This window comes from Cinclus cinclus, chromosome Z, assembly GCF_963662255.1.
Source record: "Cinclus cinclus chromosome Z, bCinCin1.1, whole genome shotgun sequence".
In the NCBI taxonomy this organism is placed as follows: Eukaryota; Metazoa; Chordata; class Aves; order Passeriformes; family Cinclidae; genus Cinclus; species Cinclus cinclus.
The window spans coordinates 40,606,903-40,751,081 of NC_085084.1; the positions used below are offsets into that span (position 1 = coordinate 40,606,903).

General features: G+C 41.2%; 2 protein-coding genes across 4 annotated transcripts; both read right to left on the reverse strand.

The window, feature by feature from the left end:
• Nucleotides 1-2,007: 2,007 nt before the first annotated feature.
• On the reverse strand, nucleotides 2,008-97,967 carry NRG1 (neuregulin 1). Of its 3 annotated transcripts, none has more exons than XM_062512879.1 (9): nucleotides 97,337-97,967; nucleotides 28,744-28,873; nucleotides 22,100-22,158; nucleotides 16,300-16,323; nucleotides 11,758-11,860; nucleotides 8,008-8,134; nucleotides 7,354-7,484; nucleotides 6,621-6,824; nucleotides 2,008-2,659 (listed from the first exon to the last, which is right to left on the reverse strand). In XM_062512879.1, exons 1-9 carry the CDS (start codon nucleotides 97,965-97,967, stop codon nucleotides 2,008-2,010), a joined length of 2,061 nt encoding a protein of 686 aa, XP_062368863.1. The 3 variants fall into 3 exon arrangements, with proteins under 3 accessions (XP_062368863.1, XP_062368862.1, XP_062368864.1); XM_062512878.1 differs by lacking the exon at nucleotides 22,100-22,158 and adding an exon at nucleotides 22,809-22,876; XM_062512880.1 differs by lacking the exon at nucleotides 16,300-16,323.
• A 448-nt stretch (nucleotides 97,968-98,415) lies between these two features.
• LOC134056228 (uncharacterized) lies at nucleotides 98,416-98,577 on the reverse strand. The gene has a single exon (XM_062512881.1). The coding sequence runs from the start codon at nucleotides 98,575-98,577 to the stop codon at nucleotides 98,416-98,418; it is 162 nt and encodes a 53-aa protein (XP_062368865.1).
• Between the last annotated feature and the right edge of the window lie 45,602 nt (nucleotides 98,578-144,179).

The following is a 144,179-nucleotide window of genomic DNA, read 5'->3' on the forward strand; positions in this document are numbered from 1 at the left end:
TTGTTCAGCAAAACTCTTAGGCACATGCTTAACTTCTTGCATGGGCTGGATGTGTCAGTGAGAATCTAGCACACGATGAAGGTAACTTTTGCTGGAATTAGCATAAGCATATGCTTGAACCATTTACTGAGTTGGAACTTTTGTTCCTCAGGTTTGCATCTCACAAATTTTCCTTGATGTATTTCTCTTCGTTTAACTAGGACCAGAATGTGGCCCAAAGGATGAGTGTAGTTTGGCTGAAATGATTTTTCTCTTGACAGGGCTCTTATTTAGAGCTCAGTAATACCTGTAAAACATATGTTCTCATTTTCAGAATCCCCAGAGTCTAGGAAAAACATTTGTTTTCCACATCAATCCTGAGTCAATGCTGTGCCAACTGAACACACAACAAAAAATCAAAAATTATAGAAGAGGCAGAGTGACCCTGACTAAACTGATAGGAATTCAGTGCAAAAGAGGCCATTTGCTTCTGTCTGGATGGATTAATCTGCTCCAGAACTGACAGCATCCTTGTTCATTGACAGCATTACTAGTCAATGACTTCAAGACTATATACATGACTTCATGGGCTACATAAACACTGATATCAAAGAGTCACACATGTGTTACTATGGCTGTAACTCACATGGTGTGCTTGCCTTCATAAATGGGCTCTGCATCAGCCTTGCCTCTCAACCCAAGTAATGGAGTCGATAAAGGTGAGTGGAAAACTCCATACATCTGCTTTGTCCTTCCTACGTGCCTATATTTTTTAACCATTCAGCAAATCAAGTTCTTCCCTGATAGGCCTTTCTGTGTCCAAGAGTAAGCCTTACTCCAACAGCAACTCTAACAAGGTATTGCTAGAAGCTTGTCAGGGTTCTTTCTGAGGATGCGGAAAAGGGGAAGAAAATTGAGGGGAAACTAAAGAATAAATCATGTGTTAGAAATCAACATTAAGAAATAGAGGTGAAAACTGATTGCACTTTTATTAGTGGCATTTGTTTTCCAGCTAGATTTCTTCCTTGCTTGATTACAGATATCTATTATATTTGCCCCATTAACATAAACTAATATAAATGTTTTGTTTTCTTTTTCTTTTTTTTTTTTTTTTTTTTTTTTTTTTTTTTTTTTTTTTTTTTTTTTGCTTAAATAGAGTATTGGGTTCAAAGCCTCAGCTAACTTAAACCCATTTCCTAAGGGATAACTAGAACAATTAATATCTGGAAAATAATGAAATGGCATCTCCTAGTGATTACAAGCTGACCTCTGATTAATAATATATTTGGTTTAAAATCACAGTATTACTTTCTTTCTATAAGTAACATTAATGCAGGTTGGCTTTTTTTTTTTTCATTTGTATGTTTTTTGTTATCCAGCTGTAATTAATAGTAGCATGCTGTTGGATCTACTATTATCCCAGTGCTCAAAGAAGCAAACCTTTTGGCTGGCAGAGAGCAGACAAAACTCATCTCATATACGGAAAGCAAATAAAACTTCTCATATAAGAAACTTTTTTTTTCTTTTTTTTTTTTTTCTCTTTTTCTTTCTGACTCTGTGTATGTATATATGTGTTTTTCTGGTGGAGTAGGGTGGGAGTGCCATTACAGGGCTTTCTGATTTGGACACTCTACAGCAAGTGACCAGAAGGACTTCTGCAATTCTTGCAAATCATACATCCAGTCATTATAATGCAGTGCACAAAAAAGCTAGGACAACTGAGGGCTAAAAGGTTTCGCAAAATACTATGGGACAGTCATCATTGTAACTGTACAAAACTTGCTCTCAACTTAACATAACAAAAAGGCACCATTGATATCTTTCCCCATTTTTGAAATACTGTAAAAAATTGCTACATATGGCACATAACACATTTGTACATACGTATATTTAATTTATAAAAGTTTTTTCCCCCCTCCTGTTTTCTATCAGTGGAATTGCTAAAATAAAATAAATTGTTTAATTTAAAGGTGGAATACTTCATTATATAAAATAAAGTTTTACATGTGAATCTATGTGTTTTATGTTTTATACAGCAATAGGGTCTTGGTTAGCTATCACACTGGACAACCTTGCTTGTAACTCTTCTGGTGTGGAGAAGCGATTTGCCGGGTTAGTCCTGGTTTCCGCCAGCCGGAAAGCGTTGGCTGGCTCCAGACTGGTTGCCCCGGGGTTCGGTATGCTCAGGAATGGTGTATCCTCACCTATTCTTTCATCTTCGGTTTCGGTCTCAGAGCTGCTGCTCTCAGAGCTTGTGTCAGAGTCCACTTCCACCCTGCTGGAAATGTGGCCATTGGGCTTTGTTCTTTTGACCCTCCGGCTGTTGGTGAGTTTCTTTGGAGGCTCCTGTGCTGGTTCATACTCCTGCGTGGTCTCGTACTCCTCATCCTCCACGATCCGCAGAGGACTTGGTGGCAGGCTGTTGCTCTCATGGGTGGCATTGTGGTGAAAGGAGTTGAATTGCTGAAGGTGGTGGTCATACTTCTCATGCAGCTGCAGTGGAGTCATCAGGAGCAGTGGTCGCTCCTCTTCTATGAAGGGACTCACTGCCACTGAAGGGATGGAGATGGTCAAGCTGGAAGCTGGTAGTGACATTGTGGAGGGGCAGGACTTGGGAGAAGTTGGAGTGTGAAAATCAACAGGTGACATGCGAGCTGGTGTGGTCATAGCTGAGACATACCTGAAGAAAAGAGATGGGGAAAGGTTGCGAGCACAGAAGCAGCGGTGATCTGTGAACACAGCAGCTCATGTGGACTGGGAGAGAAATGGCAGGGATCCTTTAAGATCCCCAGCATTCTCACACACGGCTACTAAGAAACCTTTCCTGTTCCTATTAATCCTCTAAACTGCTGACTTCTGGGACTCTGGGCAAAAGCATTTGAAAGCAGAAGGAGTGCGGTGAAACTCCCAGATCCCAGCAATGGAGATGCTGTAAATTTTTTGCCAGAATAACTTTCTGGAATGAGTCCAGGAATGGGATTCAGAGACAGACAGGCTGCCAGAAACAAAATGCATTTGCAAGTATTTTCTCAAAAGGAAAACAGCTGCAGCACTTCTGGAAGGTTTTGATCAGAATTGGGTACATGCAAACAGACATGGGGAAAGAAAGGACAGTTCTCTTGGGGGTTCACCCTCTTCTGGCAACCAAACTGTCTCAAGCTAGGGAGGAAAGTAATGTCTGGATGAAATCTAGAGCCAGATTCTGCTAATTTTAATCACCAGGGGTAATCAGAGAAGCATTTGTAGCACCATCCCAGGAGCTTTGTGCTGCTTTTTGGGTGCTAGTTACCCTTTGCAGATAGATCTACTCTGGCTGGTAGATTTATCTGCAAAGAAGCACAGAGTATCATTTGTCCTCCTCTGGGAACAAATGCTAAAAGACAGGATTGTCTGGCCTACTGCCCATGATTTCTCCACAAAATTTGTCCCTGTTCCTGTGGGAAGAAGTGATTTCTGAAAATTAAGCTCAGTTGCCATTACAGGGTTTGTCCCCAGAAATGTGAAGCTCTAGACTGGTTTTAATCAGTAGACATGCTATGAGGTCATGTGGATTTATGCCAGATGAGGATCTGCATAAAACCACTTGATCAAAAAGCACAATGCCCAGCATGACACTTTGCATGGTTTGGCTTTACTTTTATTCTTATCATAAATTCACCTGCCCAAATTTTGTCTGTGTCTAAAGTTAAAATTGTTCTAAGCCCCATCATGGGCACATTGAGAAAAGCTGTATGTCTGTGATTGATGTAGTTATTTAGTTTTCCATTAGTGGCTTATTTATCTGAGCCTGAAATTACCAAAATAAACCTGAATCCAGCTATCTTATCAAATCTGTGACTTAGTTACACATATTACACTTGATAAAAATGGAGTTGTGGGAAAAAGGAGAAAACAGGGCAGATTCTGGACAGACGTACAGTAGCATCAATTGGTTTCCATAGAGGTGCATTGACTGTGCATTGATTTACATGAACTGAGGAGCAAGAGAAAGGAAAAAAAAAACAAACTTGGAGTTATGCTGGGAATTAATCAAGTTGGTTGAGCAAAGGGCAATGAATAGGTCTGTGCGCTGGATGAATTAAGTAATTTTTTTCTCCTTCCATGAGTGAGCTTTTCATCCCTTTCACATTTTTAATAGGCATTATCTGAAAAACTGAAGCCTTTCTACTTTCTACCAGCTGGTACACTGTTGGATATACGTCTTTATGACACACTGAATTTTAGCTAAACTGGTTCTGTTAATGCATTGAGTTAGTTAAATGTGTTCAGTGTACTGTGCAGGCTTCCAACAGTGTCAAGTTACTCATACTGCAGTGCTGTGCATTCACACATTTCTGGTCCATTCCCCCACACCCTAACAGAGCAGTGCTAACTAGCGGCTGTCTGCAATCTGAGGCTCAGGAGCTGAACTCCTGCAGCTCTAGCCCATCCTGAAAAGAAGGTTAAAAGGTGATTGATTTATCCATCTTCATGGCCAACTATGCTGGCTCAGTGAAAGGGGATCAGAGCATACTCATGGCCATCCAGCACACATTAACTAGTTATATGCTGTCAGCTTCATCATGTAGTCCAGCCTTTTGTGCAGAGGCAGTGTTTTTTGATCTCTCCTGTAAGAGAGCTAAGGACATCCAAGATAAAACTGCTTGTGCCCTTTGCTTGTGTACACAGGTGGCATGGGATCCAACAAATGGATAGTGTAACACAAAAGGACCCCTTGTAATGTCTGCTCAATTCAATTTGAAAATTGAGGGAGCAGAGCCTTGGTTTACCAATTCACAGTAGAGCAACATTTGATGGCTGCAGGAAGTAATTTGTCAGCTCCTACATTCCTTTATGTTTCTCAGTAATTTTTAGTTCCAAATAACTCTCACTTTCCCCCTTATATACACACAAGCCATCTCAGGAACAATTGGCCATGTATTTCCTGCTTGCTAAAAATAGATGAGGCCTGCAATTAATGCCCAGGGAACGATCATTTCCCACATTCCAAATTTGTGATTGCTTCAGGCACAGGCTAGGCTGTTAATGCCTGATGAATTATCACAGAAATGTTGCTGCTTTTGACCTAAAGTAAAACCTTCAAGAGACACAATAATTGATGAAATGCCTTCTTTCTTCTCAGAGAAACAAAAAGGAATATACTCTACCCTTTCCCCTCCCCCCAGCACCCCTTCTCCCAGTTAAATCTGAACAGTTTGTATTAGAATGATGCTTTGGGTGTCCCATGCAATGCAGGCGGACAGTCTTTACTTCTGACATGCAGATGCCCAAATATACTAAGCTGTAGTACTCACCATTGGCAGGCATGTGGCTGTGCACCCTGCTTGGTTCCCAGGCAGGAGACAACATGGTACTTACTGTTGCAGGTCCTGATCCAGCAAAGCACTTAAGCACATGCTAAGCTCTACCCATGTGAGTAATCTTGCTGATTTCAGTGAGCCTACTTCCACGATTAAAAGATAATCTTGTCAAAGTGCTCTGCTGGATTGGAGCCATGGCTGTTTATGTCATGTGAGCCACGTATCTTCAAATTAAATTCCATGATAAATAACACATAATTTTTAATGAGAGGGCTAGTTTATTATACTTAGTGGCTCTACACTCAAGGTCCTTCCTCAGTGGACCCTCTTCCTCCTGCTTAGCAGTTGTTTACGTGGCAGAGGGAGTACCACAGAAATGGCATTTGCTGTACTTGCACATTCATTTTTCTGAAAACCACAATTTGTCTCCTACACAACTCAGTCTCCTGGGGATTGCCTGGCTGCATTTTTGGCATCATGGATGCTACACAAGGCCAAATCCCTAGTGATTTCGAAGTCCTCAGAGAACTGGTCCATAACCTTTTGTTTTCCTTTTCTTCTGCCTATGATTCCTAAGAGAAAAGCTCTTTTTAAATATCTTGTTTCTTCTCTGTCTTTCTTTTGATATTCTGGTGCCATCTTGAAGTAAAAAGCTGGCCTAAACCTGAGAAGGACTTTTTCAGTAAAAGTTTTTTTGCAACTGATGCACTTCTAGGCAGACCTTAGGAACTGATGAACCAGCCTTTTCTGAGAAAAAGTTAAATGGTTGGAAAACTCCTGGCCAGCTTAATTTATAACTATTCCTAATTTAATAATGACATGATTCCTCCTGGCTTGCACTTTGTGTTCCTTGCTTTTATTTAGTAAAGTGTTAAGGGGAGTTTTTAAAGGGTTTAGGAGCTGGACTACTCCAGAAGGTAGGTGGTGGCATGATTTCTATACTACTTAGGGGTCCTTAGTGCCCTTCTCCTTTGGATCAATACATTACTTTCTCACTGCAAAATCTTTTAGTCTTCTCACGTGCATGTTCTACGAAATTGGTAATTAGGTAAAGTTTCGTTTAAAGTTTACAATGGAAATTTATGAATAATTACTCCAGTGGAGCTTTTCCAAGTGTGAACTTCTGTCTAATAGGACTAAATCCAGTAGAGGCAATAAGGGAAGAAATGCTTTTGGTGGACTTTAAATTACTACCAAGCTCTCCACTTTTATGAATACGGAGATGTATGCCCTATATAAAGTGCTGCACTGTTGCATTTTCTGCTGTGCTCCCAATCTTTGAAACTATTTGGGAAAACAGCAGGTCTTGCTAGCTGAAAGCAGTGGGGTGGTGTGTCCTACCTTTCACTGTGAGGAGAGTCTCGGTAGGAGTCAGGGGTCTCTCTCGCATGCCGGAGGAAGCTGTTGCCTTCCCGTGGCCCGCCGATGCCGTTGAGGCGGCCCCGGGGCCCCACTGGGCTGGTGTGCTTGCTGTTCTCCATGGAGGAACTGACGAGCACTGAGTGGCTTTCAGAGAGGATGCTTTCGGTGTGGCCATTACTCCAGCTGGAGAGCACCAACCAGGAAAAGAGAAAGGGGGAGTGTGAGAATGGGTTTTGGTGGCAAATGCATGAGAGCTGAAGTCTAGCCAGGGAAACAGGTTTTCTCCAGGGAAACAGAGGGGCTCTGTTGCCACTCAGGATCTGCAGCAAAACCTTTGGGTTGGTGACTGGAGCTGCAGAGTTTAACCAATTGTATGAGCCCATAGGCAAAGTGATTTTGCATGTATGGATAAAAGGAGAGGGAAGGAGAGAACTATCATCAGAACTATCATCAGAACTGTCACTGATTTAGCAATTTGCATGTACTGAAGTTCACTGCACCAGTATTGGAATGCCATTGGGATAATAAAGGTCTTTGTAAAATCCTGGGAAGATAATTAGGTGACGTGACATCAAATATTGTTAGTCTTAAAATGAAAACACTAAGAAGGGAGCATAGATCTTCCCAGGTTTGCTGTTTTACACATCTTTTTGGTTTTGCAACAGCAACAGATCAGATATTACAGCTGCTATTTGCCTTCCTCCTCCAATACCTGTGGCTAGGTGTCTGGGTGACTGTCACGGAGTGATGTGTTGTTGAGGTGTAGTGGCTTGTAGAAAATGAGGTCTCTGTTTCTCGCTCGATGACATGCTCACTGGAGATTACATTTTTCGAAACGTACTGCTGAAAAAACCCAGACAAACCTCAGGTTTACAAACTGTAATTCACAGTGCATTTATAGACATAATTCCCAATCCCCCTTTCCCAGATTTCAGTCTTTTACATGTGCCAAAGCACAAATTTTGTCACTTAAATACATGCAGAAACCATACTGACATACTTGAGCACATTCATGTACACCTCTGCGTACATAGCCCATCTAGACTCAAAATAGGAGGAGACAAACGGGGAATGTAGCAAAGGTCTGCATTCCAATCAAGCTATAAAAATGTTTTTAACAAGGGAATGAGAAGTCCCAAAAGACAGACGTGTGGAAAAGCAACCTCCCATTACCATCAGATACACCAAAAATACTGTTCTCTGATGGAGAAGACAGCAGCAGTTTGCAATAGCAATTTTTTTTCTGCGTGGAGAAAGCCAAGAGAAATCAGTCACCAGCCTGCAGCAGGCAGATGTTTAAAAGCTGTGGGGTGAGCTTTCCTATGGCACTGTCAGGCTAGGCTGGCAGACGAGCACTGACACCTACACTGACGAGCTGGACGTTGTCGGGTGGTGGGTTGGGGTGGTGTGGCCCGTTGGCCATGTTCATCACGTTGTTCCTCTCTGAGCGCAGGCTCTGCCGAAGGCGGTCATGCAACTTTTTCCTCTGCTTCCTGTGCATGAAACACGGAAACAATTTTAGTAGACGAAAGGAAAGCAGCTGCACCTTCCAGCATATTGATGTTGGTGATAGTAATATAACATCAGGGGGTTTTTTTTGCCAGAATTTTCTCCACTGCTGCTAGAGCTCAGAGTAACTCTGAAAACCACAGGTCTAATTGCAGCTGGAACTGTGGGGACCTGGACAGGAGGAAGGCTATTTGGGATCCCTTCCAGGAGTAAGCAGGACACAGGGGGACAGGAATAAGTGAGAGGGAAAGGGAAGCCATTTCCAAGCAATGCTCTGCCTCAGGAGGAGCACTTTTCTGCACTCAGAAGGGAGGGGGGAGAGATTTTAACCCAGACACCTTGATACCCTTACCAGGGCCAAGGCAAACTTCCTGACAGCCCATCGACTTACACCTCTCTGTTCACCACAGGGAGCCCAGGTGTTTGCACCTCAGGGCTTGCTTGCAGTCACTGGAACATGGTTTTTGTGATATGGCAATTACACTTTTTTTTTTTTGTGGGATTCATCCCCTACCTCAGCAGTGTACTTCACATACATAAATGTGTTAAAGAAGAATGCAGAGGAAGCCTCAGAAATCCAAAGTGAGAGTATATGGGATAGGCCTGAGCCTGCAGACTTCCTGGCAGCTCTGGAAGGTTTCGTTTCAGCAACATCAGATTTGCTCTGAAGCCTAATGATTACCAGGTGGATGCCATGGCTGCTAATGCATTTAGTAGAACTATCCATGTACTAATGACATGATCTCTGACTGACTTTGATGATTCTACTGTTTCCTGTCCTTAGCTGCTGTTTCCCCACTTGCTAACAACACGGATGTCCTATGAGGAGTGGCTAAAGGAGCTGGTGTTGTTCAGCCTGGAGAAAAGGAAGCTCAGGGGTGACCTTATCACTGCAACTGCCTGAGAGGAGCTTGTAGCCAGGTGGGATTGGCCTCTTCTCCCTGGCAAGCAGCAACAGGACAAGAAGAAATGGCCTCAAACTGTGCCGGCAGAGATTCAGGTTGGATATCAGGAGGAATCTTTTCACCTAGAGGGTTATTAAGCATTGAAATAGACTGCCCAGAGGGGTGGTGGAGTCACCCTCCCTGGGGGTATTAAAAAATGACTGGTCATGACACTTAGCGCCATGGTCTAGTTGATAAGGTGGTGCTCAATCAAAAGTTGGACACAAACATCCAACTCCAAATCTCAAAGGTCTTTTCCAACCTAAATAATTCTATGATTCTGTAATCCTTCCAGCTCTCCTCAGAAGAACTTTTCAGAAGATCATTACAAGCTTTCAGCAGCAAAACTTACAGTACAGTAAAACCTGGCTATGCAGAACACACTAATTAAAATACCAAAATAAATAACCAGAGAAAGGGCTATTCAATTTCAGACTTAGTTTATCCCTCCAGTTTATTCTGGAGAACTTCCACCATACTGTTAGAGAATCCAGAGCATGAGGATGCAGGCTCCAACACACTCTGGGATGCATATGACTTTGGCTGTGGCAAAAGCTGGAATACATTCTAAGCCATATGCTGAAGTGCAGATAGTGGTGGCAAGATAGGACAGTGTAAAACATAACTATTTTCAATCCTGTTTTGAACTCAAGGGGACAATCCCAAGCTCTACAAAAAAGGAGGAGTGAGGGAGGGCAATAAATATGTTGAAGCTTGATAGTCATGAAAGCTTAAAGACAAAGAAAACATGACACGCAGCATTTTACATACTTTCTCTGTCTGTATGTGCCTGGATAGTAGAAAATGCTTAATTTATATCACATCACATGAATAGCATATACAGATACATCTGTCTTGGAAATGCTCTTGTCTCAGAAGGATACAGTCTGTGGTTCATGTGTACTTTATGCTTGGAGGATAACCAGGCATTATCTTAGGACATGTAAGCAGTTAAGGTGTATAGAGAGCGCAGTAACAGGAGACATTTCAGGTACCCAAAGACCTCCTTGGGCTGAGAAGCAACACTCAAGCAAGGTTTGAACTTGATTTCACAGCTCCTCTTCATGAGGCTCTGGAGACCTTGGGAGCTGAGAACAATCTGAATTCCTTAATGTGGTAGAGAAAGCAAGTTCAAGAAGGAATTTGAGTTGTCTTCTACAGGACTGAAATTCTGGCACATGTAACCTGGGAATTCATCCGTAAAAAGCTACATTACTTCCCACCTTCAGTGACCAATGTATTTGAATTTGCATGCTTTTATCGGTGCTGTTTGTCCTGTAGTAAAAGGACTAACTAAAAAAAGAAATCACTCCACAAAACTGAGAGAAGAGAATAATGGGAAAGCCAGTGTGTACTTAAGAAGCTTTTATCTTCCTGCAAATTATTTGCAAATGAAGTACCTCTGAATTAAGACTCAGTGTCTAAAGATATTGCCTTGGCAATTTATCAGCAGTATTTCTTGCAAGGAAACCAACAAAATCTATTAGATTGGTTGTTCTCCTAACACCATTTCAAGATTTCTCTCGGTTTCTGAGTTTTCCTCAATTTAGGGAAAGGAGTATATGCAAATCACCTTACAGATACCAGTCTGGCCTCACTGCTACTTTTGGAGGGCCATGTCCTGGCACGCCACTGTCATCAACTGGTTTTGAAAACATTTAATTTTTGGTTCACAGTGATTGCTGATGTCTGGGGCAAAAAAAATCATCCAGACCCCTGATGGATTCTATGGGCTCTTTATACAGAAAACCATACTTCAGGATCCTGACTATTTGTTGAAATAAATGGGATGTGATTTCTAAAAGCAGTAATTGATTTGAATTTTTATTACGGTTTCAGTTGTTCCCCACTGGCACAAGGCTATGGGTGGGAGCAGTTGTGTGTATGTGTCTGGACTCTCTGAGAGGGACAAATTATCTCCCCCAGTTTTAACACATCCATTATTGGTGGGGCTTACAACAAAGATCAACAGTCCGACTGCCAATCAGGCCTTGAAACAGTAAATCAGGTTTATACAAATGTAGAATATTTATGATAACAGTTTTCTGTGTTTTGGTGGGGAGATTTATAAGGGCAGCCAGAAGTTTTGGCAGCAGAAATTCTGCTGATGTTCTGTGTAATTTATGGTCCAGAGTGCCTCATGCATGTATGAGAGTGACCCCCAGTAATTTAGAGACTCACAGAATGTATTTAAATGCCTACTTTTGCATTGAGAGCACTTTTAAGTTCAGTTTTTGGCCTTTGGTGTATAGCAACTTTTAGCATCATTAATTGTGCCTCAGTTACAAACAAATTAGTCTTATACATAAAATTTACTGCTGGAAAGCAACATGATTCCACTGTTGGAGTTTGTTCCTTTTCAGCTGGGGAAACCAGCTGAAGTGGGTGACAGAAAAGAAAGCAAACAAAAAAAAAAAGACAAAAAAATGCAAATTACATTTGAAGACTGAGAAATCTTCAGATGCCTATCTTAATTTTGCACTGCTGATGGACTTGGAGACCCACATTCATCTGGCTTGGACCAGAGCAGCCTGGTCGCAAATTTGTCTCTTAAGCTCACCTCTAGAGAAACCCAGATACAACCTTATGCCCAGAGAAGCTACTGTCAACTGGGAAGGCCCTGACCAATGACCACAGATACGAAGTAGAAGAGAAAAGTTTACTTGGTTTTGCAGTAGGCCACCACACACATGATGCCAACTACTAGAAGAGCAATGCAAATGCCAGTTATGGTCAGCACCCGTTTCTGGTACAGTTCCTCAGCTTCTAGAAAGGGACAAAAACAGAGAAAGTCACAACATGAAGGATGGCTAGCCAGGGAGCACACAGTCAACAGCTGTCATGCTACAAACCACTGCACAGATTCACACCAAGACACAGCCACCACACTTCAGGCACACTCATTATTGACTGCAAGGAGAACAGGACTACACCACAAACTATTAACACAATACTGGGGATGAGAACAATTACAGAATTACAGTCAAAAGTATTTTTTTTAAGCTAACAAGAATAATATCTAAGAAACAACTTCATAGCTGACAAACACAGCATTTGCTGGAAATAAAAATGCAGTGTGATAAGGTAATAACATGAGTTTGCAAATGCTCTGGAAGTTTTGCAAAGACAGCTGGAATGAAAGTAATTTTTACAGGTCTTATGAGAAATTTATTTTCTTATTATCTTTTTTTGGATTGTTTTCTTATCCAATATCCCTCTGGTCCCATGTCAATTTATATTTCAGCTGTCTTTACAGGAGAAAATTTCAAAATACTCTTCTACATTTGAGACATGAGCTTGGCTTGTAATTATATCACCAATGGAAATGAAGACAGGTTTTGAGCCCTAGTCATAAAATTCAGACTCTTTCCAGTTCTTCTCCTAAAACAGCAATATCAACAACCATCAGTGCTTTGTGTGAGAGAAATGCAGAGTTCTAACTTGTATCCCTTTGTGACTAACAAAGGAACTTTCTATCTAGAGTGGCAGCTTCCTCAGTGATGACAACTTGTTACCGATCTCATTCATTTGAGATATTTCACTTTTATAAAGGTGTTAGTAGCACTGCTAATGTTTGGGCTGGAGCTACTGATGCTTTCCAGCCTTGCTCATGCTTGGCAGAGAGCATTTCTGAGTGCTCTGCTGGGGAAATGTTACATAAGGACTCCAAAACAGAGGCGCATTCTGCGTTGACGCTTTACAGATGTGTATTTGTGTGCCGGCTGTTAGGACAAAAATGGATGTCTAGCTTTACTCAAGTCTTTTTTTTTTTTTTTTTTGATTAAGCAGACAGACCAATAGTAATCTGCAGTATCGAGCACAGTCAGAATACCAGCAGATGATTAAAAATAAATGAATGAATTAGACCTGTACAGCTTTGCACTACCTTTGGGATAAATGCCAGCATTATTCCTTCTGGAAGGGACTTATATCTGGCTGGTACAGAGGTGCACAATGGTCTCTCACATGTGCCATATGTCTCTGTCCAAATGATGTGCTGTCATGAATGACACACCAGTTCAGGGGAAAACACCCTTACTGAACAGGGAGCAGACTTTCCTCCAATGTGTTTCGTGAGCTTGTCTAATTTTGTTTTAAAGTTGCTGTGGGTAAGTGACAAATACCCCATGCAACAAACCAAAAAGCAAAAATAATTTCTCTGATACAATGCACCACACCATGGAACAAGTTTGTCTTACAAGCCAAACCCACTGTAAATTGAACACCAGCAAACAGGTCATGAGCATTGTCAGACAAAATTAATAGCACTACTTATTAACAAAGACAGGGGAAGGGGAGAGAAGAAGTGAGTGTGGTAAAACTAGGATGATGAAAAGTATATTAAAGAAAAACAAATATAACTCCAAGAGCAGAAAGTCAAAAAAAAAAAAAAAAAAAGGAAGACAGAAAGGGCTGAAACTCCAACCAAAGCAAACTATGACAAAGAAAATGAGGAAGGTGAAATATAAGGAAACACAGGAAAAAATGGTAGAGAAGTCAGCTACAGGCCTGGCACAGCATGCTTGGAACTGGAAAAAAACAGAGAGAAGAAATGCTTGGGGACAAAAAAAAAAGGTTGAAGCAGAGTGTGAAGGGATTTCTCATACAGCATAACTCCTCACCTAGGCTAGTTAGTGGCACTGGATCCCCTTCCATTTTTTGCCCCTTTTGAAAGCGCTTATTAGTTAGCCATGGAAATGGTGTATTATGAGGATGTCACAGGAAACAGAAGAATTGTGCTAAGCAATTTAGGGGCTAATTTGAAAAGCTTTGAATTATTATTATTTTTTTATTGTCATGCTGTCAGCTGTTAGCTTGTGAAAGCAAAATGAATAATAACATATTAACCCTTTTTTTTTTTTTTTTGGAGTGCAAGGGAGAGGAAGTAGAAAATTTACAGTGGACACTCTGCTCAGTTTTTATACTGAAAGAAAAATTGCACTGACTCCAGGAGGTTTGCTGCAGGCTGAGGCTGCTGCAAATGAGTTGGGTGTTGGCTGGTGATGGCCTGACTGAGTTTGTCAGCGGGCTGAGGTTTGTTGTTTGTATGTGGGACTTTTTGGAGTGCTCACTCACTGCAGGAGATGGGGGATGCAGGATGCTGTGGATGCAGCTCTGAGCAATGCTCCTAGCACCAGCAAGTCTGCTTGGACTACAGCTCTTGATGGGCATGGGAAATTAAATCCCTGGATCCTCTTTCATAGCTTTAGTTCCCTCCTGTGCCCTTTGAAACAAGGTCCTAAGGACAATGCAGCTTGACATGGTGTGAATGAATGGTGCAACCACGCGCCCCCTCAAACTCTGGGGGCAAGGAAAGCAAATGCACCTGGGCATGTCATGGCCAGCAAACCAGCAAGCTCTCAGGTAAACCAGGCTGTGCTCCTGGCTGACAGGGGACAGCCAGGGCCAAATGGGGGATACCCTGGTGTTCTCCAGGGGCCAGTGTAGGTGACAGGGGATGCTGGCAGCTGCGATAGGACTGTGATCCTGGGCAAGACTCTGCAGATAGCATGGTACCTCAAAGACAGGCCTTGAACTCTGTTAAAGGCCAAGAAGAGTTTTGCAAAGAGCTCCTGTGGGGCACTTGTGGCTATACTACATCTAGCCCCAGTGTTAATGTTTATGGAGTCAGTTAATGACACCCAGCTAAATAACACATGCTGATTAAACTATCTTGAAAAAAAATATAGCAGCCTTTTAGGAAAGTCTGTAAAGAATTGTATGAGCAGTGAGAATTTAGGAAATATTTTAGCCTGTTAAGTACTAAAAATAATTTCAATAATTTTTTTACTTTTCTGACTGTTAGGAAAATCAAATCAACTTAAGATTTAAGTCAAGGTATTACATTGGCAGCCTTTCAAATATGCATATTATGCAATTAATTTCACATCACTATAATTTCTATATAATTGATGATATATGTGGTCTTAAGTTTGCTCTGTTTTAAAGTTTTTCTTCTTCCCCAGATCTCTGGGGATTTCCAAAATACTTTAACTGCAAGAGATTGTTCTGCTGAGGTAATTTCATATCTAAAACAACATTTGTATGTCAGTTTTTGAAGGGATTTTAATTTCATATGTTCGTATGTCAATGTAGCCATATATCTTCCACTACAATCTAATATGTATGAATGGGAATTAATGCTAACTTAGGATAATAATAAAATCAAAAATAAGTTAGGTTGTGAGAGATTTTTAAAGTTTGGGCTTGTAAGGGGTTTTCCACAGTTCACCGCTTAAACTAATGACATTTTGTGGGGGCATTTTTAATAAGAATGTGAACTAAAACTGCCTTACCATCATCTGTTTTTCCCTTTTAATTTTTTTAATTCTTTTTTTTTTTTTGTTAACCAATAATTATAAGAGATTCCAAACTAAAATTGACCTGAATTTTAAGTTAGCCTATTCAACAAATGCATTATTTGTACCCCTGAATACAAATAGCAAGTCAGATAACTACAATTTATGAATGAATAAAACGTAAAAATTATTTCTAATATATTTAGAGCTGAAGTATGAAAACAATATCCACTGCCAATGTTCTTGTTGAGTTTAGTTTTAGAAATATTGATTATATTTGACTTGAAGATCTGAAGTCTAGCTGTAAACTTCTACTTAAATTCCTAAATAACTTTAGTGCACTTTGAATTTACAGACCTGGAAAGGAATGTGTACGTGCATATAATTTACAGATATGTATAGGGAATTAATTTATATATGATGTGTAACCACCTAGATGTGGGTTTATACATAAAACTTTACTTGAAAATCAGAGCTCAATGCTGAAAATTTGCAGAAAATTTTGAGTAACCATAACAGTTTCTCTCTTTTAATGTACTAGTTAGACATTTTGCTTAACACTTACAGTGTTTCCAAAACCTGGCAACCCGAGAAAAAACTCACCTAAAGCAAATATCAAAACTAGTCAGAACTATACAGCAGAAAAAGGAATGTACACTACATTATGATCACTTCAGTAATTCCTAGAACTCCTTTAATCTGGAATATCTTATCAATACTATCATTTTAGTGAACCGATCTCCACTAACATTTTAACAAGGGTTGTTGTTATAGCTGTATGATCCCTTTTAAAGCATAAAGAAATTGGTTAGGAATTGAAAAGGGGAAGTGGAGAAAAAAAAATAAAAAGGGGTTTATCTCTCAGGGTCTAGAATCTGCAGGCTAAAAGGAATGATTGGTCCATACCCATAAATTCAATCCCAAGATGCTCTGCCAATGCAGAAAGTTGTCAAAAAAAGAAAGAAAAAGGAAAAAGTTTCAGAAAGGAGCAATACACTGTACTTAAAAATAAATTACATATTAGAATTACAGCTATTCTGTGTCTGCACATGAAACAGGACAAAGGGCGCATGGTTACATGGGAAGTGCTCAAATGCATCTTTCTTAGATATGTGACCAGACCTTCTGCAAGGCTTACACACAAAAATATGTATACATGGGGCATCTGAGCAGCCACAGTCCAGGGAACGCAGCAGGAACCATTAACCCTTAAAGATCATACTAAGATAAACAGGGCGGTGGCCTAAGGATGCCATGTACACTGGCTGATTGTGTTCACATGGGAACATGGCAGCAAAGGGATGCTCTACAAAGGGCAGCATACACCTGTAAATTGGTTGTGCATTGCTCTCCCTTCTGGCCCTACTTCTGTCCCCAGAATGAATATCCTTGCTCTTGAAGGCTGTGACGTGGAGGTGGCTGGCATTGCTTACTCAGTAGTGGGAGTCCTCTGCTTTGCAAACTGACTGCAGCAGGCCTCCAGTTTCTGAAAAAAGAGAAGCCAACCTCTTTTCCCTGTCTTTGGACCATGCTGTGTTGGCAGAACAACTTGTTGACCAGCTGGATGGGCCCTGGGGTGCAGGATCTGATCCCTTTACACAAATCACATACATAGATCAGCACTCCCAGTCCTCAGCACCAGTGGGTAAAGAGGAACACAAGTTTGCCCCCAGCAGGTACCCTAGGAGACCCTTCCCATGGGGACAACACCACAGCCATGGTAGCTCTTGCCTTTTGTTCTTTTGTGCTGTGAAATTTAAATCCAATGGTAATTTTCACAGCAAATGGATTTTTTAAATCCATACATATTTGCATACATGGGAAATGTCAATTCTTTGTTGCCAATCAGTAACATTTTAAGGGTTAAGTAAGTTGGAATTCATCCAGGTCTCTTCCTAAAGAGCCAGTATCACATGCCTACCTGACCTCTGCTAAGGATTTACATTAGTTGCATAGAAATCTTGATTAAATCTTCAGTAAAATGAATGACATGCCCATGCATATATATTCCTGTAATTATACTTGCTTATAGGTAAGACACCTAGTTTGAAGGTAATTTAATTTTAGGGAAGTCATTCATATCATGCAGTTTATATTTAATATAATTCAATAAGAAGTTGGTATTTCAAATTGGATATATTTTGGCTGGAAGCCCTAACAAGAAAACATGCTGAAGAAACATGCATTGCTTATTCAAACACAGATGTTACGTAGCTCTGACTTATCTATGGTATTCCTAGTTACATTCCCTGGACCTGATAAGCAGAACATCACAACACTCCTCATTTTATAAACAGGTGATTATTTTTGATATTTTCCTATTTAGCCTGATATTTTTGCACACTTTTTACATGCAATGTGGCTTCTACTGAATATTTGTCTCTAGGTGCTCTAAGAATAAATACAATTAATTATTTTTAACAGCTCTGTTTTCATTCTGGTTGTGACTGGGGGGGACTTGACAGTCTTGCAGGAAAAAAATGCTTAGGAAGCAAATTTTTTTCACCAAAGTTATTTAAAACTACAACTCGTTTGATATATTGTAGCCTGCTGAGATGCAGGGTGTACAGAACAAGAGGATGGTGCTGGGAGATGTAGAACAGAATCCTCCAGAACTGCACGCTCTGTTTGTGAGTGGTGTGCCACAGCTGCTGGGCACTCAGGACTTTGGGGTGGCTGCTGTGTGGATTCAGGTGGGTGGGTAGTCTGGAGACAGTGAGGGGTGAGCAGTACCTCAGGTTTTTGTAGAGAACTTGCACCTGGCAAAGAAAGGACCCATCTGGACCTCAACTGCAACAACAGAGAGGTCCAGGAAGACTGAGTTCAACTCTGAAGCACCAGGGTGTTATGTTTCTTTCTGTGTGTAATGAAAAATGCTAAAAACCTGTAAATACTTCTTCATGCAATTTCAATTGAAAACACACTCAAATCATCTAAACTATCACAGAGCAGACCCCCTGTATGTCAGCCATTTCTATTTGAGGGACTGGGATACAGTCTGTTTGTGACATGCAGATTCCACTTTGGATCCAAAATCTGGTTCAATAGTAGTCAGGTTGCAAAATTGCTTTTGAACTTGATGTGTTAAGTCCTAGGACTCCTGTAAAAGTGACAATTGGTTCAAAAAAGTTTGTCTTTGCATAATTGAAATATGCTATCATAGCAATTTTAGCACTTAGTGAACATTAACTGAGCAGTTTATAGTGAAAACCTGTCTTTTTTAATGTTGAGCAAAAGATGGACAATGGCATTTTTCAAATATGCTTGTTCATTTAGGAGTCTTGGTCTCAGCACATAAAGTGTACAGTTTAGGGGCTGAAAGGATTTAGAAAATGAAAATTTCAGGTAAGATTGACTGCTGCCCTCATACAGATAATATTACTTGAGAAATATGTAGAAAATGAGAAACATTGAGGTAGTAGAACAGCTGAGGGCAGACTTTTGAAGACCTGTAGTTTATATGAAAAGGCTGAAAAATTAGCCATCACACATTAGCTGCATTTTTGGTCATCCTTCTAGAGTATCATGGCTTTTCTCTTGCCCTCTTTAATGCCTCAGCCAGGTTCACTGTGACAATATGAGGCAAGGGCCATTATAATTTAAAAAGGAAATTCCTTCTGCCCCTTGTGGTACTGTCCCTTTTGCTCATCAGGGATGGCAGAGCTGAAATGTTTAAACTGGTGCCCCATGCTGAAGGATGGCATGTTCAGCTGATGCCCAAGAAGGCCCACAGCATGCCCCCAGCCAGTTCAAAATTCACATATAATTGTTAACTAGTGAAGTAAGCAAGTCCATAGTCCCTTTGTGTGGGATCCTTGGTCCATCTGGGGCCTTTGAGAGGACAAAGGGTTTACCAATGATTAAACTCTAGAGAGGTTTCCTCAATCTTCTATTGATTCTTGGCTTTATCACTGTTTCTTATCCCAGGGATCATTCTGCACAATGTTGCTATAAGACTTCTCATGCCTAACTACATGAAAATTACCCAAAATTTTTAATGTTAACTCATTACTTTTGCTCTCCTCCATTGCCTTGATTCCTTGACTTCAAAGGAGTGAATGCGTGAATATTCAGACAGAAAATGTATCTGCATGGAACTGCTGTATTTTTACAACAATTTGTGGACTACCTTCTGCTGTCCTATGAACCAATGGTGGACTACAAACCTCAAAGTAAAAAAAAAATAAAAATCTAGGGTAGCATGCCTGGTAGCATCTGTGACTGCTGTGCTCACAGAAAGGATACTACAGAGTCTGCCAGCCAGGCTTCTGAGATGAGTCAAGCTAGTCTTGCACTCTGTTGGGACAGAGCATTTCCAGAATGCCCAGTGGTACCCTGTTCTGATCTGGCTAAAGGTCCTAAAGCCCAGTAACTTCAGGACTCTCAAATACCAACTCCAGGGCAGATTTCTGAAGACTAATTGTCTTTAACAGCCATATTAAGACAGCTCATTGTTAGGCACCCTTGGCTTGAAACCCCACTGACTCTTTCTTTCTAAATGAAGAAAGACCCTTCTGAAAGCAAGTGAAATTAGATAGCTGTATGATTCACACATAGACTTTTTTTTCCTACTAGCACTTATGCTATTTAGAATCCCAATTTGCTTTATACTTTGCAAAAGCTGCATCTACAGAACTAAGTTAATCATCCACAACACTTGGTGCAAAATATGAGCTTGGGTTTAAGCCCCAGATGCAACATTTGCCTTTAGAGAGCTCTCATTCTAAGTCCTCTGTTAACTAGTATGCTCTGGTCTGCTTTAGGTATGATAATAAAAATTCATATAAATGATTCTTCATTGATTTTTTTTAGTTAAGTATAAATGTGCCCTCAGCGGACCTTTCCAAAAGTGTCATTTCAAGATCTCAAGCAGTATAAGAAATCAGATGTTGCAATGCAGATGCAGGGTAGGCAGAAGTGCCAGAGTCTCATAGCCATTGACTGGGGCTCTCAGAGTGGCTTAAGGTAAGTAGGGTCATGCTGTTCTGCCTCTGCATTTCAAGGAGAGGAAGCACTTGACCAACTTAAGTACTAATAACTGGGTGTAACTTTTGCAGCAATGCAAGGACATCTGTGCCTTTTCCGTGGAGGCAACTTCAGAGAATCTCAGCCTGGTGTCTTTAAAAATCTCAACCAGGGTTAGGAAACTGAAAAACAAAGGAAGGAAAACCCACCTAAACTTTTTTGTTTTTTACCTAGGTTGGAAAATGAATTAATGATCAACATACAATTCTTCTATAGTTCTCAGATAAAATTCTGCAGCAAACAATGGATCTCATATTTTTTACATCACCTCCTTTTAAATTATTATTCTAAGATCAGAAAATCTTAACTGCACTTTTCACCACAATCCACAGAAAAGGCCAGTTAAATCTAACACTTGATAAACAAATACTGTAACCTCATAAAAAAATTTAAAGCCATCATTACCAGAGGCATTTAAATATAACTCACACTAATAAAGCTTCTAAAACAGGGCATAAAATGCACACTCTAGTGCTGGAAGGTCCAGTCCCCAGTCATCACTCCTGGGCTTTACGTGGGTAGCTTTCATAACGGAAAGTATGAATTATGTATGGATGCTATTCATCCATCAGTATAAAAGAAAACCAATATATCTCTTCAGGCTCCAAAATGTCCAGCACATACTTGCAGCTTTCTGTCCTATATACCAATGGAAATTGAATTAAGCTGGCCTATAGTCTTTCTTTGCAGGTAATCCACCAAAAACCCACCAGTTTCTATAATACTGCTTTTAGATCACAGTACATTCTGATGCCAGGAACAATTGAATGTAAGTAGTACACATGCTATTAAATGTAAGATCTAAGCAATTTTCTTGTATGTTACCTTTGTTTTGCTATAGCTAACGAGAGAAAACAAATGCATAATGTACCTTCTGCTGCATCCTTATCAAGTAATAATAATTAGCCCATTTGTCCATGGGAAACATTATGGGATGTGACAACAGTGCTGATTCTAGCAGTCTGTGTATGTGTGTGTCTGATACTTTCATTTGGTCAATTAATCTTTGATCTCTTGGACCTATTACTCACAATATACCCAAAACATGTTGGACCCCATTGTTTTAGTAACCTCTCCCCTTTTTCTTTTCTCTTCTCTCTTCGCTCTTTTTTAATTTTTTATTTTTTTATTTTTCTTTCTGTGCCCTTTCCACCTGAAGCTTGGACAAGCAGGAGGAAGAACATTTTGGCACACGGTCCTTAGAAACAATGTAAACATTTCAATTACCTTTAATCTCTAGCTCCAAATTCAAATCTCATAAGTAGAGGACTAGCTACCATCCTTTGGTTGAGAGAGTGCTGGCCTGTATCATGACTCATAAACTTTTTGTGGCAAATAAAATGGGAGACTTTCAAATTATCATTTTTGTACTTTTTCTGCTTGATGTCAGAAAGAAGTCCATATCACACATTCATAGTTAATTTCACAGCATTCCTAAGTCTTGCATTTCCCCATACCCTCAATGCCGAACAATCTCAGGATTGCTTTCTGTTACCATTTGCGATTGCTTTTTGTTATAATTTTCATGCAACAGGCAGAGACAATCAATATTAGGCCTTAGGCAACAAATCTAGTTACAGATTAAAAAAAAAAAAAGTTGGAGGAAAGATGCAGCGACAAGAAAGCAGCACCGACTGAGCATGCTTCTACTGCAGCACAGACAGAAAAGTAGTGGACGTACTGTAGAAGCTGGCCATTACGTAGTTTTGGCAGCGATCACCAGTAAATTCATTTGGGCACCTGAGAGGAAAAACAAACAAAAAAAATGGTAGAGAAAAAAACAGAGAAAAGAGAAGAGGTGAATATATGCTAAGAAAGAAGCTCCTTCAGTGTGAACTGATATGACTTGGTGAGTTCACTTTCAGAAACTGAATCTCGGTTTAGTGTGTCAAAAAAGCTCAGGATGTTGAGAGTAACAATTTGCTCCGTGGAAATGTAAAGAAATCCCCCCTGCAAAACCAGCCAAAACCAAACCAATCCAGATCAAAATGTGTTTCAAGATCTGAGACAGAAATTCACCGTTGCAGAGACCCAGATCGATTTTAGGATGTTCTTTCCACAAGGCAGCAAGGACACAAGATCTGTACATACTCATCTCCATGAGTTTGGTCTTTTATGGCTGCACTTTGCAGCAGTCTCCCAAACAGGAAAACTGCCAGCTTGTGCAAAACAAATGCATCTGTGAATGAATGGAAAGATCAAAAATCACATAAACGACAAATATTTTGGAGGTCAATAATGCCATGGTGTAAAGATTGTACTTCAGAAAATCAGGTCATAAATTAGTGAGTAAAGAGGCCGGTTCCAGCTGAACTGTGAAAACACCAAGTACTATTGATTTTGTTGCTGTAGTTGGGGAAGAAAGCAAAGTTCAGATTATTTTAACATACTTTCTTGGTTTTGGATTTTCATGGGCAGAGTTTCAGTACATCTTGCTCCAGTGAATCCAGGTTGGCACCTAAAGGGCAAAAATGTGATAAGCAATAGTACACCAAAACCACTGCACTAACAGATTTACATCTGCTGGTCTATGGAGTGCGAGTGCATTAAGTGACCTCCTGGTCACCATAGTGAAAAATGATCAGAAGAGAGGCAAGAAAGTGTAACCTTTCCAGAAGATAAACCCTTGCAAATTTACAGCAGAAATCCGTCAGAGAAAAAAAAAAAATATTTTGCTTGTCTGTTTTGAAAAAGAAAGAAGAATCATGGCTGGTAAAAATGTGTACCAGCCCACTGCTTATTCCATCTCATGAAGGGACCAGATTGAGTTCTTTTTTAAAATTTGCAATGCAGTGCATAACCACAATTTACACTGTTGCTTTCAATAGTCACATAAAATCTATGAAACCACCATAATTTCCCTATTTCTGTGATGGCATGTCGTGTCTTCTGGTAATTTGCTTTGAGGAGGAATAGTTAGTACAGTGATCACCAAAAAGCCACAAAAATCCCAAAAGTGAGAAGGCAAAGTCAAACCCAAAGGGAAGCATAGTCAACATCACACACAAAAAGATAGAAAGTCAGTCCAAGCAATAAGTGAAATGAGAGGGCAGAAGTTCTCAAGATTTGCAGCCCCAGAGTTGTCTGTACTTCCAGCTCATAAGCTCTTCTGTAGAAAACTTCAGTGCAGCTTTCCCCTTGATCATACAGAAGGAATTTATCTTCTGTGATTTGCCCATCTTTTTCTGCTGCTGCCTATCAATTCTTCCTTCATTCTCCATGCTGGGGCAGCGCTTAGGCTACCAAAATATCACCATAGCAGGCTTTCTGTGCTTAAAATTACCTGATATCTGCTCCTGTGAACACATTTTAGTTGTGTTGCCTGTCTTTGCGATGCTCTCCATGAGTTTTCCATGGTGCAAGAATCTCCCACTTTTTTTCTTTTGCTGATGACATGGTGCAAGCATCTTTTTCAATTTTCTTCAGCATTTACTAGTCAGGTGCTAAAAAGTCTTCTTATTTGCAAATACTTGTTGGTCAGAAGAATCCTCTATCTTTTCTATCTGAGTTTCATGTGTGCTGAAAGCTGTTCCAATATTTCAAATTCTGCTTTTCCACAATTGCCTCTAGCCCTAAAAATCAGGGATGCTCCCGTTGCACAAGTGACACTTTCATAAAATCTCCTTGGCAAAGTATCAGCGTCAGGGATAAACACTAGTATTTTGTTTAAACAAACCATGCAGGAATGATATTAGTGTAACAAAGGTATATTTTGAGGCACTGCAGATGATTCTTTGAACCTCATTTGCTGTAATGATACACTTATTTATTAAGGAAGAGAGTTTAAGTTCTTCAGAGCCAAAGTCACCTCTTTTGCTAAATACCCAGTGTGGAGAGATCCCAGTCACAGATATATTCAGCTGAGAAAAATGCAACAAAGGTAACTGTCATTAGAAGGTGCTTTTGCTGGGCATGGCAGAAGACTTCTTTCACCTTTGAGAGAAGGCAAAATGCTTTTGATAGAAAGTATTTTGATCTGTGTTACTGAATCAAGAATAAAAATATTTTGCACTTCTGATCTTGTTTAATGGCTATCCCTGGAAAGCTGGCATTTGCGCATGCTTGGATTTCAGTTCACAGGAACCTTTACATCTTTCTCATCAGGCTCAACCCTAAAAATTCCCAAGGAACATGATTGAAAGGCTCATGTTTTCCTCCTGCCACTGGCTGCTGATGGTTGCTTGCTTTGTCTGTATTTGTTTTCAGATGTTGGTACAGCTGTGGAGGTGATGAAAACAACTTGAGCACTGGTATAGACAACACTGAAATCACTTCCAGACCAAGCAGGGTCAGCCCTGTTGAGATGGTGCTGAAAACAGTTCAGGTGTGTTTATACTTGCTCTGAAACCATTGTCAGCAAACGGGCTGCAGCACCTGCCCTTGAGAATGAGCCCAAGGTGGGCCAGCTGAGAGGAAAGCTGAGATGACCCTGTCCATTTATAATGATGTGTGAATGCTAAAGGCATTTAATTGCTCAGATGTGCACTGCAGCACTGTTTCCAGTTCAATTTGAAAGGTTGTTTCCTGTAGACCATACTTTCACAATCAGGTTGCAATGGTGCCCTTTCCCAAACACCTTGTCCTACTTAAAGATTTCAGACACTATTTCTTGCTGTGACTTTTTATTTTCCTAGATCATTATCCCAGTACTGTTTTTCTTTAGGACAGTAGCAAAAATTGAGGTCAAACAACTTAGGGCAAAATGTATTTCTTCGTGCTGTGAGAGTTTCCTTTCTGCCTTTAAAAAGGCTACTTCGACATTTATTTCCTATATGAACGGGGTAAAACCAGAATACTGAACCACATATAATAGAATAATTGCTTTTTTCCCTCTACACACAGTAGTTGCAAAGAGCAGAATTTGCACGTGTTCAGTGGACACTCCTGAGAGCACTGAACACATATTATCAGACTGTTTCTCATCAGGACGGGAATGGCTGAAAGGTTAAGGAACTTGTATTTCTGCTCCGTTCACTGCCTACAAACAAATGCATTGTGGGAAAGAATATTTTTTCCCATGGGAAATACATCACTTAGTAATCCATTTCATTGCCTAAATCAGAACTAGTATTTCTATCCTGTCTCTTGAATGAATACTTCTGGAACTTCTGCTTGCAAACTTGCTGGTTTGAAGAAACTTCTGCCCATTTCTATTCTTCAAAGACCTTTACAGGAAGACAGGTATAGAAAATGGCTACATCATTAAAAAGTACACAATTAACTGTTTAGCTGTTTAGAAAAGCAGCAGCACAATTCTGTTAAGACAGTAATGTTATTTTCATCCAATAAAATTCCGTTGTAAATTTAATTTCGTCAGTAATAACAAAACCACTAGAAAAGATTATGTCTGCAAGTCAGAAATCAATTAGTCAGACTATGACAACCTTCATGGTATGATAGTTCAAAAGAACACTCTAAAAGTGTAACAGATGTTATATTCACATATAGTTTTTCAAATAATAAGGAAATGCTAGGAATTTTTGTCTTAATTTTGAATTTATTAAAATATTTTCTCTTCAGTGAACTTGGGGACACATTTCCAACTGAACAGAAATGACTTCGGAATCTGTCTCATAGGAAGCCAGTAACATACAATAGCCAGTCTTAAGTCTATGATGTTTTCAAAATGGGACTCATGTTTATGAAGCTTCAGAAAATTTTATATATTAGATTATTTAAGCAGTCAAAGCTTCCTATTTCATCTGTCATATTTGGGGACTGTTTTACTCAGTCTTGGGCCTTAATTAAAATACACGTGGGGAGATACATGCTACCACAGATGTAGCTGTGCAATGCTTTACTAAGTTTTCACACATTTCTTGAGCATTTCACTTGGTTACCTCTTGAAGGCAGGGAATTTTCTTGAAGTTCACACCAATACTCAGAAGAGCAAGATCTGATCCTGTCTGGATCATCACTATGTATTTTATAAAAAAACAGAAATATATTAAGATTTTATTTCTTTAATAGAATAGGGGATTTACAAAACCAGAGATTACTTGGAAAATTCCATGGTTGTTTTGAATCTGAGTCATGATTTTTGGTTAGGGATAAAACCAATTTAGAATGATATGGCTCATGCTTTAGAAATTTTGTTTTTGCTCTCAACAGATGGACCATATGGAAAAATGTGAACTTGCTACTGAGGCAGAAATATGAAGAGCAAGTACCATATTTCAAGCATTCTGTTTCCACAAGCATGTTCTTGGAGTAGATTTGTTTTCTTAGAACAATGAAGACAATGTGTAGTGGTTAGATACCTATTTTAGATAACAGTAATGTTATCTAAATAACACATTATAGAAATAAAAATAAAAAGAGGACCTCTTTATTTTTAAAGAAATAAGAAGAAAACTGTATTTTGTCCCTTCAGTTTTCCAGTACACACATTTTCAAGCACTCACTTTTATTTCTTATGTAGCTGTATTGCATTATTTTACTACACAACATACAATTTTTGTTCTGGCAAGTATTAGAGGGCATAGCAAATGGCCCTGCAAAACAGTGCTGGCCCTGACTGTTCTTAGGGTAAGAATCCTTCTCCACTACCTCATTATAAATGAGATTCACCCTGTCTAAGTTTACAGCTCTGATGCTTTTTCCAAATAGGTCTCAGACCACCCAGGCAGAGGCACATCTGCCAAATCTGGGAATCATCTTTTCCTTGAAATACAGCCCCAGAATTAAAGGTTATTTCTTGTCTACAATAGGAAAAAACAGCCCCACTTTATTCAAATGTCTCCAAGACATTTTATTAAAAAATTAGCCAGTCTGTAATGTCATTACAGAACATACACAAATGTCTGACTTAAAATAAAGAAGTCCCCATACCAGTGAAGATGGGATACCTCTGAAACTACCAAGACAATATTAATGATTAGCAAGTCTGCTCAGTGCTCGGCTCTGCCATTCACTGGATTTTTCTGAACAATGTTTGGATAGGAAGTTGAAACACACAGGCTCTTGTACATGCTCTGGAGAGTCATAGCAAACTGCTCATCTTGAATGCTGGCTTACAACAGTCATGTAAATTTAACACAAATCTTTCTTTCTCTTTCTCAAAAAAGAATCCTCATCACATATAACTTTTCCATATTCACTTTAGCTAAAAATGATCCTAAAATTAAATGGAACATTCATTGCTTTCAGCAGCACAGCAAACCATGAAAATCCAAAGCAAAACAAAGCCCATGATGTGCAGGCAGCATCTTTCTATGAAAAAAGAGAAAACTTACAGGTAAACCAGAACATTGTGAGGTTTGGTGGAGATTTGTTGGCTTTTGTTTGTTTGTTTTCCTTTAAAAAAAACCACAAAAACCAAAAAACCCAAAACCCAAAAATAACCTATGAAGACAAGCAGTCAATTTCTTCCTGGCCTAATGAAAGCATCGCAGACAGTCACCTAACTCACCTACCAAAGTTATCTTTACAATTAGTGTTTTTAAACTTTTAGTCCTAGGAGACTGAAAAATTATGCAGTTACAGCAGATGACAGTCTTCACCAACAACTATCTCTTTATCTGAAAAACAATAATATCCTTACAAAAGTGGACCCTTTTCACTCAGCCCTCTTAGGTACCAAGGAAGTTTCCCAAGTTTTAAATGCTGAGTTTCCTCTCAAGCTAGTGTGAAGAAGTTCCTATGATTAGTTCATCTTCAAGGGTAAAAGCTACATGACATGCTCCCAGACAGGAAGTAAATTCCAGTGCTGCAACTTTTCATGGATGTTTTCCGACGCAAGGGATTGTTGCAGCAGATCAATACAGCACAACCAGGACCTGAAAAAGGTGCACAAGCACCCCACTAAACTAAACTCATATGGCGCCATGAAACAAGATCGGCGCCCAAAATAGTAACCTCCACTGTGACCATGACATTCATTGTTTCTCATACAATTAAACACAACAACAGCTGTGGATCCAGTCTCACCAGAAACTGTTCAGTTACTGTACAAAATGTAGTATTCAATGCAGTTTTCCACAACTTTTTTTTTTCTTTTCTAAATGTAGAATATTTAGTTTACAGTGTCTTTTTCATTATTTCTAACATAAGGCTCAAATTGTGTTGCTCTGTGCCATATAAACACCAATAGAAGATGCTGTGCCTCTATCATGTAGAAATATTTCCCAGTTAGCCTCTGCTATGTTTCATATGCCTCTGTGGAGCACAGAGGTGGTCATTCTTGGCATTTTTTCCACATCCATGTAGTTAAAAAATAAAGAAATGCAAGTTCAGAAGAAGACATTTTTCAGGTGCTCCTTTAAAGAAAAAAGATATTTGTGAAACCTGATGGCTCCAACGAAAGAAGCAAATAGGATTTCTTACCTGCACAGGTATCTTGGGGGGTTTGGGAGGTCTTTAACCATGTAACACTCTCCCCCATTTACACAGAAGGCTTTCTGCTTTATGTCACATTTTGTGAGATGACTTGTCCCAGTTGTAGATGTGGAAGTGGCTGGAAAAGATAAGAATAAAAACAAAGATCAGAGGCTGTTTTTCTTTCTGACTGGTAAGTATTACTTGTATGTGAGGGAAGAAGTAAGGTTAGGGAGGATCTGGCAAGTCCTTTGAGCTCTCTATCTGCTGCTACCACAAGCACTAATCACTTGACCCTGTATTTTGATTGCCAGAGAGTGGAGTTTAAATACATAACTCAGAGACAGACAACCCCACACTCAGCCTGGGAGGAAGTGAGGGTTTTCCTAGCCCTGTTTGGCCTAAAATTTTTGCAACACTTATTTGTTTCCTCAAAAATGTGTAATTTATGTGCAGTAATTTTTACAGCTTTAATTGTGTTCAAGTTATTTTGGGGTGTGAGTCATTACAGATTGCTGATATAGCACCCAATAAACTAAGGTCCTGGATGATATTTCCTCCTGGTATTGCCTTGAAACAGGTATTTTTCAGTGAAACTTAACCTGAGGTCCTGTGCTTATTCACGACCTCAGTCCAGCCACTTCCTTCTGCCTGAGGAGAGGGTGAATGGCTGAATACTGAGTGTCTCCTTCCTTGCTCATAAATGAATACTGTGGCTACCCTGGTTTGACTCTGTAGCAGGAGGTGAACGGGGAGGTTGGAGGTTTTGTTCCTTTCTGTGAATATACAATTGCCATCATGTTGTCCACAGGAATTTTTGATGCAGAGGCCAGCCTACCATCTCCTGCAGTTGGCCACATCTGCGTGAGATGAGCATGAGGTTTCGGGCCAACAATGCTGCTAAACACCATTAGGTGTCTAAATTGCCATTAAATGGAAGTATCCCCCTGACCACAGTGCTTTGTAGCCTAGTCCCTGCTGCATTTGGGGAATACCTAGAGAAGGCAGGAACATTGTTTATTTAGTAACCTTTAGGGAGGCTGCCAGAGACGGATAAGTAATCACAGCCTTAGGACTTGCCAATGCAATTTCTGTCAAGGATATGCTTTTCATAAGCTCAAAGAAAACAACTCAACTTTTTCCCACAATGAGAAGGATAAGCCCCTTTGGTGGTGACTCTCTGTCTGTATTGACTACAGGTGAAGCTTAAACCCTTGACAATATGCCCACACATTTTAAATGGCTAAAACTAATTGAAGTGACTACCTGCAATTGCAAAAAGTGGTGGAGATTCTTGCATGGTATTTGTTTATTTCCAGACAGAAATTGGGAATTTTGTTACTGTGATAAAAAATCACAGTATTTTTGTTTCTGAAAGACAGTTTGTACCCTGAGGTGAAACAATGCTATTGCCTATTGACAGGAGTTGACTAGAAAGCTGTAAACACCTACAAAAAAGTTGTCTGATATTTGAAGCCTTTTCTAAGACAAAGGCACCCAAGGGGCATACTTATAATAGGTGACATGTGACATTCTACCATTTCGTGCACACACTGAAACTTAAGAAAACATGGCTACAGCAGATCAACTATGAACAAATAACACACATTTTGAACTGTAGTATGATACAGTCCCTGTCACATTTAATTTTTATGCATTTCCATTATCTTCCAGGTAAACACATTTTTAGCACTCAGTACTTGGTAGAGTGTACCATTTTGGCTTCTTTCTTCCATGCTGCCTTGCTTGTATAGGGTGTTCTCCTCTAACAGGCCGCAAAAAACCCTCCTGTGACTTCTTCCAAAACTGAAGCTCCCTCCTGTTTCTCACTTGCATCCACACATTGTGTCACATCTCCACAGATCCTGATCTTGTCTGGGGCCTCTTAGTGCTAATGAAATGCAAACATGCAGTACAGATTCCTCTTAATAACACATTCCTTTTTCCTGGCCCCTCAAAGCATGATTTATATCCTCTCAGACCAGGATAAATTTATGTCTGGTCTAAGGGCAGGAAAAGGGGTCATGTTTTAAGAGTAGTCTGACACTCTGGCAGCTAGCACCAGTTCAAACAGGACTTTGCACCCAGTGTTGACAAAAGGCTGGCCTGCAGACTGCCATCCGCTCAGCAGTGAACAATCCTCTATGTTCGATGTCAGAGGCTTGACCACCATCCTTGAGGATCTCCTCTCCCTTTGGATGGGGAGATTTGCCTTGTAGAAGAGCCTTTCCTTCTCTGCTGGTTTGAAAGGAGCCTGGATTATTACTGTAAAGGAGATGTCTGACATGACAGGCTATGTCATACCATGTCCGAGGATGTAACAATGTGGGTGAACAAATTCCATATGTACAATTAATGCATACTTTGAAGCCTTCATTGGTCTCAACACAAAAACAATATTAAGCTTATCACTGCTGATAGCCTATCCACCCTTTAATAAAGTTAAAGGACACACTTCAAATGTGAGCCAAATACTCTGAGGATGTCCCTGAGAAAGCTAGTGCATTAATTTGGTAGGGGGAAAAAAACAATATTGTGTGCAATATTTTTGAAAAAAAAAACAAAAAAAACCAAAAAAAACCCCAAAAACCACCACCATTTGCTACCCTGCTGGCTAATGTAGTGTTTTACTGTAGATACAGTAACAAGTGGACTTGTAGCTGTCTCTAATTGTTTCCATAATCTCACTTGCTTTTTCTTTAAGCAGAAGATCAGTTGAGAAGACTATGGAGTTTCAAAGTCAACTGTGATTTCCCAGCTGATATAAGTGAGATTTGGACAACAGCAATTGCTCTGAACTGATGATTAGAGGTGGGAATAATCTGCAGCTCTCAGAGAAATATAATGAGGCAAGGTCTTCATGCATATTTGTGAGGAGTATCTTTACCCATGTTTTGGGCATCACATGTTCAAAACTGTTGTATAAATCTTGCACAAGAATTTTCTCTGCATTACTGATCTGCTGGCACCATAGTCCCTTGTCTGCCTGAGCTTTGTAAAGGGTTGAAGGGAGGAAAAAAGTCTGCGGGGAGTTAGTTCTGATCCTAATTTTTATCTGCAAAATATGCATAGTTTTTATGGCACGTAGCCAGTATTCAGTGTATGCACTGTAAGCCTACTTTGCCAATTAAATACAAGAAACACTAACTATGGGTTTGGGTTTCACTTAAAATCACATAACGGAAGAAATGTGATGTTTGGGAGCAGGTGTTCATCAGAGTCCATTTCATACAGTCCATAACTAGCCCCAAAATATGGCCTTTCCATACATCTCTAGCAGACATGATCTTGGAAGATGTTTAGTGGGAATGACCAGTAGTGGTGAGGTAAAACACACAGCTATAGAATATGTATATCTGTGCATTGCTACTTCTCCACCTAGCCAAAATTTGTACCTATTTTATTTTTTGTAATGTTTTCTTCAGCTATACAGTATAAGAGAGAAAAGCTGTTTTGTTCTAGAGTCCTATACCAAGCACTTAGCTTACTCCAATGACTAAGTTACATATATTACAGGTAAATCACAACTCGAAAATATGCATGAGAGAATATCTGAAAACACTGCATAGTCTACCTTTCCCTCTCCCTTCCCTGAAGGAAGAAACACTCTATTTTGAAAAGCAACTGCAGAGAGTGTGAACAAGGTCACTACTCGTAAAGCAAATATTCACATGGAACTGAAAAACAATGAGATCGGCTCCCATCCATGGGAATTGCCTAAAGACATTAACAAGAAGAAAAATAGAATTTACCCCATTTCACAAAAGCAGTTCTCTAAAAGGTGAATTGCTGTTGTAAAACAACCATAGGTTCATTTCATGTCAAGCAGACAAAACTTCATGTAATTCTGTTCTTACCTGGGGAATCTCTGACCATTGTTTTCTGGACTGAAACAGAAAAATGCATCATCTTTCCCTCTCTCTTGCTTTCCAAAAAAACCCTCTGATGTTTAGTGGCTACAGCACCAAGACTCGCAGACCCTGCACAGATGAGACAGTCCGCTGAGAGGAACCCTAAGGGATCTTTTACTCAATTCAGACTTAGAGGGAAGAGCTTTGCAACCTAAACAGAATAGTATCCATGCCTCTTTGAAGTGAGTTTCTGCAAAGGTGGTGTAAAATCAGAGGTCACACTCAAAGTCATGCAAGGTAGCCAGTGAAATGCTTATGACTCAATGGAGGCACAGTGGCATCTGCAGCACAAAGGAAAGTTTGCCATTCTCACTGGAAGGCCACTTACTGGAGGTAAAGATGCCACCTTACTGGACTGCAGATGAGCACCTTTCCAGTCTCCTTTTGTGAACCTGTGGCTCATGCTGATGGAGAGAAAGGGACCTGCATGGAGCGAAGGGTGGACTGAGGGAGAGGAGGAGGTGGGGAGAAAGTGAACACACACAAGTTTTGGGGTGACAGAGGACTGCTCCCAGCTGAAAGCTGGTTTTACTAACTCATATTCCTACACCTGAAGTTCATTAATTTATTTGACAGTACAGTCCAGCTCCCTCTTGACTTGCTGACATGCAGTTGAGAGATGCACATCCCTGATCTGTAGGGTACATTGATTTCCTGTGTACCCTTGGCTGTAGCACTTAATTCCTCTGTATCTCCATGAAACCACCTACATTTTCTTCCCACTGAGTATTGAGCCCACAGAAGAATCTAACTTGCAAGGTACTTAGAGTAAAAACCTAGGCATTTCTGTACTGCACTGAATGAGGAAAGCTGCTGATTCCAGTGTAACTGTGTGCAGCAGAAGCTATATGGGTACTTTCAAGGAGAAGAGAAGCCAAAACCTGAGAGCAATAAAAAATTAGCCCCTTTCTGAAGAGACAAAACTTTCTATTTTACCAGGTATGTAAAAAGATGTATTTCATACAGTCCTTCATATTTAATTGTTCCAGACCTGGAACTGCATCTATGTAGCTGTGGACATACAAAAGGTTTAAAAAAACTACCAACAGCAACAGAAAAACACTAGAGAAAGAAGCCCTCCAAAACAACCAAGTCTCTATATGAGAGAGGCAGTTACAGCCTATTTCATGGGGCTGCTCAGAAATTTTCATCTTTTTTTTTTTTTTTTGTGATTCAATACCATAAACTGGCTGTTCAATCCAGTTAGATTTTTTTTTTTTCAGCTTCTCACTTCACAAATAACATGCAGTGTAACAGATTCCTGGGACCTCCACAGAACAGGAGGATCTGTTCAGTCAGCAGCTGGAATTGAATGCTTGTAAGCTATTGCAAGCTAGTGGAATTGTTCTCTGGCCCTAAGACAGTACTTTCTCAGTTTGGCACTATCTTTGTGAAGATCATGGCCAGCAAGAAGGAAACAGGAAATCGCCGGGTCTGCAAGATAGAAACTTCAGGAAAGATTGAGAGCACATAAACTCTTGCTGAACCAAGGCGGCATGTCCCTCTTCCGCCTATGACATGGACTTAGTGGTAGTTTCCTTTCACAAATCCAACCTTAGCAAAGCAAAGTGAAAAAAGTAAAAAAAAGAAGAAAAACAAAGCACAGACGCTTCAGCTTGCTGCACCACCCGATCGCTTCCTCCCCAACAGGCCAACAGACTGACCCAGTTGGCAAGCGCACAGCTGAGAGACCTGCACAGCATCTGGCTCACCAGAGAGGGTCAAGAGGTGACACATGCTGAACACTGTTGATCAAGAACAATTTTTGTTTGCTTCATTTAACTTTGAGATGGTAGAAAGCATGGGCACAGACACACGAAGTTCACAAGTTGTAAGTGAGGAAATGCAATTACTGCTTGCAGAAGGAGGTTTTCAGAAGGGTGGCAAACACAGGCTGTGGAAGAATACTAGTGATGGGAAAGGCCTGGTTGAAACTGAGCTTTGAGACAAGGCATACTTTTCACTGCTGTGAAAGATGTCAGCTTTCACTTGAGGGTGGTGTGATAAGCAAAAGGTCTGCAAGAGCCTTTAGAAAACATTCCTCACCTGGGGAAGGGAGACATGAATGACAAAACACAAGGCAGTGACAGACTGGAGCATCTCAAGGGGAAAAATGTATGTCGTAGGAAGGGGCAGAAGGAAAAGAAAAGAAAGGAGGTGCAGAGGAAATATGCGTAAATTGGACTAATGCAGGAAAAATGCGTCTAAGCTCAGGAATGCTAAACTGACAGATAGACAAGGAAGTGCTTTTACTATTGAGAGACAACCTTCCAAATGGGTGGGAGGGTCTGAAAATTTAGAGACCTTAGATTAAAGCAGACAGCAGACAAGGAGCTGAATGCAAATGTCATTATACAATTAACGTTATTCAGTGTGGAGTCCTTTTTTGTACTGGAGAACATCCCGTCATGCAGAAAAAAGTGAGTGGCCAAATAAACTGTAGGAAAAGGTTGCTGGCTCACCTTGTTTTGGAGGCCAAAAGGCCTCTTTTCCATGCTCACTGTGCAGTAAGGTAAGGTACATAACTCATTGGGCTTGAAGTAATGGGCTGAATAATGGGCTAAGCCCATGCCAAACAACCATTAATGCATTTGTTAGGAGGTGCTTCATCATGTGTGTCTTACTCCTGTGCATCTCACAGCTCTTCCACAGAGCTCTGAGAGGTCTCTTCAGGCTGCTGACCACTAGGGCAGATGCAGAGGAGACTGTCAAAATTGAAAAGGAGACTTAGAGTGAAGGTGGAGCTTCACAAAGCAAGACCTGCCTTGGTAATCCAGTTCCTCCTCTGTTAGTCCTTCTCCCAAGGAGCCATTTCACCGGGAAGAGAAAACAGCTTTGGAGAGGTGAGAAGCCATCTTCTGCTGAGTGCCTAGGCATAGATTCCAACCTCAGGAGAACTGACAGCACCAAATCACTGGGCAGATCACATTTTCCCATTGTTGTCATGACCCTCTATAATCAATAAGAAAGGTGCTATTGCAACCATCTGCAGCAGCATTGCAGCCTGGAGACATGACTGACAGGATCTATATGGAAATCAAATTGCTGGCAGGAGGACTGGAGTCAAGAGAGTAAAGTAGAGAATTTGGGCTCTTTCCTCAAGTCCCAAATGTCCCAGTTCTGCAAGACAGTGTGGGGGGCACCTTAATCCAAACAGCATCATTTCTGTATAGAGCAAACCACCATACCTGAAGGTTTTAACTCAAGAAGACTTTTTACTTGAAAAGTGGGGAAAAAGAACCTTGACAGAACTGAAAGGACAAACACACAAAGATGATGAAGATTATGAAGACAGATTGCTGTCCTTCAAGAAAATGTCCCGAGGGAATCTGAACATTATCTTAAGGTCCTGCCAGCTACCCAAATCCTACTGCAGAGTTGGCATGGCAGCAAGCTTCCTGAGAAATGAGACAGCAAGTACAGCTGTACTTAAACTGCTTTCCCTGCCTCAGGATGCAAACTCTGGATGTTTTCTTCCTCTATTCCAGTCCACATATGATGCTTTCTGTGAGGGGTTAATCATTTAGCTCACTTGTGCTATAACCAACATTCAATTACAAAAATAAATTTTGGCAGAAAATCTAGATCTGAGTAGCTGCAGCTAGATTCAGCTCAGGTAGCAGTGCTGTCTTACTAGTCCTGAAAGTTACTGTGGCAGAGGATTGTATTACAGATTCCATCTGGTACCATCAAGTTTGCCTTAATGGATATGTAGTAATACTGACATAACTATTTCCTTATCACATTGAGTACTGAAATAATTTCATTCCATTATAACATAGTCAGTCAAAATCTATTCTTGCTCTTCTATCCTCTGAAGGATTTTTGTCATTAATTCCAAGTAACCAATTATACTTGTGCAGATCAGTGCAAAATGTCTTTACCTCTTTAGTTCTATCTACTAATAGAGAAGCAGGGATAATAAAGACTATTTAGCAGCCTATGAAAGGAAGCATGAAAGCTTTTCATTACAAATTATGTCTCATATAAATTCAACATGATAATCCCTGTCATGAATCCTCTTTCAGGAAAGCACTGCAGCAAGAATATACCTAAAAGTGAGCCAATAAGCCCATAAAAGTTTAAGATTGTACTCAAGCACCTGCTTAATTTATTGTCACATTCACTTCCATATTTCCCCCTGTGCCTTTATAAAGTTTTTTTCTGAAGGATAATGGATTTCAGCACAGTGCCTTTAATGTTTAGCCTTGTTGAAAACAAGATCTGCCCACTGAAATACCTCATGGTAAATAAATTGGTAAGAGGAGACTGTGTCTGCAACCTTTCCTTGAATAATTTAAATTGCCCAGTCCAGGATTCCTAGGCACCCCTTAATCTGTCTCCTACTACATATGCTGCAGTGGAAAACATATAGCTTACTAATTCCACAATGAAACAAACTTTCATTGACTCTGAAGCACATTTTCAAAGTCATTGAGGACATATTCCCTCCCCATGCTCCCATCCCCAAAGCACAGAAGACTATCTGTTGCTTTCATCGTGGCCTTCTGCTTCATGGAAGTGGTCAAGAGAGGAAGCCTCTGGAAACGTGAGGCATGAAAGGAGATGTGCTAAACCTAGAGACAACTGGAGTTCAATCTTTTTAAGTAGCCTGAGATCCCTGGGTGGTAGGGAAGAGCAGAGTAGCAGAGACATAATGATTTTAAGATATAATGATAGCCCTTAATGACAAACCATAATGACAAGCTCTGACACACACTAGTGCAGAAATAAACCTTCAGTTTTGAGTTAAAGATACTGCAAAGGCAACTTTTCTAGAAAACACAAGGGGTTGGTCACAGGTTGCTGAATATCTCCTTGATATCTTTGATAAGAAAGCATTACAATAAAGGATTCCCAATAGACAGGCAGGTATGAAGATAAGTAAAGAACAAGAAAGCTTATCAAGACAGCTTCCTTTCTAATGCACAAATAATAATGAATTTATTTGTCAGTTTACTTGGATATTTGTATTCCACCAGAGATTTCCAAGGCCTTCAATTTTTTAATTTTTTAAAATTCTATATTTAATGTACAATTCAAAACAAAGTTTTGAAATATAACCTGCAGACAGGTTGCTGTTTGCTGTTAAAAATTATTCCTTAACTTGAAATGGGTCAATCCCGTTGGGAAGAGGTACGGTAAAATCTGAGACAGAGCTGTTGTGTCTCTTCTGCAGGCTCTGCTAGAGTGTCCAGTCTCCTGTCCTCTTTGGGAGTTGCTCATTGAGGCCACAGAGAAAAATCCTCTCTGGGTGGGTGCAGAGGGAAATTTTGACTGTGCTATCCACCAGCATAGCCACAGGACCCATTTTTTCTGAAAATTACAGACTTGCCACTTCCCTGTTTGGAACTTCTCTCTCCAGAGAAGAGTGACGGAGAGAGACATTACTAGGTTATGCCTTGCTTATAACAAGATCCTTTGGACTCTCTAAGCAGGGTCCTTTCATTGCAAACTGTCAAAGCACTTAGAATTCCTATCAGAGAAAGAGTTTTCTGCAGGAAAGAGGCGTTTTCTCATTTCCCTCCTTAATTTCCTGCCTGGAGGTATGAAATTGTTGCTGCTTATAACGCTGCTTGAGAATGAGTGTGTGTGAAGTGACACTCCAGGAAAACACATTCGTGACAGTAAAAAGACAAACAAGAATGGCCTAGAAAACATGACTAGTAGGGCAAAGCAGAAAGATTTCAGGTTGCCTAGCCTGAAAGAATTTTCTTTTCATAACAGTGTAGTGTAGTCCTAGTGGGACTGACTCCGACAGGCTTCAAAGGATTGCGTGATGTGTCAGGAGCAGTCATATTAGCAGGCACCAGCTTGGTGTCCTCAGTGAACCCTACCCAGGACCTCTGTGAGCTGCTGCAGATGGCAGCTGTGAGTGCAGAGGAGTATGTTCTTAAACCCAGACCAGTCCTGAGAGACTGCTCTCTTTCCCCTTCCCTCACTCCTGCAACTTCTTCCACTGCCTGCATTAAAAGGTGCAGTAGTTCACCTTGGGCTCACTGACAAAACTTTGCAGCAAAACTTCAGAAGTTACTGCAAGGGCAGTGGAATGCCGTCCCTTATATCTGCTATCATTCTGGGCTTTTAAAAAAATGAATAGCAGCGTATTTGTTGCAATAGAAAGGACTGCCTTTTTCCTATTAACAACACTCTTTGTTCTGGCTTCTTTTTCAGCTGCTAACCTTATTTTATTCAGCTGTTGTTTCTTCAGTTAAGCTGTACTTTAATGTGTTGATATAGTAATGCTATTTAATCAGTTCCTGTTCTCAAGAAACATCAGAGAGGACTATGCAATAAACATGTTACTGTACCAGACAGTTTTTAAATGTTTATGAAGAGGGTGAAATTTTTTTTCACTTAAAAAGAAATACATGAAAACAAGCATAACATTATTTTTCTAGCCTCTAAAAAACAGTCTAGTAACAACCATGCAGAAAAATAAAATGTGTTCTTGTTGAGAATAAAGGGCACATTTCCTCCAGCAGTTAATTTCTACAATCTGGTTATAAATCTGTCAAAAATCAGATTTATAATGAAATGCTAACAGATTCCAGGCAATCGCTGTGCTAATAGAGCCACTTTCATGCTCATGTATTCATGCAGATACAGACCTGCAGAAAGGATGGATTCACAGGAATGAGAAAATGTTTCAACAGCCTGATCAGGACAAGACAGATAGCAAGTGAAGGAGAACATGCAGTCCAGATGAACATCATACTTTCTACAGAAAACAAAGATTTTTGTCCAGCTAAAGGAAGAGATGTGGCATCAGTGCATGCATCCACATAGCCAAATGAACTGCCCTGTTTACATGTGGCAGCTGCATTTCCAGTATAAAGCAAGCTGCTAAGGTAGTCCTATCATTGGTCCTTGCTTGCTCTTCAGCTTTAAGAGGGATTCTTTGCTGGTGTGGAGCCTCTCGTGTAAAAGGAAAAACTTCAAGAACTGGATTTTCTCAGCCTGGCGAAGAGGTGACCTAACTGTAGCCTTCCAGTACCTGAAGGGAACCACAAGAAAGACAGAGGCTGACCTTTCTTCTGCAGACCGGGCCTAATCTTTCAGGTTCCTTGCAGAAAACTGTCAGTGCATGTCATACCCTCCCAATGACTTTCCAATCACTCCATTTGCTCACATTTTTTTGAGTAATTTTGTATCAATATGAAAGTAGATCTTCCTACGTTAATGTTTAGGTCGATTTGTCCTTAAGTCTTCTCTCAGTCTACAGCTGAACTGTTATGGTTTCTCAACTGCCCCATCTGTTGTGCCACATGTGTACATTTAAGAGAGAAATCTGTGCTGATGGGAACCTTGAATACCAAATGTGTCACTGCCTCTTGCAGGTGACTCAGGAAACTGCCATCCACCACCCTGAAAGAGACCCTGGGGATTCCCCTCATCACATAGCTTGTCAGATAGTGTTATTCCATGGGTTTCAAACAGCAATTTAACAAACCCCAAAAGATAACACAAAGACTGGAAGAGAATAGAGCATCTGAGCCCAAAAAAAACTAGGTGATCTTTACACAAAAAAGCAGAATATGTTTCACATATTACAGTTATTGGGCAGATGTACCAATCTAAGAAGAGAAAGAAAGCTCCTGAAAGTCTTGAGTATAGTACAGAAATTTTGCACAGATCAGTGAAAAGAGAAGCTACCAAGTGTTCAGGGCCAACATCATAGGCAAATGCTTGACAGAGACAGCAGTGGAGCTCTCCTCAGGATACAGAGGATGTAGGTGTTTTTTTAAAATAATGTCTTCTAATATGAGTTAAAACAAGAAGATCAATAGTCTGAGCTGTTTAAAAACTCTGACCCAATCTTAAAAACTCCCGAGTTTGGTTTAGAACAGCAGAATATATATAAAAATAATTCACTAAGTATTTTTATTGTTTTGTTGATAAGCCTTTGAGCTTATTTTGCATTACAATCCAAACAGTTAGAGTTTCCCTTTTTCCTTTTGAGTGAGAGCTAAAATGTAGCTTGAAGAAGGAAACCAGATGTTCAAGGGATTCTATGTTGTGTGCTGGTTGCACTAATTCAACATTTTACCATAGCCAGGAAAACAATGCAATCCATTGCAAACTGCCTGTAAATATTGTTTTCAGAAGTTCCTTGGCTTCTCTACCCAATAATGTCACAGATTGAACTGCGAGGAGCATATTAAACACCTGTGAAAGGATAAAGGATTTAGTAATGGCAAATTTCCTTTACTCTTACAAATCTTGAGAGAAGGTTGAGACTTTTAACAGGGCAAAAGTAGTAACTGGTTGGTTTTCTCCAGGGTTGAAAAGAGTGTGGTGGAAAGGACTAGGATGCCAGCCTGGCGTATATGGCAGCCTTGTGGCTGTGCCCAGACATCACATTCCAGAGCCACTGCTGTTGGCACAAGGCTGCACCTGAGACCTGTGGGAGCTGCTTTTGGGGAGTGGAGCCTCTTCCCTTTCTGCTGTCAGCCCACTCCAGCAGCCTTCCTTACAATTTTGTAACCTGCAGAAACTCATCAAGCTTCCTGGCACAAAGATCTCAGTAAACATAAATTGAGAAAATAACTTCTATCCTAAACCTGTATTTTACAAGGCTGCATTTCCTTGGTGGAAAATACTTCAAGGTCAGTGAAGGCAAGACAAAGTTTGAGTATGTCAGGGCAAAACAGAATGATTTTTCTTTCTTCAGGGTGATTCTCTTACAGCCAAGCAAAGCTGACTTCATGTACTTTTCAACTTTCCTGTTGTATCAGAGGCCTATGTCAGCTGTCTGTCTTATTTAACCTTGGTCAGCAGGACACAGATAGTGCTGTGACAGACACTGCTGTCTTCCTCCCTTACTCAACATTGCTTTGTTCCACCAAAGCCATGCATTTTGTTACCGGCAGCAGCCATATCATGGAGGTAATGAAAGCCCTGCGTTGGTAATATGCCAGTGGTGAGCTAAGTTACATGGCTTGTACAATCTCTTGCTCTCACAATCTCTTGCTGTAGATGTGACCTCTGGATGCCATTAATTTCCATGGCCTTTATGAAACTCACTGAATGGGATGAAATTGCATTTTGCTGTGCAAGGAGTCTGCTTTAAGACAAAAGGGCAAACAGCCCAGGAGAATTTATCTGCCAAAGTCACTTATGACTTGAATGAAATAAGAAACTGATGCCACTGAGGGAGGGGGAAGGGAGACAGATATTCTCTGTGATGTTTTTGCATGATTTCTCTGCCTTTATGCACCATTGAAGAGTCCTTGGAGAAGTTTTCCTTAATGCTTTTAATGGTAGAAGCAGGTCTTCAAAATAAATAGTTTGAGAGAATGCTGGCATGAAAATGAGTGAATTTGAGCATGTAGATGAAAATTTTCCAGTTTAGAAAAGTTGGAAAATTTAAATTTTTTTAGCTAGGGATGAAAACAAAGATTACAGTAAAACACTTATATGTGAGAAAGTAAGTCTAAATCAATTGATGATAATTCTGACTAAAAGCAAAAATGAATTCACAGATAATAAATTATGAATAATATTAAATACATTTGTGTAACTATTTTTCCTCCTTGCTTTGGTCTGTTAGTTTTGTGTGGTCTTGTAGAAATTTAGTGCGACATAGGATCTTCCCTTCAATACTCATGCTGATCAGAAGAAATGCAGATATCAAAGGGATATCCACTAAGAGATGATGCTAGAAAAAATTAAAGGAAAAAAAACCCTTTTGTATATTTTGCAAAACTAGAAACAAGTTCAAGGAGCCTGATGAGCATATTAAACAATTTTGTGCTTCCAAAAGCTCGAAGAACAATTTTTCAGTTCCTAAGTTTAATTTCCTAACTAGTAATCAAAAAAAAAGAAAAGCTTCAAGAAATCAATGGACAGCAGTTATGAAGAAGGAGATAGCAAGGAGAATGTTTAATATTTTAGAAGGGATTTGAAAGTAAACAATTTAGAAAAGGAGTTGGATCAATATTTATTTCTCTACTTTCTTGAAAAAGAATGGGAAGACTGATAGTCATAGTTTCTGCTGCAAGGAAAAAAAATTGTTTATGCATTTGCTCTAAATTATGATGAAATACACTACATGAAAACTAGCAAAAAAGGAAGATATAAAGTTTTGAGCTGAATAATTATAAAAATCTTTTAGGTACACTGTCAACACATGCAGCTTTTGTCTGGTGCATATCTTGTGTACATCTACCAGAGAGATGCAGTACATGCTGTTTGTGTCATGGACACAATTACCTCTGTCTGAAAAGTTATACAAATTTTTCAAGAAATTATATAAAAAATGCTCTTCCCCCCCCCCCCCCCCTTGTTTTAGCATTCAATCACTTGAGATGGTTAGAAAGTGGTTCTCCTAAGATAAAAGATAGAAGCATTCTGCTGTGGCACACTGCTCATTTTGGTACGACCAACATGAGAAACTGAGCTCATCCTACCTGGAAGCTGCTTTCAGCTAGAGAGTCCAAGACTGGAGGTACCTAAAAAGTCAGCAGTCTCTTCCTAAATTCTGAGTTTAAATGGCAACAGTAAGAACTCTAGTAGAATTAGGAGTCTGTTGTCTTATAAACTGAGATGAGTGTTTGGCCCAAAGTCAATAGCAGACACATTTTACTAATGAGGGAGAACAGGATGCCATTCATTAACTCCCATCTTTCACACATATTCAGTGTGATCTGGTGGAGTGTGCCCCATTGGAAAAGAAATGGAAGAAGCTATTACTTTATAAAATAAAGTAATATAAAATAGGAATAAGTAAGTAATAAAATAGGAAAAAACCAAATTTCAGGGTTTCATCTTTGACTGTATTACTGTCTGAAATTTGCTAACTAGACTGCTTCCAGTCCCAAAAAGAATTACAGCTGCCCAAAATTATACTTCTGACTCCACACAGAACAGAAATCTGCTTCTCCCTGTTGCAACAGTGGACCTATAGACCACATTTACCCTTTCCATTTTCAGACCCTTTTACCCAATAGTTTATTTTAGGCTATGTCAGATCAGCAGTCCATTCTGTCTGTCTCTTTGTTTCTGGTCAGTTTTCCCTCTAGTCATCCCCACAGCCCTTCTCTTCACCAGCTGAAGCCGCTTCCCTTTCTTCTCCCTACCCCACTGCATGCCCTCACAGCCCTGGCCCCACAGGACAGGTGTCTGTGGGCTCCAGCAGCACCACACCTTGACAAAGGCTGGCCTGCTCTCGCCCACGCCAGTCAGGTGTGCAGCAGCCAGAGGAGTGCTGGGATGGCAAAGGGACAACTTCTCTGCAACCAACATGAACAGAGTTGTCCTCTTTCCCTACCTTCAGGTATGTGTCTGTCTGTCTGGAAGGAAAGATGAGTAATCAAGTCTAGCAACAGCGGCTGGGCTGGGAGACAGTTCATGTGTGGGAGCAGGCTCGACACAGCAACCAGACCCATCAGTAATTGCATCCCTTGCATGTTCTGGTGTGCCTGGCTCGTCTCCTAGACTGACTGTTCTCTTGAGACAGGTCTGGTTATATCTTGATACAGAGCATGCCCTTGGTATTAAATAAAGGGTCACAAAGAAAAGCCTCAGAAAACAGCAAAGAAAAGCTAGTCTGAAAAAAAGGCATTTTAGAGCTCATTGCTTTGAATTCAAACTTGGAGATTCAGCTTTTCTGTGTATTATTTTTTCCCCTATAACTTACCTAGGCCTTTCTGGATTGTCAGTAGAGAGTAGAAAGTGACAAACACATTATGTGTTACCAAAATTACCAAGGAATTTACCTTGGTAATTTACCTTGGAATTTACCTTGGAATTTTAGGAAATTACCAAGCAATAGGGCTCAAAAGAAGTGAGGCAATTATGTAAGCTAATTCCAGCAATGAGGTAAGGAAGCTGAAGAAAGAACCCCCCTTTCTTAGACTGTTAAATAATAAACTTGATTAAACTTTGGGCTTCAACTCTATGCAAAGCCTGTCACAGACAGCCTGTTTAAAGCACTACCTTGATGAAGCATGCATGCATACCTTCCCAAAAGGTGTACAAGGAATACCCACTGGCAGGCGATGGGACTGATCTCAGTCTCACAGGCTTTCAAATACCTTGGAAAGCCCTGTTCAGGGTCAAACTTTGGTGAGCAGATCTGGAGAAGCTCAGGTCACCTGGTCCTGCTATGTTCAGTGCCAAGTTACAGTCAGCAGAGCTGTGGGAGCATCCTCTGACTGTGCAGTAATGCCAGCCCTGCTTGTCAAGGACAGAAATTTCCCAGACATGCCAATCCTTCCTGTCCCTCCTGCGAAAAGCCATCCAGCTCATTGCCAGGTTTTGTGCTCTGCTCCAGCACTGCAGCAGCTTCCCGTGGAGCTGATTTTACTGTCTGATAAATCACCGGCTGGTTCAGCCTGTGCTTTCACACTTTGCAGCCTACACAGGGCAGCCCAGTAATCATCCTCCAGTCCCTCCCCAGCTTTGTTACAATGTCACTTTTTGAGGTCATCAAAGCAACACTTAGAGCAAACAAGCATGAACGCAGATCATGTTTGTCACCTCTGATCATTTTACAGTGACCTCAGAAAAAGTGGGATTTCAAAGATTCAGATCAAGCAAATCGAGTGAAATTTTGCAGTTGGTGGCAATGGTCTGTTGAGTGAGAGAGTCCAAGATAAATTAAATGCTTCAAGATATTATTAGCTCATACATTTATAGTAAAGATATTTATGCAAAAACATAAGGAAAAAAGTCGAAAATGTATTACATCTTATGACCATTGCAGTATGTCCACACCTATTTTTTTTCTTTTTTTTTTAACTTTCTAAAGAGCATGTTCAGCCACTAAACTTACAGCAAGTTTGTAAAACAGACTTCAGTGCTCTAAATAGTTCTGTTTTGAAGGGTCAGCAAAACCTAAAAAGGAAAAGGCATATATAGGAAAAAAGAAGAGTGCTTATGGATCCCAAGACTTACAGATCTTCAGATCCTTTAAGTATGACTGCTATTTTTGTCCCTTGGAGTGCTTAAACTCAAATGTTTGGTTTCCTGCCTACTAAATATAATGTCTGCAAAACTTTTCTTAAATGAAAGATAGCACTTCCAGGTGGACATTTAAGCATGTGGAATCATATATCACATACAATTCCCAATTCCCTGCTCATGAGTCTGGACCAATTCTCTCATTCCTTAGAATCAGCATAATACCACAGGAAAAAAAAAAAGTGAAAGAGAAAAGTTTGGCTAGATTTTATTGAGCAAATTCCAGAATTCAGCTTTGCCCTTGACTCTGTCTCTATTTAAATATTTCTTCAATTAAATAATGATCTCATACAGTATATTTTTTCATAGGTATTGAGTATGAGCAGCTTTCACTGAAATCAAAGGCACTGGCAAGTGTTTATTACCTCTGTTTCATTATTCTAGGTTTTTTCCAGGCATTCATGCACAACAGAAATCTCTCATAGCAGTAGCTGGCAGCTTTCAGTGAAGTAACAAAGATTTATGAGATACATGGCATGTTGCCAAAGGCTTGCAGGCCCTTGATATCAAGCACTGCTTTTGGATATCTGAGCTGATCAATGAATTTGGGTACCTGAGCATGTGAGTACCCAGTTGGACTAACTGAGACTGCACTCACCAGCCCTTTCTGTAAATGAGTCTGCACTGAAAAGTGCAGTGAGAAGCATCTTAGCAGCTCTTCTATTTTCTTTCTCTTTCTTCTGATTTCCATATAGTTTCAAGCTCACTGTGGTGACATTAAAAGTGCATGGAGGTAAAGAATTTAGGGACATTTATAGCTACAGGACATCCAGACTTTCTAGCCTTTTCTAAGGTTCCTGTGAGGATACAGAAGTTTATGCTGAGATTTTTATCAGAATTTCTTCTTCCAACACATTAACAAGCCCACAAAAAGCCCTTCTTGTAACTGCATGCACCTATTTCAGATTAGATGAAATCTGGGCTTGATCTCCACTGCTGCACAAAACTCTAGGCTGTATGCCCTCTTTGAAAGTACTGGAGTCTTAAGGGAAGGAGGAAATTTTTCTGCCATACATGACAGATGAAGTAGTGCTAAAACCAGATGAAAAAGTGGCTGGGAAGAGACAACCTCATTTCTCTTGGGAAGCAGCAGAAGCAGATTAAACTGTATCTTTCTTCCACCAGCCTTTTTATTTTCATAAGCCTCCGTGGAGGAACTGTCAAAGTGCTGAACAAATGTGGACAATAGTGTGGTGGAAGGGAAATCCAAATAGACCAAAATCCTTTTCCATCCACCAATGGTCCAAGGTCCTGTTGGAAGTGCACTGGACTTACAAAGTAGGTTTGGAGCCTGCTTCCTTCTCTTTCCCTGGCTCACCTATTCTTCCAGCCTTGCTCTATCTCTCAAGCAGACACATGTGACAGGTACCCTCACTGGCCTTGGGCACCTTTGCATGATTTGCTAAGGCCCTGCATCAGGAGGAAAAGGACAGCCAGGTTCTTTATGGAACATGGTAGATCTTTGTGCAAATGTGCTGCCACCAAAATACCTCTGTGTCTGCTCCTGATACTTGCTCCTCAGAGAAGGGTGAACAGGCAGAGCAGCAACAGATGGCTCAGGCAGACAGGCCCATACACCGGGAATGACTGGTGACACTCTGGTGTGCTCCCCCTAAATCACATTCTGGGAATGTTTCCACCAGCTACAAGGAGTACTGAAACCAACTGGCTTCTTCATTAGCATGCCGGGAGTTAACGTTGAATAAACACATGCTTTTCTGCCCTTTCACCTCTAAACCAGGAAAGTAACTTTTCAGGCTGTTTATGAATGGCTATTAAGAGAATAAATCATCTTATTTCAAGGGCTTGAGTCTGCCCCAGAGGGGATGTGCAAAACATCTAAAAGAGAGCAAACCGGTTAACACAAGCTGGGAAAGACCCCAGTGCCCAGAGATTCAGGCGTCTGTATGCACTACAGCCCTACCATGCAGAAATACAGGCAAAAAGTGGCACATTCTAAAACCATGTACGCTCAAATGTCTTTTGTTCCTGAATTAACAGCAAACACAGTTCAGCTGCAGGTAAACATCAGTTCATGGACAGCTGGGCATCACTCTCACGTTGCCAAGCTAAATTAACACCTCAACAAGGGCAGCATCACACCAAGTAACAAGGAACCCAATCACTGCCAGAACATACACGGGGCAAAAAACAGGTCTCTAGTATCAATCCCAAAACACTGAAGGAAAATAGCCTGTGAAGGGTCCTATTTCTTGATTATTTAGTTTCTTCGAGCCTCTGAACAGCAAAAATGCAGAAAAGTTATAAACCTGGGGTTGAAGATCAGGGTAGAGGAAGAAAGAAAAGGCTTTGTTTGCTTTCACCGGGGAACTTTAGTGCTGATAGCACGCACAGTGTGCTGATAGAGTCATGCACTGGTACTAGGGTGGTTTAAGTGTCCTAGTTCCTCTGGCTGTTGGAGGCAGAAACTATCTCCTTTAGCATATGTAAGTGTCTATACAATTCTGTAAAATTAGTTTTGCTTTTCCACCCCACTCCCCAAGAGTACACAGTATTATTAAAGGAAAAAAAAATCCCTGAAAGGGCCAATGAATTTCAAGGCCACAGAGAAGGCAGACCAAAAATTACAAATGCAAATTTGGATTGCTTCTGGGGGAGGTTTCTGTTATCCCAACCAGAACTAAAATGTCATTGATTTCTTGAGAGATTCACTTTATTAGTAGTATTGAGAAAAATAAAAAAAGTAATTCATTTTGCTTTGCAGCTATGGTTTGTAAGTGAGAACATGTGTCAGCTCCTGTATCACACATTGGCTGTGTTTCTGTCTTATTGTTTTTTAGTGTCCTTAGCCTGTTTACTTCGGAAAATTTGATCTGATTAGTTAGAAGACTTTCTTTGTCATGTTTAATTTGTCCTTCATAATCTCTCTGCTTTAGTTTTTGGGATCATATAGTCTCTGAGTTAACAAAGCATACAGGAAGTTTTCTTGCTCATCTGACAAATTATTTTAAAAACACAAGCCTAATATTGAAAGAAAACTAATCTCTTGTTACAACATCCAAATTAGACTATTTGATATGGGCTACAGATGGTCTCGCTCTGGTAGTGCAGAGAAACAGTGAGCATTTTTAATCCAAATCCACCTGTAAAGAATCAGGTTTCAAGTTTTAACATGCTGCATGTTTCCCTCTTTCTACCCCCTGCCCCCCCTTTTCTGGAGAGCGAAAGTCTAGCTACATCTGTTCCTAGCCCTGATCCACACAGAACCTGTTGATGGGAGCAAATCCATTCATTTTTTATCAGCCTGGGGCCAGGACATAATCTAAAAAGAATTATGTTTCCTGCAGAGAAGATCTACAAGAGGAGAGTAACTGAAAGCAAACTCCAGGGCTGCTGTCTGGAAGTCATGGGATGTTCATCAGCCGTGATGCAGGTCCCACAGCCTGCAGTGGGTTATCAGCTCAGCCTGTGCCCTAGCCACAGTCCCACTGCTCACCCCTATCTGTGTTATCCCTTCCCCTTCATTTTGGATATGCAGTTGCGAGGCGATTGTAAATGGAAGAAGATAAAGCTGTAAGGCTCAACTATCACATGGCAGCAAAAGATAGACCCAAGAAAAAGGCTTGTAGGAGGACTGGTTCTACATCTGCTGCTGTTACCCACCTCTGCACCATCCCTCTCTTGTTCAGTGGGTTGTCCTACAAGTTTCAGAAGACCTTCTCCTCCATGGGGATATGACAACCACGGTACCAGCTTGAGGTAGAAAGTCCTTCTGCCTGTGTGCTTTGGGACCGCAGGTGAAAGAGCTCTGCAGTACTGTGGTGCATTCCTGTCTACCTAGAAGCAGCTGGCTGGCTGCCATTGGAAAGCTCCCATTTTTGTCTTGTGATGCTGTCAACTGGCCTGAAGGACCCCAGTAAGCTTGGTTTTTGATGACCAGATAGATTAGCCAATGGCTCCATCCCTTCCTTAGCTAAAACATTTCCTTCTGCTAACCAATCTCAACTGCACTGCTTCCTGGACCGAGCCACTGCAATCTTCCTCTTCACCTGCACATCACCTTCTCCTGTATTCCTGATTTGCTGCAGGATGTGAAATTGCTAGATACTGCTATTTGTACCTTTACCACACAAATGTTTCCAAGAGGAAAATGACACTTCCAGTGCTTTTCTGGCAATTCCATGCTCAGAAATCTAATCCAATAAATGATTGTCCTGGTTTTAGACTATGATTTTCTGTGACAACAAGCTTCACATTTTAACTACAAGCAATATAAGATTGACTTTGATCAACTTTTTAGTCCATCAAGCAATGTGACTGAGGACATCCTTGCTTTTGTACTGATGGACAAAGAGAACAGAACTTCCTGTCAATCCTCTCAAGGCCAGTTTCAAAATCACCATTCTCCCCATGTTGTCCACTAAATACTTCAGCACCAAATTCCTCACACAGGAGAACCTCTGAGAGTTATTCCAAGCCTGCTGCTCTTCCACTAACTTCTTGCTGATTCCCTTTCTACTCTGCTATTTTAAATATGAAATGAAGCAGAAGGCAGCACTCCAGAGTACTGGAGTATAACAGTTTCCCTATATGACATTTTCCCTATAGCTTTCTTGTTCTAATTTGTATATTTCCTAACAACTGCTTTGACCACAGTGATATTTGCAGAAGAGCTCTTTTCATAGCTTTAAAAACAACAACAACAAATATTACTTAACTACAGCTGTACTAAAATAGCAGAATAAACTTTGCATTTCAGAAACATCTGTAACACAAATGAAGACTCATACCTATGGTCCTTCCAACACAAAGTCATCAGAGATACAAAAGATAAAAGGTGATATGATAGAGGGTCAATAGCAGAGACGAGAAAACACTTGGTTACCCTCAGCAAAGACCAAGAGTGTGGCTGAGTGCCTTGGTTCTGGCTTTCTCTTTGTGAGATGGATAGTTGAGCTATTGCACCTTTGTCCTTTATCACTTCAAGCAATCTAAGAAAGTGGGAAAGGAACCATCACAAAGGACTGTTAGGAATACACCTGTTTCCCCAGGTCTGTTTCCTTGCATCCAGAGGCCTACCTCTCTCACGGTCCCCTCAGAGGCTCTCTTCCTCCTCTTTTCTCCCTGTATCATGTATTATTTGCCAGATCTGTTTAATATGAATCAGGAGAAATAACTGTTTCACAGGCTCTGTTCTAAGAGATCTGTACAGATATGGTCACCCAAGAGACAACGAAACTTTAACTGACCTACTTGTAGCAAAAGTTTAACTTTCAGCAAGGAAATAAGCAATTACTTTGATCCAAAGTTTTCAAGGAAGAAATAAAGGAGAAAAGCAAAAACAAAAGTCAGCCAGTTATTCCTGAAAGACATAATACACTCCACAGTGTATTTTTCAGGGTAGAGGGGAAGGAGGAAATTGGGAGCTCTCAATTCATGCTCCTCATTCCACAGGTCTCAGGGGTTCTTTGAGTCTTACAGCTGGCCTGATTTTTAAATAGGTATATCTCTCACTTTTTATTTCTTGCTTCTTTGTCATTTTCCTGCTGGCACATCTGGTCCAAAAAACTGCCACTAGACAGGAAATTATTGGAGACACTTTAATGAACTTTCTTATAGAAGTGACAGTTTTCCAGTTACCAGACTCATGTTGAGTCTGTATGATGCTAAATGAAGAAGAGACCCCTATTTCCTCCTTCACTCATTTTCAAAACTGATTTTAGAATATAAAAATTTCCAGTATAGATATCACTCTCCCTCTAGAATTAACAAGAGATTGCTTTGAAATTTGGAATAAGAAAACTAGCTCAATTTTGGCATCAGAGAATGCCAAATTTTGCAGCAATAAAGAATAACTTGATAAAATGAGGACTGACTTTTCCAAAGAGTGAAATGCTGCCTGCTTCTACTACTAGGGCATGATTTTCTCCAACTGTGGTTTTCTGTGGGGACTGTTTTCTGTCAGAGGTGACACTGAATGCTGCCTAGGGAAGTTTTCAAAATTGATTAGTGATGCTTTTGCTGGCTCCTTTGCGGAAACTTTCTGCCAACAGGCTTATCCGGGTGAGTGGGAGCTGCTCTTTAAAACAGACATGCTTTTTTTGTACATGGCTATTCAACAGAAAAAGATGCTTCTGAGTGTTGGTTGAACTCCACCTTTTTTTTGGGCCAGTCTCCTCTTTGCCTATCTCAGGACCTTCCCCAAATTCCTCTTTTCTCCTCTCCCTTTCCTCCCCATTGCATTGCTGCAGTCATACTCTCCCATCTGGAACAAAATCACACAATCATAATGTTGGAAAATACCTCTAAGGTCATGGAGTCCAATCTTTGACTGACCACCACCTTGTCAACTGGACCAGAGCACTGAGTGCTATGTCCAGTCATTTCTTGAACATCTCCAAGGATGGATTCCAACATGTTCCTGGACAGTCATTCCAATATTAAGTAACCCTTCAAATCAAGAAATTCCTCCTGATGTCCAACCTGAACATCCCCATGTTGAGGCTATGTCTTCTCATCTTGTCTTGGGTTGCCTGGGAGAAGAGGCCAACCCCCACCTGGCTACAGCCTCCTTGCAGGCAGTTGTACAGAGTGATAAGGTCACCCCTGAGTATCCTTTTCTCCAGGCTGAACAACCCCAACTCCCTCAGCCACTCCTCATAGGACTTGTGTTCCAGACCCTTCCCCAGCTCCGTTGCCCTTCTCTGGACACACTCCAGCACATCAGTGTCTTTCTTGCAGTGAGGCATCCAGAACTGGGCACAGGGTTTGAGGGGTGGTCTCACCAGTGCCAAATACAGGGGGACAATCCCTGCCCTGGTCCTACTGGCCACACCATTGCTGATGCTGGCCAGGATACCACTGGCCTTCTTGGCCACCTGGGCACAGGTGGCTCATGTTCACCTGCTGTTGCCCAGCATGCCCAGGTCCTTTCCCCCCATGCAGCTTTCCAGCCACTCTGCCCTCAGCACTGCCTGGGCTTGTTGTGACATGTAGATGGGACCTGGCACTTGGACCCATTGAACGTCTTAGCACTGGCCTTGGCCCATCAATCCAGCATGTCCAGATCCCTCTGCAGAGCCTTCTGTACCCCAGAGTCCCATGGTAATCCTTCCCTAACTCTTCATTAGGATCAATGACAACTGTGTTGACATGCTGTTCTTTCACAGGGGCTGCAGCTCAGTGAGATTTTTCTGGAAGGTCCTAGGAGAAACCTAGTCTTGGCAAAACTCTTGCTGTGTTTGCAGAACTGGCACACCTCTTCTGCACAGAAGGCCCCATTGAGATTGCTTTAAAAATTAAAAAGCTGCATTAAAAATAAAAAAGGGTTTTGATTGGCTCCAGTGTTACAGTGGAAGAGGATGATGTGGACTCTCAGACTCATACTGATGTTCATACATAAAGATGTATGTGGTTAGGTCTCGCTGAACTCAATAGATTACATCAACATAGGAGGCTAGGTATTAGGTTTCCTACTTTTGAGTGGGGATAGGCTAATTTCTGGTTTTTTGCTCCCAGAATCTGAGGGGAGAAAACTCTTTTAGCTTTCCCAAAACTTTTGCTTAATTTCTATTTAATTCTGAATTTATTTAAATAAAGGATATTGTTTTTGCCAGACTGTGTCTGAATGAGGGCCCAGTTCACCCTGTGTCCCCTCTCTGACAGTGGCCAGCATCAGTTGCTTCAGAGGAAGGTGCAAGATACTCTGTTAAGACTCAGTTACAGAAGAAGTAGGCCCCAGGGAAAATTTCTTCCTAAATCCTGCTAGCTAGAATTTGGCTTCTGTCCTGATGCCCGAGGATTTACATTCCTTCCAAAATCTCTTGTTTATTTATAAGTATTAACTGGTATGAATCTGGCTAATGTTGCTTTTCATGTTATGCCTAATCCTGTTTTGAACAGGTCTGCAATCTTTGGCTTCAGTTGTATCCTTTGGCAGTGAGTTCCATAGGCTAATTGTGTATTATGTGAAAAAGTACTTCCTTTTATTAGCTTTCAATTTTTTTTTTGTCTGAATAAAAATGATTTTACTATTTTATCCCTCTTTCCCCTTTTCCTGTTTTCCTCACAAATATCCAGGCCAGAGATGGAGCAAAAAGGGAGAGATGTGTACTACTGATCCAAGTTGTGCCTATGGCCCAAAGACAAGCAAGGAGTTGGAGGGAACAGATCTCCCAGCCAACCCTACACCTCGCCAACCCCAAGGAATCTTCAATATGATGTACCAGCACTCCAAAAGCAGAGGTTCTGTAAAGAGCTTTTAGAGTCACAAAGGTCTCTAGATCAAAATTTTTTTAAACTTTATTGTAGCAAGTCATCATTTTTGGTATTTTAGTTCAGACATTTATTTGTTTATTTATTTATGTCATATATTCACTGCTTTACTACATACCAATGATCTTTAGACCAGAATTGACAAATGCAAAGATAAAACTTGCTATTAGTCACCAGCCTGCATTCCTCCTCACTCACTAGATACATTTCCCCAGAGAAGAGACAGATGGCAGTGCCAGCGACATACTTTCTTGGGGATTTTCCATCAAGGAAAGTTTCCTTAAATTAAAAGCTGAGTTTTCTGAGAAACCAAGTAGAAAAGTCTGCATAAGTAATTGAGGACTTACTCTCGCAATGTTCTTCATGTCTCCTAGTATATGACAAGTAAAAATTACTTTCCAGCACTGCCTGTCACTGTGAAGGCTCTCTGCTGGAGGTGCAAAACTGCAAGTTTACCAGTGGCCATCACTCACATGATCTCAGGGCTGAATGGGCTTCACTGGCCTCCAAACTATACAGATCTATGTGTGACTCAGATAAGTAAGTTTGCATTTACTCCAAGACTGTATGGATGGCTCTACAGCAACAACAGTGTGCTCCTCATGCAATACAGAGGAGTATGCAATACAAAGAACATTGTAGCATTAACTGCATCTTTTGCCTTAAAAATCTGTGTCACACTTAAAATCTGTTCTTGTCACCATTCTGACAATTAGATGTATGCCACAGCCTGTACGTCATACAGATTCTCTTCTCCCTCTTCTGGAAAAAACATATTTCAGTCCTCCAGGCATATTAACCACTAGCCAACCAAGCCACTTTAATTAATCAAAATCTGGGTCTTCCAGCTGATGCAATGTAATGATCCAATTTCAGTGCCACTGTGGGCATACCTGGCCACTCCATCATGGTCACCTACTGGACTGGAGGAAGCGAAACTGCTACACTACTTAAAGGCAGAGTAGAAGTGGCACAACAGTTTTAGTCCAGGATTTTATTTCACTGGTCAGGGAATTTGAAGAAGCCAGCTGTACAGAAAATGGGGGTGATTTCTAGGCTAGGCATTCTTCCTCATAAATATGCTCCTGGGAGCTCTGGGAGATCAGCCAAGCCAAAATACAGGCAAGGTTCAGTGCCGATCTCAGGATTACCACAGTACCTCAAAGAACAAAATGCTTACCAAATGACCACATAAACAGTTCAGTGAAGGATAGCATGGAAACAGGAAACACACTGAACTTCTCCTTTGCAGCTGCTCTTCAGACCTAGGCACTGCCTTGCATCTAAGAACCAATGCTTCACAGCCCTTTTCCTAATAGGTCTCGCAATGAAGTAATTGCTCAAGATGTCTGGAGTCAGGAACAGGTGTATGACCTCACTCTGAAACTGGGGGAAATAGCAGCAGGTGTTTATTCAGTACTGGGTGTTGCAAGAATAAACGACACAAGCACAAGTAAAACAAAAGGAACTGAAGAAGATGCATCTTGCACAAGTCCTTACTTGGGTTATGGACAGTTGTGAACTGTAGAAAAGGAAGAATGTCTTTTGCACAACACTCAAACAGTGTATGTGAGAAACAGAAGTCTCCCTGTAAAGCCTGTAGAACTGTCTGCATCTGGGTTCCTGTACAGCCATAATGCTTCCTTGCAAATTTATTTATTTTTTTTTATTTGGAAGAGAAACTGCTGTGGCTCTCATGAGCTGGTCAAGGACTGCAAAGAACATCCTGAAGAACCCATACAATCTAGACATTGCAATACCTGGGAGGAAGCTATACGTATCCCAAAGTACAGCACCCAGCCATAGCTAGGGACCTGCCTAATTGTGTGATGCTGCCTCACTCTCTGTGTTACCAAAAGGACAGCACCAAACTTTCTGAACACATTCTGCCTCTCTCTCACTTTTCTATTTACACAGGCACCTTCTGAATAGGGGTATGAGCATGGAGTGGATGAGAGGTGGCAGTAAGAGAGGACACTGTGCAACATTTAGTCTCCAAGTGACAACATGAACAATGGCAGCAAAATCTGGAAAGGACATTAAAGTTTACATGATTGCAAGGAGATAGAGATGAAGGAACTGCTATCTGCCGGCTGCAGCTCCCTGATGAGTCATGCTGAATGGGTGTGACAGTTTAGCAGGAGAGGGGGAGCTTCTGCCATTGCCTGTTCCTCTGTAATACCTCTTCTGAATATCACTTCAGTCTTGTCTGAGTAACCCTCAGCTATTGTCTCCCAAAGGAAAATAAAGGACTGGAGTTGTGTTTGGCAAAGTACAGAACAAACAGTTCCTGAACCTCTCCCATTCACAGCCAGACTTCACTCATTTCAGGTCTGAATGCTCAAAGTTTTAGCTGACACAAATACATAGTAACAGGACAAGTTTCCATCTACTGCTGCACTGAAACACATCCCAAATCTTACATAGGAAAAGGGCACCAAAGAAGATTGCTCTGGGTATTAATTTTATTGTCATCAGAAAGACCTACATTGGGAAAATTATGGAAGAACTTGTAATTTCCCAAGTGCATACAGAGAGTTGTGGGCACCCTGGTGACACAAGTGGATACAGAGTTCTCTTGCCTGTATTAATATGCCATGATGAACAACAGGAACAATCTGGAGACAAAAGCAATTGCTAGTTGATTGGGGCAGGAAGAAGTAACAAGATGGAGCAGTGCTGCAAGTGCAGCAAAGCCACTTGGACTAAGGAGGAACTGAGGCCTCACTCCGAGCCAGGAAGACTCTGGAATTACCTTAGCAAATGTCCTCAGCAGGTCTGAAGGCAGGCTCTTGCAAAGTGCCCCAGCTACCCTCTCAGATCTCAGATGCTGCCCAACATTTTTTTTCAACATATTGAACAAACATATTGAAAGAGCATGACTGACCTTTTGAATGAATAAATGCTGCCATGTTATTAGAAGTGGTGCTTTGGTATGGGTTGATGCCTGGTTATGCTTAAGTGTTTTCAGAGCATTTAGGTGAGGTAAAAAAGGATGAATCACCCTAATTCCAACACTGCCTGGACTACTAACAAACTAAGAAATCTGAAGCTGGAAGCAGTCACATTTTGCTAGTGACACAACTAGCAGGACACCAAAAAAGAAAAAAAAATTCTAAGACAATTAAAACACTTTAAATCAACCTCTACTAATATGAGGCAAGGTTGTTACAATTTTTCATTGTCCTGATTTAGGGAAAATCTATTTTCATTTTACTACAAAACCGAAGCCAGAAATTTGGAAGAGTTTATTTGGTTTATTGATTCCTCTAGGGCTGCTATGCTTCATTCTTTACACAGACCAGCACACTGGCTTTCAGTTAAGACAACAGAAAAACATAAATCTAGGTCTCTGGCTGGAGTTGTTTCTGTAGCTCATCCTCTCCCTCTGTCCCATCCAGTAGCCACCAGAGACATGCAAACTTTGTAATATTGAGCTTTTATGTATGACAGCCTTCCTCTTCTCTCCCATTCAATTATCCTTGACTCTCTAAAGCTCTTAGTACCTAGCAAGAGTTACAAGTACATCACAGATGGACCAATTTCACTGAACTGCAATAGGAGGGATGAATTCCAAGCTTAACAAGGAAAGCTAATCACAGCCTTAGTTACAGAGAGACCACTGGCTCTTTGTTCAGACATAGCAAAACCTGCTTTTTTCAGTGACAGTGTCTACAGCTTACAAATTGTAAAACCATGGCAGTGGGGAAAAGAATCAGTTGCGTGAGTGGGGTGTTAAAACATGGTTAGCATTTTAGAGCTGGCATTTCTGAGACTCGGTTTGTACACTTGATTTGTACCATGGTAGGGTCCACTGAATGCCTTTGCTGTCATGATCTGTAACATTGAGATGGAAGTGAGGAGAGGAAAACACAGAAAATTAGGGCTGTTGAGAGAAGAGCACTACAGCTTTCTTTTATCAGAAGGTAAAATGTAAAAGTGTTACAATAAACAATGGTATTGTGATTTGGTGAGCTTTCTCTGACACCAGTGATGCCTGGAAACTAAAACCCAAGGCATCAGCAGAGGATACAAAGAAATTCACCATTTCTATACTATGAGTTCTAAACTGTACACAAAGATAACAGTTTTTCACTTCAGAAGAAAATGCAATTAAAAAATAAATGAGGGACTCTGAGACTACCATCCACAATCTTCTTCCTGAAAGAAGGCTGCAGTATTACCAAAATCTAACCATCACCTGAGACCATCTTTCTAAGCTCTCTCTCTATAATCCTTTCTCTCTATAATCCTTTCTATAATCCTAAATTGAAAAACCCCAGAACTATCCAGAACAACCACCAATTTAGCTATTCTGCACAGGATTTCCAAAGGGCAATCCAGGGACAAAGTCCAGGGTCATGGGAGACTGTTTCATATTAGGAGATGTTGGGACATTTCAGCACCTTGGTGCACAAATATGCTGCTCTCACCCATTGACTGACAATGTGACACTTCATTCCCCATTCCTATCTGTAGAAAATTGATTCTCAGCTGATGAGCATTCATTACGTTTGAGTCTACAAAAGATCTTTTGAAATAAGTGATTCCAAGATTTCAACAACTCTGTCCTCCCAGACCAGCTGTTTGTTCCCAGAGACATTTCTTCTGCCAGGGCCTGTCACCTCTGCTGCTAACTCCTGCTTGCACTGAGATTCCACTAGTCCTCAGTTTGGGCAGCCTTTGCAACTCCCCACATTGCAAAGCCCTGATACCCCCTTCTCCATCATTTTCAGGCTTATGGTGATGCCCCATAAGTACTGCAGCCAGTCCCTGACCAAAGGACTGCTGCTTGCTGACCAGTGCAGGATTTGCAGAACTGATCTACCAAGGCATCTGTATATTTGCAGGTTTAGAGGCTCTACTTGACAAATGGAGTTGAGTTTTCCAGGACAGCAGTGGAAAGGTGGCCATCTCACATCTCACGACAGAGGTTGTGAGGACATGTAAAAGCCCTTTTCCACTGACAGCATTACACAGCAAGTTCCCAGATATAATGCTGAGGCTCTAGGCTATGGATTGACATGGGAGGAAAATGCAGGGTACACAGACAGTGATGGACAACACAACATAGGCAGGCCTTGCACAAAGCCCTCGGAGCTGCCTAAGAACAGTTAGAGATACACTAGCAAATGGTGCACTTTGCATTTTGCTTTTCATGCGCCCTTGCATGTCACACTGTTTTTGTATTTTTTTAATAATGCAACTTAATGCAACAGCCACAATGCAACTAATGAATCAAACACAACCTAGATCAGATGGAATGTAAATTCAAGCTGTTCTGCACAGCCAGCAGGAGTCCACCTTCTATGGTGGGTAGACAGAGTTACAAAGAAAATTAGGCAACTAATGGCTAAAAGCCCCCACGTACATGCATGAACACACACACAGAGTTGCATGCAGTCACATTCACTCTTGGATGCAAAAGACTAAACAATGGAATCATATCCAGCACTGGAAATACAGCATGGTCGTTAAAATACTGGCCAGACTGCTTTATGATTACTATCCCAGGATTTTAAATGATGGCTGAGTTTGAGATGAGCCTTTCAGGACAAAACCTGATGATGAATAGAGGAGGGAAGTGGAAACAAAGAAAGTGAAAGGGAGTTAGACATATAGGAGAGAATTCTCTCCCAGAGCAGCCAGAATTAGATTGACAAGTAGCTGCTGTTTCTAAGCCAATGTTTGTTCTTTCTAACTGTTTGGGCACTATCTTAGATGACCAAAAATTCGTGGAAATGAATGAGGGAAGCATAGCAGCATAAGCTATTTAACACTGCTCACAGCAACTCATAGCAAATCAAAGGGGAAAACAGAAATGTGGTCTGTGCTACATCCTCTCAGCGCAACTGGAAAGATCACTAATCACACCAGCTTTTATCCTTGACTCTTTAGGGTGTTTTTGCAGTTGTTAATTTTTAATTTGCTCACCATTTGCAGTTTAAGACTACACCAAATGAATGAGCTAGGCTGTATCTTTCAGCTAAATGTAAAACAGATCATTCATAAAATGAAAAAAAAAAAAGTAGAGAGATGACTAACAAAAAAACTCCATGCCTCAGGGCAATGTGGTCTTCAGTCACAATTCCAGGCAGTTATTCTTCCAGATGATGAGTAACACCCAGCAAATTCCTCTCAACATTTCATACAATGCTGATTCACTCTGAGAGGCAAATCACCTTGATTTTCTCTTAATGGTTAATCTGTCACCCATGCAAAAAGTGGAGTAAGAGATTCTACTGTTTTCTCATGGATTCTACTACTAGCAGGTATACACTTGCCCTCTGAATCATCCTTTATCCTCTCTCCACCCCTCTCTTTTGGGAAGAACAAAGTTACCATAGTAAGCATAATATCCATCATTTCCTGTCAGTAACACACTACATCAAATCAATCGGCTGTTGACATCTCTGTCCTCCCACTGATTCCCGGTTGTCTCCCTTTCACAGTAGCTGTGATCTACTGAGGCAGAGATATTTTGGACACACCTTGATCATAACAGCAACAAGTCAGCATCCAGCATGGTTGCAAACTGGGCATCACTAGTAAGAAATGGCTGTGTGAAGCAGCTGAATTAAGCTGATGAACCACAAGGGGCCTGGCAGGTGTCCAGAGGACTGCTAAATCTCTACCTGGGGCAGACCTTCAGCCACCAGTGACCAAACATGTAACACTCACTGGGCTGGCAGTTTCATACGTTGTCTAGATCCCACACAGTTTAAATAACTTGCAAAACAAACAGGCAGAAAAGCAGAAAATGGAGGCAGGCAGATGTGAGTTAATGCTCACACTGAGGCCTGAAAAGGAGCAACTTGCACAGGCAAGATGCTGCCTTTGACTGCTGCCAAAATACTCTCTCTCTTCCAAATGCTATCAAGGCTGATCTACCTTTCTTAAAAGTGCATTGATGACATAAATGAAACATAATTCTGCATATGGGTGCTTTAGAGTAGTGTCCCTGCTGCCACATTGACTCCTTATCTAAAGAGCCACCTGCATGTGAGACTGAGCTCATCCAGTAGGTACTCACAAGGTACTCTTTTGCATCACCAAACCTGTGCTGCAAAACCTTCCCTAATCTGTCTCTCAGAAAAACAGGAAATCTCTTTTCAGCGAAATTTTTCAAACAATGCTCTACCTACACCATGAGGAAGGGAAAATTTCCATTTGAATAGTGTGCAAAAGTTGCAAATAACTGACAATATGGACCTGTCATGGCAAAATCCATAGACGCCTAGCTACAAGGCATTGGTTACTGAAATTTCAACATTTAAAAGAAAGTAATTTATTTTTGTTATGCAAGATTTCAAGGCAGCTGTTTTCTGCTTCTACTCAGCACTGGATGGCCTCCCTTATGCTTAACACAGTGTAAGGGTGGCAATGATGTCATTCATTGCTGCAGAGGAAGTAAAAATCTCTGAGCTTAGATCTTGGCAGGAATAAATAGTTTTGCACTTAATCTCTAAACAAGTGTTTATTTAAATAAAGTTTGTTTTACTTGAATGCTAGTCAGGTCTGACAGGAGACTGGTAAACTTTCCCTAGGCACCCAGTCTCTGGACAGATGAAAAGTCATGGCAGAGCAGAGGTACTGAAAGCCAGATGCTCCCAGCCCCATAATCAGGTTACAACCAAACCTCTCTTGACACCCTTATCTCCTCCCCAGCACCTGTGCCTTTTCCAGAGCATTTTTAAAGAGGTGAACATTTCTGCAGCAGTGGCTTCTTGAGTTTTGCACCACATCCACTTGGCAGTTTCTTAAAGGACCCCAAACTGTTGTGCACTTGAGCTATCCTGGTCAGCCCTCTCCTCTCACCCTCAGCTCCACTGGAGCTTTGGAGCTTTCACCTTTCTTCGGAAAATTTGGCTGGAAACCTTTGCCTGGTAACAGGCAAGTTCTGTGACAGAGCTGAAGGTACAGCTGTAGTATGAGGCTTACCAATGTAAAAGGACAAACCAGGCTAGGCTGTGTGACTTTGATCTGTCTGAGATATGAAACTAAAACAACACCTCATGGGTGTGTGGTTGTGGCTGTGTTTCCTTGCACCCAAGACAGTGACATCACTAAGCTTACATTAAAAAAAAAATGTATCTAGAGGCAATCTAGGAATCACAACATGCAGAAATAATTTGCGTGCCTGTAGCACAGCTAAAGGCAAATAAAATCAGCAGGAAACACTGACTTTTTTGTTTAGGGTTGGGTTATTTTCCTGTTAAGTGACATAGTTAACAAAGACCCATAATGGAATCTTGAATTTGGAGAATGACAGAAGTGAAAAGAAGGGCACAAATCACTTTGATCACAATTCAGTTTTATTTTTATTCTAATTAGGTTATGTGATGAAAACTCATTTACCCACTTTTGAGGGAATACACTGAGACAAGAGCAGATAGGGGGTCCTCAAACCATGCCCTGCTTGGCCCCTCCAAGGCCCATCACAGGAGCCTTCAGCCACACATCAAGGGATGGAACCTACTAATTCAGTAGGTTTCCTGGTGCAGCTTTCAAACAGAGGGGTATTGCTGCCTTTGGGTGTCTGGGATCCCTCATGGAATGCAAGGGAAGGACATTTTGGCATGGTACAAGTCTTGATATGTTTAGTGGATGAAGGAAAGATAGGGAAGGAGTGGAATCTGAGAGGCATGACAGGCAATAAGCATGGGGAAACAGGGAGATATGAGGACAATACGTGTAAACAGGCTACTGATCATTGTGGTTCTGTGGCTGTGCCTTGCACATGATGAGTCCAGTCTGTCCAATCTTCTCATGAAACTCCATTTCTAACTCCTTAAATGGGTGAGTGGTGTGCCTGTGTCTACAGGTCATGTGTATATGTACACGTGTTTGGCTGCTATGAATGGGAGCCCAGTTTCACTCCTTCCTAGACCTAGGGCATGGATCTGCTGCAGCCTCACTGCAGCGGGGCTACCAGATTTGTCCTCTTCCTAGCAAATAATATATATTGTCTTCAGGGGTTTGAAAGATGGTCAGCATAGGGTAGAACAGTAGTAATCAATTACAAAAAGCATGCTGCTTTGTATCACACGTAACAACATACCCAAGTTGTGCTGTGTTCAGTTCCGCTAGGCTCACACTTACTGTAACCATTTCTCACTTTAGATACAGATAGATACAATGTAATCTCCTTGGGATGAGGTGATAAAAGAAAAAAAAAAAAGAATATGCTCATTCTTTTTGCATCCTATAAGAAGTTTACCATGAAAACAATGACATAGTACCTGTTTGAGAAAGGAAGACTTTTAAACAATTGGGGGAATTAAAAGATTTTGTCATATAAACATTTTTAAAACTAGCTGGGTTAGTGAAAAATGCACCCACCATCATTTTAGAAATAGAATGTTCAGGTTTTCTGATCTATTGTGAAGCCGACTGTACAGATGTTTTTAGCAATAGCAGGTCTCTCAGTGAATACAAGATGCTATCCCTTTTTTTTTAAACTATTTTTTGGCTGCAAAATGTTTTTTTGGAATACATCAGGGACAAAAAGCACACATGTTTCAGACTGGGCTGTTATAACTTAGGGATGCTGACTGTAACTTGAAGGCAATAAACTTTAAGTGAATAAAAAGTAACAGAGGTTCCCTTTGGAGACGCTCAAGTGACAAACAGGCAACCTGCAATCATGATGCGCACCTCGGGTTAGACTGCAGCAAAGAAAAGAACCTTCACAACATAGAGGTGTAACAGTCATTTTTAGGGGACCAAAACTCAAGGAAAATTGTGTCAAACATATCATTCAGCACAGCATGTTGCTACAGAAAATCCAGGGTAATGCCCCAGGTGAATATCACTCAAGTAACCTCTGGCAAATTCCTCACAGTCTGCCCTCTGACCTGTCTTCACTTCCAGCGTTCTTCAGGTTTGGAGGTTTGACATGTGACTGTGTTGATGGAAGATAAGGGTGTCTTGGTGACATGTTTTCCAGTACACAGCTGGCTCACAGCCTTCAGTCTAGAACGTACAGAGGCTGCTCACTACTGCTATGGGCTAGCCTCTGGAGAAGCAGGACAGGAAGGATTGGTGGGGGTGGCAAATCCATGGAAAGGAAATTGTGCTGCAGCACTGGAGTTGTATCCTTTGCCCTCCTGCTTGGCATTTTACATGGGTTTGTTGGCAACATGGGGTTTGTTGGCATTGCACATGGGTTTGTTGGCAAAACCCCTACAGAATTGTTGAGACTGTCCTGCATTCAGATGGGAGAGGACCTTGAGGATATTCCACACCTGAATAAGGATACGTGTTGTCCATTTTGCTGCCTTTCACTGGCAGACAAACCCAGATATCTGGCAGATCTCCATTAGCCACCTTCCTGACTAGAGAAGGGCTACTGATCTTCTCCTTTCATCCTATTTTTAATGCTTCTTTGTCATTTGGGCTTTGCTGAATATGGGCCAGGTGTAGACAGGGTCTCTCCTTCAATAAGCTTTGTTGTATTTTGGATTCTTTTCTCTCCCTGACTCCCTATCAAAAATCCCACATACTGTTAGGAAGGATATCCTCCACCTCTGTTTTTGTGTCACAAGATTTTCTGCTGTGACATTGTTGCCATGAACACAGACCACCATCACACTCAACAGCATGGATTACTCTCTCTGTGCCTTCTCATGGAGATGGATACCTATGCTGTTTCATGTGGGTGTTCAGCAAAGGATAAAATGTTGAATCCACTTTTTGTTGCATCAGACTACTTTCAATTTGCCTTTGCCTAAACATGAAGTATCCACCTTCTTGCAAAGAGCATTAGTAACTAAAGTGGGTCTGGTTCCTCACTGTTACTGGTTTTGTACATTCTCTGTTCCTTCTAGTTTGCCCTATTCTTGAGATTATCTGTCTCAAAACAGCATACTATACACATTGCTTGACAGGGACTTTCAGATCAGGACATACATACAGCAGACATACTCTCTGGTGTGGCTTACTCTCTGGTCGGCCTTTTTACATTGCATTGTGGCCACAGCTGAGATCAACCTGAAGATCTGGGACATAGTTTCTTCCTCATCTGATGATAAGTGCTTGTCTTTTGAGGCTATTTGCTACTTTGGACATTTCTGGAATTGTACTCACTTTACGGCCACCTGTCTTCCACTGAGAGGAAAGCTTTGAATCTTTGATTAGCATCTTAAAAGAGAAGATTATTTTTGTAACCTATTGATGGATGCAAAACCTTACTGGTTTTTCTCACCTTTCCTTCCACTTTAAGCATGCCATACTAAATATAATGGCTGCTTGCAATGCTTTTGATGATGGCAGGAGATATCCATGACAGACCACTGAAGATTTAATTGTATTTTGCAGTAACAAAAGTAAACAAGTGGAAGAACCCCCTTTGTAACCCTTGTACACCTTACCTTCTAAATGAGTTAAGGTCACTACTGGGAAGCAGCATCTTTTGGTAGACTGATGGACTGAGTTGGAAAAAAATAGGTGAGCTTTTGAGCCCATCATTGTACCTGAAGCCTCTACAGTTTCAACAAATTAATCTAATCCCAGTATTCTCATACTCCACAAGCATCACTTTCTGCTAGTCCTGAGGCTTAACTTCACAAAGGTCAGCGTGGCTCCCTATATCTGGTGGATATGGCTTGATGTATATGTACATGTGCTGTATACATATTAGTGAGCATCTCTTAATGAGACTGACTGAGCTAAGATGTCGTGGACTCAGCTGTGGTCCAAATGTTGTGGATACTGGGTTATAAGCTACAGGTATTGTCCTTGAAGGAAGTAACATGTAAGTGGATAAGCTTGCTAAACTTGTGATATCTCTTGCCTCTGAACACTGCCTGGACCACTTGCCATTTCTCCTGATTTCTTTGTGCTGCGATCAAACCAAGAATGTTTTTGATGGCCTTACTGTTGCATCCCATATATCATTGCTCATAAGATCAGCAATTTTGCTGCCAGTGCTCAGGACACGGGATACACTAAGTCTGAGGTTTGTGAATTGCTAGCCTGTCTCATATGCACCTTGCTTCCCACCATCCTCAGGCAATGCAATCACATTTGTTCAGGGGCATTCAGAGTCAGCATCAGCCTACTGCCTGTAACATGGATGCTAATGAATAGCTTCTAAGATGCCTGTAGGTATGAAAGACCTCACTTCAATAATGCTAACAGTTCTGCTTAATTCTTCAAGCTTTTTGCACACAGTTTCTCTTATTTCCCTCCACTACTGCCAAGGATCACAGCAGTTGGTAGAAACAAGACACCCTGGGAAACCATGTCCTGTTTTTCACTTTCTGGCTTGTTTCTGTGTGCTGGAATAGAAGGAACTATAACTGTGGTGACTTCAGACACTGCCCTGGGTGACTTCTGTGCACATCTCACAGCCTAGAAATTCACCCTGGGTAAGGAGCCTCATGCATGCAAATGGCTTTCCCAATGAGTGCAGCACAACAAGTTTTAATACCTAAGTCTACAGGGCTGGATCCCATCCAGGCTCAGCAATGTGATTGTCCATCACTGGCATTTCTTTCTGGCTGACCTGGGCAAGGAGGATCTGCTGGGTTACCCCAGCTTTTCTGACACAGTCCCTCCCCATGTTCTACACTGCTTGTGCTGGATTGGAAATAGAGACAGGTAAAGTGCTTAGGAAAATACATAAATGCCCTCAGTCAGCATATTTCAGCTGTAAAGTAACTGAAGCCATATTCTCCAGCTCTTGAAGCCTCACCTCTCCTCATTTCCTGATGCTTTCCCTAAACAATTCCATGCTGAAACAGCTCTCAGGCCCTTTGGGATCCCTGCAGAAGGCTTTGTGTACTTGCCTGCTGGGACCTGAGGAGAAAGGCAGTGCTCATAAAGGAGGTGTCAGAGAAGTTCCTTGAATGACAAATAAAGTGAGCAAATAAGAACTAAAACAAGTGCAGCATGTGGACCTTTCCCCTAGCCTGGGCTGCCTCTTACCCATCCTGCAGTGCCTGTACTCCCCTGTTAATGTGATGTCTCCTGGGAAATTGTTCAGAAAGCCCCAGGTGAAAGGTCTGCCTAGGAGAGGTACCTTTGCCTGGCTGCTTTGACAAAAGCAGCTGCTCATACCAAACACACTCCATTTGTAATGTTATCTTAGGAAGATGCTCATGACTGATGTCTGCTCACAATAAGAAAAGGGTTCTCTTTTCCTTAATCAGCACTTTGGTGGGGAGAGGAAAACTTGCACATGCTTCAGAAGTGAATTGCTTACCCTTGCCCGTGTGGATCTAAGACATAGGACTAGAGACAGAAGAGGGCAGAACTCTCAGGGGGGCATTGCTTCTGGGCATGGAATACAGGGAATAGACAGTGCTGGCTGTACTGAGAGTCACATGAGGCCTGGGAACAGCCGGGCTCTTGGCTTTGGTTACGGAGCAGCAGAACTGCACTTCAGAGACCACTTATCACTGCAATAAATCTTGCTTCTCACTGAGCACATGTGGAAGATGAGACATCTGACAGTGAGGAGGGCTTCTGTAGGCAGGGGTTTGGCAGCACAGGCAGGCAGCAGTTTGTACAGTTACACACTATTGCCAGTAATGTGACAGAAGCAGTACTCTGTGACTAAAGCTGCTGTTTACAAGTATTTTCTTGGTGACTGGTTTGGGCAGTGAGAAGAAAAAGGGGATTTAGATTAAGAAATCTCTTTTAAAGCAAAGAACTGAAAACAAAATTTAAAACAAGTCCACATGCCTCACAGCTTCTGTGTAACACAACATATTTTGTTTCCCCCACCCAGTTCTCTCCCTCCCAGCTTCAGCAGCAAGCTGCTGGCAGAGTGAGCCTTTCCTTCAGCATGAAGAGCTGGTCCTGCCATGCTCCCATTTTTAATGCTGCATTTGCTGCAGAAAGCATGAGATGTCAGTGCCTTCTCACACCATATCCACACCCTGCTGCACCCAGCAGTGAGTCAGCACCAGATGCTTGCAGGCTTGGGAGTCTCAGTTTCATCAACTGTAAATCCCTGCATCTCCACTGGCTACAAGAGCTCCTCAGAGCAACAGCAGCTGGAAACCTGTCCCTGTAAATCTCTGGGGATGAGCTGCCCAAGCAGCTCCTTCTCAAGCTGGCCCCGCACAAGGGTCTCATTCTTCCTAGTTCCCAAGTCCCTTTCCACTAGTCCTTGAAGCATGAAAGGGCTAGGTGGAACTTGGAGCCAGGGCCCTTTATTTAGACTGAGTATGTAGAGTTTGCTTCATCCGTAGTCTAAATAAAAGTCTAAATGAGTACAAATGAAAGTCAGGAGCTTGTGTGCTTGTGTTTAGAGAAGCAGTAGGGGTGCAGCCTGCTTCTATCTTCATGGGAAGAAAATGGGCATTTGTAAAGGCTGCACACATCTAGTTTGGAGACAGACTGAATATCCATGATGTGTACATTAGCAGGAGCCTATTTTTAGCCACTGGGCAATCATAGGGTATTCTGTTGGTGGAGTGTTCAAACCTTATCCCCTGCCTGGCACTTTCTTTCCTCCTCTCTTCAAGTCTTCACCAACCCTCCCCCAAACTTTCCCCTTCTTATGGAAACTGGGAGACATTTGATAATGTAGATGATGAGATTCCATCTCCACACAGACAACGTTCAAGAAGGCTCAATCATTCAAGGTTTTACCTCCTTTCTACATGACTTTTCACAACAAACAGATGAACAGACAGTTTTATGATCACATAATAGGAATTTCCCTTCCTTTCCCTTCCCTTCCCTTCCCTTCCCTTCCCTTCCCTTCCCTTCCCTTCCCTTCCCTTCCCTTCCCTTCCCTTCCCTTCCCTTCCCTTCCCTTCCCTTCCCTTCCCTTCCCTTCCCTTCCCTTCCCTTCCCTTCCCTTCCCTTCCCTTCCCTTCCCTTCCCTTCCCTTCCCTTCCCTGCATGACTTTCATCTCTGCATTGCACCATGTGATACTCAGTCTGGTAACTGAATAACCCCAGTCAAAGTGAGACCATGGAACCTGAGGGGTTAACAGGAGTGACCGCCCTCACAAGCATTGGTAGAGTTGCACAGAATCTGCTAAGTGAAGGGCTCTGCTAAGGGCCTCATCAGCACACAGGGCCCAAAGTGTTGACATAGAGGCACAATACATTTTTATTCTTCTATGTTTTATGGCATATCATATCCAAAAGACATACCTCGAATAGCCTGAGGCACCAGAAAACAGTAGTAAGATTGGCAAAGGAGTGAAAAAATTGGATAGTGTTGCACTTACCAACAAAATCGGGTAAACTCAAGCACTTCAAACAACTGCAGAAAATAGGAGTTAACATGGCTACTGCCCAGAAATGCTCAGCTACACAAAACTGGTATTTTAACAGCCTTATGCATAGCCTTTAAATAAGAATTGAATTTTCATATCAAATTCTCTTGAATTAATATCTAAAAGAATTCCCCTCACTTAGGAATCCCCTTATTTCCCCTGCCATTAGGATGGAGTCTGGACTACTTCCAACACAATTCAATTATGACCAAGGCATCTTGTCCTGATTTGTATAGAGTTATCCCAAGTTAGTGCTGTGCTTTCAAACTCAACTGTGACTCCAGAAGACTGGCAGTAAAGAACATCCATAGGCAGTAATTTCCTCATCTACTCCGGCTCTGTCCCCAGAATACACAAGGCTTCACTGTCCCTGTGACTTTGCAATAGGCAGACCCCAGCAGGCAAAAGCTGTTATGCTGATGGAGAACAGAAAATATTCAACAGCTGTGAGTCTTCCCAGTCATTTATCTATGAATTTCAATGAGTATCTCAACACTAAATCACTCTCTTCCAAAACTTATTTACAACCTCTTTTTGTCCCTGTACTAGTTCTCTGGCAACTTGTGGGCAGGCTTGTAGTTTTACAGCGTTGGTTTACATGTTTTGTCACCTGAAATACTACAAATAATCATCCTATTCTTGTCTTGCAAGAAACAGTCGAGAACTCCAGTGACGAAAAAGTCTTTCAGGGAGGACCTGCAGCAATCCCATGAACTCAGTATGTAATCAGAGGTACCTGGTGGCTCAAGGGGAATGCAGAATGAGGGTCTTAAAACAGTCTCTGTAGCCTGTGGGCAGAGGAAGGTTACCCCACCATGGTTGCAGCATTCAAATGAGATTGCTGCACTCCACCACTTCCTGAGAACCCAGACTTTCTCATTCTGCTGCATGGTGAGCTAGCAGAAACTGATATGCTAACTGAGAAATGTCTTATAAATTACAGCCTGGAGATGCTACTGACTAAAAGCATACTGGCTGTGCTGCTGGTGTACTGCCTGCCTATTTGCTTGCTGTTGTAGGCTGTGTGAAAGCAGAGATTTTCTCTCATCTTATTTTGCAGATCTCACAATAGGAGTTGTGTGTACTCAGAGGGCACCACCTGCTGCCCCCACCACCCACCCCCTCCTGCTTCACACAGCTGTCTTTGGCCGTGTCCACGTGGCATTCCTCACGTCTGGGATAGGTATTTCTGCAATGGATCAGTTTTCTTCCCAAACCCCACACCCTAAAACCAAAGCTAACCCCAAAAGCAGACCTGTAGAAGCAGCAGCTTTGTAATCATGGAAGAGGACACGGAGACAGCTCATGGGGTGTTACAAAGGCGCAAAACACTTATGATTAAGCTGTTTTTGACTTGCTGAGTCTTTTTATATTCACACAACTTTTCTTCCTTCATATCATGCAGGAATCACAATGTGAAAAATCACTATTTTTCAAAGCACAGTGCCACAGACTCTGTCCAAGGGAGTGAAGTACAAGAAAATCTGGGTTTGTCTGTGTAGCATTATGGTTTGTTTTTTGCCCATTTAATGAGAGTTTTACTGTTCGCATCTCCTTGATTTCTAGGAAAAAAAAGCCTGTGCCCATTGTGATGAAGAATACTAACACACCTTCCTAAAACAGGTGCTTTCAGCAAAGGTTCTGTGGTTCTTCATGACAGAACTCCTGGGCAGCTGGGATGAGGGACAGTCCCTGGTAGAGCAGCCTGAAGTCTTGGAACATACAGTGAGGAACAAATCACCAGACAATGGTTTATATGCTGGTACACAGACCAGTTTCAAGGCAGATATGCCCATTGCAGAGCTGGGTGATGCTCTTTCTAATGATGATACTACCATTTTGATACCCAGGAGTAGCACCTTGAAAACTGATTAAAGGAGGAAACTACCTGCTCAGCATTGGGCTGAAGCAATGAAACAGGACCTGATTTCTTTAGTATAACTGTAGCTGAGTTAGTTAATTCATATTGTTGTCCTATCCCTGTAATGGAAAGAAACACACTGCAGAACAGTCCAAGATCAGTTCCTGCCAGACTGCATCCTAGAGGCAGAGCATGCCACTTATTTCTAAAATTATCTCCTTCACTGCATGATTTTGGTCCAGGGTATTGCCCATGTATTCACATCACCTCATGAGATGACACACACACACACACACACACACACACACACACACACACACACACACACACACACACACATCCTTGCCTGTGCATCTTGTTTCCATCCATTGCCACATAATATATTACACATAATATATATTGTGAATAAAACCACAAGCCTTGAGATAAGGCATAAAAGAAGATGAAAAGTGCATACTATATTGCTTTGCTTGAATGAAATGGCCACAAATGAAGCTTAAAAACTAAAGAAACAAGACTCAAACCATGGAGAACAAGAGAAATGGGATCCTACCCATTCCAGTGTGGGGGTCAGGCAGATGCACTGGGGAGGTATGAACAACAGGAGAGGGTGTCAGATTTCTGATGCTGCCACAGCTACAAAGCAAGCTGTTCTCTCCTTTCTGCCACACTTCCTTTTTTCAGAGTAAGAGCTGTTAAGAATTACAGTACTTGTTATGTCTTCCTCTCAAATCCTGCTCCTGCTTTGCATACTGCTTTTTCTCTATCCGCAGCTATCCTTATTTTTCTCCCTGTAAATCTCTGGAGCATCTTTGCTTCTTGCATTCTCCTCAGGGTGCCTTCCATTCTGGATTAGGAAATTAGTTGCTGCATTTCTAGAAATGTGTTTGCTGCTCAACTTTGTTCACCCCTCGCTCACTTCCTCTGACCATGCACAGCTTGCTCCACCTAAGTTTCAGTTTTTGCCTGAAGGCCCTGTGTGTGGAAGGACGATCAGTTCCAGCATCAGGGAAAGCAAGATACCAGCAAGGCACAGGCTTTAGGGAGAGTGAGATGTGTATATCCAGCTGGCTGTCAATGTCATCTGCTTAGCTGAAAAATCCCAGAGGGTGTGGATTAGCATGTATGAGAGGTGAGGTGGAGTACTCTGCAGTGAAAAAAAAATTCAGGAAGCACTGACTTGTTGCAAACCGAAAGTCTAAATTCCTACAAAATTTTCAGATGGATTTGCAACAGCAGCCTTTGGAACAGGGGATGGCTGGTATGCTTAGCCAGGGCATAAGAGACATGATATCAAGTCCCTCGTCCCCTGAAGTGGGAATGAATCTGCATTCCATGTACTGAAAGGTACTATATTCACTGTTGAGCTGCTAGTGCTCAGTGCAGGGAAGGACTGGAAAAGAATGAGTTTTGTTATGGTGCCCAACTGAAACACCTCAGCCAGAGTCCTAAGCAACTTAACAGCACATCAGCGACATATGGTTTATATTCACAGGTGCTGCCTGTGAGAGTTGGAGGTGCAAAGACTGCCATCCTCAGAGGGTGAGTCTGTGATACCTGCAGGAACAAGGCAAGCCCATTTGTAACCCAAGACTGAGGGGACAATACTCTTGGGAAGATGGTGTAACTCTTTGGTATGATCCTGCGCAGGGCCAGGAGTTGAATTGAATGTTTCTTGTGGGTCCCTTCCAACTCAGAATCATATTCTATGATTCTGTGACCTAGCCATTAACAACCTCCTTTCTCAATCCTCCTCCAAGTTTCATTCTGCACCACTTGACTCCAAGAGCCACACTCTCCATCCCAGGACTGGCCAGCCTAATGAGCAATGCTGAACTGAGGGCAAGAGCAATCCTGGTTTATTTTTCTCACATGCATATACAGCACAACTGTTCCTGCAAAACTGCAGAATCTTTGCAGATGCAGCACAGGACTTCTCAGAGGACGAGCTAAAGGTAACTGTATGGAGCTGCTGTGCAAAAGTACTTTAATTGCTTTTGATGCTGCAGACTAACTTCATTATACCCTAGGCAGATGAGTCACAGTAGCAGGCTGTACTGCTGAAAGAAATACAATGGGACACAGGGAGAAAGGCAGCCTTTCCTCAGTAATTAGACAATTACTGTTGTAAGTGGAACTGCCTGATATCTTGTCTTCTCCTGGACTTGAACAATAGGTGATCAGAGATGTCCTCCAGGACCAAAAAGTGCTAAACAGTGTCCAGCATATCTGGCTTCTGTTGAAATGAATGAAGTAGTGGTTTTCCTTGAAGGGGCTAAATGCCTCCAAAGCTCACACTTTCCTTACTTCTTTCCAGCAAAGAGAAAACTAGTACTATAAAATCTACATCCACTGCCTTCACCCAGTTAGATCTTGTTCACCTAGCAGAGACTCGTCAGTATGTATAGGGGAAGGGAATGTTCTTGCTGCAAGACTGAACCTGAAAGGCAAAACCTGCCACATTCACACTACATCTAGCTGCAAAAAGGACACAGCACACTTTCCACCATGATGTGGAAACTGAGGTGCTATGCTGAGGTCCAAGCTCCCTTTCTGTGGTCACTGTTATGCACAGTAACTAAAGCAGGTATGGGCTCTGCTCCTGAGATGTTGGTGCAACCCCCATTTACATGTCCAGAAAAGCATCTGAGACAGACTCTTAGCAGTAGTCACCATGAACTCATGTCACAAGAACTCAGGCCTTGCTAAAACCATGATGGCAAGATAACTAGGAAGGAAGCCATCCTGTGTGAAGGCTTGCTTATGAATTTGGGAATTTCAAGCCTCTGAGTATCTGAAATTACTACTGCTGCCTGTAAAAAGACAAAGCTGTGATGAGGATCCTACTGATGAGACCACACTAGGAGACCTGCTTCACCAACTACATTGCACATGGGCAATATGAGCTGATGGAAAGGGTCCCTTCAACATTTCCAGCCACTGTGGTCAGTGTGGGTCCAGCACCAAATAAACTGATGGCAAGAGGCAGTCCTCTCAGTGCACAAAGAAGGGAAGACATGTTGCCTCCCAAAAAGGGGCTGTTAATCACATGAACTGCAAGGTTTTGTGCTTTTATCCTTTTTTTCTTCTTCTTCTTTTCTTTTTCCTTTTGGTCTGTTGACATAATAACTAACTCTCAGGTGAAACTGAATTACTTCTAAGCATAGCTGTGCTGGAAGGTATTCAAACTCATCAGATAATCTTCTAGGACTCTGTTACTTACATTTTCATATAACAAGCAAGTACTGTGGCAAGAACAGAAAAATTCAGTGAGTGCAACTGAATTAGGAAGGACCTACTCCTGACATAATAGTCTTACTGATATTGCAACAATGAACACTAAGGAGAATGTCTTATTTTATTTCTGGTTTCTCTATTGTTAAGTAGGTAGTTATATCCTGAAAATTATCAGTCTCTGAAAAGTTCCCAATTATGTGCCCAAATGATGCAATTTTCATGACAATATTGTCCAAGAAGTGTTATTATGTTGTTATTTGTTTGCAAAAAACCTTTGCCAACAAACTGCAAAAGCTCTTTAACTTATTGCTTACCACTAACTGCCAAGGTTTATAAAAAAATCTTGAGCAGCATAGTCATGGAACTTTATGCTTTCCTACATCTTTAAGCAAATCATTAAAATAACTGTAATAACTAATGAATACATAGCAGTCTATAGTGGCTGCTGATGTGCAGATCTAGTGGTAACTGCAGAAACAAGCAGATTTTTCAGAACCTGATTCTTATTAGAGTTTTTTTCTATTTGCTGCAGAGATTACGTAGAAGCAGCTGTAGATCCTTTGTGCAAGTTTATTTGGTTTCTCAAGGACTAAAAAAGCTTTTCCTCCTTAATGTTTTAGTGTGGGGAGGTGGAGTGGGGATGGATTTTCAGCTAGCTATGTATTCGTGACCTAACTGTTCCTGGTGAAGCCTAGATCAAACCCCCTCATGGACAACCCCTGCATGTCTAACCATGAAAAATAACTCTCATCATACATTTGGAAGAGAAGGCAGATGTCAAATTTTGCTGAGTCAGTCTTAAGTTATTTGTTCTCCCCCACGCAGGGCTTATTGCCATTATAATATCTGATTCTTGATGTTTGTGTAAGTGAGCATTACAAGAGCCAGTATGGCCGAGGAATTTTTCCAGGTAACCAAACAGACACCTTTGAGCTTCTTCAAGAGCTTTTTACACTTCCCTTTTCCATTCTCACTGTTAGTTTATTCCCATAATCAGTACATTTATGAAATGAGGGAACTGTGGTAGCAGCTTTCTAAAAACTACAGAAAAAAACCCATTGCTTTTTTGTGGCATCCCATGAAAAGCAATGTTCACCAGGGCTCCTTCATTTCAATTGCAAATCTGGAATGTGGCAAGTTTTTAGAATGGGTGTGAGATTGCACATTTAAATGTGATCTGGGTTAAAGCTGCGGTAAGACTGGTTCTATTATCCTGCTGACACATTCACTGGATTTGTGCTGGCATGGAGGAGGAGGGTGAAAGACTCCTTTCTGTGAGGCTCCTGGACTCCACTGTCACATTTATAATTGCACAACTCTCAGGCCAGCAATACCAATGGTCTCTTGTCCCTCTGCATAAGGGATGTCTTCCCCAGTCTCTCCCTGCCACAAGATACATGCATTGTTATTTGGCACTGTGCTGCTTTCTACCAGTTAACTCCACAACCACCACTGAAGAAGCCGTATGGATGGAGGAAGTGCTTATACCCAATTAAGGTTTTGTGCTTTGCTGGAAGGGGACTAGAGCTTATTCCTGGCTCTGCTGTATGCTTCCATTGCAATGTTAACAAGTGAGGATGTTCTCAGACATGGCCTCTAATCTCATTTCACTCATTTTTCTGACAGCTGGGGCCTGAGTTTTCCAAAACATCGTGCCTTCTGAGTGCTGGCAGGGACTGAATGGGTAAGAGAAAAGTCTAAATGCTGAAGCCCTGAGGGCATAAGGGAGAAGCTTTATAAGATGGTAGCCCATCTGCAAGTGTTTACACCTGGTCCAGTTTCTGTGGGGAGGAGCATGGACACCTGCAGAGCCACAGAAGAGGTAACACACAGGAGCTAAGTCAGTGGGGTAGTTCTCTTTTGGCCACTATCCCACCCTTGAAGGCACCTACAGAGACTCTCAGCTGAGGATCTCTGACTCAGCCATCTGACAATCTGGCCACAGCTCTCTGATAACTCGGCCAAAAAACCCATTTTGCAAATCACATGTAAACAAGTGAGTGACCCAAACTGTTTTATGTGACTCATACTCTGTGAAAAGGCACTCTGTAAACAGCTTTTATGGCTAAAAACGATTATAATCTGTCAATTACAGCATGCTATGCAATGGAGCACAAGTGTTCCACATTTTTGTTATTTGTCACACATTGCTATGGCTTGTGTCACACGCTGGCAAAACTCTAAAGGTTGAGAAGTTTGGTTATGGTCTTGATAATATGAGTGCATAGCAGGCAGTGTCTTAATGAGAAAATATTTTGAAAAAGAGGAGAAGGATGCTGGGAACAGAACAAACCAGCCACAAACACACAGGTAGGGATGAATGATTCTACAAAAGGATATCTGAGCCATTATGGATGAGAAATGGTGGAAAACAACAAAGCCATAGAAAAGACGTATCCCATGGCACACTGCATCAGTAAGCCCCTCATGCAAGACTACAGTCTACTCTTTGAAGAAGGAGGATGTGGACAAACCAAGAAGAGTCCAGCAATAATCACCCCAAACATGAACTTACGAACACATGCATATAAAGGAGTGAATGACTTCAAGGTCAGAAATGCTGAAATAGGGTGACAGATTCTATACACATTTAAGATGCAGACCTGGCTTTTGGCAGTGTAACAATTTAATGCTACTGCTGCTGCAGATCACTGCAGACCAAAACCTGACTTTGCCAGGATGTGGAGGTTCCCTACTGATATTAGATACCTGCTGTTTTTATTTGACCTTCCAGAGCTCAAACTCTAAGACAGTTCAGTGCATGGGAGAGGTTAGCCCCACAGCAGTCCTTGTAATCCCTTGTCATTTTCAAGGAAAGTTTTTCAGATAACCTACTGCTTCTTCTGGTAGAAGGGTATTAATTAAATGAGCCTTGAGTGAATTTCTGTCTAAAACCTTTAAATACTTACATTAGGGGCACTAGCACTAGACAATAGATCTAAAGGACTTTAGTTTTTAGAGGAGGTTTATAATGAAAGTTTTTAGTGAAAAATCACCAGTGTGCTTGGGGCAGCTGAGAAAACCATTTGTTTGGCTCAGATCTACTTTTCATGCTCAGCACAAGAAGGGTTGTTATATTCCATGGACATGACTTTGTGAGCAACAGAGGACATGTAAGTCTGGAGGTAGTGAGGAGGAATTAGTGGGGAGTGAAAAAAGATCCTGATGCTCTGTTTGGCAAACATTCTGTGTTTGGACCATAGTGTGTTTGTGTGCATGTACACGTGCACATGAACACATGAAATTTTGTATAGGGTTGAGTGGAAAGCAATAGTCACAATTCATCAGCTTAGTGTCATTTGGAGGACGCCGGATGTTTATTACTGGGAATATAATAGTCATTTCCTGTGGGAAAAAACTATTAGTGGAGTAATTCCAACAAGTTAAAAAGATTATCCAATGCATTTCTGAAACATTCTAGAGGATTTTAAACTTTTGTAACACCATGCAGATCTTCCACCAATAACATATATGGGCCTGTTTATTTTTTTATTCTGCCAAAGTGGATACCTTTTAGAACAAGAAAAAGTAAACCAGAAGTCTGGCCTGAAGAAAAAAAATTCTGTTAAAGTTTAGGTTCCTAAAGTTGCCAAGATTTGAAGCCTGCATTCTCAATAAAAGATTATACAGTTCATCTTGCCAATCCAAAGTGCTGAAAAGTCATGAAATTGGCATGAAAATTAAAATCTCACTAAAATGACACATTAGGTTTGTCCTCTGGATTTTTTGATCTTTAGCTGCTCAGATTTTCAAACTTATTTTTTCAATCAGCACAATTAGAATTAATGAAAAAATAGCATTACAAAGGAATGAAGGACAGATGCTCACATAGTATCAGAACTGAATAGGCTCATACTTTGTCAAGAAAGCTTTGAAAGCCTAGTGTCTGTATCTGAATGGATATTACAAGCCATGCTCCATTGCTTGTGTTTTAAATGCTACATTAGTGGAATATATCACTTGGTTACAAGCAACTTCTAAGTCAATTGTTCTGACAATCCATGTTTCTGAAGTGCTTTTTATTACAAAACAGGTACCTCTGAAGAACTGTTACCGTAATTAACATTTGCAAATCTTTAGTCAATAGTCATTAGTAGTTTTTGACAACAGCTGACCAAATCAGGGCCATGATCCAAGTAACAGCTGACACCACCTACGTAGGTTGCATTCACAAAAGCAGGAGCATTTATTGACAATATAGGTAAATAATGGCAGAACAGATGCTATGGGGAAAATGTGCTACTGCAGCAAGAGCCCCATACCTTCCTTCTGCAGGCAGAAAGCCAGTGGAAAGCAATGCTGGATTTAATTTTTGACAACAGCGAAATATTTATTGTGATGAAATAGACCAAGGCTAGAGCTGCAGAAATTGTTTTTCCACTGGCAGGGCAACCTTTCTCTAATGCATGGGAAAGCCTTTCAGAGGGATTTATATACCTAAATAAGGTGGTTGACATCTAAAGAAACTTACTAAAAGGGTTGAACTTTACCCTGGAGTAAAATGCATCAATTCTTCCTTGCTTGCCTCCATCTCCCACACCTTTTAGGAGGAAAAAGAGAGAGGAGAGCAAGGACATTTCATTCATTGTCCACAATTCCTTTTACATAGGGTAGTTTCTATAACTTCATCTGCTACCAGTGGGTCCAAACAATTTGCCACAACATCCACCAACAATAGTTGAGCATTTATATTCCACCCCCACTGCCTTTCACTGGTCCTTGGGAGAAAGATGGGGGGCGAGGAGGGGGGTGAGGGTTGGGGCAGGAATTGGATATGAATTTGTCCCAGGGGACAGGATTTCACACCTGAGTATAGAGGGTTTAATTTGATCTACTCCCATGCATGAGCTGCTATGAGTCTGGAGTGGGAGCAATATGTGAACTTGCATAATCAAAGAAGGAAATAGCAACAATCCTGACCATGCCCATGTGACTTTTATATAACAGAACAAAACCTGTGCTGTGAGGCATTTTGCTCCTGTCCACTCATGTGAAGTCTTCCCTGATGCATTCCTCATCCAGGGCAAGAGGGACGGGTTTTGAGCTTGGGAGACGTGTCTGATGATGGGGAGGGAGGCCAGAGGAAGGAGGGACACAGTGGTCTTGGCAGAGAGCACTTCTTACATTACACAGCATTAATGAAGGGCTGCCACACAAAATGAGCCAGGAGCTGCAACTTTGTTTTTGTAGGGCTTTTGCATACAGTTACAGCCCAAACCAGCAGGCATTACAGACTAAGCCATGCTGTTTCAGCTATTGTACTCTCCCTTCTCACATGCCCATGAGGAGTACTCACAAACTTTGCCCTTAGCTGGGCAGCACAAGGGACATCCAACCTGCTTGGAAAGTGGTTTGGTTTTGGCCAGGCACTGGGGCTGGCACACACTGCTTCTGCTGAGACTCAAACCTACTGCTGCCTGCACTGCTGCTCTGGCCTTTGTCCAAAGCAAAGCCAGGCCCTGTCACATCCATGAAGACAGAAGGGTGAACATGAAGAGATGCAGCACTGAGAAAAACCCTTGTTGCCCATGTTGCCCAGAACAGTGTGCCTCTCAAAATGCCACTCTAGTGCTTGTGGAGAGAGCTAATTAGTTCTGTCCTCCATTCAGGGCAGAATTAGTTCTGCCCCCCCTCAGTTCAGCCCCCATGGCAGCACATACATCATTTGTGGTACCTAAGTAGGTTTGTCGGTATTGAGTCTGGATGATTCCTGCCCCAGGCAACTACTACACAATAAAACACACTTTTGTGATAATAGAGGCCCTGACTGGATTTCAGGACCCTTCCCCATGTCTGCACAGTCCTAAGCTTGCAAGAGTTCTATTAGCACCAGGAAGATCCTGCACTGTAGGAATGACATGGCAGGAGTTAGGCAGACAAATGTATTTTATGAGAAGCAATTACAGAACTCAGTGTATTTGTGTGAGAGGAACTGAGTAAAACATTACTAGAAAAGGTTGTTTTTGTCATGCTTAAGATTGGCAACACCCTGGAAAGGGGAGTGGGAGGCTGTACGAGAATCCTCATTTACTAGAGAGCTCTCTATCTGTCTCTGGGGATTTATGAACCTGGTAGCTTGCTCACTGTTAATGCCTTATACTCCTGAGAAGCCCTTTTTGGCCATAATAAATTATGGCCTCCCCCACCACGGCAAGAACAGATTGTTATATAGTTCTCCAACAGGACCTAACTGCACCCTGAACGATGAAACAGCATGGCATTTCTTTTGAAGCAAAAGTAAAACAAGTTATGCTCTGCATCTATGGTCTTTCTTTTAAAGAAAAAAAAAAGAGATGAATAATAGATGGTTTCTAGGAAATATTGTTCCATCAGCTCTAGGTTGGAACTGGGCAGTGCTAATATGCTAGGGATTTTCAGGATTATTCTATTTAATCTCTCTAACAATATAGTAATTTTAGTCTAGTGAGAAACCATTTCCCCTTGAATTTCTAAGTGAAAGGAGTCTTAGCCATGTCCCAAGGCAACAGATAAAGAGCTTTTAGCTTCCCTGTCATTCTCCGAAAGTGTCAGATAACCAGGTCATGATATAAGGCATTGCGATCAGGAAACAATATACCACTGAAATGCTTCAGGATGCAAGAGACCTCTTAAAAAAAAGAAAAAAACTACCTTGGAAGCAGGAAGTAGATGAGGGTAGTTGGGAGACAGACAGTATCGGTATCACAAGTATCAGTGAACACAATAGAACAATAAACCTGGTTTACTGCAGATGTTTCTGGTTTTGGGTTTTCAAATCTGTGAGAAAGCGTGAGAAGACAGGGCCATACCATACAAGGCTACCACTTACTACATGCTGAATCCATGTTTCAATTATCTTCCAGATACTTAGATTTGATACCTGTAGAAGTCTACACAAGCCTCAGAGATGATCCCAAAAAAGTAAGTGAAAACATTGTTCCAGTGTGATTGGTAAAAGCTTAGCAGTCACACCTAAAATGACAGTTTCATTAAGCAGGCATTAACTCACACATCCTCTACTGTAAGAGTAGCTAGGAGAAAATTAGGTATGTTTCCTCCTAATGATCTTAACTCTCATGACAGATCTGGCCTCTGCCATATCCACCAACTCACTGGAAAGGTAAAAAATAGTCTACAGTATGTTTGTTTTTTTGCCCCTTTTTGAATGTGAAACAGGCGTATTACATGGCAGAACATCACTTTGGGTGCTGGTGGTTTGTGAGCCAAAGAATTCTGTATTGTTTGGTGTCTAAGAGGTGTGCAGCATTTTGCCTCATGCCTTGCAGACTGCAGCATAAAACACACTATGCAACCTTGCTCAGTATCAGAAGATACTGAGAAGTCTCACAGATGTTGTTTCCCCACCTTACAGTTGATTACTCCTCTTATATTTACCAAAAAGTACTTGGGGTGCAGGATGAATATAAGTTGTGACCTGAGAAGGTGTGAGGCCAGGAAAATGCATAAAAGAGCTAGCAGATCCTGATCCTGAAAATTTAACTATGTTGACATGATCATTCTCTGAAGGATTGGGACCTCCTCACAGCCTGCAGTCTTGAAGTACAATCAACCTAGAATACAGTCCTGTACTAGTAACTTAACATCAGTCTTCACCTAAAGGACAACAGGTCATTCACAGTTCAAGTGTCTCCATGTTACTGTGTGAAACCACAATCTTTCCCTAGAAGTATATCCTCAGGTAGATGGATTAACAACAGAGGGCTGCCACAAATGAGATGTTATATAGCACATGGGGAGTGAGGATATGGAAGCATGATGTAAGGCTTGGTGCTGCAGTCCTTGGTCATGGAACAGCATCACTCTCCCCATTTTGGGGCACCCCTTCAAACCAAGTATTCACTCCAGCTCTGTGCAAATCTCTATTCAGACTGTGAGTAGACCTGTACCAGCCACAGCATTTCCAAGTAGGAGCCCACACTGTTCATGCAATAACACTCATAAACTTAACTCCAAGGGCACTCTGAGATAAGACAGATGGAAGAGGTTTGTTCATTCACTTGCACATCAATCCCCAGAAAGTCAAGGACCCCAGCCCCACATAGGGGGTACACTGGCTTCATATGTTTGGTAATGTCAGTTTCCTCTCTGAGCAGTGGACCACTGGAGAAGAGATTCACAAAGCAGAGAAAAAGTAAATCTTGATCTCCTAACTCTAGAGCCATGAAAAATCTCTTAACCTCTCCATCATCACTGATGTTGGAGCAGAGGCCTGCTGCCTTTTAATTATCATGTGTTGTACCAAAAAATTATGATCCATCTGTTGCAGTGCACAGGGACCTTGTAGAGGCTGTTATCCCTGCAGTAGGCATCATGTGCTCTGCACTACTTCCAGTAGTTTTCCTGCAGTTTCATGCTAGATGCTTTCCAGAAGATGTTTCATTTTCAAGTGGGATTTAAAGTTTTGTCATGGTGTCCCATCCTAATCATGAAGCAGCAGAATAATTCAGACCATGGCTGAAAAAGTGTTTGTCTTCTGTAAACAGCATATAGCAGAGCTGAACTCAGATGTAAAGAGGATACAGATCCCTGCATTATCCTAGCAAATAGGATGTGGAGTTTGGTATAGGGGATATCATCCCATGCAAACCTTCATTTGACCTCTCTTCTCAAATAAAAGTCTGGCAGTGACACAATCACATGCATCTGTGCTCCGTACCAAGCTGTCTATCCATAATGAACCTTATATTAACATTGGCATTTTCCACTCTGAAGCAACAATATTAACCTATTTTGGAGCTGATTTCATGCAGGACACTAGGAATAAAGAACAGCTAATGGAATCAATCTTGCATTTCTAGCTGAGGCAGTGCTTAGGTTGCTTTTTGTTAACAGCAGCATCTATACAGAACCGGTATATATCCCCGCTTCAGAGAAAAGCAAACTGGCAGGAGAAGAAAGGATTGTTCCTGGCACCATTTCCCCACCTACACAGCAGACGACAGAGTTGTTTCAAATCAAGCAATTATCCCCAATTTATTATATGAATGACAATAGTGAAGGGCAAAGCTAAAAAATCTTTCTGGATGGGGCTGACAAGCAAGGAGGCGATTTCTGCCAAAGAAATTGCACTTAGTCCTATGAGTGTCCCATGGGTGTTCAGAGAGTGCTTACATCCCTTCTTCTCCTGCCCAAAGAGTCTGCCTTTTTGCCTGTTGAGCTGGAGCGGTCCTTGTGCTGGGTATCTATTGGATGCCTGCTACCTCTCCAGTCAGTGCTGTTGGACTGTCCTTCCTTCTAACCACAGAGAGGCTAGAACCTGTCACTATCACAGTGGTGTGGTGATGCACAGCAGGCCCTTCACAGCTCCTCTTGTTCCCACAGCTGTGCTTCTCTATCTGGCAGAGTGTGGGTTCCTTCCTCCTCCAACCCAAACAGGAGAAGAAGGGACATAAGCACTCTCATGGCGACTGTTGCCCAGGGAGAGATCCCCTGGCCAGTGATGCAGGAGATGATGGTGTGAAGGTCATCTCTGCAACCTTGCTTTGTGCACATGCTAAATTTACATGGAGCTCCATGAGAAGCTGAGGAACTGAGGCCTGAGTCTATGCTATACAATGGGCAGGCTGAAAAAAACAGCCATTGGACCAGATAGTGCTCAATCAAGTGATGATCTGATTTTGCTTCTTTATGTAGAAAAATTGAAACTAGCCAAGATTGGAAAGAAACAATCAATCTCTATTAAAAACAAACAATAAACAAAACAAAACCAGAAACCAGATACAAACATAAGCAGGCCCTGCAGCTAGTTGAGGTTCATCCAAAGGGTGAACAACAGTTCTACAACACTCAAAGCTTTCAGCTTAGGGAAATGTGATCACCAGACCTTGGTTAACTAGTACTTTGTCAGTTGTCAAAGAAGTGCAACACTGCATCTTTTTTTTTTTTTTTGTCCCCTGAGGGAGCCATTAGCTAACAGTCTATTACGTTCAATGACAATGACAGAAAAACAGTCTGACTTGAAATGTCAGGATCTTATTTTGTTTGCATTTACTTCATTCACTTATAGCAATAAATGCCAGAAAGGCATTTTAGCAGTGAAGACATATTGTCTTCCTATGTATTTTAAACAATATTTCTTTTCAGAAACTACAAAGGAAAAAAATGAAAAGAAAAAATATTGTGAAGAGAAGGATTCTGGAATGATTTTTACTTTGCTGTGTCTTTATGCACATGCCTGTAAGACTAAGTCTATACTTACTACCCTTTATTTGTATTTCTACTCTTTCTGCCTGGGTTTTCCTTAGTAGATGTTACTGCTTAAAGGGAGCATAGCTGCCTCTCAGTCTGTGGGACTTCATTCTTGGTGCTGCCAGAGGTTTCCTCTGTTGTTACTCAGGGTAAATCACAGAGGCATCTGTAAGAAAGGCTGTTGGCACTCAGAGACTATGAATTCATCCAAGCAAGGCAAAACATTTGTAAGCTGTCACCTACAGTGCTGTTATTGACTCATGCTGTGTAAAATGGGACTGGTGAGTATATTTTCTTAGCTCTCTCCCAGTTTTGTAATGGATATGAATGCTGGCTGCTGTCAGAACATGTGTAGGGTGGTGTTAAATGGAAGATCACTCCATTTTGGTTCTCTCCACTTCGTGCCATGCAAACTGGGGTCCTAGCTGATCCTAAAGCATCCTTTGCCGATGCCAGGAGTGATATTGCAAAGCTCATAGCACCTACAGAGGCTAATAGGGAAAAAATGTTATCATTACCTCTGCAGCAACACCTTTCTCCATTTGCATGTCTGGATATTCCTACACATGCTGCCCTGACACTTTCAAAGGAGGAGCTGATGTGCCCCACAGCACAGCTTTGTGTAGTCCAGATTAGGAGTATCTTCCCTCATCTGTAAACCTGAGCAGCTTCCAATCATTTCAGTACTGTTCAACATGCAGCTAGCTGAAAGAGATGGTGTGCACTACAGCGACATTTCCATCACCATCACCATTTTCACATCAGACCAAAGCCCATTAGCTGCTAAACTGGCTACTTCCTGGCGCTCAGCTGAAGGAAGCACTTTGATGGGAATATAATCAATCTTACCACAAAACTCTGGCTGGTGCTCTCTCAGGTGATTAAACAGTCACATGAGAGAAAAATGACACAATTCAAGGCTTGCTCTTAACCAAGCTAAGACATGAAAAATGAAAAGTGTCACTACAGTACTTAAACTCCCTTACATCACCACCCCCAAAAAGGAGCAATGAAATGTGGTCCCTCTGAAATGGATGTATACATAATTCAAAATATGAGCTGCCTTAAGGAGCAGAACTCTGGGTCCAAATCTGCTGAGAATTACAAGCAGCACGAGCTTGAAGCTTCTGAAGCAATGAGAAGGGCAGATCATTAACAGTGCGAGAAAATGAAGCACAGGAAAGACTGAGGTTGAGATCACACACAGGAAGTCACAATTTGACAATTTTAAAAGCTGTCTTAATAAGTGAACATCCCCAGAAAGCCTCATACTTTAACAAATATTGCTAGATTTGTAGTCCTTCTGCTACATAGTCTTACACTTTATGAATACTCACCCTACAGGACATCCATGGGGATGCAATATAATGCTTTTTAAATAAGCATTATATTTATCTAAAGCAGATTAAGTGTTAGATTTCAAAGCATCATTCCAAGGTTTCAGATGATCATCCCAACATTTCTTCTATTTTTACATTTAACCCAGGAGAGGCTAAACTGCAACTGTAAAGATGGAGATCATTTCCAATCCAGAATTCAGCACAAGGTAAAATAAAGGTCAGTGTAGCTGCACTGCCCACTAGTTTTCAATGAAAACTAGAGTCAGTGTGTAGGTAAAAAGTTGATTCAAGTAATTATTGTAATCATGAAGAAATTTGCACTTACCCAAAGTCACCAGAAGGAGAGATTTGAGTTTGCTAAAGCTTTTCTTTTGACAAGATTGGGATATGAAACAGTCACCTTAGCTTAGCAAGTTAGTGTAGTACAACTGGTGACATTACTGTGTTTGATGGAGGTTAGTTAACCCCCAAAGGAAAAATTCCTGCAGTTTAACACGTTTATCCTTAAAAGAACTGTGGTTAATTTCCAGCTTGGAAAATCTATTTTCAGCTCAGCCTTGCATGATGCAGATTTCCCTGCCAGATTTGAATACTCCAAATTTTCTTTTATTTGTGAACTGTAATTACATAAAAGTCCTGATCAAGTTGTCTGATTTTTCTCTATTGAGTGACATTTTTTAGCTTTCTTTTGAAGGGCAAGTATTTGTATGATTTGACCAACATTTGCAATAGTGCTTTTTGAAGACTGTGTCTGGGATTCTGCTAAGACATAATTTTCGATCAATTAAAAAACTGCCATTATGTCATCAACATTTGTAAAACAGAGTAATATATGAAAATTAAGATATAAATTAAATGTAAGTTAATATCAGACTACTGCTGGTATACCCATTTGTTAAAAATCAATGTGTATTAGCATCCTGAAAATATCAGTAACACCCCTGAGAGGCTATTACAGATAATATGCAAAAGCAAAGCATAACAACACAGTATTCTGCAACCTGGGGAAGCTGCTAGGTATGTTAAGGACAAGTAAATTTAGATTTTTCTTTGAATCCTGGCATATTGACATGCAATACTCTCTGGATCTCAGTCCTGTTCAGGAGACTTCAGAACATTTTTCTGTTTTCTTTGCCTTCAGCCCCCTTCCCTGCCAGCTTCTGCCCAGCTAAGTGGCTTTTGTGAACTGGTACTTACTCTGATTCACAGCTAGCAAATGTGCTTCTTGGGCTTGTAGCAGTTATCTGAATACACTTACAGAACACATCTTTTTAATCATTCCTCCAAATCTGGAGAAGGAAAATCTGAACACATTAAGCAATCTATTAGCAACAATTAGGCAAATTACAGGGTTGCTTGAGAAGCTAGTTACATGAAAGGCTTCTATTAATCTCTACAGCGCAGTAAATTCAAATGTTTGGAGACAGCAAACAACAAAAAGGTTGCTATTCATGTTCTTAAACATTCATATGTTCAAATCCCATTTTGATTTGGTCAGATGCCATTTTATAAACCAAAATGAGAATTTTAAGGTGATTTTCTGTTAACTGATTTTGAAGCACAAGTCTGTGTCCTAATGCATTCATTAGCCTTTTCATCCAGAAACACAGCCTTTCTTTGCTCACAAAGAGAATGCATTCACAGTCGTATGTCCCAAAAAATTATTTAGCTGAAGGAGTTTGCAAAGATTGCTAATGATGATATTCAGAATCTATTATTACTACTCTAAATCAACACCTCCAAAAAGAAGGGTAAGCTGCCTAATGAGGCAAAGACTGGAGTGCACTGAGGGGTTTTGATCAAAGTGATGGGAGGGAATTCAATAACAGAGGGATACTTTGCAGTGTCTGCTGCACATGCAGAACAACTCCAGCCATTGGGGTGGCTAGAAAAAACAGGGTGTGAAGGGCAATTACTTGGATCTCCCCATCAATAAGAAGGGTGCACTTGAACAGATGGCAAGATGATCTGCCCTACAGAGGATCCCTTAGAAATGTACAATGGACAGAGGGAATGATTGCATTCCTAGTTCAGATCCTCAGCAGGGGGAAAAGCTGCTTTGGGATCTGCTGCAAGTGCCATGCAGATAAATGTTAAATACCTGTGGCATTGGAGAACAGATTCCTCCTGCTTTTATCCAGGCAAGAAAATATCAGACCTTCCCTGCTCTCCTGTTATAATCAAGTCTCTGCACTTTCCTGGCCCTTTACTGGATATTTAATGATGTCCTGCTTTTGTAAGTAAGAGCTCAAGCCTCTCCAAGATCCTGTACGAGGATCAGGAGGATCTGTACCTCTATCAGGTCTTTCTTTTGATCCTGTACTCCTTAATTCCTAAAACCATAGCAACACATTAGTGGTTAGTTACCTGATCAACTCAGACCAGATACATTAACAATCATTATTCCATTCCCCTATACTTGTTGCTCTCACCCTGATATACTTTATTTCCCTTGCTAAGGCACTATTACTGTCACACTGTTAATTGTCCTGCTGAGCACACCCACAGCCCAAGAAAAGCTATTCGAAAAATATAAAAATGTCTTAAAAACCCCACATATCTTGGCATCATTAGCCATGCTGACTTTCTTGGTATGGTCATGCCCCATTATTCTCATGTTCTGTTACTATAAAAGATGCTCAGGTGTAATGAAACCCTATCAGGCTAAGTCCATTCAGCATATCTGCTGTAGGAAAGAAATGCAAAAGAATTCATAGGCAAAGTATCTTTAAACTGGGAAGAGAGGAGCACCACCAAAATCCTCCCATCTCACTAATTTATGCACTAGAACAGTTTCCACTTTTGGAAGGAAGAATCAAATGTTGGAGAAGCTGAGATAATAAACTGAATTAAGGGCAAAGTAATGGATAATAAACTGAATGAAGCGTAAAGTGATGAAATGGGCCAGCAGTGGGAGAAGTGTCAGTGGGGCATGGAGGGAGAAATCTTTGAAAGCATGAAGGGTATAGCAGAACTCTGCAGAGTTCAAATTATTGGGCTGGCCTCCTGTTCACCCAAGAAGACTTGCTGAAGGCATTGTTCAGAGAAGGACAGAACCAGATGGGGAATGAGGGAACTGAAACTCCTCCTAAAATGTACACAGCATTGCTACAGTTGGGCACTATTTGTCTTTTCTTCCCTTGATTGGCCCTTAGGATTACTTTTCCATCCCAGTGAGAAGCAGTATGCAATCCGGGGAGTTAAGGAAACAGGCTGGTGAGAGTCCTTGCATGTGTGAGTCTTCTGCTCTGACTGGACATTACTACTGATTTGCTGCTTAAAATATTAAAAAAAAAAACCACTGATGCTACTTTATGCATCTTGAGTACTTCCAAAGAGTGATCAAGGCAATGAGCAAGTTTTGTTGTCTTTTGCTGGAATTTTGGACTAGTCCATGCCTAAGTATCACCAAAATTACAGCTCTATTTATCTGAAAAATAAGAAAGTGTGAAGAGCAATGAAATAATGCAAGGTCTGAAAACTGCTTCTTCCATGGGGAAAATCATAGAGTTCAGCCTACCTACTCTGTCAAAAAGGCTTATATAATGTTAAGCAGATTACAGTGTATGTGGAGCTTTGTGAGTGGGAAATATATGGCATGGAGGAACTTTTTAGTTTAGGGGAGAAAGGTGTAAATGAACGAGTGGCCAGAGTACAAGCACATATTTTCAAAGTCAAAGTAGGTGGTTTTATTTAAAAGAGATACTAGAAAAAGGGAAAGGCAGTCAATGTCTTGCACTTCGGCTTCACACCACAACTGGAAGAAGCCTTAGTAGGGATGACACTGTGTCCTGTGCCTTCCAATGCTCTGATAGGTATTACAGGGCTACAGACCTGAGAACCTTTATACCAGTGAAAATTCAGGCCATTTAATTCAAGCTGGAATACTAAATTAATTATCTGGATTAATTAATATAGGGAAAAGCCCAAGTTTCTCTTCTCAAGGTGCTGCTTCAGTAGCTAGCTTCCACTTGCATCCTGAGAAGATTCTAGTAATCTTTTATGAGCTCAGAGATATTTCTTTTTTTTTCTTTTTCTTTTCTTTTTTGTTTTTTGCATAAGAGAAAGGCTTTTGAATGAGCTTTATATTCTTTTTTTTTTCCTTCTTTGATCTGTCTAATCACATGAATTAATTGACTGTTAAAAATCGTAAAATTCAAGCATCTTTCAGGAATTCCATAGAAATACTGAACTATGTCACAAATCATGCTTAAGATCATAGCTTCATATACTCCCCCCAGTGCCATGTGACTACCAAACCAATATTGATTTCCTTTCATCTCAAAAACTGAGACAATATTCATTGCCAAAATAAAAAGCTGTCTGAGTTATGAGAATGCACTGCCAGCAAGTTCCAGGACGAAGCAGAGATAGAAAAAAGGCGGGGAGGGGGTAGGGAAAGCATATGTGAAAAAGCTGAATATACTATTGTGAGAAGATATACATTGAAATAAGGCTTTTGTAGCCAAACAATACAGGACCAAACATAATAAATGGATGGAGCAATACTACTGATCTCGTCCAGAGCTGAATGGACCTTGCCTCTGGTTTAGCTTAGGAGAGCCTTGAGTGATGGCCAGCCATGTCCCACTGGATTTGTTCCTGCACATTTTTCCTCAGCTAAAAGCTATTCCTTTGTTTCAATGACTAAGACTCTACTGTGAATGGGGGAGAAGGATGAGACAGGTTAGGGTGCAAATAAGCAGAAGTTCACATAACCTCAAAATAATGCATTTCTCCCTTGTTGTTCCCTAACTGCCAAACAATGTCATGCTCCAGCTCCTGAGTTTCATGTGTACCTCTTACTGTGTCTGGTACTTCACAAAATGTTTTAAAGTGAAGGATCAAGATGTGATTCACTGCACTGACTCTTGAGGAAATTGGTCTCCTTTCAATATAAACTGTAAAGATAGCTGGTGTGCCTAATATAAAACAGTCCACAAAAGACAGGGCCTGCTCCTCTCTATGGTCTGTCTAAGAAAAAGAGGGCAGAAGCCTCTGGTAGAAGATACTCTAAAGCCACCTATCCATCTCCAAAGTACACACCATGATTCAGTCCTCGATTTTATGTGGCTTAAACATGACCTGAAGCACAAAGACTCCTGTTGTTGCTTAACTTAGTACTGTGTAACTTTGAGTCCAAACAGGTCTGAATCCCTCAAAGAAAACAATTCTCCTCCCCTCGTAAGAGAAAGCCTTTTCTCCTAATTCCATCCTAGGTGACATGGGCATTTTCCTTTCAAAATTCTTTTATCACCTCCCATGGCATTTTTTAGGTCTGTCTTCCCTTTCCTGAAAGAGACAGTGCAATCTCTGGCCAGGTACTGTCTGCAGCAGATTGGCATCACATGTGCTCTCCCTGAACCAGCTGCCTCATTGCATTGCTATTGATTCTGAGTTGGATTTCTGCAGCAAATCTATTGCACTTCCATTAGCAAGACTGCAAATGATGAAAACACTCATTTATATCATCCCAGCTCTGCACCACAATTAACCTGCTACTTAGCCTCCAGCAAGCCAAATTGTGCTTTCTCATCTGATGCAGAGGAAGTTCCCCAAGATTTCTCTGTAACCAGAAGTTAGGCACAGCAAATCTGAGGTAGGCTGCTGTATGCTTTATTTGCAGTGCATTGACAGGAAATCAAACATAATTAGTGTAATCAAGTATAATTAGTATAAAAAATACAACAGATACAGAATGAGGATAATTTTAGTCCTCTGTGGTGGAAATCCAAACCCTGAATTTTGTAATTACAATTATTAATCAATTTTGCTTAGAATTTTTGGTGCAGAACAGTTGTAGTTGACATTTTTTAATAAAGAAATAATGGCCATATTCTTTGTATATCTATTGTATTCTCTGTATTTACATTTGCACCTGCATATAAATGAGGAATGAGAACATGCAAAAGGCTCCTTGTAGCACAAATAAGTGACTTACACTCAGGGAAGTTTACAAAGGAAAATTAAGCTTAAAAAATATATACAAGTCTAGATTACTGTTTTGTACTAAGAAATTCAGACTGTTATTAAGAAAAACTAATCCAGGAAATACTGCTTTTTCTCCACGATGCTTTGTGCATGATGAATGGTGCTTGAGAGGAAAACCACACCCCTGAGGAAAATATGAAAGCCATGAATTTGGGGTGCTTGTCCAAGAGGAAGAAACAAGGGACCAATCCATACCATTTGCTGTATGTTAAATAGAAGAACTGTTTCCAGGCAATCAATGAAAGCTAAAAAGAGGAGTGGTAGAGATACCAAAAGAAATAAAACAATAAATTTGTGTGAGCAAACTGTGCTTGCTGAGGACATTTTAAAGCCAGTGTGAACTAACTGGACTGGGGAAGGGAAGTCACAGTTATTGCTTTAGAAGGCTTAATGGACCTGAACTCCCTAAAAATTGCTGCATCTTATGCATCTCACCCCATCAGTCCCCATGAGTGCTCCTGTCACAAATATATACCTCTAGGAGCCATCATGACCTTTGGAACATCAGAGCAATACAGACTGGCTGGCTCAGTACAATGGCACTTGCTTTATTGCTGCTTGTTAATGGAGGCCCAGTTGTGTCTCCTGGGCCTACTGAGATCAGCATCCCTTTAATATGCTCCTGAGTTAGGCTCAAAACTTGTCTGGTATCTTAACCATGATTAATTGTAACCTCCCTGTGACAAGATGTTGTTAATTCACATAAAAGAAAAGTCATGGCTTTCAAAATGAATCCTCAGATTGTGTAGTAGATACTTAGAAGCTGAATTGCAAGGGTAGTCTCTCTATAGACTCATGGGGAAAGAGAGTGACTCCTGTTAGAGTCACTCTGGAAATTGCCTGGGGGAAGTCTCTCCCTTTGTGCTGGATATGCAGCTGAAGGCTAACCAGCTTCCTAATACAGGCACTTAAGTCAGGTATCTGAAGCTATTCAAATCCAATACTGTGTCAGAAATGGAGCAGCACATGCTTTAAGTTGCTCTCTTCCTGCATCTTCAAGTTTTGTGGAATAAACAATCTCTCCTGTGACACTGCCCTGCAGAGCAACAGTAAACACAGAAAAGGCTGTAGTAGAGCCTCTGCTGTATGATCTCCTCTTACTTCCCCTGAGTACAGTCCCTTGCAGCTCTCTGAGACATCCCTGACCTTGACACATCCAGAGGTTGTCACGCATGGACTCAACCTTATGGTGTTGTGATGGGGATTCGAAATACAGAGCATGGGTCAGAATTAGACTCTTTCAAGAATAAGAACAAACATTGCATGAAGATTCTATGAACAAACCCCTTTGTCTTTATACTGAATTTTGAGGGCTGCAGCACCTTTAAGTGGAGGGAGAGGCTCCCTCTAGGCTGCCATCAAGCTACAGTACAGATCTTCCCAAATCACTGTGAATAGGAGAAACTATATCAAATGCAGAGCTGAGAAAGAGTAAGTGGAAGTTAAAGAGACAGGGGGGGGAAATGTAAGGAATATGTACAATATGATACAAGGTAAAGTACAATTCTTATGCAGTTTTCCACATCTCTAGCTCTAAAAGGACACAACAAATTTAGCCATTGTGCCTCAACTCAAGACTGGTCTCACTCCTTTTCATTATACTATGCCTTTATCAATACAGAAATATTTTCTTCTGTTTAGCTTACCTTTTGTATTTTAGTATTATTTTTCCCTTGCTGAATGAGAAAGGAAAGATGAATGCTTTAAAGCATTGCCATAATTAGGGAGCTTGTTAATCTTGGAGTGGAGCTTGTCAAATTAGGAGGGGAGCTGAGACTGTTTCCCAGCCACTACCAGGCCACAGAAACAGTCTTTTAACCTTTTTCCACTGAGGATGAGAAAGCATCATCCTGACCATCCTGATAATACTGACCCAGCACACTTGAAGTGGAAGCAGAAATCAGAAACATGAGAGGGAGCTGTCCCAGTCAGAGGCGGTTGACAGTAATGCAGAACCCTTTCTCCACTTTTCCACATTCTGTAGGCGAGGCCCAGCACCAGTGAGACTGGAAGGAGTCCTGCCTGCCCCAAGGCACACGCGCAGTCCCAGGGCTGTGGGGAGATGAAGACACGCTTGTTGGTCATCCCCTGGCCACCAGCATGCCATGTGTGCAGCTGGCCCACCAGCGCATGGTACCGGAGCTGGCCAGGGAAGCCAAAAGCGAAACAGGTGCAAGGGCTGTGTGGATGTGCCACGGGGCACGGGCATCCTCTGGACACTGCTCTCAGATGTGAGATGTGTCTCTTTAGCTGTGCTCCCAGGGACACCCACTCCAGAGAAATCATGCTGTGGTCTGACTCTTGTGAGCCCTGTGGCACTTCACCAAGCTGTAAGAGTTGTGTTCCCAAAGCCAAGGCCTGCTTGGTTTGGCCTGCCAAGCCCACGGTGCCTCTGTGCTGGGGCAGAACTAAAGCACAGGAGTGCTGCGCTGCTTCGGCAGAGCTGCCACCCCAGGAATGCAAGCTCTACACGGGCCTTGCTGGGTGTTTTGTGGGGAAATGTTCTTAAATGCAAAGAAGAGGCTGTAGGAAGACCTTTAAAGAGGGGAATGGTTGGTTTGTAGATATATAAAAGCTATTATTACAGAAACACAGTTTTTGCAGTACAACAGAGCTGAATCTCTAAACAGCCTGGATAAAGGGTGGAATTGTATTTAAAGATGATAGTGTTAGAAGAAGTGAAATTTAGCTCCTGAACTGAGATAGCATTATTACAATCTGCATGTCTTCTCAGAGGGAGGGATTGTAGGTTAGGTCATATTATTATATCCTGCCTGTAATAATATCTTCTCTGATGTAATTATGGTAAGATTGACAAGCTCTCTAAATAAGGGAATGATTTAAAACATTCACCTTTCCTTCCTCTTTCACCAAAGGAAAAATTATATTAAAATAGAAAAAGTAAGCTAACAGAAAGAAATATTTCTGTATTGATAAAGGGCTAAGAGTAACAAAAGGAGCAAAACCAGTCAATTACCAGGATTGTCTCTCTTCTGCTTTCTCTTCCAGGCTCCAGGAGAAAGAAGAATCAATTAGCCCTCTGCAGACTATGACCTTGAAGGATACAGCTTTAAGGGGAATATGCTGAGTAAGACAGAAAAGCGAGGTGAAGAGAAAAGGAAACTCATGGAAAGGATAGGTTCAGAAACAGTACATCAAGCACAGAGTATGAAATACACATTTTTTTCTGCACTGGAAAAAAAACAAACATTCAGTACATAAAAGAGTTTCTGGGAACACATTACCTCACTCTGCCTGAAAAGAAAAAAAGGACACTGAAAGGCAAAAGAAGGGACAATCCAATTTGCAGATGCTACTTTTCAAGCCATGTCACTGAGAATTTTATAGCTGTCAAAGGCATTAAAAAAAAGTTAGCACTGACGCAATCTGTCAACCTCTCCAACAAATCTTGCTCTACATAAAACACAATGATGTGTTTGAAATGCAGCTGTTTCAAAAACCCCAAGATAGGGCTTTAAGAGCTGTCCAAAATAGTTCTTTTCATGCCTCTTGGAATTCTTAGGCAGACCTTCTGCAGTATATTTTTCCAGCTAGATTTTCTTATTTTTCTTAGCAGAGAATCAGAGATGCTTGCCATAGTCAGAATTATGTACCACGGTTGGAATAAATTCTATCTATGCAAAATTCTCCCCCAGAGCAAACCAAACTTGATCTGCTACCAGTTCTCCCTCTCCTTTCAGTCTTTAGCTATGGAAGTTACAATGCCTTAAAACACATTTATCTTCAAAAAAAATAAGGCAAAATTAAACAAAAAAACCCCAAACCCAAAAAACCCAACAACTCCTACACATACAAAACCTCAAAATCAAAATCACGAAATGCCCTCTCAACCCAATCACCTAACTTCTGGACCACCATTTATTTCCCAGATGCGAGCACATCTTAATGAAGATAATAGCTTTTTGTCAGTGACATCTCCTAAGAATCTTTTCTGTGCCCTTCCACCCCTTCCTTTACTTCAGGGATGAAGTTAGCATGTTATTGATAAAGGTTTGCCACATATGTAGAAATTAAAGAGGGATTCTTGAGGTAATTATGGCTGAATAATGGTCTCTGGTCACTTTATGTAGCAAAATGTGTTAAAGAATCATATATTTAATGTCAGAATATTTTCACTACAAAAAAAAAATTGTACACATCAGCAATATTTAAAAGAAAGCTCACTTAGTATAATTCTATTTAATTGCAAAGGTGATTAATTCATCACAGACAAAGCCCCCTGTCATTTAATGGTACAGCAGTATTTCTCTATTAGACTGTTTCCATCTGACAAATTACTTTAATCTGAAGGATGGTTGTCACCCATTATTTAAGCAAAAGGCAGCAGGGTTCTACAGGAATACTCAGAACTTTCTTTGATTGATTCTGGAACTGCTGTTCAAGATTGACTCTCAGCTGAAAGGACCTCCTTTGAAATCACTGTAGTTATGCTCATTTTCACTGACAAGGTGGTTGGCCTAAAATGTTAGATGTAAACCAAATGCCATGTATCTATACTAAGTCCAGTCCCAGAAGGGCTAAACTTAGAAGTGAACTTGTGGTGACTTCAGAGCTCCAGAGTGAGGTCCAGTATGTGCCATCTTCAATGTGACCAACCTGTGGCATTACAGGGAAAACATGAGGGAGAATAAATGGCATGGGATCCTGCAAGGAGATTTGTGAGGAATGCAGTTTTTCACTCTGGTCACTGTAGCTTTCCACAGAAAACCTCAGCCCTGTGCTCTCTTCTGCAGAAGAGTGTGCCGCCTTCTATTTTACTAGAACTACACAGCTTTACACAGCTCAGGAATTGGTGGCTTGGTTTACTTTGAATTTGATGGGTTAAAATAATGAATGCCAAAGAAATGACACTTCAGCAATGCAGTATTTTGATGCTTTATGATTACTACTGAGAAAATAATACAGATTCCTTTTTTTTATGATGAGGAAGGACTAATTTGAAAATTGACTCTTCTGCATCGGCAAGAATGCTCTCCTTATATGCCCCACAAAATGCAGTAAGGCAATATATGAGAAACAAGTTAAACAAGAAGCAGCTCCTAAAAATGGGGAAATGTATGCTTTGTTGTTAAGAGAAAGGGAAAGATCACAAGCTAGATGCTAAATTAATAGTTCCCAGTTCTAACTGCTTCAAATCTGCTATCGCTTTTTCTCACTATTCTGAGGGTTGCATGAAGATAGGGATATTTGCCAGCCACAGACTTCAGGAAGGATGTACCAGAAGTGCTCTGCAGGCAAGGCAAAGAACACACATGGAAGATCCAGCACAGGAGACAAAGCCAATTTATAAGGAAAATACACCATGTGGAATAGCTATCAGACAAACCCTTGAAGCAAATCACATACTTCCCTACATGTGGATGCAGAGAAAAAGGTGGTACTAGCCCTTTACAGACATCTCAGATGAAGTCCTGCATACTTAGTTCTGGGGACTCTAGATGCTGTTCTCAGAGGGCAGCCCATGCTGTAGTTGTCATATCATGATTAAGCTTTGCAAGTCAATCACATGCCCTCCTTGTAGACAGTCTCAGAACAGTTAAGTGGCTTTTTTTAAATTATTTTTTTCCTGTGAAAGGGAAAAAACCAAAGAAACACAGAGCTTTTACTTACAAAGTTTTGGAGCAGTTTGGAGATTGGTTTCTGTTGCTTGTGCCTGAGACGCTGTGGTAGGCTCCAGGACGTGTGGTGACAGCGAAGGTGTGGCAGAGGACAAAAACCCAACATCTAGGATGCGGTTATATAGAGAAGGCTGGAGGAACGGTTTGGAGGGTACAAGTGAGCTGTCACTGTGCACTGTCACTTCAGCCTTGCTCTTGGGGCTAGATACGAGGAAGGGTGAGGCATATACCTCCGAAGGCACCCAGGCAGACAGAGCTGTAGGATCCACAGCACTCTTTGGGTCTTGTCCTATCCTCCCAGGGTCAAGGTGGGTAGGAGAGTCATACTCAAAAATCTTGTCCACAAAGACCCACTTGAGGCCAGCAATACAGAGGCAAAGGCTAAGCAGGCAAGCCAAGATAGGGGCGATGCAGATCTTTTCAGAGTTGAGGCAGCCCTTCAGTCGCTCTGCCTCCAGGCATGCACAGCAGGTTGCGGCAAGGCCTGCTATCCCCTGGACCCTCCTGTCCTCTCTTTGGGTCCCCGGCATGCTCTCCTCATCCGGGAGCCCGTTGAGGGATGCATCATCAGGGCTCAGCTGAGCTGAGGGGCTGGGGAAAGTGTCGGCAGCTACTTCAGACATGTTTAAGCATCAGCTCTCAAACAGCTCACCTCCAAAAGGCCTTAACTCTATCACAGTCCATTACTGTGAGACACAGACAAAAAGAGATGGTAGTAATAGTCACAGTGCTCTGCAAAAATCACAGAGTGGGAGTCAATAAAAGGTCGAAGCTCAGCAACATCATCCAAACTGGGAGAGGAGTAATGCACAGGAAAAATTAGATCCCCCTGGTCTCTGTGCCCCCAAGCCCTCTGTCACTGTCTCTGCTCCTCCGAAGTGAGAACAGCTTTGCAATTACTGAGCTCCTGTTTGCTAACCACTTTTATAATTCCTTAAACGCCTCTCAAGCAATTCCAGCTCTTCTGCAGGGGGAAGAACATTCCCCCAAAAGCAAGCACAACAAAACAAAACAGGGGGAAGGAGGGTGATGAGATAAAGAAAACCACAAACACTGAACAAACTGACTGAATTAAGTAAGCCAGTAGCCCAGAGCGAAAGGCAAGACTCTCACCTTGAGCATCTGAGGCTGGTATCTGCTTAGACGAGGAAAACAATTGTCATGCGGTAGAAGGAGCAAAAGCAAAATCTCTAACAACAGCGGCAACGGCAGAAGTGACAGTAGCAGCAGCATCCTGTAGTGTTACAGCGGCGGCTGAAAGAGGCTGAATCATTACAGAGCAGCAGGTGCTCGCTGTCTGAGCATCACTGCAAACAATATCATTACAGAGAGGTTTGAAAGCAACAGCGATGCCAAGCCGGTGGTAACTCCCTTTATCTCCCCTCCCTCTTTGTCCTCCTTGAGCGCTCATTCACTTTCCTCCGTTTCCCCCCCCGCCCCGCTCCCCCAGCCCCCTCGCAGCCTGTTTCCCTGATGTACAGACTCGCTCCTTCCTCCCCTACCCCACCCCCCGCACCCTGCAGGGCTGTTCTGAGTGAAATCAGTATACCCAGCAACGCAGGACTGTCAGTGACTTCCTATTTTATCCAATTAGGAGAAATAAAGGCCATCAAATCAAAGGGAGGGAGCGGACAGGAGTTGCGCACCCACCCACTCCCTCTCTCCAGGCAAAGCGTGGCCAGAGGCGGCGGCGGCCATCGATGGCAAAGTCCTCCGGCAAGGACCGGGTGTCGGTGGGAGCTCTTTGGGTTGGTCTGGGCTCGCTTAGTCTGATATTCGATCTCTCCCAGGGGGAAGACCTCTCCAGAAGCAGTTTCTCCCTGCCTGACACCTAGAGACTGCTTTTCTTTCCAAGCTCCTGAATAAGTTTTATACCTAGGAATAGGGCTGGAATGCGTCTTAGATCAAGAAGAAGAAAGGAAAAAACCTCAAGCCATTCCCACCTTTGATAAATATCCATTCAAGTTATTGCAAAGGTGTTTGCTTTTTTTAAAAAATTCCATTTTACAACCTCCTTTCCAAAACCTTTTCCAAACCTAAAAAACCCCATACTTCACACCGAAGTCAGCTCCTGAATGCACTTTTCAAGAGCTCACATTGTTAGAATATATCCTCACTCACTTTAGACTAAAAAAAATAAAAGTAAACAATGTTACTTATTATGATCATTATTAATTAAAGGCTTACACTTTGTTTTAAATTTGGCTGTCATTTCTCACATTTCTCGAAATTTTAACCTGTGCAGTATAATACAGGGGTAAATCAACAATCTGGTTAATATAATAAAAGTGAGACTAGAATCAGACCTATTCACAGTCTCTTTCATTTCTCAATAAGAAGTACAGCTGTGTAACAATAAAGACATGTATGAAAGGCAAGGGGCTTATAACACCATCTCCAGCTCCTTGAACTTAATGAAAACACTGGCATTGAAGTTTTGCTGGTGAGAATCCCCCTTTTTCCTTAGTATAAAGGTATGTAGGATGCATAAGGAAACAAAGAGTCCAGTGCTAGAGATGGCTCTGAATTAATTTGTGTTGGTGTCTTATTTAGGTGCATGAAAGGTAAATTCCTTTGTAGTTATGAATTTTTGTTAGTGTCAAAAGTGGTATCTGGCTCTATCTATGTTCTCTCTCTGTCTCCAACTCCACTTCCATCTCACCCCCCTTCCATGGGAACATTAGAAACAGTCGCATGAAAAAGATTTATCAAAATCTCAACGAATCGTTTTTACAGACTGTCATGTCAAGGAGTAAATGATGGATGTCTGATTACAAAGATTCCTTCGAGGCAGTAGTAGCCAACTGAAGTAATCACAATGCTACTACAATCAAGTTCTTGGAGCATTCACCTTAAAGCACAGCCAGTGATAACACTCTCTGAAAGAATGTAAAAAGATAAATCATCTTACAATCCAGCCTACATTACCACTGAAGTGTTTGGTCCTTAGGTTAATGATGTGATCAGCAACCTCAGACAGAATGAACAGCTTGCACTGCATATTTACATACATGGCTTCTCTTATTACAAAGCACATGTTCTGTTTTGCTGGTAATATTCTGCATCAGTGCAGCCTCTCTCAAGTATCTCAAAACCTATTTCAAACAGTAGTAAAAACACAACCTCTGCAGAAAGTGTAACTTAACAGTAGCATTGCTGTGACAGGTGTGGTGGTCTGTGGCTACAAATCAGCACGGTTTCTAGAGAAAGGATGTACGTTTTATTTGGTTAACTGATAAATCTGGGAAAACCAGACATACTTTCACACACCCAAGTTGTTCCTCAGGTGTGAAGCTACAGCATCACTCTTCAAAGTGGAGTGCAAGCTCAGAATGAGATGGGAATATTCTATTCATTGCACAGATGAGATACCACAGCATCTGAGTGCTTGGCAGAATTTTTTTAAAAATTACTTTTCTTCTTCATCCATGTCTAATTTTTCAACTTTCCTATATCCAGTAAGATAATTTTCCCTGTTGACACATCTCTAAGCCCGTGTTTAACCCACAGTCCTGTCCACATCTTTCCTGCACTGGTCTTCCTGGCAGACTGCCTGTATTCAATCTCCAGTAATCTTTGCGACCCTCCATCCTATCTGCACTTATCTGCTCTCCTTTAAACCTGCTCTGCTCACATCTTCCTGGCGCTGCGCTGAACAGAAACGAGCGTAGAGATCTTAAACCTTCCTTATAAGGGCTGCCACGAAGTTAAATCGAACACGCAAAAAGCTGCACAGCTGGACAGAGGTATGGCGTGCTACCTGCACCTGGGATGCATTCAGGGACTCCTCTGCATGTGGGGGCATCGCCCCCTTTCCGACCCTGCTGCCGCAGGGGCCGCCAGTTCGCACGGACGGGGGAAATGGGCTCTTCCAAACGGCTTCTGCCCCAGCCCGGCTGGCTAAACTGAGGCTGGACAGCATCCTCTCCCTGCCTTTTTCTCCTGCACCGGCAGGCCCAGCCCGCCCGCAGCACGCCCTCCCGGCAGGCAGGCAGGCAGGCAGGCACACCCGCACACCCCCCGCCGGCTCCGCGGCCGCAGCGTGCCCGTGGTCCCTTGGCTCCCGGCCAGGCTGCAGTGCCCTCCTCCGCTGCGGGTCCCTTCCCCCGCCGCACCTCCAGCCCTGGCGCGCAGCCTGCCTGCCTCAGCATCACGCAGCCGGCTCTGCCCAGACCTCCTCCCCCTCCGCCTGCAGGGCTGCTTCAGCCCCCCAGCTCCGCAAGGGCTGCAGGGCCTGAGGCGAGGAGAGCGGGGCGGCACCCGGCACGCTGCCCTCAACTTCGGGGTGCCTGGCGGCTCCCGCTATTCCCGCCAAGGAAGGCGAAAGGAGGTGCTGAATCATCGGCCGGCCAGCTTCCCTGGCCCCGCTCCACAGGTGGAAAAAGCCAGGGTCAGAACACAGCCTGCCTGCCGTGCCGCAATCCTATACCACACCGGCCGGTTCCTCCGGCCCCTTTTGGACCAAAATGAAATCCCGAGCTCTCCACCGCGCCGGGGTGGTTACGGCAGCACATGATTTCTGAGTCAGCCCTGGAGGCTACAGTAAAAGCTGATTGATGATGGTCTCTCACTTTGTGACTGAAAAGTATAAACTGAAGGTACATTTCACTGACTTCGGGGGTCCTTTCTGTCCCCATTGCCCCCAAAGCAATGCAGAAATGCTTTATCCTGCAGTTGCAGGCTCGAGCTTTTTCCATTTCTGTAGTGACACGCTGGCAGCGACATGCTGTGCTTAAACATGGATTCTGCCCTGGCTGAAGGAGATGAGTGGCCGGGAAGAGTCAGTAACTGGCTCATTGGAAGGGAGGTCCTGGAAGAAATCAAGTGGAAGCATGACCTTGAAGGTAACAAAGTTTTACTGGGGTAGCCCATTGATGGTATATACAACAGGATAAAGAAGGAAATCACTTCCTGCTTGCAATAAGGTTAGTTTAGTGTGCAAAGATTTATTTCTGACTCCCACATAGCTTGGGTGTCTTAGACTTAGAGAAAAATGCAGTTTGAGTCTACACTAATGAAGCTAATCTATGACTGAGATTTGAAATCCTGCCAAAAACAGGTTGAAAACAAGGGCCTTATAAAACTGTAATTTTATTTCATTGTGTAAACACTCAATGTGAAATAATCAAGAGGGTTTTTTTTGCAAGATTTCACTCCAAAAAGGCTTAAGGAAATATCACGAAACACCAGTTTTATGGGTGCTAAAAGGAGGTGAACTTCATATTACCAAACTGCAGAGGACCATTTTCTCTGGCTAGCCACAAAGATGTGAATAGATCTGTGATTATGACCGACTTCATCCTGCAAACTAGAGCACAAGTACCATTTAACTCAGCTGACCTTTCTGTCATAATAAGACCCAAACATGCTGAAAGTTCTGGAAAGTGTGCTTGGTGAGTCATTCTCATGGAAGCCATCGGATTTCAGATATCTGTCTCCTTTAAATAAAGTTTCAATAGTCCACAAAAAGATTCCACAAGAATTATCTACTGTCTTGCAACTGCCAGGACATTAGGAAATTAAAATACCTCTTTACAAGTGTTTATTCATGGCTCTGCTGTATGACAGCTTAAGAAGGAATACTCAGAGGACCATACATCAATGCAGGACAAGTGATCTGCACCACCTCCCCCGGATGACTGCTTTCCTTTAAGAACATGCCCGTTCTTCAGTAAGAGGCAACCAGCAACATGAAGCACCAATTGCTCCATCATGTGTTTGATTGCATCCCTTTTTCTACCTTACATTGAGAAATTAAAAGCATTGTAACCAAGAACCGAAGAATAAAAAAAAAGTGCATGTTCATTAAGAAAAGATTGATGAGGTAGATAAAAGGATCGCTTTTTATTGATTGCACTTTCTTCAAATTAAATAAGTGCACTACATAAAGATGGAGGGGTGACCCAAAGCAAGTGATCCGGCCCAATGAGCGACATCACTGCCAGCAGGCATGGTGTGGGAAGAGTGGGACAACACATGTGGTACAAAATTATTCATTTATTCGTCCTTTCAGTGTTTCATTAATCTCCCTTCCATAATCCATCTCCCTTGGACTGATGCCAACATTCTTTGAGTCCTTCCGAAAACCCTTACTAGGAACCTCATCTCTCAGCTCAAATGGCACAAGGAGAAAACTTCATTTTGCTTCTATACTGGTCCTGCTTTCACTTGCACACAGACATCCTATTTTTCACCTGATGTAAAGCAAAGATGATGATGATGATAGTGCTGTTTTTATGCTTCTGCCCATTCCTATCACCTTCTTCCCTTTATTTGTTTTAAACCCTCTGCCCATTTGCAGCCATATCTGAGTGAGGACATGAAACATCAAGCCTCCAACAAAAGGCAAGAAAAGATGAACAGTAAAAATAAGTACATATTCAGGCATAGACATGAGGCTAAATATGTCAGTGTCAGCAGAATCATTGGTGTGCTTAATTTGGCTGGTATTAAGGGTTGCTGAGGGGAGACCCCCTACCCTCAGACAACACAGAAGATGAAGACATGAAGAAGCTATTCTACCCTCTTCTTATCCTCAAGCCAAACCAACTATATTGAATGCTGGTGTGTCAGAAGCAGGTCCTCACACTAGTATGTTTCTTGGAAAAGTCTGAAGAACAGTATACAAACAGCAACCATTCTGAAAACATCTGGGATAGCTCATGTTGCCTCTGTAGCAGTATTTTCTGTATTGGCATTACATGTACAGATTTACACCAAGCATTTACACTCTGTAAGCCCAGTAGTTGTGTCTTGAAGAAACAGTGATTTGGAAAAAAATAAACCAAAACACAACTACAATGGCTGTTCTAAGAAAAGTACATTAAATAGCTACAGCCAGTAATTGAAACTGAAAGCTGCCATAAAATGGGTTGCTATTTCAGGGAAACCAAAAAGGTGTTCTTAATCTTTTCATCTTCAAGTGAAATGTAAGACACCGAGTTTCTTTCATTCTATTCTAAAGCAGAGCTAATGCCACTACACAAGACACAGAAACAGGACATCAAACCATGAATGTCAGGGTTTTTCATCAATGGCTCTGACTCATTTTACCATTTTCTCTGGAAGTCACAAGACTGGGATGACCCCTACCGCTGTTCATACTCATGACAATTATCTCAGCCATGGGGAAAGGAACATTTAAGAGGTCCAAAGACAAGTAATGCACTCTGGTAGGATCTTCTGCCTAAGGGCAGAAGCATATATAATTCAGATATTTTTTAAAATATTTTTTCTTTTTTTTTTTTTCCCCAGGTCTGACACCCCTTTTACTCTGTTACTGGAGTCTCCACCCAACCCACTGGGCCATTGTGATCATTTATTTTCACACTGTGACAATGAGCTGAAGCAGCAGTGCAGTCATAGGCCTCAGACTTGGTCATTCACTCCCACCTACCTTAGTGCTCAAATGCATCTGCACTCCTGCTCTTGAACCACTTTATTCAGACATTAAAAATTCCTGCTACTTTGCACATGCTTAGCTAGGCAGGATTTTGTGCTGTCAGCCTTTGTATTCACAGTGCTCCGACTGCTGGCAGAGTCACTGGACAATGATAATTTGAGTCAAGGTCCTGAAATCACTGAATCAAGGGATTATCCCTCATTCATTGTCATCCAGTTAATAAAAAACTTAACCATGCATGGTATTAAACAAGTGGTGAAATGCCTTCCTGATAGAAATGGGCCACATCATATATCTAAGTGCCTTTTTGAATCAGAGCCTAATTCAGGAACTGAGAAATATTTTTGGAGCATACTGCAGTGATTTTGTGATAATCAGTTTGGGCAGCAATATCATCCTTTTCTTCATCTCTCCTTTTTTTCTGTTCCTTCTGTCACTTGTACCAATTCAGTAACATTGTTCAGCCCCAATTTCCATACTGGTCTTGTAAATATCTATCTATCTGTCTATCTAGGCTGGAAGAAAGAGAACAGGACCATGCTCCAGAGGCCTGAAGTCCCTTGATCTTATCTTCTCACTAAAGACTTTGCATAGCAAAACCATAACCCATAACCATAACTCTGCTTAATTTAAGCAGAGGCTCATAGAAAATCCCAATGGGATACATGTCACTCTGAAAAATCTTGACTCTACTTACTGAACCTTTTTTTTTTCCTATAAATAGAATTATTTTTGTACCTGAACGTATTCTCAACAGCTGCTGTTTAAATCTTAAGGCACCACACTTTACTTCACTTTTTAATATTCTGACCACACATGGAGTTTTTAATAGAGTAACTCTTTATGTGTATTCAATAGTTTTGCCACCAGAAAAGCAAAAACAAAGAACTCAAAGGCATGGAGCCAGCCTACTGCATGGAGGAATTTCTGTATCATTAAATAAACATGTATTGATGATAGGACATAGTTGTGGCTTGGACTTTAAAAGTACATCTTACAGTACAATTACACTTTAAGAATCTGCAAATTTCAGAATTCTGTTTGCAGAAAATATGATTTCACCTCAACAGTTGCTTTGCTTAGCAACTTTCTGCAAATACCTCTAAATAATGAAATTAATCCACCTTTTCCTAAATTGAGATATTAATTCAATTACACTTGCTAGGTTCAGTTCTGGTCATGTCTATATGTTGCCTGATTATGCACAAGTTGGCAGAATTGAGATGTCCACTGTATGAAACATATAAGCAACATGATATTTTTAAGTGTAAAAATTCAACAATAACAAAAGCAACAGCTCTCATCATGCTTCAGAAACTTAGCACATAGTATCATTTAATATTTAATGTTTTATATACTTTCTTAGTGCTTTTAGAAGACTACAGAAGCCTGAATCACTCCTTTAGCACTGGCTGGAAAACTGTCAGTTTCCAGCAAACTAAGAATTCAAATAAGTATGACAGAGGAGATTTTATGTTTAGTAATGAGTTTTGAGTAGTATAATCAAATATGCTTTTATTACATAGTTATGTTTTAAATGCAAATCCTAATATGTCACATTTTTATCCCTTCTGCACCCAGGCTCTTTTTTGTGCTCTGTATGAAAAGCATACATACTTTCATCTTCCAGATGTAAATTGATTTAAGATAGTTAACGTCTCACACTTGGGTTTGTGCATCAGGCTGAGTCTTGCCAAGAGCAAGAGAGGAAGATGGCAAAGAGAAAACTCTGACACCTGAAAGAAAAGTTCACTTGTCTGATGCAGTTCAAAGCTAGAGAGCAAACTCAGTGCTGCGCCAGACACAGAGCAGACACTTACACCAGGATAAAGCAGATTTATTACAACATGTTCGTATTTAACACATGGACATACAACAGCACTGGCAATATGGGCTACTGGATGATACAAGTACTGTAATGCAGCTTTGGAAACATCCCCTCCTTCAAGACATTGAACAACCTAGAAATGAAGCATCAGTGGCAGTGATAGAGCTGATACATATATACATATGTATCAGAATGAGTTTATAACTGTAATTTCATTTGAAGGATTCATTATTCCTGCAGCATTTCCTGCATTCACACTGCTATGAGTGCCTGTGTTTCACTGCAGAGGCTGCAGATTGGCAGTGAGACTACCAAAACAGAAAGGAGAGGACAGCCTGTCTTTTTCCTTCTTCTTGAGTGTCTAAGGAATAAATGCATTTACTCTGAAAGATTATTTGAAAAGGTGGTCCAGAGAGGTCACCCTATATCCTGTGTTCCCAGCCAAGACCATCCAAATTAGTACCCAGAGAGAAAGTCAAATAAAATAGAGCTGTCCTCAGGTACACCATTTTAAGTATGCTATGCCTGTGGTGGAAATGGTGGCTGCAAAGTGGAGAAGGGAAGCCTAAAGAGCTGTAAGAAAAAGCAAAAAACACTTTGTGTCTTTGGCCTGTATGTACATAGATGAGATGAATAGCATCCCTAAATACCTTTCTGATCAGGGCCACAGTTTGAAGCCAGACCTTATAAAACCCTCCCATTCCTTCAGAAATTTGCTTCTGCAAAGATAGGGTCAAATATCTTGCCAGTGTGTGGAAGATTTCAGCCTACCTAGCTATGAAAATAGTGAGGATCTAATACATGCTTTCACTTGAGAGATGCTTTGCTCTTGCTTAAACTCTGCATACTGCTTACCTGTTGCTTAACTCCAATTAAATTAAAAGCTGTCAAAGGGCAGAAAAACCTCTCAGTGTTTCTAATTTGAAACTAAATCCTTTGTCCTTCCTTCAGGATTTCCAGCAAAGGAATGACATTTTAACACATGACTTTGCAAATGCTAGAGGAGAAAACAAGGATGTGACCAAAATAGATTCCATTCTAAAGGCACCAACTCCACAGGGCAAAGACCAAACTCCCAAAATGGACCAGGCTGATACCAATTCATGTGTGAAACATTTCTACTTATTCCAGAAGCCTTCACCTCAGTTAAGGAAGGAAAAGGCAGGAGGTCTTGAATTTTGAACTCCTTTTGCACTGAACAGTAGAGATGATGCTCCTGCTTCACTGATCAATTTGAAATGATTCTCTGGAGGCCTTGTTACTAACACTTGAAAGATACATGAAATTTGGTATATTGCATTCCTTTCCTTCATCAGACATCAGTTCATGGTTTCATCAAGAAACTAGCCCTGTGCACCTGCATAGAGTTCGCTCCTTGAGACTGCCTTGAAGAGTACAGTATGACTAAAATTTAACCAAGTGAACTGAAAAAAAATTACGTTTTGGCCTGCATTGTTGAATATGTGCTAGCAACACTACATAGTGCAGGTGTGAGCAGACAATACACTTACTTCCCTTTTTAAACTAGCCTGCTTAAGAAGTGCTAGTATTATCCAACAGTGACTATTAGAGTTAGGCATGGGCTAATTAAAAACCTATGCAGCTGGGGTCTTCTCAGCGTTAATAATTACTTATATCTGTTTCCACCACCTACCACCCCCCCCCTCCATCTTCTTTCCTCCTCTAACAAAAAAAAAAAGTAATCTCTGTGCATGTATGTAATTACAGGAAACATCATGCATTATTAATGTGGCTGCAGCAGACAGAAAGTTCAGGTTTACTGCTTACTAGTGTGGAGGAAACTTGTAGCTACTGGCAACAGTCAGCTTGCCCATGCATTAGATAATGAGACTGTTTCTAAGAGTTCCAGCTGAGGAGGCTAAATAATACCAGCTATTTGGAAAAGCACAGAAGCTGGAAGGAATGATGCATCTGAATCTACCATTGAGATGGACAACAGTGGACTATCTGTAAGAATTATTTCAGGAACAATTAACTTGCGACAATAAGGTTGCGTGTTTTCTTTGATCCATGAATGTGATTATGTTCAAAAACAATTACACAAGCTAGAAGTCTCCAGAGGCCAGGCAGGGAGGAAACAGGTACAGATAGTACCCCATGAGACGAAGCACCTCAAGTAAAGACTTTTACCATGCCTTTTTCTTACCAAAACAACAGTGTTCACAGTGAGCTGGAAAAAGTATGCCAGCATGTCCTGTGATTTCAAGGAATATCAGACAGGTCAGGCCAGAAATGCTCATTTCCTGGCACAACACGCCAAACAGTGACCTATGACTTTAGACATGTATCTGCCGAACTGGTATCTGTGCATTAATGTTGAAGAAATGCCTTTCAGATTTCATTTTCTGTTGCTCTGTACAACATATTATGCTGCACAGAATATGGACACAGAACCAGAACTCCTGAAATGGAGGTTTAAAACAGCAGAAACATAAGTGACTTGAGCCAAGTAATAAAGTTACAGATTAGATACACGGATTAAAGTCACAGACACCAATTCAGATCTGCTTCCCCAGCAGGATGTCTTTGCTCAGTTTCAACCTGAGTTCACAATTTCTTTTTTTACCCCTCTTCAAGAGGTTCCTTTCTTTGTAGAAAATTTGCAACTGGTCTTGATATAGTGCCCAAAATGTAAAAATTTTAAAAAGCAGCAAGGAGCTGTCCTAAAGCTGAAGAGTCCAATGCTTCTCCCACAGAATGCTGATGTGTCTCACAGATTTCAGTGATCTGCCAAAAAAACTCAAGTAGACTCCCATCCCAATAGGTCAGAGGGGAGGACCCTAGCCTGCATTCAGAACCGCAGAGCTAGCTAGCATGAAATAGGGCACACATGCAATGTTAAAGCTTTGTTATCCCAGATCACTTGAATGTTACTGAGCAAGCAAAGAATTGTCATGACACCTAGCATTTGGGTTGTAGTCCCTCGCTTCACCCTGATACCTGCCAGAACCTCCCTGGTGGCTTCTTGCCAAATGTTTGTTCTTCCCACAAAGGGAACAATTTGGCATAATGGAGATTAGGGTAGAAAACACTGCACTCTTGCCTTTGTAGATGACTTTCTCTGGTTTGAGTGGCAACAGTTAACTATGACCTTTTCAGCTACCCACGGCCATTGACTATTTCCATACTGAAGACAGGCTTTTTAATACCACTGTGAGGAATAGTGCTCAGATGACAGAGAAATCCTTTGGTAATTATTTGGGCTAATCCTATTAGGAAAGGAAGGCTTTCAATCTCTAAAGCAACAAAACAACCTTCCAGAGAAGGAGCCCACAACTTCAAATTAAATCAACATTGCCATCCAGTCCAGGATTATTACTGTAAATAAGAAAAGTCATGTTAACCAAAATGAAAAAATATTTAACATTTTAAGAAGTTTATTTAAATCTTTTAGAATGCATTTTAAACACCTACAAATTCAAAAGATTGCTTCTCTGCATGTATTGTATTTGCACTTTACTAGTCCACAGTTCTACTTGTATATTTTGTGAGTATGACTAAGAATTTTACAGAATGGAGTAATATTATAAGGATTTTGCTTAGGCTCCAAATTTATGCTACAAGAGAGGACACAATTTATGTTCCCAAAATTTTCTGTTATTTTAATGCTGCAGTAGCATGACAGTGGTAGAATTAACTCTTTCATGTGCTCATCAGAAATTCAGCTAGAGTGTTCAAAATGACAGTAACTTGATTTATTGAGCAATAAGAGGAATTATTCTTCTATGGCCACCAGCCAAACAAGCAATATTTTAATAAAGCATGTGCAGTCACTGCATTTTCTTTATGAGCGAGGAAAAAAAAGGAAGCCAGTTAAAAAAAAAAAATTAAAAATTATACTCAGGCACTTAAAATGGACCTAACTTGGTAAACAGGCAGATCCGACCATGTGGCCTTGGGCATTTTCATTTGCCTTCTCATACCTGCATCTGTACGTCTCTCCTCCATTCCTTACTCTAGAGGGTCCTTCTCAGATCCTTTTGCCATCATAGACTTCACCCAAGATGTTAATAGAAGCTTTGGTTTTCATTTAAAATAACCTATCATGGTTACCCTTTTCTCTCCCTTGGGAGTCTTCTTTTTCTCCTGAGATCACACTTTAGACACTGGCACTATAGACTGTTTTAGGAAGAGCTTCCAGGTTCCTCTTGCTGATGGAAGTCTCCAACTTTGCAGGAAATAATGAAACATTTTTTTACATTAGAGAGGTGAATGTCATTGAAGCTTCTTTTGAAGACTTCGTGAACAAAGAAGAGACATGGTGAACACATCTAGGAGATGGACAGACATGGAGGCAACTTCCCATGCTCCATCTTAGTCATCTGCAGCATTCTGGCTGTCTGCCTGGCTTCCCACTCAGCACATGATCATGGAATGACCTTTGGCAACTGTTTGGACTAATCCTCATAAGCAACAATTTTTGTTTTGCGGCATTTAAAGTCTTTCTGGGCATCCACTGGGGTTTCTGCACATCCATTTCAGAATTCATGGGTTGGTCCCTCAGGAGCCAACTGTTGGTCTGGGGTTCCCAGCTTGCAACACACATACAAGTCCTAAGGCATGTGCTTAAGGCTGCTCAGGAAATTTTTCCTCTGACCCGTGTCTTGTTAACATACAATTGCTAGACAGTCTTTTTTGAGCAGAATATGTCTTTGTGACTGTTGTCCCTGTGATACATTTTTTCATTTGCAGATGTACCATCTCCCTTAAGTTAGAAAAAATCTAAGCAGGGTTGCATATGTATTAAAGACTCTGGGAAAGAAAGACTGTTTGATGCCTGACCAACAGCACCAGTTGTGTTTACCCTGAGCACGAATGTGAAAATGCAGGAGAAAGAGGCAGATGCTTTGTGGGACCTCTTTCCATTTCTTTAGCAAATATACAAGTAACTGCAAGACTTCTTTACAGCCTTTCACATTATGAAAACACAGCAAAATATTTTTAGATGTGGAGAGAAATATTTTCATAAGTGGTGAGAGAATGTGAGAATATTTAATAAAAGCTAGGGCCATCTGAAAAGTACATTGCTGATGTCAGTAATTAATACATGAGTTATAAGACTCAAGTAACTAATATTCAGCCTGTCTTCTTTTGTAGAGCTGTCTTTCTACCTGAGATCAAACATTTTGTTTAGTGAATCAATCCCTTTCCCCTTCCCCACAAATATCCTATTTAAACACCTATATTTTCTCATAGTAACATTATGCATTGTGTCTGAAATTGACATGATCATGGAAATTCCCAAAGGAATCTGGAGCACAGCTCATGTTGCTCTTGCTGCACAGGAAATGTAGCCATTCTTACTCATCCTTCCTCTATAATGAAGAGTCAGATTCATTGTCTTGCTGTGCTGAGGAGGAAATTGCTGCATAATCTCCTTTCACAGCTAGACAATCCCCTCTTTCCAAAGCAGGCTAAGCATGCAAATTCTCCAGACATATTTGATGAATTTCTAATCACAGTGGGTGAAACAAGAGGGCAAAGGCGAGTGTCAGTGATAGAAACCTTGTGCTAATTTCCTGCTGAAGACATTGTTTTCCTTGTGTATTCGCCCACATATTAATTGTGGGTGATACATATTAATTGTGTCTGCTCTGGGACAAATAAACAATGATCATGTCAAGCGGTGGACAGTCTTAAGGTTAGTTGGAAGCCTTGAAAAGACTGACACAGGGTTATTTCTCAGCATTTCACATGGACTGCAAAATGAGACCCCCAAGGCTTCCCAGTTTATGACATTACATCACAAGGGTAGTGAAGAGAGTGCCTTCAGACAGTCAGGGTATATCCTTCCATCTCTTGAGCTAAGAGAAGAACCTTTGTGAACTGTGAGGAGGAGGCCAAATTATGCCTCTGAAGCCTGTCAGGTGATTTTACACTCCTCTGCAATAAAATTTTCCTGTATGGGGAATAGAGACATTTCTTTTTTCCAGGTGGATATAGAAAAGAAAAGAAAAGAAAAGAAAAAAAAAATCTGTCATTGAGAAGCACTTATTTTCTTAGGTCCATTCAAGTAGAGCTCTTAGGGAAATTTTGAGAGAAGATTTGGTAGTTGCATGGAAAGCAGAAACATTCCTGCACGAACAAAACCAAATGCTTCTTATGCCAGGCTAATAAACTTTATGTTGTAGCATATATGTCAACAGTTAAGCACAGGAGCGCAAGGATGACATTTGCTAGGTAATGAAACAAGTCCACAGTTTTCCATGAGGACTGTTTTTGCACCTGTCTCTCGCTTTTTGGCCTTGCCCACAGACAGTGTACAGTAATCAGTAAAGTACTGACATACAAATTGGAGAGGCCAAACAAGGTCTCAAGTAATACAAACAAGATTACAAAAGAGACAAGACTCCTCATAAATCTAACTAGAGGAAAAAAGAAGTTAGAAAGGTTGAGTTCCCTCTCATAGCCACAGTGTAGGGGGAAACTCATTTAGCAGAGGCATATAATCTTTTTGTTGTGTCTTTCCCCAAGTCCTTGAGGCACCAGTTGCTACCTGTGCTTGAGACAAAAAAACAGGACTTGGTGGGCACTGGAGCCTGCCAGCCTGCCTGTTAATGCATGTTTCTTCTGCTTCCCCACCATCTGTGAGCATGGGCTGGTGGCAGAAATTCTGCCCAGCATCAAACACTGCGTTTCAAAACAGGTCAGCTACCCTTTCTGTGGCCAGGTAGAGTAGGTAGAGCACCATGACTGCTTCATATGTGGTCACTTTCACTGGCTGACAGCTGGGACTTTTGTTCAAGTTATTTCAGTTTTGACAGTTAGCATTGTGTGCAGAGATTGTGCTCAAAATTATTTGAAACAACTATTTTCTGCAGTTACAGAGGGTCAAGACATGATCCTGACTAGGACTGAGAAGAAAGAGTCCTCAAAGATCAGAAAAGCATGCAGAGCTCTTTAAAAATGCACAGGACCCTTATTAGTCAGTGTTTTTCACAAATACTGTAATGTACTTTGTCACACTGACAATTTCTTGACATAATAAAAAGGGAAAAGCTAGAATATGGCATTGTCGGAGAAGTGAGCGATGAGATCTGATTGATACAGAGGCTAAGCAGAAATGCCAGGTCATACTACCATCCTTGTCTCTCCTTTCTGCTTATACTGTCTTTTCCTGTGATCCACCACCCCTTCGATAGTAGGATACAGCAGATGAGCTCTAGAGCAGCAGGTCTAAAGAAGTGATAACCAGTTCTCTGCTTGCCTCCCATTTCAAGGTTAGCTGATGCCCATTTCTTCTAAAAGATTTTTTCAAAGAATTCTCTTCTTCCTTAAAGAATCTCAAGCAAACATGTGTGAATCGTTAGCTCTGGCTATTGTGTTTCTACTAGAGTTACTTGTTCCACATTGTGTTCTGAAAATTTGATGAGAGTAAAAATATTTGACTCTCTCCTTCTGACTTCTTTTCCTTCACCCAGATAAAAGTCTTCCTCCACTACTTCATACATGATACTTTTGAGTTGTTGTGAATGGCAATCTCATATTTTACAGGATATTTACAGAAAATAAAAGCTATTCCTCAGGATGAAACAAAATCCACATGAACGGATTGTCAAGTTATAGGGAAAGACTCCCTCCCCTTTACACAGCCTTCCTTACTGACCATCTGCTAATAGTGTCCATGTGTGTATGAAATTCATTTGCATATTTAAATTGAAAAGCTTCATTTGCTCAGCCTGACGATAACTGTGCTCTCTTGCTGGGGTGAATATTGGGTATCTGATGTATGCATATTATCCAGTGAACATATAATTGCAAATGCAATCCACATCCAATTATCTAGAGTTTTACTGCATATTTTCTACATATAACTCAAGCAGTAAGTACAACAGTACATTAGCTCTCCAGGTGTCTATTAGGCTGGAAGTATTAGTAGGGTGCTGGCATTTAGCTCTTGACCTTGGAAGTGTAATTCAGTCATGGTATTGCTGCCAGCATGAGAGGTCACTTACATACTTGATGCAGGTACAGACATTGTGAGTAAGACCAAGAATCCTCTCTATCTGACAGAAACATGCAGTTGGACAGGTTAAGGTAAACAGCCCCTAAGCCCTGTCTAATTTCGTCTTTCTTGCCTCCAGGAAGAAATTTCACCAGTGCATAGACCAAATGCACTGGCTGATCACAGATGAAGAGGATTTGAGAATTGCCTCCCATGATGCTTGGGATTGATCTGCCACTCTCAGTGATCACAGATACACTGGCATGACTACTAGTCCACCAAAATAGTTACAGAATCTATGTTCACAGCATTCCTTCCCTGGATCTGTCTTAACCTGTTCCCTCCAAAGTGAGAAATATTTCAACGAGTTACAAGGATGTACTCTGCAAATGCAGCTTGCCTGGTAGCCAAGAACAGCATCTGATTCAGAGCTCATTACACCAGGGATCTGAAGCACCAGCTCTTAATCAAGACAGATCGACATGCATTTGAATGAGCTGCATCACTGCTCAAGGCAACTCTTCATCCTTCCTGCAAGATTAGTGTTTAAGATTCTTCTGGCCTCTCACAGTCTCTGAGACAACTGTTATATTTCTGTCTGTCAAGTATTAGTTGCCACTGTGTCAGCTAATGGGTTTTGTGTAGATCATTAAAATATTCAAGAACTATGCATAGCCTCCAGCTTGTTTTAAGCCAAATATTTCCCCAGTGGAAAATGGAAGGAAAGAGCCATTCCAGGGAAATAATAAAATAATAAAAGTCATACTAACAGTATAAAAAGTACAGTGCAGGATTAGATTCCAGTCCTTTTTCACCCTGTGGAATCACTCCATATTTGTATTGTTTTAAATAACATAAAATAGTAAGGAATTCAAAACAATCAGTGCAAGTTTTGGACTTTTTTAGAATGGAAAAAGGCGGCAGGGGGGTGGCATTTAATCAGGCAAAAGCACCAGACATTTAAAGCCACTGTTCTCTCAGAACAATAACTAAACTGTTGATCTAATGCCTCATGGCATTGGACGTCAGCATTTGAAAGCCTACAACAGTATTTTAGCTACAACTGAAAGAACATTCTCAGCTATCATATATAAAAACATAGACATTTCAAAACTATAAAAGCATCACGTGTGCTTAGCTCACCTCTAATTTGAAAAGACTAGAAAAAGTTTTCTGCCACAGGCAGTTTGTGCCACAACTGGCACTAATAGATCAAATGACTAGCTTTCTACAAGGCAGGTAGCTGCATCTTTCACAGCTGGGTATTCACCTACAAAACAGATATTATTGAAAAAACACCCTAATATTTCCTCCCTGGAATATGGCTTATCCTTTTCTTTAGGAAACCAACCATTCCAGTAATAGTCCTCATCAAATATGCTGACATTTTGGAAAGCTCATCTAAATACCTGTCAGACTGTGTTATTACATCATATTCTGGATCATTGTGAGTATTACCAGAAAGATATTGATATTAGAGTTCAGATTCCACTTTATAAACCTCAGAAAAAATAATCACTGTATCAAATTCTGAAGGGCTAATACCACCCCATGTATAAATCTAAAAACTTCTAGATAACCTCAGTGGCGCATTGGTAAAACTTTAAGATGCAGAGCTATGTCCAGTCAAATCCTTTCTTACTCAACATCAATTCTGAACATTTAAAGCTCTGGAGCAAGGAGTTTTTCTGTGCTGAGTAAATGAAACAGAAACAAATGGACAACAAAAGAGCCAAATGCTCAGGGTTGGAAAAACAGTTGTCTCCTCTCTTGGCTCTAGTCCAGTAGGTGTTACATCACATCTGTGTTCAAGAGCTGTGACCTTGCTCTCTAAAGTTGGGAGGGCTGGGGTGTAATGCCAGTTGCTTTTTGCCCCACAAACGTAGAGTCATTGGGAAGGCTGGGGTGGGAATAGGGAGCCTGACTGCTCAGGTGTTCCAACATTTCTCAGCAGGAAAGGAGGCAGATCATACTCTCAGTCTAGAATACATCTAGAATACATGGCTAGAATACATCTACATCACATACCACTTCACTGTGGCTCTGCTCTTCATTAAAAACCATTTACATGTGTCTGCTTCCAGTTCTCAGTGTCTAACTTGTGGAGAGAGTGAATTTCAGCCCCATCCAAGTGGTGTTTTCATGGCATTACTATAGCTTTATGATTAATTCCCTCTGGCATAGTTAAAGACACCTATGAGTCTCTGGGGGTTGCAATGTCTTGGGATGATATGAGAGAACTGCTCGGAGTGAAGGGAGCTGGGTCATCAGGGTGGTACCTCATGGTAAAGGTGTCTGTGCACTTAACTCTTTATATTTTCCTTAGCTGTCTTGAAAATCAAAAAAGTAGCTGGCATAGCCCAAAATGACACAAGAAAGCTTGTTAATGATGGAATGGGCAAACACTGCTCCAGCACTCCATCTCAGTCCTCAGTCTCACTCCATATAGCACTCTAGGTTTAGCCTTCATGATCACCATGAATTAGAAATGCCCCATGCTATTTTAGCTTGAAAAAAAATTGATAAAATTTGGAAATTGGGAAGCTAAGAAAAAGTTTCCTCTTTTCTAAAAAGCAGATCCCTGTAGAAGGAAGAACTTGAAATTACTTTACCAAAGGATCTCAGACAGCTGGATACTGTGATGAATATAAACTACCAGTAAGGCCTATGAGCTCTGTATATCCACAATGAAGCTAAAATGACTAGAATGAAGAGTGGGCAGCCAGGAAAAGAAAATCTTAGGAGGAAATGCAAGAGCCTTTATATACATACACCATCACTGAAAGAAAATACTTATATCCATCAGACAAGATTCAAAGAACAATTGCTCTAGGGCACAACTTTCTTTTCAAAAAACACAGAGTGGGTGTTTTGTGACACTTGCCAGCTATGGTGGATGCAACTCAAAGTTACTGACTAGTTGGCTACTGAGAAATATTTAAGAAGATGCAAACTTAGAAGAAAGACCACACTGTAAAAGGCTGTTCTTTAATTGCTTCAATGACTACAGTGATTCCTTCTCCTTGCTGTACAGGGGGAGATGTCAAGAACAGCAGAAACCATTAAGAACCTCCGGGAACATTTTGATAATGAAAGTCACAGGAGATACAACTTTCCCATTTTGCATCCAATTAGAAGAGGTTACCAAAAGGCAATTTAGAAGAGATGTGGACATGAAGGATAGGATAATAATTTCTTCCTGAGGGTTTAGCTTGGCTCCCACTGCACTATTACAATACTGCTAGATAGGAATATGAAAGTATTGCTTTTAATTTACTTGATAGAAACTGTTGTAGTCTAAATTGAGTTTCAGCCATAGACTGCCACTGTGTTTGTGGGGAAGCTAATGAGGGGACACAGTGATGGCTTTTCAAAGCCATGCATCTATGGAAAGTTCACATTTATGTGCTCAGTACACTGCCTACAGCTTTCAAAGTAATATTTCTGTGATGCAGCTTACATTTTTAAGGAGTAAATAGTGATTTATAAAGGGGTTTTTCTTAAGTAAGTGGAAACATTCAAAGCCATACACTTTACAGGTTATTTTGAAAAGTAACAGCTTACTTTTCTGTTCATAGTTTATCTACTGCTATGTTATTCTTTGTTCCCTCTCCCTAGACATCACCATCTGCCTCTGTGGTTGACCAGAAGTGCCAAATTTGAAGCTCATCATGAAAACAAAGAAATGGATCCAGGCTCTCCATTCCTTTGTATTCAATTAAATTTGTGTTTCTTCTTCACAACAGACCTCCACTGCCATGCCAGTCCACAAATTGGAAACAACCCTTCATGGACCAGGGCCCTGCTATGTCTGTTTACAGCTGAGGCAGCCTAAGATTCCTCTGGGAAGAATGTGGGCTAGAAAGCCCTGAACACACCATGTAAGAAAGCCTGATCTGTGTGCTTCCCTGTCAAAGGGAGCCCCAGCAAGCCTACAGCCTTGATAGAATAACTCACATTTGGTAACTTAAATTCCCTTTTGGATTTTTTATCTCTGTTGGACCTTTCCCTCTAAACCTGAAACAAGAGAAACTCCACCTCTAGAAACAAGAAAATAATCTGTCATTGTGTCTTTCTGAGGACAGAATCCAGAAGAACACAAAGGAACTTGCATTGCTAGTCTCTCCTGGGGTTAACACAATAGAGTGCCTCTGGTTAAACTCTTTGGGGGCAATAGATGGAAGATAGATGGAAGATGAATAGCATATCTGGACTATAGGGGTAAGCTGGGAACTCATTATTTTATTAAAATACAAATATTATTTTGTACCCATGTACATGCTCATAATTTTTGTTAGTTGAGAGTATCCACTGCTCATACTTGTTCTGAGCTCTCTGTCTCCCTCATGCCTTTCTACAAAATATTGACAGTCTAGATTTCAGTATATACAATGTCATGAAATAGATGCATGTTTCTGTCAAGGTTACATATTCAATTTTGTTCACAGAGCACTGCCCTACTGGTATGACTGCCTGTCATATACCTTTACTCAGTAAGAACTACCCTGATGCCTCAGAAGAGGGAATATTTTGAGAAAGCTGATTCAGTATCACAAAGTATGGTCACAGTTGCTACCCAGAAAGAGTATAGCCAGGAGGAACAGGGGTCCTTGAGTACCTGTTTTTGTCACAGTGACAGTACCAGGGACTTCCTTCACACAGTGACCAAACAACTGCAATCAAAACACCAACACATCCCTGTGCTACAAGCTTGTGTCCTCCAGTATAGTGTAGGCTTTGCTGGCATAAGAAAGATGCTATTTTGCTCTCAGGTGGGGAAATGGCATGTGTCATTTCAGCAAAGTATGAAGAAGAAGTCAGAAAGACACAAACTAATAATCTCTTAGGAAAGAATTTGCCATGATTTGACCTTGTGGGAAGAACCTGAGAGAAACCAGGCCTGACTAACAGACTGTTAAAGACAAATTCCCATACGATTTGCAGGGTCTCAGAAACAAAAGTCCAGACACACTGAGGGTTCCTGAAGAAATCTAGAGATGGAGCCCACACTCTCCAGCTGAGGCATTCACTGAAAATGTGACTTTTGGACAGCCACCTTGGTGTGAGGGTCTCCCCCATTCCACTGCTAAGGATGCATACAATCTTCAATAAACCTTTTCCTGAGAGAGAGGAGGAGTTTCTGGAGTTATGACCTTGGAGAAGAGAGGATCCTCAAGGATCGTGAAGGCAATGTGATGTGGGCTTGAGAAATTCCTTGAGAAATTTATGGCAAAAAACTATGAACAACAGAAATCTGTGAAGTTTATTTTGTGACTTGCATTCCACCAGAGTAGACTGCCACATATTTGATAACCCTTTTATGGTGTAGTTCATGATCTCAGGAAAGCTCACCTTGAAATGAACAGACACAAACCATTGCCTTCACATTTACATGCATATACTTTATAAACCCACCTAAGTAAGTATATTTATACACAAAATACAATTACCTCATTATATACAAATGCTGAGGCAAGTGCCAGCCTTACAGATTTATTCTTACATGCACAAATATACAGCTGCCTAAAGCCAATGTCCTTAAAACTCTTCCACTCTTGGCAGCTGTGTTTAAGCCATACAGACTGTTACACTTATTCCTTTGTGACTGTTATGTCAGCTTCTTCCATTTTTAGCACTGCTTACAACCATCATTGGCTTTTACCTGTCTGACCTCCTTGAAGGAAACAAAGGAAAGAAACTCAAGCATAGAAGAGAACTGACTTTACGTTAGTGACACTGTCTCTGGAGTTTGACAGGTATGAATTTCCCAGTGGAGTGACCTAACCCTGCTAGGGTTCTCAGTGACAACACAAGCTCTCCTTCACAGCAAGACTGGGGGACCAAGAATGCAACTACAGAAAACCCTTCAAGATTAAGTGGTTTGGGAGAAGGCATTTATTGTCACACCATCTTTAGACTGGGAGTCACACAAAAGATTGAAAGCCATGTCTCTGGGAGGTGTTACCTATTTCAATGAATTTGCCTCATCTGTGAAATATAACTATGGGAAACAGGGTTTGTCATACCAGATGAAATCATAAAAGTACTGAAGCTACCACTGCATTGTCCACTGTCATTGGTGCCCCCTATGAAGAATGAAACTGGAACATACTGAATACTGTGGTAGGTTATAACAAAGGATTGACACTTCTTCACCACTGCTCTTTCATTAGGATTTCACTAAATAGGAAATTTAAACTAATTTTACATTAAACAAGAACTAGTTATCCAACCTTTCTCTTAGTTACTCCTTGTGTCCTTAGAACAAAGCAAAATATTCTCTCCAGAGACCATTATTCAGAGAAATAAACCCACTGAAATGATAAAGCAAAATGCACAAAATAATATTGTATTTTCCTTTGACCCACTGTCCCACCGGGGCATGAAGTATATGGTTTTCCTGGAGAAGTAGCCTTTTAATGTATTGCACAGATGAATTAAATTCCGATAGCTGAAGATGTCAGACTAATTTTTTACAAGAGCAGGAGCTGGGAGTCCTGCTGTGATACCATAACTGCAAACTAAATAATTGCCTTCCATGTCTTACTTCAACTTTATAAATTGGTTACAGTATTCTCTTCTTCCCATGCTGCCTCAAATGATTGTACACAGTTACATAGTATCTCATTAAAAAAGGTCTGTTTTTTCACCCCAATATATCTGCACTTCGGAAGTTTCTGAGGTGGTACCACTGTATTTAAATTTTATGAAAAAGCAGCAAAGCTTTTTAGAGATAAAAGAAGTTGAAAGGGTGTTCAATGGTTAGGCATTATCCCCTATTTTTTTCTGATCCTTACACTGCGTGGCAGCACTGTCAATCATACAATCACCTTTGTCTCTCCATTGCAGAGGGAATACTAGAAATTAACATCTGTCAAGCTCAGAATAAAATTAAATCAAACAAAATAGAGAAAATTAAATTAATGTAGGAAAAAAATATATACTGTATTTCATTATATTGCAAGATACCTAGTCATCAAGTCATGCTGTATCTTAAAAGAAACTGCAATTCACACGGACCTCAGTAAATAGGGAAGACTTTCCATCTGTCTTTCCATAATTCCACGAGTTTTTGCCACACATCAAAGACAAGCATACTCTTGTTGGTAGGTAGATATTTGTGCATAAGCACCATTACAAAAATAAAATAAAGAGATCTAATCAGACCTCCAAAAATCAGACAGCAGGACAACTTAAAAGGTCTGAGGACTTGCTACAAATCAAGATTACCCTTTAAAAAATTGCTTGAATGTTTTAAAATCAGAAGGTCTTTTCAGGTTTGGGTATTCTTAAGGCAGAAGAAAAAGCCACATAAAAACTGTATCATTTGGGGTCCAACACCTTTGTCTTCCAGAAGCCCTGACCAATGTTTGTATGAGTTTTAGAAAATTCATGCTCTTTGAAGGTTGACTTCTGTCAGGGAGAAGAATTGGATTCACTTTAGGAGATGAAGGAAAGCAGAATTTAGCAAAAAACTTAACTTGCTTTTTAAAATTTTAGAACACAGATGATTTATTGGCTGGACTGCTTGCTTTGTATATGCAAAAACATTCCTGTTAAAAACACTCTGTAAAATAATGACCCTAACAACATGCCATAGAAGGTTTGAGTGCTCAGCACTGACCATTTTTATCAAAGCATTTCAGTATTGTACTCAAAAAAAAAGTGATAGGCAAAAAGAGCTTTTGTGAACTTCCTTTCTATGTGTTGTATCTGGTCATAATTTAATATACATGTTGGAATCTCTTACTGCATCACAAGAAGATGAAGTGCTAGGAAAGTGTCTTGCTGTGCCAGGCCTGGAGCTTGTAAGTTAATAATTCCTGAGAGGAAAGATGAGCAATCCAAGCTGGCACATTTCTTACCAAATTAATGTTTCATATTAAAATTTCTGGTGCAGGTTTTAGAGGCCAATGAGGAAGTCTGTAGGAAAACAAGTTTAAAGTCATCTATGGGCCAGACAACCAGTAATGGGTCTTTCTCTCCAGGAAAAAGCTAAACAAACCCATTCTGTATTCCTCTGAAAAAGAAGCCACAGGCAAGGTGGAATCAACCTCCTACCTGTTCTTTATCCATATTTTTGCCTTCATCTGGGTATTGCATGAACCTGCTAGATGGAGGACTAGAGGAAACATGCTGCAGAGAATATGTTCCCAGTGATGGAAGGATGATGCCAGCTCACCATCTTTCACAAACAGATAAATCTGAACTGAGAATCCCCATTCAAGACAATCACATCTGAAGCATACAGACTACATGGCATGTCCTGGCTCTTTGCTGGGGGAAGTGCCTCCACAGACATTTTAGGGAGAAGTCCTTAGTAAGCAGCACAAACAAGAATGAGGGTAATGCTGCAAGGTGCTGCTAAGCAAATGCTTCTATTTGACATTTATTCCCACAGATTCTGCCTCTGTGCAACTTCCTCATTTCCTACTACTATTAATGCTTTGATCCAGTATAGGTCTCAGAGCATGGGCTTCCAGACTGATGTGGTCCATAGAAACAGTACTGCACTGTTTGTGGTTCCTACACAACACAACAGGAACTGTGGTAATTGTAAACAGCCTGCATCCCACCAATTCCCTTTTCCCCTTTTGCACTATACAAATGTCCTTGCATAATACCTCCACCAGAAGCCTATGTGTGCAGTACTGATGATTTAAGCATAGGAAACCTGATTGCTTTTGAATTTCTTTCCATGTATGTTGTAACTTACAAAAAAGAATGTAAGTTTTGGGACCAATTTTCTAAGGAAAAGGAAACTGCCATATGTATGTTATTGGGGTGAGAAGCCAAGATTCTTTTAACAAGGCCCAGGAGAGCAAAAAGACCACCATGCTTTCATTCTCTAGTCTTGAATACAGAGTTGACTGAACCCTTAATAACAAGGAATTATGGTGGAGTCTCAGATTTAGCTTTTCCACTCCAGCTTCTGAAAAGAGGAAAGTCATAGGGTCATAAGGCACTTATTTCAGAATATGCCAGTCCTGGGAAACAAGGGGTAGAAAAATGTCTTCCATCCCCAAATTTTCTAATGTGTTTAAGAATGGACTCTGCAGTCCTTGGTAGTGAGAGCATACAGGACTCCAATTGCTGTTGTTTGTTCACTTTCAGCAGGAAAAAACCTATCACAGAGAGCTTCATTGTGAAGGAAAATGAAAGTTGTAATCTAGTGAGGAAAGTTGTAATATAGCAATAAGACAAGGAAAATGGCTTTAAACCAGAAGAGAGTAGGTTTAGATTAGATATTAGGAAGAAATTCTTTACTGTGGGAGTGGTGACGCAGTGGCACAGGTTACCCAAGTAAGGCTGTAGATGCTCCATCCCTGGCAGGGTTCCAGGCCAGGTTAGATGGGGCTTGGAGCAACCTGGTCTGTTGGAAGGTGTCCCTCTCCATGGCAAAGGGCTGGAATCAGATGATCCTTAAAGTCCTTTCCAACCCCAGATTTTATGATTCTGTGATTACACAGTACAAAATAAATGTGTATGAACCAGTCCTTGGGCCTGGGTGGAGGAGAGGGTGGGAAGTATTTCTACCTGTTAGGGGCAGCATTAACTATCAGTGTCAAAAAGTCACACACTATGAAACAGGACACAAAAACATACATTTCCTTCCTTCTTTCCTTGTCTCTTGGATTACTGACCCCTCAATTTGATCACCAGTCCTTTATGCAAAACTCAGAATCCTAATGGCTGTTCTTTCTCCTTTATGTAAGAATGGATGTCCACACTCTCAAAGTGGGGAGTGATTGATTTTGAGGAGTGTAGCAGTATGTGCAAATAAAAGGGATCTTCAGGTTTGGGATGTGAGTTGTGGAGGGTCTTTCAGAGGTGGGATTTTTTTCCAAACTTCCTCTCTGAATATCTGTCACTGAAACTCCAAAAGAAGCAAAGCATGACACATATCTGCTCTCTTGTGAAAGCCCTAGGGGAGAGAACCTACTGAATCACTCTGCTGTTTTCAGGTCTTTCCCAGTGTCCAGCCAACAGTGACAGTGCTGGCATGTTGTCTAAACATCTGCTATTGTCTGAGAAGTGGAAGGACACTGTGACTGCTACAAGATTGACAGTGACAAGTGTGAAATGGACATGTCCCACAGAAATTCAGAAAAGAAAAACCCTACGGGAATTTAAAATAAGTACATGGTCAACTCCCTCATCACTTTGTAGTGTGAGTAGACATTCCCATCTGTTAGCAATAAACATTATCTCCCTCCTTCCTACCCAGCACAGGCAGCAATATCCAATATTGCCCTCTATCCTCTGTTACTTATTTTAGTGACTTGAATGGTACTAGCTCCAGTATACATTAATGCTTCTGAGAACAGAACAGAGAGGATTTACTGTTTTAAGTTGCTCCAGAAATTATTCCTGTGTACTCTGCTGCTAGGCATCGAGGGGGAAAGGAGGACAAAATCCAACTCTTCTTTCCTTGCTGGCAGAAAGCTTTTAAAATAACCACTCAAATTTCTCTAATTATTTCAACAAACACTTAAAAATTATTAGACTAGTAGCTGAGAAGATAATCTAGAAAAATCCAGAGATATGGCTTTGACCTTTCCTCCTGGTGCTGTTACAGTAGCTCTGAGATGTGATTTAAGGGCATTCATGTATAGTTTGCTATAAAGAACATTTTATAGCAGCCCTGGAACTGTCAGGGTGGATCTGACCATTGGTCTACCTCACCTGCCATTCTATTACTACCAGCTGGCAACACTTACTGCTTTATGGCAAGATTAATACACCACAACCCCACTGACTGTGTGAAGTGGCCTTCCATACTGCTCAAAACCAGGATCACAGATGGTAGATTTCATTCTAGTAAAGAACTGGAAGGCTCTTCCTCATGGCTCTCAAGGGTAAAATTGTATGGGATTATGGCTGTGACACATGCTTCCCTGGGAACCATCACTACTGAGGAAGAGTCACTTTCCCCACTGGGCAGCTCCCAGTGTGCTCCTGAGATAAGCAGAGAGACAATCTCTCTTGCCTAGGAAAGAACTATTTCTGGCTCTCTGTCCCAGCTGAGGGAAGGCACACAAAACAATGTGAGGCACCGAAGAAATAGTGCAAGGAACTCTAATAAGCACCAGCTGGCATGCAGATGAAGGGAAAGGCACCCAGGTGGGGATGGCTGGACCTGAAGGTGCTCCAGCTACCCCAGGGCCAGGGGCTGTGGAGGCAGAGGAGACAGTGTTTGAAGCAATACGTTATCTGGGGAAGGCAGAGAAGGGAATTCCAAATAGGAAACACAGGTGTAGTTTCCTCCTCCTTTGCCCTGTCCAAACCTACATTTGACAATTCTGAAGGAAGGCATTTGAGCCTCAAACCATAATGACCATGTCTCTGAGAGTTCTAATAATATACAACAAATGACAATTGCACGTGTAGTTCAGAAATCCCACCAAGTCACTCGTGGTCTCTTAAAGCATATTTTTTGTTGAGCTAGGAAGGGAGAAATATACTTGAAGGTCTTCCCAGCAATAATTTAAACAACTTGTAGATACTTACAGGAGGAAGTGTTTGTTCCTTCTGTTGAAGCTTGTATCCTAAGCATGGGTTCTGCAACACACAGAAGTAACAACAAAGTTGTAAGAATACAGCCACAGCTACAGCACTATGCTGGAGAAGCCTGAGCATCTTCCCCTAGTAGAGATTTCTTTTATTTGTACTTTTTTTCCTCAGTAGTCAGAAACCCAGCAGAGCAGAGAAAAAAATGGGATAGCTTGAGAAAGCAAAGAACTTCAAAGTTGGTTCAGCATGTCCTAGGCACACTGTGAATAATCAATTATAGCAAAAATGCTCCATAGTCCTGGGAGGAAAGGCCGTGGGAAAACTGGCAAAGGCAGAGTAAAATTTTCAGCTGTTACTGACGGCATCAGAGGAAAGTGGAAAGCAGTAGGTCCTGGAGCTCCACATGCTGACCCAGGAAGCACTAGCTTCTTATCATCTTCTCACGTATCTCCAATTGAACAGTAAGGAATTTCAGTCTATCACTACTAGAGTTAAAGACTTCTGTGGCTTGAAAGAGAGGAGGGTTGCTGAGTGTCACCACCTCTGCAAAGAGCTGTAGATAGAAGGGAAAATATAATGCATCCCAGACCAAAATGGGACACAGTACCAGCCCCAAAGTGTTTACGAGGAAAGAAAAAGAATGGTAAATAATCTTGTAGGACAGTGGAGGGAAGTGGACCTCCACAAAGGAAGTGCTCAGAAAAGTTTATAGAAGAAGCAGGTAGCCTGAAGCTATGTCAGAACCTCCTGAGCTATAGGAACCTGAACCACACAAAGGCAATTAAGGGCCACATGTTAGGGTGGCTTCATGGGTTTCACTATCTAGCAAATCATATATTGTGTCATGCATGAATAAACAATTCAAGAAAAGGCTTGAGAAGTATTATCAGCTGAAATGAATCATTTGAAGAGAGAATACTTTGCCTAAGGTGGCAATGTGATGTGGCAGTGTAAAGTACAGGTGGCTAATAGCCAGTCTAAATTCTAGGGAGCAGGACAGGCATACTGCATGCTCCATAGTGAAATATTGTCATGTCACACAGAAAAGATGAATCTGTTGCCTAACAAAGCCTGGTTTTAGGCAGAAAAAAATCCCACTCTTAAAAACTAAGACTACTCTATAAGTCCTCCTATTATCAAAAAGTAACTGTAGCAGCACTTTAAGAGACCTAGATCCTGGTGATTTGAACACCAGCATTTCACAATAGTCTGCCTTCAAGTAAAGAAGCAACACATTACTTAATAATTTAATTTGATAGTCCTGGAAAAAAGTCAGCAGTGCCCAACTGGTCACTACTGGTCATCAGCAAACTCATGAAGAGTTAGAGAAAGCCATAGTCTGGAACTAGAGTGAGAATAGAACAGTAGGAAAAACAGCACCTGGCTGGGTTTGAGACTGGTCTCTGCTCCCACCACATATCAAAGACCTCCTCAGATCTCCATGTGGAGACCTCAAGAAGCAGCCACTAAACATTGCTTTCTGCCATTCTGAGGACAACACCATGATGTGCTGCTTGGCATGAAATCTGCCAGTGTAGAGATTCATCAGGAATGCAGCCAGCTTTTTGAACATCCCAGCTTCCTCCTCTCTGGAGGCACAATAGCAGTAAAGAGCAGGACAGTACTGTAACAGCAGGCACTTGAAGGGACATAAGCAGGGAAAGAGACTGCTCAAGAACAAGAACTTTAATTCATGGGAAAGAAAGCATCAAAGTGCAGGGACTACATTCCTGCTGCAGAAGGGAGAAGGCAAGGCAAGCTCAGTGGAGTCAGTGACCAGCATGTCACCTTCTTTGAACAAAAATGGTTCCAATGGTTACAGGACACTTGCTATTAGCTATGTGGTCTCATATATTCCCAGTGAAACACCAGTGACAGGCCCCACTGAGAACATGAAAGAATATGGGCACATCCAATGTCTCTTCTGTCAGGCAGCAATGCCAAGATTTCAGAAGTAGGTCGCCACACACACAGATGCATCAAAGGAAAGGCTGCAAGCATGCTAAATGCAAAATCTGGCAATCACACTGTTTTCCTTGATCTAGCCTACAAACACTGTCATTTCACACTAAAATCCATCCCTGCCAGACATAGCTTTCCCAAAAAAGCTAGCAGGACCCCAGTCTCTTTGCCAAGGAGGGTATCTGCATCTTGTAAATCCTTGGATTGCTTGGCTTATACACATTTATCTACAATTGTCTCAGCCAAAGTCATCAGTAAAGACAAGTGCTTGTATTGTGGCCATATATAAACTAACTCTTAACAGTTAAACAGTTAAATAATGAAAGCAAGTTCTCACTGGGGTCAGTTCCAGGAATACCTCTGAAAGTATGCAATCTGCAACTGCAGGAAGGATGCTGAAAGCAAATTCCATCAGCCCGAAAGGAAACCACCTGGAGAAGGCCCCTAGTATGCCAAGGCAGCTTCAAAAGTGGTTAAATTACTGACAGTGAGTTACCTGTCTACACTCATGAACACTGCAGAGTTGTCAGGAATTTTATGTGGAGCCCTGAGGAACAGAGCAGTCCAGGCAACAGACTTTCCTGAGGACACATCAATATGACTACAGTCAGCAAACTCATAAGCAGCTAGGATTTATAGGAGAAGGAGATAAGAGCTTTTTTAAAACATAGTTCCTAACAACACAAATACTTCTTCACTTGGGCTGCTGCAGCCTGACCACTGCAGGCCAAATTAGCTTCCTCATTACAGCCCCAAGATAGTAAAAAGTATGCTTAACCCTTCTTCATTCATTTCTTGGTTCCTGAAGTAGCTCAGGTATGCAAGGTGATATGCAGAAATGGAGCTGCTGGATGTAGATGAAATGTTCTCTGTTAAGAGGGAGTTGTTTTCAAAGCTGTAGAAGCAATATTAAGAAGAAATTAAGAGAAAGAGACAGAAAGACTTTGTTAATTCAACTTACGTGGAGAAGTTTTTGTCACTTCTGTTGATACTGGTGTCTTGCTGGCACTCTCTGGAAAACACAAGAGGCAACAAGAAGTTATAATATGGTGTCAGATGATCCTCTAACAGCATGCAGCTCCAGAATGGACAAGGTAAAGAAGAAAACGGTGTTCAAAGAAGCAAGCTTTAATTTTCCTTCAGTGGGCAGAGGCTTCAATCAGATATCAACTTGCAGAAGTTTCTTTTCAGGAAAAATACAAAAAATGATGGTGCCTGCTAGCAAAACTGCAGAAAAAAGCCTGCTCCTTCTGAAAGAAGCCAGTTGTTCAATCTCTCCTTTTCCTCTGGGAAGAACTGATCGGTGGCAACAGGAGAAATCATGCAGATGGCTCTGTTTCTGGAAGATGTCAGTGTGAGTACTCACTCCTTATGCTTCTAGGCAGTTACATTTTTCAAAGATGTGTCCCTGTTCATATCACTTGAATTGCTGGTGAGTACATCCAACAGTGTCACTTGCCATTTCAGGGAAATCTTCTGAGCCACACATGAAAACCCTATCCCTCATGGACTGCTGGGGGCTCTGTGATAGAAATCAAACAGTTGCTTCGCTGAAGAGATGGGAAAAGTTGTGCTTCCATACTGGTCCTATGTATATCTCCATACACTATTGCTAGTTACATACTGGCACAGACTGCTTGCACTCACTTGTTGAACCAGTTGGTAGGTAAGGGGGATGATGTTGCCTTATTTAGAACCTTGCTAATGCAAAATGCACAGATGGGAGAAAGTAGACTGTAGAAAGCCTTTGTTTAGGCTTCAGAGACTTGTACAGAGACCTTGTTCCAATGACAGCATTGATTTGTGAGTGCTCTGCTGTCCCCGCAAGCCACAACCGTGTGCAATCTCTTAGGTGTGAACAAATCTTTCTTCAGCTGTATTCATCAACAGTCTTGGATTTCCCCAAGTTCTCAAAACACATTTCAGACATTCAAGTGGTGTAGTTCAATGCAGCTGCACAAGTTTCAACTCTACAGCTGGAGAAAGGACCTGAATGCTGAGAAAAATGTCTTGCCCTGAAACCTCAAGGCACACCAAGAATCCCCTAGTAGGTCAAACAAAGAGAATTTGGAAAATACCTCATAAGAGATTTAGGAAAAGGAAACTCTGGAATGCTTTTATCCTGTTTTGTGACTCTGTATTCCAGTGGTTCTCAGCTCATTGTCTTCAGAGTTCACAGAAACTTGACCAGAGACAAAACTAGTCCAACTGCCTTCCCTTCAATATCCCTCTTGTTAAACTTTAATATTGACTCTGTATTTTATCTTCTTAGCTGCTTGCTGCTCTTTTGTATTTTTTTTTTTACATTTTGGTCCAGCTTTCTTTGGCAAATATACTATTTGTCTAGTTAGCACATCCCAGTTTCATCTCACTAATGGGAGAGAACATGTTATGCAGCATTTCCTTGGCAGCCAGTGATGCATGGCATGAAAGTGTGTATCATAAGTAAAATTTTTAACATCAAAACCTTTGCATTTGGTATTGGAACACAGTAGCTTGTAGCCAGGCAGTTTTCAGGACAATTTTTTGGGTATAACAGCAATTTCTCTATTTTGCAGCTGGGTTGTCTGAGCAGGAGATGGAACAGGTCTGACAGCTGCATGGCTCAGCATCTGGCACAACTGGAGCAAACTTTTCTTTCACCATTAAAGAAACCATGTTCCATTTAGTGCCTGTGCTGAACTTGATGGAACATTTCTTACTGGCACCTCCCCAGCCCAGCTGTGTTAGTCCAAATGCCGACGGGAAGCTTCCCTGACAGTCCGAAATACAGCCAGAGCCTCCTACACCTGAAACGTGCTGAGAAATACATTTGGAAAACATGGGGCAAAGTCACACTTTATCAAGTCGCACTAGTAACATTTGTGTTAGCAACACTAACAGGGGATGCTAACATTTGGAAGGCACATTTGTGTGTATTGCTTACTGCACACAATACACCACAACTGTAAGAAAGGCATTTTACAGTGCCTGGGAAGGCCAGCACAGATCCATGTGACCAGCTGTCCGAACACAAGAAGCAAACAAAAAAGAGGCTTCTCATAGCAGGCCATCAATCACCTTTCACCTTTCACCATTCATCATCTTTCCCCTCACCTGAGGTGAAAGAGCTGGAACCACTTTTCAATCATAATACTTTTGCTGCTGCAGTCTGCTAGGGTATGGAGATGGCAGCCTGCAGCCCTGTTTTTGTCATCATGTTTAAGTTCCCATGAGGGGCAGCCACCCCCAGAGGCTACAACCACTGGCACTTCTAGGAATACTAAGTCTTGGTGAAGTGCTTTTTCCTGAAACTGAGTATGCTTGTGCGGGAGCTTACTTATGTAAAAATGCTGAAGGATCCATGAGAGATCCTTGTTTGGGGATATTTTAAAGAGCAGGTCTCTGCAGCCTTTCAGTCCTATTTCCTTAGTACTAGGGCCAGGAATATCTTCTGCTGTTTAGTCTGACACAACAGGCAAGAGGTCCTTCAACTCATACAGGACTCCCAGCAGCCCAGTCACCTTGCTGGCCTTGATGTGTTGGTCTGTCCTTCCAGACAGGGAACTTTGCTTGGGCTGCTGAGGGGAGACCACTCCTGGTTGCATGGGTGACAAGCTCTGCTGTACGGCTCTGAGGCAGGAGGTCATTCTCCTCCTCAGCCAAAACATTTTCTCCAGGATAACTGAATATTTAAGAGCCTTACAGCTGCTGTTGTGAACAGCCCTGTGCATGCCCTTACAGCTTTTCCCCCCCAGTCAATTTGTCAGAGGCCTAATGCAAAAAAGCCTGCTTGAGAAGGCTGAAAGGATTTGATTGATCTCATAGGTTTTAATTCAGGACTGGCAGGTGATCGCTCTGAGAACCCTGATAAGGACAACAACCTGGACTTTGAGGAAGATCCAGACACTATGACGCCACAGGTAGCTGGAGATGCAAACAAGCTTTTTGTAATCCTGAGGCCTGTGGCAGGAATGTAAGTTTTAAGCCTTTTGAATTGTTTATGCTATTAGGGTGATACCATCTGAATCCCACAAACAGTGACACAAACTAACATATACCCTGAGGAAAGGGGAGCACTTTCTTCATCTCTGTCACTTGGTCTATAGATTGCAGAGCAGAGAGTAGCCGTGTCAAAGGTTGGTAAGGCAGTAGTCTGGGGCCTCAGAGGCATGCAGGCATACATATTCAAAGACACAGTGCAATCAGTAGCTAAAATATTACTTTCTTAAAACTATGAAACTTTTCCCCATTTTCCTCCAAGAAACTATGGACCTGAGTCAGATTAAAAGAACGCTGCCCTCAAACCAAGTATGTCAAATTGCAAGGAAAGGTTCAAGAGTACACTTAGGGGAGTTGCAAATTGAGTGATGGTCACATTTCTTTCTAAGACCAAATCAGTGACATTGGTCTAAGCAAGCTGATTTTCTCCTGGTGAGAATCTGACTCATTATGTCAATCAGTTCAAAACAAACTATGTCCCAGGTTGCCTGCAATTATGCTAGAGAGAACAGGTACTCAGACGTCTTATTTTAAACAAGTCTTGGACAGAAGAAAGGACATTTTTTGCACTTGAAGTATTTCATAGTTTGTCACATGCTCTCTGGGTACTAGATACAAGATGCTTTTATTTAATTATTTCTCAGTCATATTCTTGAAGCTCAGCTACTGTCTGTTTTCAGAAGAGAAAGCAAATTAAAACTGAATGAATTATGACTATCAGATCCTTACTGATTACTGTACAACTTGGAGCTATTACTACTAGTGCAAGTCCTATGAATATAAAACCAGAAGCCTGCACAGGCCACAGTGTAGCAAATGAATTTACCAACGCTCACCTCTGCCTACAATTGAGATATATTAACAGACCACCTGAGTACTTCTTGTACCCATAAATTCAGGCAAAATTGTCCCAGCCACCCACACTGATGAGTCAAACTACATCAATTCACTCTCCACAGACATCAAGGAATAGTGCTTACCCCAAATCCAGCATGCAACCCATCAGAACAAGCACTGAAGACTTCTGGCTTTTGAAATATCTCAGCATGAATCCACCCTTTTGCACCCTGAAACATGCTGGGCACAGAAAACATCCTCAGAGAAGCAAAAGAATGAGGCCAAACAGGTTTTAATGGAAAAGACTGACACCACATGCATAGATAGGGTATGCCTGACTCTTTATCAAAAAGATATCACTTAGCTAGCAGTCCAAATATAGGGTTTTGTGAGTAAGTTGAAAGCTTTGGCTGTGGTGTGAAGTATTCTGTCAGTATTATTTACTAAGCATAGTAAGGTCCTGTGCTGATAAGAAATTCCCTGAAAAATTCACTGCAAGAATTCTGCCTGTGTAAAGCAAGAAATTAGGATGCACAAAAAAAGCAGTTACTATTGCACTAGCAAACTTGTGCACTATTTATATAACACCAGGAGAATTTCATGCCTCTATTCTGACCTCAATTACAATCTTTCTTAGGGGAGCATACATGAGTATGAGTGAATGAAAATAAGAAGGCAGCTCATATCCTGTGGGCAAGTAAGAGTCATTATAAATTTAAAAGAGAACAGAATAGTTCCTACCACTTGCTATTAAGACTGGTGAAAATGGTGTTTGCCTAGGTATTTTTATATTTTTTACATTTTTAATCCATACAGTTGGCTCTATAGACAAAGGTTTATATTTCTTTCAGTAAAACTGGTAAAATTTAAAAGTCTCTGTAGGTTAATGCAGTTTGTGTGGGGTGCGTGTTCATGTTTATTCATAGCAAAAGCTTTCACAAGAGCAATTTTGGAAGTTTTAAGTAACAGCAATGTTTATAATAATAGTAAGAAGGACAGGAGTTACTATTATATTTGTCTATGTTTTAGACAAAAAGCTTTACCGCTTTAGGGAATGAGATCAGGGAAAATTAAGGTCTTTGCTCACTGAAAACAGCAAAAACATTTTACAACTGTTTTATTGAGAAATACTAGCTTTCCTGTGCTTGGAGCAGGGAATTGATATCAGCAATCTTGGTGGTAAATGTATGCCTTTTTGTATCCTTGAAGGGAAAGAACATTTGCCTTGTTCTTCATATGTTTTTTCCTAATGTCCATTGGTAGTTGATGTTAGAGACAAGGCACCATGATAAAGAGACATTTGGTCTGGCCTTGGGGCTCTCTTTCATGGCATACACCAGTAAAGAAAATTTCAGCTAAAGTAGTCCTAGTTTGACAAAATTCTAGGGAATTTAAACCCAGATTTTTTTCTGGATACTGAAAAACACTAATCTTACAGTTCAAATAAAAATAACTCCATTCCCAGAAAGACATTACCTTGTCTACCCTCACTCTTAAAAGTAACCAGCACAAAGGGAAAGGAAGATTTAGATAGCAGGGCATACATAATAAATATGACCAGGTAGGGTCACTAAATTAAAGGTCTTGATTTAAGATATGCTTCACATAGCAGAGCAGACCATCACCATAAGAAAATCAGGCCCTCTGGTGCATTTTTTCTTTACCTCACTGCTACCCTATCTGCTAGAGGTGGAAGAAAGCAACCTCTCTGCTCACTTTGAGAGATTCAGTCTTCTCATATACTCACACTTTAGTTTTCTACAGGGACTCCTGGGCTACACTAGACCCAAGGGCTTCCCCAAAAGCCCACTAGCAGGTAATAACAAGTAAGAGTTTAATATGCTGGAATTTTTTTTGTTGTTTTGGCTTTTTCTTTTAATTTTGAACTCTTTCTTTCTTACGAATATTGCAGGACCTCCCAGATATACAGGACCTGAGTAATGACTGCCCTTCAGGGCTCATTACCGAGTTTGGATCCCAAATCTGTCATTAAGCTAGCAAGGGGAAGAGGTCAGGGAATGTGGGGGAAGGAGGGGTGAGGAGGTCACCCATGCAGGGGGTCTATCACTGTTTGCAAGGCAGATGTTGCCCTTTGAGGCCGTAAGGATCTATTGCTCTTAAGTCACCCAGATGTTGCCCATGCTGTTTCTCAAATCCAAGTGGAAAATTCCACCATTATCAGGAAAATTATGAACAATTTTATTGGTAATTTATAAGGAAGAGTAAGCAGAGTGGCTCAGATGTGTGTGTAGCAACCAAATATGCATGATTGATTTATTCAACCAATGAATGTTGCTATGCCTGAGTCTAGATGATCAAATATCACTGAGATGTTCCAGTTCAGGTATCATTGAGTTTCCAGTCCAGATCTTTATGGACAAGAGCCAGCTGGCAAGTTTAGACTGGATTGCAGTTTGCCCTGCATTTGCATGCATGGCTCTGTTTTAAACACTTAGACTTCATAACACAGATAGATATATTTTAATGTGTATGCTACGAATGCACATAACAGGGTTTGACACAAATACTTTCTACTGAGACCAAGCTCCTGCCTCCTTGCAGCAGGAATGTTTTGCAGTCATTCAGCATAGCCCAAAAGGAAGTTGAAAAATCCATGTCATGTAGGACAGGAATGAGGTCCTGTATGTACTCCCATGAGAAAGTAATAGGAAATGGTCAAGTTTTTTTTTTTTTTTTTTTTTTTTTCTCCTGCATTTATATGTATCACTGTCTAGGCACAGTGCCTACAGTTGAGTTATGGAAATGGTATAGGAGCTTTCCATGTAAGCAGCTAATGAACAATCAAAATTTGTACTCATGGAAACCAAGAGAGTCTACAAAACTACACAGAAACACCTACCCATTTTTTCTCTTAGGAGCATTCCAGTAAATAACACTTGATCTTTTACATCAGTCTCCTGACATCTGCTTATGATTATAATACCATACAGCTAGAATGAAATTCTAGCACTTGAGATTCTTTAGTTGATGAAATAGAATAGCAAATATACAAAGTGAATACAGTCAAGTAATTGCTGTGTGATTAAAAAACAGCAGATAGACAAAGACAAATCCCACTGGAAAAGGTTTACATTTGGTTTTCTGTTTATATAAATGCCTATCTCCCACTTAAGAGCACAGAAATGTAGAACAGAAAAGCATGCCGAGTAAATTCACATTGCTATAACATCTTTAATTCATTTGATATGCAGAGAACTTCAGCTTTGTTTCCTAATGAAGACATATTTGTTTCATACTTCACAACTGGCTGGACACCGGAGTTTGAATTATGGGAGCTGAATTAGTCAAAATCACACTTGAAAAACAAGATTTCAGCTGAACCCAAAGGAGTACTGGGACATCCCTCGTTTCCGGGAGTGAGTATGTAAATATAGGGAAGTAGTTTTGATCCCAAGTGGTGCTTGTAGTCTGGCTGGGGGTAAGATCATTTGGGTTGTACAGTTTGTACTGAAACAAAGATGCCTCTGGAAGTGGAACTGCCCACATATTATCCTGTGGGAGTAAATATTTGAGTTAAATTGGCACTGCATTACCTTATGCCATGGAATATCCTACTAATATCCTATTAGTGTCTAATGATGCAAATACTTAAATGCAGAACTATACATACTTCAGAAAACATGAAGGAAACATGGTCACAGGGAAGGGGGAGAGGGTTCCTACAGTCGAACTTTTATAGGTGGCTTTTCAGGCCATAGATCTTGGAAAGAAGTTGAGTGGGAATTTATGATAGAATTTGTTTTATTTTTAGGACTATGCTTTGTTTTGGGGGAACTAGCAGTTGTGTCTAATCCTTCTCCTTATTGCAGGGTGGTGGGATTGGTTATGGTGTTAGTTGCTGGGTGTGAGCGATTGGTTAAATTTAGGGGTTTCCTTTGTGTCTTTGGTGCTGGTTATGGTTTATCTTGGTGGAATGTTGCTAGTGTTCATCTGCTCAGTGTCCTTGGTGGCAGATCCTTACCCAGAGCCTTGGGCTGACTGAAGGTTTGTTGGATATGGTCTTGGAATGGGCTTGGTTTTTGTGGTGAGGGCTGTTATGGGGGAATGTTTAAGTTGTTGTTGGATGGCTCCACTGCCTTTCCAAAGGAGAAACGAGGAGTGCTGAAATACATTTATGTGCAGTGGAAAAACAAAACTTCATCAGAAGCAATGGAACTACCTCTAAATGAAATGAGTCCTGCAAAAACAGCAATCTACAATAACTGTAAATCTTTTGAGTAAGTCTGAATGCTATCTATTTAATGAGAATCTCTACTCCTCAGGAAATACTCTTAAATCACAAAACCTGAACCAAAGTACCTGAATGACACTCAAGCCTTTGAATAATTTGCCTTCAGATACATTCATGCCTTTGTGTTTATTGTTTTAGAAATCAAAAGAAAACATATATGAAAGTAAAAATAGTGACAATCAGACATAAATGTTACTCAAAATGAGAAGTGCTGGTTTAGCACGTTAGATATGACATGTATCAGGTTACATGCAACTTCCCCCACTATGCATAACAGGAATTAGAATAATACTCCCTTCATCTTTTTCTATCTTGATTGTTTAGACTGCGTCTTAGACTTGGTGTTGCACAGAAAATGCTGATCTGTCCTGAGACCTGTACATCCCATTTGTCTATAAGGCAAACTGAGCATCTCAGCTACAAACAGGCAAGTCAGGACCAGCTACTTTTCTTAGTGCACCTAATAGATTTCAGTGCTTTCACTTACACTTCACTTGCCAAGCTTTGTCCTGCTCCTAAGCCCTCTGTCCTGCTGGCAGCTTTAATACATGGTCTTTCTGAATGTGACAGTAAAATAATTAGTCAAGCCTTACCATTGGTGTCTGTGATGATAACACTGGCTTTAGTACTGTCATTTCCTAGTTTGCTGCTCACTCTGCATATGTACTCCCCAGCATCGGCCAACGTGGCTCTGTAAATGTGAAGCTCAGAGTATTTCCTGTGAAATCAGAAAAAAACCATATAAATATCCTGTACTGGAATAACAGTTAGAGCATCAACTAAAGCACTTTTTTTCCCCACCCCTTTCAACAGAGAGTCTTGTCTTCCATTCTTACTGACCAATCAACACTATCCAGGCTTGAAAGAAGGGAGGAGAATAAAAAAAAATCTCTTACAGGCTGCTGGAAAACAGACATATTCATGAGCCCAAATGAAGATACTTGCTTACGCTTTTCTATGTGAAAGAAGTCTTTGATCTTAAAGGAAATCTGGAAAACAATCATCCAACAACCATCCTCTCTCAGCCAAATTGTTGGCTGTCCAGATGCCACTGAGATGGGTGTAATATTAAAATAGATTATCCTTCCCTACAGGTTCATATTACCAGTAGTAGAGTTCTGGGTAAGTACTGTAGTTCCTAACATCTGACTAAATAATCATGAGATTAGAACACACCACATGCTTTAACAGCCTCTGAAGCCCCAATAGTAAATCATTCTCCAGTCCTAACAAAAAAACAAATATCCAAAAAAACACCCCCCAAAAAAAACAACAAACAAACAAACAGAAAACCCTAACGCCCACCAAATGCACCCCCCCCAAAAAAAACCAACCAACCAAACAAAAAAACCATAAAACAAACAAAAACCAAAAAACATCATGGGCAGGAGCACAATTTGCATGAAGCTACATTTTGTTCCTGGCTCAGAGATGTAATTTAATCAGTCTCCAAGGTTTTAAGATTAGATTTTCAAATGCAGAACTCCTGCCTACCCATTAATTTTGTAGGAACATGCTCTGGTGTCGTTCATGGGGTCCCCAAATCACAAGATGGCAATAATCCCATTATCTACACTGCAGAGAATGACTAGCTTGGGGAAAATGCACACATTATTGCTGTTCCCAGTTACTGTTTAAAAGAAGTGCTCTAGGGAAGTTTCAGCTTGACACAAAACCTGATCTACAGAATTGTCACTCAGAGTGCATGAACACTGGCTTCCCTAAACTGGCCCACCCTGACTTGAAGGAGTCACCCAGGAGGCAGTGGTTGCTCACTCTAAAAGCTCCTTGACCACCATGATTGCTGAGCTAAACAATATTTGGGGAATTGCTTTGCTTAAGCACTGCCACATCTCCCAACTGTCTGTGCAGAAACCACAACTGGTTACCCCTTCCACAAATCACTGAGCAGGGCTTGGTTCAGACTACAAACAGGACTGTTGCTGCAGTGTGGGCTTCTGAAGCAATCAAAATGTTCAATGTCATTTTTCAACACATCCTTGTGTGCCACCCCTACTTCCACCACAGGACACTATCCCATCTGCTATCTGGCTATCCAAACATCTGCTTATTGGCAGCTCAGCTTTCCCTTGCCTCTGTGTGAAACTCCTACTGCTGAGGAGTCAGCCCTCATGGAATGAAGCAGTGTGCTAGCTGGACCCCTCTCTGCCATAAACCTGCGTCACGAGAGCTTCCCCCCATGTCCTGTAATAGGACTGCTTTCTCGAGGCCGCTGGGCTTGCAAGAGGGAGGAGCAGCCAAGCAGGACTAGCAATTTACTCAGGTTTTCTCAAATGGAAAGGAAATGAATAGCTGAATATTTGGGCTCCCTTCTCAGGAAATGTTAAGAGCCCAGTTCCCAGTGCTGAATTAATTAACTGGGCTGCACTTCAGATGGCATACAAGAATGGATTCCAGCTCATGGCAAACATGAATATATGAGAAAAAAGTGGTTAAAGGCACTGAGAGAAACATTCAGAAGTTTAATGCTATTGTATCTTTGTGTGGAAATTTTGCACCTAACAGCTATGCTTATACAACAGTAAAAGTGGCCTGCTTTTTAATTTGCCTGCCAGCCATCCTTCTTCACAATAGCCCATTGTGAAGAGCTTGACCAGAACATTGTGTGGTATTCTACACCACCTAACATCTTGCATGGACATGCGATATCTCCTATATAGCAACAGGTTATCTCTCAGCCATACTTGCAGACACTTGTCTACATGGAGAGCAAGTTGTAGTCTTGGAAGCTTCAGAAGGCAATGCAAAGAGGCTTAGTGTTTTTAAGAATTCACTGTAATCCAGTGAAAAGAAAGGAATAAAAAAATAAAACTGGCACTTTAATGCAGATACCCATTGTATATTTTCTGCAGACCTCTCCATACATTAAGTAGTATTGATGCAAACCACTTTTGTGGCCTGCTTGGCCTTGTGAAGAGATTCTTTGCCCTGCACTATTTTTATTGTTTTTGTTTTACTTGATACATATGGGAAAAGACAAGGAATTTTGTCTTCCTTTTATGATTTTATTTTTATATTAGAATAGGTGAAGCATCAATATTTCTTACAAATCCATTTCTAAGCTGAATTTACTCTTGGTTTTAGAAATAAAACCCTGTAAGGAGTCTCGTCTCTGAGAGCAGGAGAAATAATATGAATATTTATAGCCTTAAAAATATCATTGAGAGGTATTGGGACAGAATTCAAAACAGTCAGAGCAGAAGATGACTCATTAATGGCTGTAAATGAAGCAGTTTCCTAGCAATGCAGTACTCCAACAGTACTGACTTAAAGCCCCTGATAAAGGATTTTGTTTTCAAAGGCTTGTCCTTTTCTCAAACTATACCATGCTACTCAAAAAAAAAAAAAAAAATGCTTCTCCTTGTAAGATTTGCTTCTGCTGAATCTTTAGCTCACTGCCACTATGACACCGCTGAGATTGTATTCATACATGAAGGGGAAAGAAGCACATTTGAGAATGCAGTCCCAGCCCACCTTATCTGATTGCTTGAATTCATTTTGCTTCCAGCCTCCATCTGTCATCCAGAATTGCCTGTCTGCAGGCAAATATCCAGGCTAAGCTTGGATGAAGCTCAAGGTACAGGGCACTTACACACAAAGTTTTCTTGTGCACTACTACACCTAAAGCCATCATCTAGAAGTGGCAAACACCTTGTCTCTGCCACAAAAAAAACCCCAAAAACACACCCCCCAAACAAACAAACAAACAAACAAACAAACAAACCCAACCCACCAAAAAATACCCAAACAAAACAAAACATAAAAAACCACACACAAAAAAAACCAAAACAAAACAAACAACCCAACCCTGATAAGGGTTTTTTCTCTGTGTGTAATGAAGAGCACCTGATTTGTACAGAACAGTGCCCAAACCAGTAATATACACGTCTCACCTGCATTTGAAATCAGAGAAGGAAAATGAAATGCTGTCATAGTAGAAGACAGCCATGGAAAAGTTAGCTAGTAGGTGAAAAACTCTTGTCTGGGGTCTGATTTTTTCCGAATGTCTACTGTCACAAAGAGATAGCTTAGAGCCTGGACAGACAAATCAATCATGGCCTCATCAATCATCAGCAATCATCAGCAGAAATTCACTGACTGCATGCTCTTACTCTGACAAATTTGAGGTAAAAGTGAGTGCTTTAAATGCATTTCATTAAAATTTAAAGTCATTCAGTTTCTCTTGACTCTCCAGTGTAATGAGAAGGAATATAGCCATTTAGTGTGATTCACCTGCTGTACTGTCATAGAAATATAAATCAGAGCAGTTTGGGTTGGAAGGGTCCTTAAAGATCACATAGCACCAACCCACTTTCCATGGTCAGGGACACCTTTCACCAGACCAGGCTACTCAGAAAACCCCATCCTGCCTGGCCTTGTACAATTCCAAGGACTGGGGATCCACAACCTTTCTGTGCAATGTGTCAGTGTCTCCCCACATTCACAGCAAAAAATGTCTTCCTAATAGTTAATCTGAAACTACCTTCCTTCAGTTCAAGGAGAATCTCCCTTGTCATGTCACTCGACATCCCCACAAAAAGTCCTTTTCCAGCTTTCTTGCAGCCCCCTTTAGGAACTGAAATGAAGAATGTAAGGTCTTCCCAAAGCCTCTTCTTCCCCAGCGTGAACAGTCCCCACTCAACCTGTCTTGATAGGAGAGGTGCTCCAGCTCTGTGATCCTCCTCTCTGGACTCACTCCAACAGGTCAATGACCTTCTTGTGTTGGGGGCCCCAGAACTGGACATAGTAGTCCAGGTGAGGCCATCACATGTTGGGGCTCTGTGCTCTCTGAATCACTCATCCTGAAACTATCCAAGGGAACTTAGAGGAGTGAAACCATTTGACATGCAAAGCAGTCTTTGGAAGGCTAAGCTTTGAGGAAGTCTGCATTGCCACAGGGTTTTCTAAACTCTTAAAATACTAAAAAAAGGCAGCAAGTGCTCCGCTTTGGCAAATCCTTTGATCCAGCACTATTCACACTCGCCCACGTGCCCAAAACCACCAGGCTGATGTACTGTCTTTTCTTTGCCTAGTTCAGGTGTAAAGGTCTTAATTTCCAATTTCTAAGGTAGACACTTCATCATACTGACATATATTTTGCAGTTTGTTAAAAAACCTAAAGCTTTTTAGCTTTAGCTCTGGCTATGCAGCCAAACAAAAGAAATCTTTATTTTTTTTCCAACAACAAACACATTTTATTCTGCCATCACACAAAAAGAAAGGTGAGTTCTTGCAAAATACTGCATTGATAGAAATCAGTGGCCATTTTGTACCACAAATAAACTTTGTGAGCTTTTTGTAAATATGTTAGAAAGTGCTATTTTCAAATGTTTGGATTGAAGGTGTTGTATTCTGATTGTAAGGCTGTTGTATTCTGCATACTAACAGCTTTTCAGAAACACAGCCTACTTTTTATGTAGTCATTTGAGCTTTAAAACAAACATTAATCCCAGACAGCTGATCAACTACTCTAACCTCCATAGTTGATGTTTCTCATACTTGGTAACAGTAAAAAATTCACACTAAAATGCTTGTGTAACAATATAGAAGCACATGAACATGAGAAACACTTATCAATGTGCTATCACGAAAAAAAACAGTGGGGAAATAAGTGGGGAAAAAAACCTCCTTGATGTCTGATATCCCTCTAATTTGTGATGGGATCTTATTAACATGGCTTTGCCTACTGAAATGTGCATGTCTTTTCATGCGTTCATTTACACTGCATTCCCCCCCCCCCTCCCTCTTCTTTAGCTTTACAACATGCCTCTGTCCCACTCTTTATCAAAATAAAATCTATTTTGTCTTAAGCTGCTCATTTCTACTCAGTCCCTGATGCACAGATGAGTAGCAAAAACTGGTAAAGCAATAACATATCCCCAAACTAAATGTCATAGTAGGAAGTCAGAGAATATCCTTCAGATGTCAGCAGATATCCATTGTCTTTTCCTTTTTTGTACTCTACATCTAGTGACTTTCATGTCTCCAATTGGAAGTGCTTCTCATTCCACACTGACATTTCTAAAACACAAGAGAGAAATTCCAACAGTGCATGTGCATTGTGACTGGTGAAGCACAAATGTGTGAAATACAGGTCAAAGCCTGTACCCTGTCCACTTATGGTGAGTGAATTAGACTTTGTATTTCTATCTTCCAGAAAAATGGCACAATTTTAATCTTTTTTCATTATGTATCTTTTGGGGAAGTTTGGCACATCAAGCAGAAAGAGTCTCACACACTTTGCATGCATCAATATCAAATCAATAGCTATCAGTTTCCCTCTGACAACTCTTCATAACTTTTTGGGAGCAAAAAAACCCACAAAGAAGTGAGTTCGCAAAAGGCACTTCCTTGATTCAATGCTGAACTGGTGACATTCAGCTTCAGAAGGTGAAACTGTAGCCCCACTGAGTTTGGTCAATCAGCATCAGCCTAAATTCAAGTGGAGAAAATACTGATTGCTCCTAACAGGCAGCACAGTGTTGCCAGGAAGGCTGAGGGCTAGGGTCTGATCTGAACATTTTCTTTACAGAATAGACTGAAAATACAACTCTGACGGAGACATATGGCTCTGCAAAGGAGTCCAGACAATTTGCCAGGCTATTTGCCACCTGGAACAGCTCCATTTCGCAAATGCTGGAAGGAGACATCACAGGTTCCTTCTTGACATCTGTGCGACTGTGTCATGGGGGTTGTGGTGATGCTGCTCTGTCCTTCTTCATGTTTCACCTTGTGCCCCAGGCTGTGGTACAAGAAACTGCCAATGAGGGTAGGAAGTCTGAGTTTTAACCTGAATAACTCTAAAAAGTTAAATGTCTATTTGTTTAGGGCTTGTTTCATCTACTGAGGTGAGCCCTGACACACTGAACACCTTGGAAAGAAAAGCCTGTTGCAGAGTGCATTCCGAACCTTCTGTGTCCTGAACGAAGGGAAGGCATGGCATGGTGCACCAGAGAGCTGCCCTGCCTACTGAGAGCAAAAGTGAGAGTTGAAAGACTGTATTCAAACTGATTTTCATAGCTGGCGACAAATAAAACTTTTTAATCTAAACAACAAAGTAGAGACAAAACAA

Bases quoted from the DNA above. Each gene is read 5' to 3' on its own strand.
- NRG1 (XM_062512878.1), bottom strand. From the start codon at position 97,967: ATGTCTGAAGTAGCTGCCGACACTTTCCCCAGCCCCTCAGCTCAGCTG. The intron at 16,324-22,808 runs GTATGTTAAAAT...CTGCATTGGCAG, and splicing joins GAAAATCCAAAACCAAGAAA to AGCATCTTGGGATTGAATTT. The intron at 6,825-7,353 runs GTATTGGAGGAG...GGTGCTCTCCAG, and splicing joins ACCCAGACACCTAGCCACAG to CTGGAGTAATGGCCACACCG.
- LOC134056228 (XM_062512881.1), bottom strand. From the start codon at position 98,577: ATGCTGCTGCTACTGTCACTTCTGCCGTTGCCGCTGTTGTTAGAGATT.